A 144,179-nucleotide genomic window follows, 5' to 3' on the forward strand; every position below is an offset into this window, starting at 1 on the left:
GACTTGTATCATATTTTTTTGAGGCAGGGCCTAGAGATGATGAAGACTAACTTGGGGAATACAATACCTGATCACCATTCACCTCATTTGGCACATGGGAGCAATATGCTATAGAGCTATATACATCACTAATGTAGCCCCCTTTTATGCTAGTTGAGCATATTTTACATACTAAAGACACTATGGGAGCACTTTTGGTAGATATGTTTAACAGAGCCATGTGTGAAAGATTTCCCGAAAGTTGAAGCACAAATAAGGCTAGGGGAGCAATTTTGGTAGATATATTTAACAAAGCCATGTGTGAGGGCTTTCCCAATAGTTGAAGTGCCCTTGATTTATGTATAGTGCCTATACATAACTCAAGCGACCATGCCCACCGACGATCTCATTATCATGACTGGTCACATACTTGCCAAGCTATATGCCTCCATTCTTGAGCATCATATACAAAGATGGACATATTGGGCATGTAGGTTTTAGGAAAAGTTCCTCTTGCTTATGGATTTTTGCAAAGCGTTTGACATAGTCCCCAAAGGTAGATTGCTACAGATGGTGTATAGCCTTGGGATGCCCAACAAGATTCTATGAGGGATTGTTGCATTGTATGATATGGTGTGGGTAGAGTGTGGACCTATGAGGGTCTATCTAAATCAATCTACGCCACCATTGGGGTGAGGCAGGATGCCATTGCCGCCTACTCTCTATAGACTATACATTGATGGGAGTACTAAGTACATGGATAGAGGAGGAGATCAAGGAGCACAACTTGGTAGTACGTGGATCCCTCCCTTGTTGTATGGTGATGACATTGAATTGATATTAAATTCTAGAATGGCATGCAGAAACATCTTGATGCACTACACTCTTTCTCACAAGACAATGGCTTTTCTGTAAATTTTGGAAAAACTAATTTAATGGTGTTTAGCACCACTTCACAATGGAAGAAAAGATCGGCACCTCAGTTTACGCAGTGAAGTATGCTTAATATAACAAATATCTAGGGGGTGTTGGTCTCTGGACCATCCTTTTCCATAAGGGACTCCATAAGTTCTATTGACAGGAGACTATGCAACTTTAGAGAGACTAGAGAGGATGTGCTCACAGGTGCAATTTTCGGAGCATCACATGAAATTCTAGTTGTTTAATACTTTGGTTACATCTACCATCCTTTATCTAACTGTAGGGAGACTAGAGAGGACGTGCTCATAGGTGCAATTTTCGGAGCCTCGCATGAAATTCTTGTTGTTTAGTACTTTGGTTACATCTACCATCCTTTATGGTGTCCAAATATGGGGACCTAGTGTGGATCACCATAGGAGAGAGGGATGTACATGATGGATGGAGAGACCACTTGTCACCAGGATATGAGACTGTGAGAGTAGAGCTCGTTGCGGCACCCATCAAAGAAGAGGCACTTACCAGGTTAGTTAGTAGAGTGGGGAGACACTACGTTGGTATGCCTAGATGTCAACTTGGTTTTTCCATGGATAGACTACCTCCATTCTAGTTTTCTCTAGATGGGCCATCCATTACTTTGAACAGATCTCAAATTAGCCAGCTCATTCGAGATGGTCACACAGTTGGATACCAGGAAGAATTGGGTACGAAGACGTCTTTCTACAGAAAGCATCTTCTTGGTATTATTGAGGACAACTCGAGAATGAGCAACACTAAATATTTCATTGCCCTGTCTACTACAAAATGAGAGGGCATTTGCATTGTCTATTCATGGAGGATCAAAGGTACCATGGAGTGAGGCCTACTCATTTGTTCACCATGGAGGAGGAAGACACCATATAACAAACATCCATGAGATAGCTCAAAACTTGGGTGACCTTATTACAAATCTCAATAACTAACTTATAACAACAATGCACTAAGCAAAGATCCAAGCACAATTGTAAACTATTTAATGATATATCGCTTGCTCAAGGTTTAGTGGCCTACTCATTTCTCATGAAAAATAAATTTCCCAACCAATAAACAAAATTCACATTAAGATTCTTTATATTCTTGTTTCAAAACCTCAAGAATTGATCAATTTTTACATTGTTTCATTTTGCTAGTTCTCTTCAAGACAATCTTGCAACCTACTTGGAATTTTGAAATGTTGGCAACACACAAGGTCCATTAATCACAAACCTTGCTCAAGAGATTGTAAAATCATGCTCCTACATTTTGCCTCTTTTAAAAACACACCGTTTCTCCATCTTTTGTTGCATGCACTGTGCAGTAGATGAATAAGCCACTCTTACCTCTATACAAATGCGGTGAGATATAAACAATCGACCAATGGTACAACATAAGGGCTCACGACAAACACATCAACACATCTACAACAAAAAATGGTCACATTTGTTGAAACACAAAAGTTTGATCATGAATGTTCATCTTCATCCTTGATCTTATGGGCAATTTCCCAATTTTCTCCACAAGCAATTGCATGATAAGCCTCTTGAACCTACTCACTTGTGAGCCATGGACTATGAGCAACTATTCATTTTGAGAAATCTAGAGAAGGTGCTAGCTAGTCCATCAATAAAAGTCTTCTCTCCTACTCCAAACTATCTTAGCGAGTGCTTAGATCTAGTATGATACAAACTTACACCATAAAACAGGATCATAACAATACAGAAGGGAAGGTAGTATTTGAAACACACAATAAGATTACAATCTTGGATATGTAGATAAATGATGTCATGACAATTGAAAATATATGTCAAAAGCATTGCAAATTCGACAAAGCAATAATTTATCTGTCACAAAGTGATGACGTGGCATGCCCAATTGGAAGAGAAATGGCCGAGTAGACGAGAGAAATTGAAACCGAAGAGCAGAGCAAGTTTTGAACCCACAAAGCCTGCCAAAGGGTCTAAAACCCTAAAAAAACAAAAGTTTTAACTCAAGGAAAATTTTCGTAGAACGCGTGGACTCATGACATGGTAGGGTGTACAAAAATGCTAGCATTGCAGGCTGTACAAAATTTCGTAAAACGCGATAGGCTATACGAATTTTTGTAATTTGTGCTAGCAAATTTAACAACATTTATGTGAGGCTTTTAGAGACCAAAGCTTTTGGGGATAAGTGCTTTTGGATTCGGATGCTTTTGGGCATCCCTTGTACTATTTATAAGTGTCCCTAGGGTCACTCTTTGAGAGCATCTGGACATATTGTCTCGGAGAGACTTGGACCCTCGGGAGTTGAACTTTGCGAGCATAATAATAAAGAAAGCCAATGCATCTTGGCTTGGAACTCTGCCATGCTCTCTCTCTCTCTCTCTCTCTCTCTCTCTCTCTCTCTCTCTCTAAGGTCCCTTGGGATAGTTTATGACGTTAAAATTCTCTTCTTTTTCTTCTTCTTCTTCTTCTCTCTCTCGTTCGTAAACTTTAGTGATTTTGTAATTTTTGTTCAAGTGTTGCTATTCTTGGATTGTCCAAGCCTATGACGATGGTATCAAAGCTCATAAAGATTCTTCTCCTATGGAGGATCCAATCCCTTCTACACGACACCCTGTGAAGGGAGATGAAGAAAAGTTGAAACCCAATGCGAAAATTGAAGAAACCGTACTGATAGGCTGATAGTATTTTGTGGAATGACTATGAACATATGTGCATTGAATTGGAAATTTCTTAAATTGAATTGAAAACATGTGCTCTTTCTTGTGTGTACTATTAGAGACATGTAGAGAAAGATGAAATGTAAGCAACAATTTGTTCGATGAATGACTTGAACTAGAGCATCTAGACATCTATTAGAGAGATCAGTGAGATCTCGATGTGATGGCTACATGAATAAAATCTGAATGAGAATTGAATGTGAACAAAATATGATTCTAGTGCATCAAGATGTCTATCTAGATGAGATGCATCAAGAGTTCCGGAAGGATGAGATGGTTGTTCAGTGATCTAGGTGCATCAAGAGTTCTGGACAAAATAAGATGGCTAGACTGAATGATTGAAACATGGTATTTACTGTGAATTAAGTGTGTGATTTAGGTGAACTACATGTTCTGTCTTGTGGGGCTAGTCATAGGCATAGTTGCTTGAGTGAAATGTGAAAAGAAAGGATATGAATCTAGTATGTCAAACATTTCAAAAAAGAAAATGAAGAGAACCCTGGACAGATTCTCCCTCTCTCTTTCGTGATTGAAGCCATGGAGGAAGGAGGACCTGTTCTTTCTCTCTTTCTATTGTGGCCGGCCCAACTTGCTTCTCTCTCTCTCTCTCTCTCTCTCTCTCTCTCTCTCTCTCTCTCAGTTTGCATGCAGTGCTCCGAACCTAGAAAGCTGGCCAAGGGGTCTAAAACCCTAAAAAAGTCGAAAAGTTTGAACTCTAGGCGATTTTCATAAAATGCGTTGATTGATGACGTGGTAGGCTATACAAAAATGCTGATGTGGCATGCTGTACGGAATTCCATAAAACGAGCTGACAATGCCACATGGTAGACTATACGGATTTTAGAAATTTACGTTGGCAGATTTAGCAGCTTTTACCTGAGGCTTTTGGGGACTAGAGCTTTTGGGGATTAGTGCTTTTGGAATCTGATCATACATGTGGTCAACAGATCGACTATGACGTTCCAAACAAGGTCCCCAAATATGTATCCCACACAATCATGTGGATGTAACCAAAGTATCAAACAACCATAGCTCTTGGCCAAGGGATGGATATCCTTGTGTTGTCTCAAAGAGAGAGAATCCTGTACAAAAGACTCCTAGACATGCGTAGGACTCCATGTCCTCCACTAATTCAAATATTGCTGCTAATGCCCTCACTCATTGTGGTCTGGTGTTACATTTCATCACCTTGGTCTTGCAAAGGTTCATAGATAAATCTCTATATTTTGCATAGCACTGTAATGCATCTAACACCCTTTGTAGTCATTCTGACGAGTTGGCAATGAGAAGAACAGCATCCACATAAATTAGCCAGTGCCCGATAGCCGTGCACCTCTATCTTCCTCTCTTGGTACCTCACCAATATACCTACCAAAAAGAGTAGGAAAGAGCAGACAACTTCATAACACAAGAAATGACACACACACACACACACACACACACACACACACACACCAGCTTATCTGTAATGAACTCTCATCAGGACTTATACATGATTCCTCAGTGTGAGCATGAGAATGACAGCAATGAGTATTGTGCCTACAAGCCTATTCTAAAAGCCTGCCTTGGGCTTTCTATATAAAGAACCTATGACCTTGTAAGTAAACCTCAGCCTTAGCTTTGCATGCAACAACCTGTTGTAAACATGTGAGGTTCATTTTTTTCGTGGTTCTTTGCCTTTTCTTGGAAGTAAATGCTGAGGTAGAAGCATTGGAGCAATTGCAGAAATCATGATCGCTACAGCTCCCAACAAACAGATCCACCATGCTTGTAAAGGAATTCCAAACTTGACCTCTTCACACACTAGCATATGAAACCAAGCAGATCATAAAGTTAGGTATTTGCACAAACTCTCTCTCTCTCTCTCTCTCTCTCTCTCTCTCTCTCTCTCTCTCGTTGTGTACGTGTGTATGCAGTAAAAAGTGTTGAGATAGGCATGTCCTTCTTCAGCTACTATGGGAAACACCTCTACATGTGCAACCCCTCTAAGCTTGACAACCATGTGTAACAAAGACCTTGAATCCTATGCATGTGATGACACCTAGAAGGCTATGAGTCAAAAGGCTACATCCCTCACTATGCCTATATATGAGGCACTTTGTACATGAATTTCTTATCGAGTAATGCTACATCCTTTTATCATGAATGCGTCACTTGTGTATCCGCCATAACTTAACAACTGGTATCAAAGCATGGTGTGTGATTAGCACCTCCTAATCATCGTTCCATGATCCTAGGCTAGATTAGGCATAATCTCCCTACTAGATCCATTAGCTTCTCTTTCTTGGCTAATTGATCAATTCAATTTCTTTGCATTAGCATTTAGATTTTGCATAATCTCTTAGGGTTAATTTAGCCTTCAAGTGGTAGTAGAGTAGATTTTTGTGTAGAGTGCAATATTTGCCTTTGGGGTTTTCTGTGCTAAGGAGCTTGACACTTTTCTTTGGAAGGTTGTAAGGTGCAGCGGAATGAATGTTTGAACTTTGCTCAAGATGAGTTGTAAGGTGCAGCGGAATGAATGTTGTTCTTTCTCAAGATGAGTGTTCCATATTTGCTCAAGGTTCCTTTTAGTTCTTATGGAAGGGAGAGCCTTCCGTTCTTAATGGAGAGTGCTATGATCACGAACAAAGTGAGTGGATACTGTGCGTGCAAGTGTATGAGACTGAGAGAGAGAGAAGAGAGATACGACACCAAAGACGACGTAAAACCCTCCTCCGAAGGCCCCACTCTCGTTGGTGAGAGTGGTCTACGATTGATTGCACAAACGGGTACAATGATGATGCATAAAACTGATGCAGATCTAGCCTATGTCGACGACAACAACCGGGATGGCGATGACGACAAAGGGGCTGAAAATGGAATGCTTCTAACTGCTGTCCAAAACGCTAACTGCTGAAATCTGCTGCGATGGAAAACGCTGATTTCGAGGCTGATCTTGTGTTGCTGAAAAACACAGGTTTGGGCTGAGAAAAACACTGAGTTTGGCTGCGTTTTTGAATGCTGAATTTGCTTGATAAAAACGCTGAGGACTGCTGTTTTTAGGGCTGAAAACAGCTGGCTTATCTGTTGCGGTTTAAGGCTGAAAATGCTGGGTTTTGGTGCTGCTGGTCCAGGCTGAAAACGCTAGATGAAATTGGGGGTGAAGCTATGCGTATCTGCTGAAAACGCCAGGGCAATGGAGAGGCTAGCGATGATGCAAAACGCTAGGGCTGATGGGTGATGGAATCGCCAAGGGGATCTTGGAGAGTCTGCTGAGAGAGGGGGGAACCTGTCGCCAATGGCCTGCTGTTCTCCTTGCTCATCTGCCGTTTAGGGCTAACCTTGGTTTGCTTATATATTTTCTTACCCAAATTGCCCTACCTACTTTTGCTGTAAAGTCACTTAAATCAATAAGTGAAAAATGTCAAAAATAAGTAAAATAGGCTAAATGCACTGGAAAAATCCCCTAACTGATTCTAATGGATTCTGATGGGAATACTGATGATCATGCTATGTGCAACCAAGAGGATATGCATCTACACTAATTGATTGAGCATGCACGGTCTACGAATAGACTCACAAAAGTGCTAGATCACTTCTAATCTAGATTGACTGGACTTGACGGAAACCCTGTTATGGTGTAGCTTGTCCACAGACACAGAGGGTTGGATGTGTCACGTGATATGAGTGCTCCCAACTGTGCTCAAGGTTCCTTTTTGTTCTTATGAAAGGGAGAGCCTTCCGTTCTTAATGAGAGAGTGCAATGATCACAAACAAAGTGAATGGACAGTGCGTGCAAGTGTATGAGACTGAGAGATAGAAAGAGAAGAGAATACGACACCAGAGACGTTGTAAAACCCTCCTCTGAAGGCCCCACTCTCGTTGGCGAGAGTGGTCTACTATTGATTGCACAAACCGGTACAAAGTGGATGCATGTGACTGATGCAAGTCTAGGCTAGGTCGATGTCGACGGCGGGGATGACGAGACCGATCTAAGAGTTGAAAACTGATGCTTTTGTACTGCTGTCCAAAAACGCTAATGGCTGAAATCTGTCGCAGATTTGCTGTTGTCCCAAAAACGCTAATGGCTGCAAATCATTGGAACCAAAAACGCTAATACGACTGGGTCTCTGATGGCTGAAATTTGTTGTTCCTTTAGGTGGTCAAAGGCTGAAATCTATTGGTTCTTTATCTGCTGAAAAATGCAATGCAAAGGGGGCGATTTGGGCTTTTGGAAAACGCCAGGGCTGAGGTGGTCTGGGCGATGGTTGCTTGATGAAAAAACGCTAAGTGATGAAGTCTTCTGGCGATGGTACTTGCTGATGAAAACCCTAGATGAAGGGGAGTCTTGCTTGGAGGGAAAACGCCACCAAGAGGGTTCTTGCTGAGAAATTGCTTGTTGAGCAATGGTGCTCCTGCTGCCTCTTCTGCCAATTAGTGTTAGCTTAGGTTTGCTTATATACAAACTTCGTTCTTACCATTCTGAGGGTTTTGAGAAGTCTGCGAGGTACTTGTGGACGTCTTGTTCTCCTTAGCTTTTCCTTGTTGTGCTTCATCTCCTGTGCGAGAGCAATCGCTACCGCATTGTTGAGATCGATTGAATCGAGCACCTCGACATCGTACTTCATATACTCGTCCAATCCGTAAAGGAATGCATCTTTGCACTCCTCATCCGTTTTGCGTAATTGAGTGCCCAGCTGCAAAACACGATTAGAGAAAAACATAACTGCATTTTGCTTGAGAGCGCGCCAATCATCCTTCAATCGTGCAAGGTACTGAGGTGGCATAAACCGCGCCTTGAGCTTGTCTTGGAAATCAACCCAATTGAAGGAAAGGGCCGTGAATTCGTCGGCTTCCTCTACGTGCGCGGCTAACTGTGCCTCTTGCCATGCGTGGTACCAATTGATGGCACCATCGGCAAGGTACATAGCTGCCGTCAAAACCTTGCTATTTCCTGTCTTCTTAGTTGTCGCAAAATAAGCATTAAATTGATGCAACCAAGAATGAATAACCATAGCATCCATCTTACCATCATACTTACTGAAAGTCAACTTTTCTGTGACTGGGTTGTTGGAGTCCGCATCTCGGCTTGCGCCACTTGATGAACTCCCAACATCTTTGGCTGGTTCGGACTTCGAGGCAAGTACTTGTCGAACCAATTCTTGAGTGCGTAGGTCTCTTTGAACCTCACGATCGGCCTTCAAGGTCACTCGTCTGGCTTCGGCTTCCTCCTTTCTTTGTGCTTTTCTTTCTTTTCGTTCATCGCGCTCGCGTTCCAAAGTAATGCGAGTCGCTTCTTGTCGTGCCATCATGTCCAACATCGACTTGACCATCGCCTCCATAGGATTTGGTACAACTCGTGGCGTAGATGGAGAAGGGGGGGGGTCGAAAAAAACTCCTGGCGGGAAAAATTCTTCGTCGCCTCTCTCATGCTCATCACCTGTATGCGAAGTATCCATTCCGCTTCGGGTGATGACCATGCACTATGATCTTTGGTACTTAAGTTCACGAAGAACTTGGGTTCTTGAGGATCTTGGGTTCTTGAGGGTCTTGAGGTCTTGAGGTTCTTGAGGGTCTTGAGGTTCTTGAGGTTCTTGAGGGTTTTCTTTTGCTTGCAATCTGTGTTTGAGAAGGATCTTCTCTTCACCCGAGTTCTGCTCCTTTCTGCGGGCGCACCCCTTAGCGGCCTTGCGCTCACACCAAGGTTGCTTTTTCCCACCTCACGTCGATTGGCCGGCCCCTAAGTGCACGGTCCGCCCTCAATGAGTGAAAAGAGGCACAAGGGGAGGCTGGACAAGCCCTTTTTTCCTGGGATTCCTGTCACTCTTCAAAAACACGATTAGGAATCAACACGCCCAAGTGAACTTGGGTTCGTGCGACCTCAAGAAGCAAAAAAAAAAAATTCTTGTGATTCTTGTGGTTCTTTCCTTGAGTGAAACAGAACACTGCCAAAGCTCTGATACCAATGTAGAGTGGAGCGGAATGAATGTTTGAACTTTGCTCAAGATGAGTGCTCCGAACTGTGCTCAAGGTTCCTTTTCGTTCTTATGAAAGGGAGAGCCTTCCGTTCTTAATGAGAGAGTGCAATGATCACAAACAAAGTGAATGGACATTGTGCGTGCAAGTGTATGAGACTGAGAAATAGAGAGAGAAGAGAATACGACACCACAGACGTTGTCACACCCTCCTCCAAAGGCCCCACTCTCATTGGCGAGAGTGGTCTACTATTGATTGCACAAACCGGTACAAAGTGGATGCATGTGACTGATGCAAGTCTAGGCTAGGTCGATGTCGACGACGGGGATGACGAGACCGATCTAAGGGCTGAAAACTGATGCTTTTGTATTGCTGTCCAAAAACGCTACTGGCTGAAATCTGTTGCAGATTTGCTGCTGTCCCAAAAACGCTAATGGCTGCAAATCATTGGAACCAAAAACGCTGATATGGTTGGGTCTCTGATGGATGAAAACTGCTCTTTAGGTGGTCAAAGGCTGAAATCCGCTGGTTCTTTATCTGCTGAAAAACGCCATACAAAGGGGGTGATTTGGGCTTCTGGAAAACGCTAGGGCTGAGGTGGTTCGGGCAATGGGTGCTTGATGAAAAAAACGCTAAGTGATGAAGTCTTCTGGCGATGGTACTTGCTGATGAAAACGCTAGATGACGGGGAGTCTTGCTTGGAGGGAAAACGCCACCAAGAGGGTTCTTGCTGAGAAGTTGCCTGTTGAGCAATGGTGCTCCTGCTGCCTCTTCTACCAATTAGTGCTAGCCTAGGTTTGCTTATATACAAACTTACTCAATTTGCCCTACCTACTTTCCAACAAAAGTCACTTAAAAATAATAAGTGAAAAATGTCAAAAATAGGGAAAATAGGCTAAATGCACTGGAAAATCCCCCTTAAGGATTCTGATGGATTCTGATGGGATTGCTTATGATTATGCTGTGTGCAACCAGAGGATTTGCATCTACACTAAGTGTCTGGACATGCACGTTCTGTGAACAGACTCACAAAAGTGCCAGAACACCTCTAAATCTAGACTGACTGGACTGACTGAACCCTTGTCGTGTTGTAGCTTGTCCACGGACACATAGGGTTGGATGTGTCACGTGACAAAGGTATGAGATGGCAATTCTCAGAACAATCAGAGGTGGCAATGGTAGAGTGCTTTGCATTAAGGGCATTAATTGAGAAGAACCGAGTGGGAGCACTTGTCATCAAATCAAAGCCCACTTTATTTTGCTCTACATAAAGCCATTCGGATACTATATCCGATTTCTCTCATAATCCATACATTGCACCAACTTCCCTGCACCATCTGTGCTTGCAACCTTAGTCGAGCCACCCATATTCTCACCAAACCTCTCTCAGCTCAATCGGCTAGAGCCAGCATAATCACCCTTTGCTTCGCCAAACCTCTCACCCCCTCTGTGTGCCTAAGCTACCTGCCTCAATTAAGCCCTCAAAACTGCCCGAAGGCTTCTACTGCCGCTTGCGACCCCATCCACGGCTGTCATTCTCAACCAATCAGCGTGCTGAGCCGGCCTTCAACACACAGAGAGGAGTTGAACCGCAGCTACATCAGCATCTGCAACAACCAGCCCTGCTTCCGCTGCCGTGCGTCACCATATCAACGCCTAGTGCAATCGCTATCAACTGCTGCTCACTCGCAAATTGCCTCGCCCTCGTGCTCTCTTGCATCTGCCGGTTGCCTCGTCCCTCGCCCTGCAACCTTGGCAGCAACCTGACCATCGAAGACACACACTGCTGGCTTGCGCTCCCCATTCGAGCACACACGTGTTGCTCGCCTACTCGCCCACACGGCCCTGATCAGTGTGTACAACAAGCGAATATTTTGAAGTTTTTTTTTTTGGGGCTTCTCAAATTAAATTTCCTATATCAAGCTTTTGTTCCCACAGTAATAACCTGCACCACACGAAACGGTTTTTTTTTCAAAGCTTCATCACAAAGTTTTCAAAGCTCAAGGCGTTCTTTGCGATTATGGATGGTAGCAGACACCTAAAAGCAGAAGATTCTGAAGACTCATTGACATCGACAGCGAGGACAAGATCACACGACCAAGCATATAGGCACAATGCAACTATTTTTCAACAAAGGTCACTACTACCACAAGCTGACATGATATGGCCACCTAGTTTTCAACCCTATGAACAAACCGGCGAAAACGACATCAACCAAGTGCATAGGGCATATGCACAACAACTTGTTAATAAAGTTAACAATTTCTAGAACATTGTAAAGGGACTAGACACTGACAAGTATAGATATGGTTATCCTTCGCCTTTCATATTTAAGAGGAGGAATCCTTAAGTCGTGTTACACCATGTCTGTTTGAGACCATGATTTAGTCTGTGTGACTACCATAGTATGTGTGACTACCCCAGTTTGTGTGACTGCTTGCCTGTGTTGCATTGACTCTCGACCCAGCTTGCTTCAGTATAGTCCATGCCTAAGGGGAGGATTGTTGAGATAGGCATGTCCTTCTTCAGCTACTATGGGAAACACCTCTACATTGCAACCCCTCTAAGCTTGACAACCATGTGTAACAAAGACCTTGAATCCTATGCATGTGATGACACCAAGAAGGCTATGTGTCAAAAGACTACATCCCTCACTATGCCTATATATGAGGCACTTTGTACATGAATTTCTTATGGAGTAATTCTGCATCCTTTTATCATGAATGCGTCACTTGTGTATCCGCCATAAATTAACAACAAGAACATGTACATTGTGTCCAAGAAACCTTTGAGGATGCTCAATGAAAAGGAGGTACAAACTGAAGGAGTGCAGTGTGTGTACTAGCTATACATCAAGGTGGCATATATGATGAATGCGCCCCCCATCCGAACTGCAAAATATTGAGCAATGCGCCCATAGTCCAAGTGTCACAAATTGACAACTTGTCAAGCCACTGAAGACCCAGAGGGTTAGGACTCCTTGAGCTTGGCCCTAGCCAACCTGTAAATCCCAACCGACGGGCCTTAACCCTAGTAGAAGTGGAAGAAGAAGAAGTCCTCACCAACTTATAGATTTCCCCCGAGTGGCCCAAATTATTCATGGGCTACGATAAATAATTCTAACCCCCAATCCAACTTACAAGAACCGGCCGAGGGGCATAAACCATTAAATAAAGTGTGCGCACATACATACACATTACCAAATTGCGAAGATGATGATGACATGGCAGGTTGTACAGACATTTTTGCGTTTTGCACTCACAACTGATGATGTGGCAGTGTTGTACGGACAGCCCACAAGGCGCTTGATTTTGGACCTCCAGCTTTTAGGCTTGCTACTTTTCATGTAATTGCTTTTGTACAGCCAAGGGCCTTTAAATATGTCTTCCGTGTTTCGTGTGGATTCTCTCTTTTGTTTTGTTCAATAGTTTTCAAGTGCTAAACCTCTATTCCAGTCTGACGGTCCATCAAGAGCAGACAAAGCAAGATGGCGCTTTTTCCCTTTTCTCGAGAGAAAACTGGACCTACATGAACCTACAGATAGAAGCTATGGGGTTGGATGAAGAAGAAACAACAAGAGGAGGAGGAGGAGGAGGAGTCCTTTTTCGCCCAGAAAGCACAAAAAACATGCTTTTTGTTGCTTTTCTGTTTTGCAGAGGTCTCTAAAAATCTCTTCAACAATTGAGAATTTGGATATGCATTTGAAGTCAAAGTTGATTCTTTCGATGAGCCTTACACCTTGATGCGATTGGATTTTGATTCTGCCAAGTTTGAAAAATTAGGGTTTTCAGCAACAAATTAGGGATTTTGCACAAAATTTCAGCATGTGTAAAATTAATGTTTTTGGAAGCTGTTGTTATTTGTGTGCAGGTAACAAGTTTTAGAAGTGAGGAATAAGCATTTGGGAGCATGGAGCTGAACATCCACTCTGTTGTAGCAACGGAGAGAACCATCTGTTTGAAATTTTGCTTGAGAAATTGTTTGAAAACACTATTTGAAATTTGTTTTAAATGGATTTTATCTATTTTAAGCTTGTTTTGGTGCTGATTTGACAATGCTTGGTTTTTTATGTTGTTTTCTGAATATCTTCGGCTCGCGCTTCCCCGAGAGGAGTGTTCATGTTTCATGTGGAATCTCTGAATGATGCAAGACACTGGTCTGGGGAGCTAAGTAGTCTGGGGAGCTATGTTGGAATCCTCTGAATGACGCAAGCTGGTGGCCTGGGGAGCGTTTAGTTGTTTTTGGAGCCTCCAAGTGACACAGCCTGCGGTTTGGGGAGCGTTTGGTTGTATGGCCCGGATCTTTTTAGGTTATTTGCAAGGGAGTGAGGATGTAGTCGTCGAGTACCTTCATGCCTACGACCGTCTGTCTAGGAGGAGTGTTCAGCAGCGCTGTTTGTTTTTATGTCCTGTAGCATGCATCTGTAAGCATATGTGTTGCATCGTGGTGTGTCAACCACTGAACATTCCTGATTGGGTGAGATTGCCTAGGTATGTAGTGCATCACGACATCCCTTTTAAGATCAAGAGCCGGATGGCTATTTTTGCTACGCCGGAATATCAAGAGCTCTGACATGGAAAGAGAAAACTGAAAATGGATATTTTGATCTAACTTGAGTTTTTTTGCAGATATAATCCCAGGTGATTACTCTTCTTTCAAGAAGGGAAGATGTCACAAATTGCTGACGAGTCAAGCCACTTAAGACCCAAAGGGTTAGGACTCCTTAAGCCTAACCCTAGCCTACCTGCAGATCCCCACCGAGGGGCCTAAACCCTAGCAGAAGAAGAAGGAGAAGTCCTCACCAACTTGCAGGTTCTCCCGAGTTGCCCAAATTATTAATGGGTTAAAATTTGGGCAACCTAACCCCCAACCCAACTTACAAGAACCGGTCAAGGGGCCTAAAACATTAAAGAAAGCATGGACACATACACACTACCAAATTGTGTAGATGATAATGATGTGACAGGCTGTACAGAACGTTTCTGCGTTTTACACTAACAACTAATGACGTGGCAGTGTTGTATGGACAACCCACAAAGCACTTGATTTTGGAACTCCAGCTTTTAGCTTGTTGCTTTTCATTTAACTGCTTTTATACAAGACAAGAGCCTTTGAATGTGTGTTGTCGGCTCTCTCTTTGGCATTCTACCTCGTGGAGAAGCAGAACGTCACAGCGTTGTAATATAAAGAAATACCATAAGGGGTGCCATCATTTTGGGCCATTGCAATCTGGGAGTGAAATTTCGCCACTCCATGTCTCGTGTGGATTCTCTCTTTTGTTTTGTTCAATTGTTTTTAAGTGTTAATAAACATCTGTTCCAGCCTGTACTTTTAGTTGGCACATGGTGCCTATCCCATTACACTAAGACAGGAGTGGCTCCGCCACACTACTATAACTCAAACGATGGAATGGGAGGAAGAAAAGGGAACATAAAGGGATGAAGAAGAAAAAGCTTTTTGTGCTATCAAAGAGAGAAAAGCACAGAAATCAAGGGGTTTTTGCAAAAGAATACATAAATTTGACATAAGCATGATAGTAGAGGAAGAGAGAAGCAAGGAGACAACACGTTTCACAGGTTTGAGAAACATTGACCAAGGATTGATTGGTGGTTGACCCTAGCAAAGAAGCCTCACACCAACTATGTGGAGACACGGCCGAGCCACCCCCCTAGCCCAACTAATGTGACCACGTCCTCTCTCCAAGCTGTCAATGTAATGTGCAACCGAAGAGATTTATGATGATAACTCGGGTGAGTCTTCTCTGTGTACTCAAGGTTCCTTTTACTTCATGAGAGAGTTCCTTTTACTTTGTCACGATTGTGACTATGTTGCAGTATTACATCTCTTCCTAGTTGCAGATACGCGAAGTGCCATGCCAAGGAGGACCCCTGCGCTTGGATGGTCACACCCCTTCGCCCAAAAGACATACCTCTTCGCCAAAAGCCACACTCCTTCGACGACTAGTCACACCCCTTCACCCTATGGATGCGACTCTTCACCCAATGGTTGCAGCTCTTCGCCGAAAGGATGTGTCTTTTCGCCTAAAGTCATGTCTCTTCACAAAGAGACATGCCTCTTCACTGATGACTATTCAATTCCTATAAAAGGAACCCTTGTATCACACTTTCAATCAATCAAACACAGAGTCCTCTAAGTCTTGTTCTAAGTTCAGTTTCAGTTTCTTAAGTCTTAATCATGAGTTTAAGTACTTAATTAAGGATTAGCGACTAGAATCCTTACATACTTCATGAAAGAGATGTGCAATATACTATGAGTGAGGGTTCAGTGAGTGATAGAGAGAAAAAATAACACCGGATGGGGTCCCAAGCCTCCCTCCAAGTTCAGAGTTTCAGTTTCTTAAGTCTTAATCATGAGTTTAAGTACTTAATTAAGGATTAGCGACTAGAATCCTTACATACTTCATGAAAGAGATGTGCAATATACTATGAGTGAGGGTTCAGTGAGTGATAGAGAGAAAAAATAACACTGGATGGGGTCCCAAGCCTCCCTCCAAGGGCCCCCCTCTCTATCGCCGGAAATGTATTTGCTTTAGATTGTACAAATGTTGATACAATGGCCCTAGATCTTGAGATGCTGATGGGATCTGCCTATGAATGCTTGGATCTGCGAGGTTAAATACTGAAAATGCAAAACGCTAGGGAATATGCTAGGAATCTACAATTTGACAAGGCTATAGGCTGATCTTCTAATGACGATGTCAAGGGTGCTCATGACAATGGTGATGATGATGCTGAAATCTGAAAATCCTGGCTAATCAATTGATCTAGGGTTGAATTTGAAACATCTAGTACTTCCTAGGCTATCCTAACATCTAGAAGTAGGAGTTAGCTTCCCCACATGCACATAGGGTCAGATGTACATGTGGCATCCACACCTTTTAATGTGAGGTACTAGTACCGAGCTGCATGGCTTCCTTGTAGTCCACCAATAACTCCGAGGAATCTGCAAAGGAATCTTCGTCACTCCACTCCATTAAGTTGGTGCCAAGATACTTGAACTTCAAACACGATAGTAGTGATTGCTTCTTGGAGCCACCCTAAAAGCCATGCATGAAAAACTGATATGGCTCCATATCTTCAGCTTCGTATACAAGGTGGTTCATCCTCTTCAAGAATCTCCTTTGGGGGATCTCCTTGAAGCAAATTCAACACAAAACATGATGAATGTTGTGCATTGACATGAGTTAGGTGACCACAATTTCATAGACACATCTTTATTCTTTGAAAAATACCCCTGAAATTTGTGGAAATTGCCATAATATCCCTCAAACTTCAAAAATTCCAAATATACCCCTAATATTTTACCTGAAGTTCCCAAAATGTTCTACAATTTCTCCAAAATTTCCAAAATACCCCTCAGTACATCGCAAACATATCTAAAGACAAATACTTTTGCGACTCTTTGTAGGAAGATTGATTCTCCCTCAATAGAAGATGATAGAAGTAGGAATTTGAACGGTATCGTGGGCTCTTAGGATGAAATCGTTCATCATTTTTAGACACAGATGCTGCTATTTATGAGCTCATTGGTGAATAGTTTTGTCTGAGACACTTAAAGATAGAACTTTATTGTCACGAAGATTAGAGTATGCAAAAATTGGGGCAAATTGATCCCAAAATGATAGAAGGGTTTATTGGGAATTTTTGAAATTTAAGGTATATTTTGGAAATTTCCACGAATTACACGAGTATTTTAGTAATTTTTTCTTGTTCTTTTTAATGACTGGAAAAGAACTATGCATTCTAAAGGACTGTGAATGAAATGCACATGAAAAATGTAACTGGAGTGCCAAACTTTTCAAAGAATGCTTCCCAAAAATGTGATCTAAATTGACTTTTCTACCTAAAACCATCGATTGTGGCAAACCACAAAGGGAATCCAATGCCTAATGGACAATCGTGCTAATGCTTGTGTTGTGACTGTGTCTTGCCAAGGACTGGGCATGCAAAACTTATTGGCACGATCTACAATGGTGAAACATTGTGTATTTCTTAAATGCAAACTTCTCACCTGTTTTATTGTGGTCTTCATGCTTCTGTGCTTACCCGCGAGTGAATCATGTGCATTGTGCAATATGGATTTCCTATTAGAAAGTAACACACAAATACGGTGACGAAAATACAAGAGACCGTTACGAATGAGACACTCATAATATGCATACTTAATTTTCATGCTATCAAGAGATACTTCCTAAGTGGGTACTATCGACTTCAACTCAAGAGCCAAGATTTGTCCTTTGTGATTAAACCCATCTGCAATTTGGTTAGCTTTATTAGGAACATAATCAATCAAACCACCACATTGCTCAAAAGTTTGGAACCATTTAGTTTGACGGTTGCTCCAGGATGCACTAGGGCTTGAGTCACTTAAGGTCTTGATGATCAATATTGAGTACTGAATCTCTACCATACAAGAAATGCTTCTCATGCTTGAGAGAATGAATGACAGAGAGAATTCCTTATCCTACAATGACCGATTCTTTTTTACACTGTATTGAGAGATGCTACTAGACTTTGTGTTATGTCCCCTTCCAAAACATGGGAGTGATAGATTAGTGACACATGAGGGGTGCTCTTATGACGGTGAATGACTAAACCTTCACGAGAAGTAGTGAGCGCATTGTCTTTCCAGCTAACTTGTGGATCAATCTCACAAAACCACCTAATGCCAAAAATCATATCACATCCTGAGAGAAGAGAAACAACAAACTTGCAATGCAAACATGCCTGTTGAACACAAGCTGTCACAATAGGACGTTCGTGCATGTTTGAAGACTCAAGAGTGCATGCCAGAAGCAAACCTAGAACCCACAATGGGATCTACTGGAATAACTGCTAAACATACACTCTTCACAAGGGAATCATCAATCACATCATGCATACTTTTGGATTTGCTGGAATAACTGCTAAACGTACACTCTTCACAAGGGAATCACTAATCACATCATGCATACTCCCAGGATCAAACAAGATCAAAATGTGCTAACTCTTCACATGACCATAGTACTTCATAAGAGTATCATTAGAAACTTGGTACGCACTACTTGACTCATTTATGACTAACAAAAGATATAGGATTTGTGGGTGATATGTGTTCTTTCTTTGGCATCTTCCTTCTTTTGCATACTTGGTTCTTTCTTCAAAACTTAACCAACCTCCTATACCTTGGGCAGATTTTTCATCAAGTATCAACTTAGGGGTTCCTTGAGTTTTAACCTTTTCTTTATTATCACTCTAAGGTGAAGAGTTGTGTGCTCTAGGAAGAGTGGAAGACTCAAATAGAGAGGTGTCGTAATTATTACCAGTGTTCTTACCATTCTACTCATTCTGTTCGTTCTGCAGGGCCCTGGACTTGTTCTCCTTCGGCTTATCTTTGTTGTGTTTCATTTCTTGCGCGAGATCCTGACGGTAGCATTGTAGTTAGTAGGGTCGAAGACTTGCACATTGTATTTGATGTACTCGTCCAAACCAAAGAGGAAAGTCTCCTTGTGATTCTCACCAGACTTACGTAATTGCACATTGAAGTTCGCGAGCGAGAGCGTGTGCGTGTGTCCGCATCAATGGAGAAGAGGAGACAGCTTGTGGACTCCTATCACAAAATAGTGATTAGGGTTATGAGTCCTTATTGTTTTATGTAGAATGAATGGTCAGTGTTAGTTCCCGGTTAGTGTCTAACCGCCCAACACTTAGGCATGGCACATTGGGCTTTACCACCCCAACAACCTCCCACTCAAAGGACAATGTGTCGTTATGCTGGGGTGACAATGTCTATATACATACAATACAAGTAGACAATGATCATGATCATCTACCCAATGTCCATGAGTATCCAACAATGTGCAAACCGCTCTGAAAGTAAGCCCTTTGTTGGAAGATCAACAGGATCCTCACTGGTGTGTAAAATCGGCTTATAATCCTATTGAAAGGTGGTAAAGCTTTCACTTTTACCCAAAACTATGTCGTCTAAATTTTCTTGCACTTTATGATACGAAGAGACTTCACAAGTGAGCCTGCAAACTGGCATTTACCACTTCAAAACAATCTACAGCTTGGTAGCTAGAGTGCTCCAAAGTGAACAATGACACCCTGTTGGCCGTGGTATTTCTTTACTCTTATCATAGTTACAGGTAATGGCCATTTTCAGATCTCCGTTCCCCGCTCCCATTCTAGCTTCCCATTCTCAATCCTCGTTCTGTGTTTCAGACGTATGTATATGTAACAAAAAAAAGGCAATTCATGCCAGCTGTTGTTCCCCGTTTGATTTCCCATTCCACGTAACTATGATTCTTATTGAACTCAAGAATACTTATAATCTTCAACAAGTTGTCCCACTTGTATTGGGTTGAAATTTCCTTACTCTAGCCCAAGTTTGGCAGCATAATGGCAATAGAAGTCATCATAAACAAACCCAAGTAAACAATGATTTAGGCATCAAAATCGACCAAAACCCTAAACCTACATAAAAATACAGCAAGCTGAAAATGCCTTTTTTGTGCTTCGATTCCCGAGCCGATCGCTCTTGTGGGTGTCCCTCGAGCTCTCGCACCTGTAGGGTTACTTGCCCCTTCATTTAGACGAGATTTCTCACGAGACATCTCTCTAAAACACACTGTTAGCACGTGTACCTGCTTTGAATCAGCCAAGAGACACTTGCCTCGGCAATTGAGCATAGAATCCCCACAATTGTAGATAACAAGTGAAAAGCACTTGAGCTGGGCATTATGATCATGTTTTCAAAAAGGACGAGAGATGCAAGAGAGCGGAATCATCGTGCTACATAAAACAAGGGAGGAGGCAAGCTCTCCATTGAAGCTTGAGCATCTGCACCCACTACTCGCACGCAGTGTACTCATAAAAATGCCCCAAATCAGCGCTCTCTCTTCCTCATAGATTTTGGACGTCCCCTTCTCGGTGAGGTGTCCTTCTAAAGCTCCTCCATCTGCTAGTTTGCCCCATTTGGTTTAATTCCTAACCCCCTCCAACTTATGAAGTCTTGCCAAGGGGCCTAAGAGACTTTAACTTAGCCTAGCCACTTCTCTACTAGTCAGATTTCAGTGCCGATCAGCCCAACCATCTTGTGGCTGCTTGGCCTTGACTCCTACAGGTGAAGCCGTTTCACACTCGCCATGCAATGTCCGAACATTTGTGATTTCAAAAAGAGGATCCCAAAAAGTAAATAAAAATCAAGGAAACGAAACCAATAACTAAAGTTTGAGTTTGCCACAGTCTCGTGACAAACAATTGCTTGTCCTCAAGCACCTAGCAAATTAAGTGATACTTCACATCCACATGCTTTGTCTTTGCATGAGACACTTGGTTCTTTGGCAATTGTATAGCACTTTGGCTATCACAATGTAGCACAGGCATCTCAACATTGATTCTCAAGTCTCCCACTAGACAACCAAGCCATATAGCTTCCTTGCAAGCTTTCAAAGTTGCAACATATTCAGCTTTTGTAGTAGACAAAAAAATGCAACCTTGCAAACGAGATCGCCATGAGGCTGTACCTTCAGTGAATTCAAAGACAGTGTGTGATCACTTTCACGACAGTTTGAACGAAAACACACAGAAAACTGCGAACTTCACACTTAACAATACTTCAACACTTCAAAACACTTGAATAACTGAGAGAGAGACGACACGACTCGGCAGAGTTCTGAGCCAAGACATATTGGTCCCAAGACTGGCACCCCTTTCGGTATTTCTGTATTATTATTGCTCGCAGAGTACAACTCCCAAGGGTCCAACTCTCTCTGAGTGTCCCGTGCGCACTTCACTTGCACCACGTGGACATGCTTCTACCATGGTCTAGCATCAGTCAGCCTAGAATAAATAAAAAATGTGTACTTTGGCAAAAAGGGTTCTATGCTCTGGAAAATGCTCATGCTGAAATGAATGTACTGTGCAAGAGAGGGTATGCAACTATGACCGGCTTGGGCATGCACGTCTTGCTAGAGGCTCACAAAGTACCAGGCTCAATCCTAAGCTAGGCTACGACTGATGTTAGACCATGGCAGAAGCATATCCACGTGGCGCAAGTGAAGTGCGTACGATGACACTGAGACTCTGCGCCCAGATACCCTCAAAGAGAGTGGCTTGTGAGCATTTATAAAGAGTACAAGGGATGCTAAAAGAAGAGCCCAAAAGCATCAGGTTCAAAAGCACTTCATCGTAAAAGCACTTGCGCCAAAAAGCTAGCGCTAATTCTGCCCAAATCAGCCAATGCGACCTGCAAAAATCCGTACAGCTACCACGTGGCATGTCAACACAAACCATAGAAAAGTCCGTACAATCTGCCACGCCAACATGTCACCATGTTCGTACTATAGCTGCCACATCATTACCTTTTTTACGAAGTGTTTGGTGTGTGTGTGTGTGTGTTCGTTTCTAACTTTAGGCCCCTCGACAAGCATTTGTAAGTTAGTAGGGTTAGGATTAATTTATCCTAACCCTTTAGGCCACTTGTCACGTGACACATCCAACCCTGTGTGTCCGTGGACAAGCTACAGCATGACCAGGGTTCAATCAGTCAAGTTAGTCTAGAATAGGAAGTGATCTGGCACTTTTGTGAGTCTATTCGCACACCATGCATGTCCAGACACTAAGATTAGATGCATATCCTCCGGTTGCACACAACATGACCATCAAATTCCAGTCAGATCCCATCAGTAGCATTTTTACAGTGCATAGACCTATTTTCCCTATTTTTGACATTTTTCACTTATTATTTTTAAGTGACTTTTGTTGGGAAGTAGGTAGGGCAATTTTGCTAAGTTTGTATATAAGCAAACCAAAGTTAGCACTTTCTGGCAGAAGAGGCAGCAGGAGCACTCGCTCAACAGGCAACTTCTCAACAGAACCCAAGAGGCCTAGCGTTTTTGCTCCACAGCATAAACCTAGCGGTTTCTGCCAAGAACAGCCAGCGTTTTTCTCCATTGCAGATCAGCCCCAGCGTTTTGCATTGCAGACCAACCTGACGACCTCAGACTCTACAAATTCCCTAGCGTTTTTTCAACAGGACAAGAAACAGCCCTAGCGTTTTTGCAGATCATCGCGACAGAATCAGCCCTAGGACCAGCGTTTTCAGTTTTCAGCAGTTAGAACCCACAGTACGACCCCCGAACCTCACAGATCTCACCTTCCCGCAGCAGATCCTCGCCGCACGGTCAGATCCCGCGAAGTTTGCAGATTCAGCCCGGAAAACGCAGATTTCAGCATCTACATTTTCAGCGCGTCTTCGTCGTACCATCGTCACCGACATAGAGTCAGAATTCAGCAGATACAAGATTGCAGATTTCAGCCATTAGCATTTTCAGATTTCAGCCCATCTCGTCGTCGTCCTCATCGTCGTCGACATCGTCGGCAAGTCCAAACATTGTAGAGATTTGTGCAATCAATAGTAGACCGCTCTCGCCATAGAGAGTGGGGCCTTCGGAGGAGGGTTTGACAACATTCTGGTGTCGTATTCTTCTCTCTCTATCTCTCAGTCTCATGTACCTTCATTCACAGTGTTCACCACTTTGTTTGTGTCCATTGCACCCTCTCACTAAAGGAACGGAAGGCTCTCCCTTCCGTAAGTAAAAGGAACCTTGAGCACAGTTTGGAGCACTCATCTTGAGCAAAGTTCAACATTCACTTCCGTTGCACCTTACACCACTCGTTAGGACTCCATAAGTTGAGAAATCTTCTCTTTCTTTTTCTGCTTCTAGGTTTTAGGCCTCTCGGCCGGATCCTGCAGAACACAGAAAGTTAGCTCAGGACCCAAAGGTCACACGATTCTCCTAGCATCATACAGATGACTTCAAATGCAAATATCACACAAAGGAATTTGGCTTTGATCAAGAGATTGGCATGGACCACCTCTGGCAGGCCAAATGAACACATTGGACCGATGCGTCTATGACCTTGATGCAGACACCCAAACCCCAAAACTGGTCACACATAGCCTGAAGTGGACCTTCTCTTGTCCAAGTCTCTTGCATAATCTGCATCCGTGTAACCCATTACACATGCTTCCTTTCTTCCAAAGCAAATGCACATGTCTTTTATACCAATCAAATATCTCATTACCCCTCACTGCCTCTCAATGTTTCTTGCCTAGATTTGACATATTGCTAACTACTCCCACTGCAATAGCAATGTCAAGATGTGTAGCAATCATAGCATACATAAAACTCCCAATTCGAGATAAGTACGGCACTTTGGCCATTTCAGCCTTTTCCTCTTCAGACTTAGGACAATCCTTTTTAGAAAGTTTCACATATGGAGGTAATGGGCTTTTCCCGCCAATTATCATATCATCCACATAAAGGACCAAAAACTATCATCTTCAGCTTGCTTAGTGTAGAGGTAGTGGTCCATACTGCTCCATTTGTAGCCTTGAGAGAGCATAAACAAGTAGAATATACATTACCACTCCCTTGATGACTATTTTAAACCATAGAGGGTCTTTTCTAGCTGACACACCAAGTCTTCTTTGCCCTTCTCAACAAAACCTTTTGGTTGCGCATATAAACTTCTTCTTAAAGATCACCATGCAAGAACGTTGTCTTGACATCCATCAAGTCAAGTTCCATGTCCTCTTTAGCAACCAACACAAGTACACACCGTAGAGTAGTCATCTCAACAATTGAAGAAAAGATCTCATCAAAGTCAATACCCAACTGTTGCTTTAATCCTTTAGCAACAAGTTGTGCCTTTTACTTTGGTTTATTATCATGAGGTGTGATCTTCAGTTTATACACCTATTTGCATGGTAATGCCTTTTGACCTTTAGGCAACCAAATCATCTTCCAAGTTTGATTCTTATGCAACGAGTCCATTTCTGATTGCACTTCACCTTGTCTTCCATTAACATGGCTTCCTTATAGCAAGGGGGCTCTCCGCAATCTGTCAACATAATGTAGTCCAATGAGGAAGGATATCTATCAACCCTTGCAAACCTTCTAATAATTGGTTTAGCCTATTGTCCCTCAACAACATCTTGTACCAGAGGAGGATTATGTCCTTCTTGTCCAAGATTAGGCATTTTAGGCCTATTGTAAACAACCCCATCTTCTTAGAAGATAACTCTCCTGACTCCACTATATGCATATGCTTCTTATGCATCTTCTCTTCATTGAAGTATATGTCATTGCTGTGAACAATCCTTTTAGCTTCACAATCCCAAAATAAATATCCGATCTCGCTAGGATTGCCACAACCAAGAAATATGTATTTCTTTGACTTGGGAGCAGTTGTTCCTGAACTTGTCACAAGACAGGCTGTCACAAAGTGATGACGTGGCGGATAGCAGAAACCCTAATTTCTGCCAGAAAGCCTAAAATTCCTGCAAACCCTAATTTCTGCCAAAATCCCTAATTTCCGAAAATCGCATAGTCGGAATATATATTTTTTAAAAAAATTTTTTTTTTTTTTTTTGGGAGAGCAACGCAAATCTCAGCTTTTCGCTTTGATTTGGGAGAAAGAAAGAGAAAAAGAGAACTTGCTTTTTACTGACTCTCATTGAGAGAGAGAGAGAATCTGCTTTTGCTTTGAAGCTTTTGGGGCTCTGCTTTTGGGCATCCCTTGTAACCTTTAAATTAGTGGTGAGGGCCTCACTTCTCAGAGCATCTAGACGCAGAATCTGAGAGTGAAACCCTAACCGCTCTCTTGTACTTTGATGATTGATTAATATAAAAAGAAATACCGAGAGGGGCGCCAGTCTTTGGGGCCAATATCTCTAGGCACGGAACTCCGCCGGGCCAGTGCAAATCTATTGTGATCTGTGAATTGTTTTGAAGTAGTTATTTGGTGCTGTCGCGGTTGATTCTTGACTTGGAGTGTCCAAGTCTGTTACAGTGGTATCAGAGCACGACCGATTTCTCTTCTACGGGAAATCCGATCCCCGAAAATTTTTTTCCGAGGCACCTATGGCTTCAGGCAATGATCAGTCGACTCCCTCTGCATTTGGAGATGCGGGAAGGGATCACAAGGAAGATTCCGGCAGAGAGTACGGCCCGCCTTGGCCTACTTAGGCGGAGCGGCGAGAGATGGAGTGTCGCCAGTTGATCGGCGATGCCACAAAGATGATGCTCAATTTTGCCAAGGACCCGAAGATGGCAAAATATATGAACCAGACCTCTTTGGAAGAGGTACAGATGGAGTGGCAGAGAACCACAACACCACTCCGGAAACCCGCTCTCAAGAAACCTTTTGCCTCCAAGAAATATACGGAGAAGGAACTGGAGAACGTGGTTGATGCACGGATTGCTTAGCTTTTCGACGTGCAAAAGAAAGACAAAAAGCACGGCAAAAAGCAGAAGAAAGGTACTGACTTCCCGGGATATTTGGGTCGTCGGTCGACATTTGACAAGGCAAAGAAACAGAAGAAGCGTGTTCAATTTGAAGGAGTACCCAGTTCTTCTTCTTCTTCTTCTTCTGACAGTTCTTCTAGCTCTTCAGATTCGAGCGAAGAAGACAGAAAAGGTAAAAAGCGAATCAAGAAACAAAGCTTCGGAAAGGGCAAGAAGAAGGCTACATCTCGCCCAGAGACTGACAGTTCTTCTGAGGACTCGTCTACAGACAGCTCACATTCCGATGACGGAAAGTTTTATGCGAACAAGAAGAATTTTTACAAAGCCAACCAGTATGACTTTCTCGAAGAAAAAAACAAGAAAGTCCGAGAGTTTAAGGAAGGTGGCCACTCGATCAAGTTTGATACTTTCTCACGATACTCAGATGCTTCGAAGGCTTTGTCTTTTATACAGCAGTTTGACATCGCTTTCGCGGGAGGACGCTATTCAGAGCACTCCAAGATTCAGAGAGCTGCCTCTTACTTTAAGGGGAATGCTCGTATTTGGTGGTCCACGCTTCTATTAAGCAAGACTGTGCCAGTTACATGGCTGAAATTCAAGAGGCTTTTTATTTCTTCTTGGTTGACTCAAGAGTTTGAGCGAGATATACGAGCTGCTTGGAACCATCTTCGGATGACCAAGAGCGATACAGTAAATACTTACTGTGAAAGATTCTGGAGCTCTTTTCTACCCGCCTCTTCATTCAAGAAGATCTCGTTCAGAGAACAGATTGAGCGGTTTACCTTGGGTCTACCTACAGAGATCCGAGATCACTGCTTGGAACAGAAGTAAGCTTCTATTCAGGAGTTGATGAGTCATGCGAAGCGGGACTTTGCCATTCACTCTGGCAATCTGACCTGCCCCACAGATAAGGCCATGACACAACGAGCCGAACAGACTTCTCGGAATGAAAGTAGAAAGAAAAAGAGCAACCCAGAGAAAAAGGATGCACGACCCAAGCTTACTCCTGAGGAGAGAGCTCGCTTCATCAAAGAGGGGAAGTGCTTTGGATGCGGGGAACATGGACGTATCTCCGCGAAGTGTCCTAAAAAGGCACAGAAAGAACAGAATGATAAAGACGACGACAGGCCTGAGAGTTCGAGAGCAGCTGAGGAATGTGGTAGAAAAGGCAGATAGAAAAGCAGAATTGGTACCACATGGCGTGGGACCTGCACCGAATCTAATGAAAGAAAGTACAAACTTTGCCGCTTTTGGGGCAAAGTGAAGGATCAAGAAGCTCTTTTGAAGGAGCCAAGGCCAACTTCTTTTCACTTGGAATTGGCGGCTCGATTTGAAATTACGCCCGACAGACTGATGCCACAGGCGAAGGTAGTTCGACTGGCACCCGGATGGGATATTGCCATTACACCGAGCATTGGCAAACTTTGTTTGCAATGACAGGGGTGTTTAGGGCACGCGAGTGACGTTCTACTCAGGATCCCTTGGTACCACAAGAACTACGCCGTGGTTGACTACCAGGCCGAGAAAGCAACTTTTATAAATGAAGGGCTTGGAGATTGTACTTCATGAACTTCAGTTTCTTCCTCATTCTTTTGGAAGAGAACTGAACGATGGATAAAGGTTGAATATGTTTTGACCTCATCAAAAGGACGCCAAGATTTTTCTCCACACTCATGCCGATTGCTTTTCAGAGGGCCTGAAGATCAAACCATTGATCTGATACATGGAAGCACGCAACCGAATCGGCCACCTTACCGTGTGAGCCGAGTACAGAATGAAAAGATTATGAGCTCGGTGAAAGACCTCTTGGAAAAGGGTCTTGTCCAGCCTAGTACTTCACCGTATTGCTCTCCAGTGTTGTTGGTTTTGAAGAAAGACGGATCTTGGAGAATGTGCATCGATTATAGCACTCTCAACAACATCACCATCAAGAACAGATTTCCGATTCCTAGGATCGATGATATACTCGACAAGTTACAGGGATCCTCGTGCTTTAGCAGGATTGACTTGAAGAGTGGATATCATCAGATCAGGATAGCGCCAGGAGATGTCTACAAGACAGCTTTTCGGACGACTTTTGGGTTATTTGAGTTTTTGGTGATGCCTTTTAGCTTAACCAATGCTCCTGCGACATTTAACCGGATAATGGACAGGATTTTTCGAGAGTACAGGCTATTTGTTGGCACTTTCTTTGACGACATCATTGTTTTCTCAAAGAATGAGGCAGAACACAGAGATCATCTGATTCAAGTCTTTCAGGCATTACGAGATCACACGCTAGTGATTAATGCAAAGAAAAGTGAATTTTTCCTACCAGAGATACAGTTTTTGGGACACATTGTGTCAGCAGCAGGAGTGCAAATGGACCCGGCCAAGATAGAGACTATCCGTGATTGGCCCGATTTGAGGAATGTCCATGAAGCTAGAAGCTTCTTGGGACTGTGTTCGTACTACAGGCGGTTCATACGAAAGTTTGCAGAGGTTGCTTCCCCTTTGCATACCTTGACACAGAAAGGAGTACCTTTTTCGTGGGGACCCACAGAGGTGACGGCCTTTCGGACATTGAAAGAGAAATTGACTACAGGACCTATTTTGACTTTGCCGGACTTGAAGAAGTCATTTGAAGTATATTGTGATGCTTGTGGTCGTAGTCTGGGTACGGTCTTGATGCAAGAAGGACATGTCATAGCTTACGAAAGCCGTTTGTTCTCTAAGCCGGAGATGACAGCACAGATCTATGAGAAAGAGCTTTTGGCGGTTATCCATGCTCTAACTCAGTGGCGGCATTACCTACTCGGAGCGGATTTTACTGTCTTTACAGACCATCAGAGTTTGCGCGCTACTTCTTGTCACAGAAGCAGCTTTCGGAAAAGCAGATGCAATGGGTGAACATCTTGTCACAGTTCCACTTCGAGATTGTCCATGTGCAGGGACAGAAGAATGTGGTGGCAGATGCTTTGTCTCGGAAACCGTTGGTTCTGGCTATTTCCGCGATACATCATAGGAGCTTCGAGGATATGGTCGATCAGTGTGCCACAGATACAAATTTTGCAGATATTTTCACACGAATACGGGATGGGGAGACAGTAGCTGGATACTCCCTTCGGGAAGGCTACTTGATGAAAAAGACTATGTTGTGCGTTACATAGCCGTTGAGGGAAAAGGTTATGACTGATTGCCACTGTCCACCTTTTACGGGTCATCGCGGCATTGCTACCACCATGAAAGGGGTAGAGAGATACTTCTTTTGGCCGTGACTCAAGAAGGATGTGGAAGAGTTTGTGCGCAGTTGCTTGGTATGCCAGAAGGTCAAGTTTGACAGGCATAAAGCAAAGGGATTGTTAGAGCCTTTACCCATACCCACCCGCCCCTGGGAAAATATTGAAATGGATTTCATTTTTTTGATCTCCCGAGAATACAGAATGATCACGATGATTTTCCGATTGCATGGCACGTCTGAGACAATTCTCTCCGACAGAGACCCCAGAATTATGAGTTGGTTTTGGAAGGCAATTTGGGAGAACATTGACACGCAGTTGCAGTTCTCGTCATCGTTCCACTTGCAGACTGACGGGCAATTTGAGATTGCCAATTCAATGATTTTAGATTTATTGAAGTCTTGTATCTCGGATCAAAAGACTCAATGGGAAAAGAACTTACCTTGGTGGAATTTGCCTATAGTAACACGATACACTCTTCGAAGGGGAAGACGCCATGTGAGATTGTTCAAAGTGCTGCGAAGGTTCCATCCTTCCTGAGCACGAAAGATTAGATATTTGAAGCGGATGAATATTCGCAAGACTTGGATACGGCTTTTGCCAAGGTTCGCGAGACTTTGTAGGAGTCTCAAGAACGACAGAAAAAGGCAGCGGATCGCCATCGTCGCGACTGGAAACTGAAGGAGGATGATTGGGTGCTCTTACTTTTGAGAAGGCGCGCCTAAGAAAGAAAAAGGGAAAGGAGAGGCTTTTTCCAAAGCTTAGTATGTGATACTACGGACCTTTCCAGATTACTGACAAGATAAATGATGTCTCCTTCCGATTGAAACTGCCAGATACTTGGAGGATTCACAATGCATTGCATGTGAGTCTCTTGAAACCTGTTAAGGGTGATGTGCCTGATGATGGGGTGCCTGATGAGCAACCCAAAGTGGAAGAAAACGAGGAGATCCTTGTTCCTGAACAGATTTTGGCACATAATGATACGAAGAAAGGTAAAGTCCGAAGGCGGGTTCTTGGTTTAGTTCAAGAACTTTCCTGCATTTGATGCGAAGTGGATGGAGGAGGACCTAGCAGATACTCCTCGGATTGTGAAACTTTACCTCAATGTTTTGGTTTAGCATAGTCTACTCCAAACGGAACCCAGAATTCAGCTTGGCCGGAGATCTGGTGCAGTGGGATGCACAAGAGGGGAGTCACTCCGCTCCCTTGTCAATAGATGCCTCGATTTTGATACTAAAGTCACTGATGTCTCTTTGAGCTTCAGGGATACTGAGAGCTGACAGTATTCTGCTGGATGACTTTATGAAATGGAATTCCTGATTATGATACTGATTTGTTCTTGACTTCTTGTGAGTGCAGGAATTGATAGACGAAATGACTGCAGCATGTTGGTCTACTTGATCTCGAATAGACATGGTTGCAATAGGGGTTAGTCAATCGGACATCGATGAGATCCCGATTGGACCTAGATGTGATTGCTAGCTACATTGCCGATAAATCATGGTGTAAGATCCGAATGAATGTTGAATGTCATGTGATGTGACTGTCGATTTTGTACATGTGCTAGATGTGTGTTCCTAGTAGGTAGGTACTAACAGTCAGTGTCTGCTAAGAGGTTTATGGCTTTTGTCGGTGTTGCAAGCGTAATCGCGATCGATTACAATGCTTTCAAGAGGGGGGTATGTCACAAAGTGATGACGTGGCGGATAGCAGAAACCCTAATTTCTGCCAAAAACCCTAAAATTCTTGCAAACCCTAATTTCTGCCAAAAACCCTAATTTCCGGAAATCGCGGAGCCGGAATATATATATTTTTATTTTTTTATTTTTTTTTATTTTTTTTGGGAAATTTTGAGCGACGCAAATCTCAGCTTTTCGCTTTGATTTGGGAGAAAGAAAGAGAAAAAGAGAACTTGCTTTTTACTGACTCTCATTGAGAGAGAGAGAGAATCTGCTTTTGCTTTGAAGCTTTTGGGGCTCTGCTTTTGGGCATCCCTTGTAACCTTTAAATTAGTGGTGAGGGCCTCACTTCTCAGAGCATCTGGACGCAGAGTCTGAGAGTGAAACCCTAACCGCTCTCTTGTACTTTGATGATTGATTAATATAAAAAGAAATACCGAAAGGGGCGCCAGTCTTTGGGGCCAATATCTCTAGGCACGGAACTTCGCCGGGCCAATGCAAATCTATTGTGATCTGTGAATTGTTTTGAAGTAGTTATTTGGTGCTGTCGTGGTTGATTCTTGACTTGGGAGTGTCCAAGTCTGTTACACGGGCACCACGTGCCAATAGAAAAGAACAGACTGAATAGACTTTTAGCACTTCAATAACAACTAAACTCAAAGAGAGATAGAGACAACATGCGACACGGGGTGGCGGAATTCCACCCAGAGAGTATTGGCCCCAAACCTTGGTGCCCCTTTCGGTATTTCTTTATATTGCATCAACACAGTACAAGTCGGTACTCCAGACTCTGCTCCTTCTCCAGGAAGCATGCCAAAGAATGAGCCTTGACCTCATATTTAAAGGCCCTTGGCCTGAAAAGGAGTTATAGTGAAAAGCCTTCAAAACTCAAAAGCTTATGGTCCAAAAGCAAAGCCAAAAAGCTGCCAACGTAAATCACGGAAATCCGTACAGCCTGCCACCTCATCAGTCAGCACAAAACACGGAAATCCGAACAGCCTGCCACGTCATCATGTCAACGTAATTTTTGGAAACCTGCCACATCGTCAGTTTTTGTGTGTGTGTGTGTATGCAGGTCCTGCTTTATTTTAATCCTTTGTCACTTGGAGCCCCATCGGATGGGGTCCCCATAAGTTGGTAGGACTTCTTCTTCTGTTGCTTGTTCTTCTTAGGTTTAGGCCCCTTGGCCGGCATCTGCAAGTTGGCTCCCTTCTTCAAGGCTTTGACATGTAGCAGTTTGTTACATCTCCCCTTCTTGAAAGAGAGTAATCGTCCGCGATTACAGCATATCTGCAAAACAACTCAAGTTAGCTCAAAAATTTCCAAGGGTCATTCCGAGGGACAATTAGTTTTCTCTTTTTGTTAAGGAGTTAGCTTCTCCTTTCGGCTCTTTTGATCAAGGAGTTACCTTCTCCTTTTGGCTGTTTTGATCAAGGAGTTAGCTGCTCTTTTGATAAAGGAGTTAGCTTCTCCTTTCGTCCAAATCGGAACTCTTGATATTCCGACGAGAGTAAAATTAGCCATCACACCCAGACCGTACTGATCTTCCACGGGTATCTTGATGCACTAAAAAATTACATACCCAGGCTATCTCATCCAATTAGGAATATTCAGTAATTGGCACATCACAATGCAACACAAATGCTTACATATGCATGTTACAAGACACAACAAACAGCGCCGCTGAGCACTCCCCCCAGACAAACGGTCTGCGATATCAAGCTACTCAACGACTACCTTGTCACTACCCCCGCAAATACCTAAAAAGGTCCGGGTCATGAGCTCAAAGGACTGTACAACCAACGCTCCCTAGACCGCAGTCTGCGTCGCTTGGAGGTTCAAGCATACAACCAAACGCTCCCCAGGCATCAGCTTGCGTCGTTCGGAGGTTTTCTAGCATACAACGGAAGGCTCCCCAGGCATCGGCCTGCGTCATTCCGAGGTTTTCAAACATACAACGAAACGCTCCCCAGGCATCGACCTACGTCGTTCCGAGGTTCAAACAATACCAAAACAATATTTCTCACTTCTCCACCCGCGAGTAAAGTCACCAATCATTGAAACCAGTATCAAACCAGAGTCAAATAATTCAAATCGGCACCAAAACAGGTTCAAAACACATACCATCCATTTCAAACAAATTCCAAACAGGATCACCAAACAAGACCGAACAGAACTCAAACTTTAAAAAACAATCTCGACATCAGTCGAGCTGGAAAAGTCGACTGACTTTCCATCCTGAAACCTGCATCAAAAGTTAGGGTTAGGTTCCTTCCATAGGGTCGTAGACAACCACAGCATGGTCCATCAGCTCTTGGACAGACAGTGTTCGTTTGGTGGCGATGGTAGTCCCAAGACATAACAATCGCACCGAACCTCCAAGGTTATCAATTCAAGAAGAGACATCTACTGAGAGATGTCGAGAAATTTCAAGATATAATCTGGTAGGGTTTCCAAGGCAAGCATTTTAGGATACCCCACTCTGCCAGAAGTTGCACTTCAAAGGAAGATTTTAGAAACCATATAACTTCGAGCAAAAATTTTCTTGAAAGCTTGCCAAGTACTTGGAGTATGCTGCTTGGTAGCTATCAACGTCTGCATGGCACTGCTCTTGAGAAAAACAATGACTCAAAACAAAAGTGGATCCTTCTCTTGCAAGTGATCTTTATGGCTTATGCCCTATAAGACATGAGCGGTGAAGACGGGAGCGCACCCGATACGCGATGAAGTAAGGGTGGGAGTGGCTAATAAGTCTGCGTTGGAGGGCAAAGATACCTCAAATAAAATTCCAATAGCTCTGTCTGCTCTTTTATAGGAGGGCGAAGATACCTCAAATAAAATTTCAGTAGCTCTGTCTGCTCCTTTGTAGGACCAGTATGCTTTCAGAAAAGCACACGCCTGATGCTCTAATACCACTGTCACAAGACGGGCACCACGCGCCAATAGAAATGAAAAGACTGAACAGACTTTTAGTACTTCAATAACAACTGAACTGAAAGAGAGAGAGACGATACGCGACACGGAGAGGCGGAATTCCATCCCTGGGAGTATTGGCCCCAAACCTTGACACCCCTTTCGGTATTTCTTTATATTGCATCAACACAGTACAAGCCAGTACTCCAGACTTTGCACCTTCTCCAGGAAGCATGCTAGAGCATGAGCCCTAACCTCATATTTAAAGGCCCTTGGCCTGAAAAGCAGTTATAGTGAAAAGCCTTCAAAACTCAAAACCTTATGGTCCAAAAGCAAAGCCAAAAAGCTGTCAACGTAAATCACGGAAATCCGTACAACCTACCACGTCATCAGCCAGCGCAAAATGCGGAAATCCATACAGCCCGCCACGTCATCATGTCAGCGCAATTTTCGAAAATCTGCGACGTCATCAGTTTGTGTGTGTGTGTACAGGTCCTGCTTTATTTTAATGCTTTGTCACTTGGGGCCCCATCGGACGGGGTCCCCATAAGTTGGTAGGACGTATTCTTTTGTTGCTTGTTCTTCTTAGGTTTCGGTCCCTTGGCCGGTGTCTGCAAGTTGGCTCCCTTCTTCAGAGCTTTGACAAGTCAACAGTTTGTTACAGAACTCCTTTGTCACAGCCAAAGACTCTAAGATGCTTGTAAGAAAGTGGCTTGCCACACCAAAGCTCTTCGGGTACCTTCTCATCTAAAGCCTTGTTGGGAGATCTATTAATAAGATAGACAGTTGTCGCTAACGCTTTTGCTCAAAATCCATTAGGCAACTTTACGTTAGACAGCATGCTAAGTAGCTTCGCTTATATGTCTCAATTCATCCTCTCAACAAAACCATTTTATGGATGATTATATAGAACAATCAACTTTCTTTAAATGCCTTTGGAATCACATAAATTCTAAAAGGCTTTACTAACATACTCATTACCATTGTCCGACTTTAAGCACTTGCCTTTCTTCTCAAACTCATTCTCCACTAATGGCACATAATCATGAAATTTTAAAAGGGCTTCATTCTGCTTCTTGAGAGAATATACCCACACTTTCATTGAGAAGTCATTTATGAATGTAACAAATTGCAATGAACCCCCCATGGATATGTTAGGCATAGGCCCATACACATGATACATCACTATACACTGACTCTAACGGCTCACTTTTCCGAGTGCTGCCTCTTTTGTGTGGTGAGTGAGTGTATTTGTTTATCATAAAGACAATGCTTACAAACTGAACAATCTGAGAAATAAAAGCCACGAACATAACTAGAACAAGACAAGATTTTCATTCTGTAATGAAACATATGTCCTAACCAGCGATGCCACAAACAAACACTTGGCTGCTCGGTTATAGAGATTACATGGTTTTTAACATTAGATACATAGAGCATATACAAAGTTCCAAACATTGATCATGTGCTAACCATTCTTTTCGGCCACGTGATTTGCTACGAGATTTTTCTCTCTAATTCTGCTTGCCCTTTTCCTGTGAACTACCACGAACAAAGCTACCACCACGAGAAGCATCAAGATTCTTATTTTGCAGAAAAAAGATCCTTCCTTTACATAATAAAACTATCCAATGAGCTACAGATTGTCTTTGCAAGAGAAAGCTACATCAAAACGGGGGAAGACTCTCCCAATGAAAAACAAGATATATACAAGATGGCTAATTCAGGAGATAGAGCAGAGAAATAACCACACTGATGGTTGGTAATTGTAACAAACTTGGACACTCCAAGTCAAGAATCAACCGCGACAGCACCAAATAACCACTTCAAAACAATTCACAGATCACAATAGATTTGCACTGGCCCGGCGGAGTTCCGTGCCTAGAGATATTGGCCCCAAAGACTGGCGCCCTTTTCGGTATTTCTTTTTATATTAATCAATCATAAAACTACAAGAGAGCGGTTAGGGTTTCACTCTCAGACTCTGCGTCCAGATGCTCTGAGAAGTGAGGCCCTCACCACTAATTTAAAGGTTACAAGGGATGCCCAAAAGCAGAGCCCCAAAAGCTTTTAAAATCAAAAGCATCAGTTCTCTCTCTCTCTTAGAGAGTCTTTTCTCTTTTTTTATAAAAAAAAAGCAAAAGCAAAATTCGCGTCGCTCATCATTTTCAAAAAAAAAAAAAAATTGTTTTAATAATCCGCCTCCGCGATTTCCGGAAATTAGGGTTTTTGGCAAAATTTAGGGTTTGCAGGAATTTTAGGGTTTCTGGCAGAAATTAGGGCTTCTACTGTCCGCCACGTCATCACTTTGTGACATACCCCCCTCTTGAAAGCATTGTAATCGACTGCGATTACGCCTGCAAAACCGACAAAAGCCATAAACTATCTTAGCAGACACTGACTGTTAGTACCTTCGTACTAGGAACACACATCTAGCACATGTACAAAATCGATAGTCACATCACACGACATCACTGGACATCACCAGACATCACAAGACATCACATGACATTCAACATTCATTCGGATCTTAGACCATGATTTATCGGCAATGTAGCTAGCAATCACATCTAGGTCCAATCGGGACCTCATCGATGTCTGATTGACTAACCCCTATTGCAACCATGTCTATTCGAGATCAATCAGACCAAAATGCTGCAGTCATTTCGGCTATCAGTTCCTGCACTCACAAGAAGTCAAGAACAAATCAGTATCATAATCAGGAATTCCATTTCATAAAGTCATCCAGCAGAATACTGTCAGCTCTCAGTATCCCTGAAGCTCAAAGAGACATCAGTGACTTTAGTATCAAAATCGAGGCATCTGTTGACAAAGGAGTGGAGTAACTCCCCTCTTGTGCATCCCACTGCACCAGATCTTCGGCCAAGCTGAATTCTGGGTTCCATTTGGAGTAGACTATGCTAAACCAAAAGCATCGAGGTAAAGTTTCACAATCTGAGGAGTATCTGCTAGGTCCTCCTCCTCCGTCCACTTCGCATCAAGTGCAGGATAATTCTTGAACTTAACCAAGAACCGCCTTCGGACTTTACCCTTATTCTTCGTATCGTTATGTGCCAAAATCTGTTCAGGAACAAGGATCTCCTCGTTTTCTTCCACTTCGGGTTGCTCATCAGGCTCCCCATCATCAAGCACATCACCCTTAACAGGGTTCAAGAGACTCACATGCAATGCATTATGAATCCTCCAAGTATCTGGCAGTTCCAATCGGAAGGAGACATCATTTATCTTGTCAGTAATCTGGAAAGGTCCGTAGTATCACATACTAAGCTTTGGAAAAAGCCTCTCCTTTCCCTTTTTCTTTCTTAGGCGTGCCTTCTCAAAAGTAAGAGCACCCAATCATCCTCCTTCAGTTTCCAGTCGCGACGATGGCGATCCGCTACATTTTTCTGTCGTTCTTGAGACTTCTGTAAAGTCTCGCGAACCTTGGCAAAAGCCGTAAATCTCGCGAATATTCATCCGCTTCACATTTCTAATCTTTCGTGCGCAAGAAGGATGGAACCTTCGCAGCAGTTTCAACAATCTCTCATGGCGTCTTCCCCGTCGAAGAGTGTATCGTGTTATTGTAGGCAAATTCCACCAAAGGTAAGTTCTTTTCCCATTGAGTCTTCTGATGCGAGATACAAGACTTCAATAAATCTAAAATCACTGAATTGGCAATCTCAAATTGCCCGTCAGTTTGCAAGTGGAACGATGACGAGAACTGCAACTACGTGCCAATGTTCTCCCAAATTGCCTTCCAAAACCAACTCATAAATCTGGGGTCTATGTCGGAGAGAATCGTCTCAAACGTGCCATGTAATCAGAAAATCATCGTGATCATTCTGTATTCTCGGGAGATAAAAAAAAAATGAAATCCATTTCAATATTTTCCCAGGGGCGGGTGGGTATGGGTAAAGGCTGTAACAATCCCTGTGCCTTATGCCTGTCAAACTTGACCTTCTGGCATACCAAGCAACTGCGAACAAACTCTTCCACATCCTTCTTCAGTCTCCGCCAAAAGAAATCTCTCTCTACCCCTTTGATGGTGGTAGCAATGCCGCGGTGACCCGTAAAAGGTGGACAGTGGCAATCAGTCATAACCTTTTCCCTCAACGGCTGTGTAACGCACAACATAGTCTTTTTCATCAAGTAGCCTTCCCGAAGGAAGTATCCAGCTACTGTCTCCCCATCCCGTATCCGTGTGAAAATATCTGCAAAATCTGTATCTGTGGCACACTGATCGACCATATCCTCGAAGCTCCTATGATGTATCGCGGAAATAGCCAGAACCAACGGTTTCCGAGACAAAGCATCTGCCACCACATTCTTCTGTCCCTACACATGGACAATCTGGAAGTGGAACTGTGACAAGATGTTCACCCACCGCATCTGCTTTTCCGAAAGCTCCTTCTGTGACAAGAAGTAGCACAAACTCTGATGGTCTGTAAAGACAGTAAAATCCGCTCCGAGTAGGTAATGCCGCCACTGAGTAAGAGCATGGATAACCGCCAAAAGCTCTTTCTCATAGATCTGTGCTGTCATCTCCGGCCTAGAGAACAAACGGCTCTCGTAAGCTATGACATGGCCTTCTTGCATCAAGACCGCACCCAGACTACGACCACAAGCATCACAATATACTTCAAATGACTTCTACAATTCCGACAAAGTCAAAATAGGTCTCGTAGTCAATTTCTCTTTCAATGTTCGAAAGGTAGTCACCTCTGTGGGTCCCCACGAGAAAGGTACTCCTTTCTGTGTCAAGGTATGCAAAGGGGAAGCAACCTTTGCAAACTTTCGTATGAACCGCCTGTAGTACGAACACAGTCCCAAGAAGCTTCTAACTTCATGGACATTCCTCAAATCGGGCCAATCACGGATAGTCTCTATCTTGGCCGGGTCCATTCGCACTCCTGCTGCTGACACAATGTGTCCCAAAAAGTGTATCTCTTGTAGGAAAAATTCACTTTTCTTTGCATTAATCACTAACGTGTGATCTCGTAATGCCCGAAAGACTTGAAGCAGATGATCTCTGTGTTCTGTCTCATTCTTGGAGAAAACAATGATGTCAAAGAAAGTGCCAACAAATAGCCTGTACTCTCGAAAAATCCTGTCCATCATCCGGTTAAATGTCGCAGGAGCATTGGTTAAGCCAAAAGGCATCACCAAAAACTCAAATAACCCAAAAGTCGTCCGAAAAGCTGTCTTGTAGACATCTCCTGGCGCTATCCTGATCTGATGATATCCACTCTTCAAGTCAATCATGCTAAAGCACGAGGATCCCTCTAACCTGTCGAGTATATCATCGATCCTAGGAATCGGAAATCTGTTCTTGATGGTGATTTCGTTGAGAGTGCTATAATCGATGCACATTCTCCAAGATCTGTCTTTCTTCAAAACCAACAACACTGGAGAGCAATACGGTGAAGTACTAGGCTGGACAAGACCCTTTTCCAAGAGGTCTTTCACTGAGTTCATAATCTTTTGATTCTGTACTCGGCTCACACGATAAGGTGGCCGATTCGGTAGCGTGCTTCCAGATATCAGATCAATGGTATGATCTTCAGGCCCTCTCAAAAGCAATCGGCATGAGCGTGGAGAAAAAAAAATCTTGGCGTTCTTTTCTTCAGGTCAAAACATATTCAACCTTTATCCATCGTTCAGTTCTCCCAAAAGAATGAGAAAGAAAACTGAAGTTCATCAAGTACAATCTCTAAGCCCTTCATTTATCAAAGTCGCTTTCTCGGCCCGGTAGTCAACCACGGCGTAGTTCTTGTGGTACCAAGGGATCCCGAGCAGAACGTCACTCACGTGCCCTGAACACCCCTGTCATTGCAAACGAAGTTTGCCAATGCTCGGTGTAATGGCAACATCCCATCCGGGTGCCAGTCAAACTACCTGCGCCTGTGGCGTCAGTCTGTCGGGCGTAGTTCCAAATCGAGCCGCCAATTCCAAGTGAAAAGAAGTTGGCCTTCGCTCCGTCAAAAGAGCTTCCGGATCCTTCACTTTGCCCCGAAAGCGGCAAATTTTGTACTTTCATTCATTAGATTCGGTGCAGGTCCCACGCCATGTGGTACCAGTTATGCTTTTCTATTTGCCTTTTCTGCAACATTCCTCAGCTGCTCTCGAACTCTCAGACCTGTCGTCGTCTTTATCATTCTGTTCTTTTTGTGCCTTATCAGGGCACTTCGCGGAAATATGTCCATGTTCCTCGTATCCAAAGCACTTCCCCTCTCTGATGAAGCGAGGTCTCTCCTCAGGAGTAAGCTTGGGTCGTGCATCCTTTTTTTCTCTCTGGGTTGCTCTTTTTCATTCTACTTTCATTCCCAGAAGTCTGTTCGGCTCGTTGTGTCATGGCCTCATCTATGGGGTAGGTCAAACTGCCAGAGTGAATGGCAAAGCCCCGCTTCGCATGACTCATCAACTCCTGAATAGAAGTCGACTTCTGTTCCAAGCAGTGATCTCGGATCTCTGTAGGTAGACCCAAGGTAAACGGCTCAATCTGTTCTCTGAACGAGATCTTCTTGAATGAAGAGGCGGGTAGAAAAGAGCTCCAGAATCTTTCACAATAAGAATTCACTGTATCGCTCTTGGTCATCCGGAGATGGTTCCAAGCAGCTCGTATATCTCGCTCAAACTCTTGAGTCAACCAAGAAGAAATAAAAAGCCTCTTGAATTTCAGCCATGTAACTGGCACAGTCTTGCTTAATAGAAGCGTGGACCACCAAGTACGAGCATTCCCCTTAAAGTAAGAGGCAGCTCTCCGAATCTTGGAGTACTCTGAATAGCGTCCTCCCGCGAAAGCGATGTCAAAGACACGGCCTTCGAAGCATCTGAGTCTCCTGAAAAGTATCAAACTTGATCGAGTGGCCACCTTCCTTAAACTCTCGGACTTTCTTGCTTTTATCTTCGAGAAAGTCATACTAGTTGGCTTTGTAAAAATTCTTCTTGTTCGCATAAAACTTTCCGTCATCGGAATCTGAGCTGTCTGTAGACGAGTCCTCAGTAGAACTGTCAGTCTCTGGGCGAGATGTAGCCTTCTTTGCCTTTTTCTTGCCCGTTCCGAAGCTTTGTGTCTTGCTTCGCTTTTTGCTTTTTTCTGTCTTCTTCGCTCTAATCCGAGGAGCTAGAAGAACTGTCAGAAGAAGAAGAAGAAGAACTGGGTAGGCCTTCAAACTTGACGCGCTTCTTCAGTTTCTTTGCCTTGTCAAATGTCAACCGACGACCCAAATATCCCGGGAAGTCAATGACTTTCTTCTGCTTTTTGCCGTGCTTTTTGGCTTTTCTTTTGCGTGTCAAAAAGCTGAGCAATCCGTGCATCAACCACGTTCTCCAGTTCCTTCTCCGTATATTTCTTGGAGGCAGAAGGTTTCTTGAGAGCGGGTTTCGGGAGTGGTGTTGTGGTTCTCTGCGACTCCATCTGTACCTCTTTCAAAGAGGTTTGGTTCATATATTTTGCCATCTTCGGGTCCTTGGCAAAATTGAGCATCATCTTTGTTGCATCGCCAATCAATTGACGACGCTCCATCTCTGTTTGCTCCGCCTGAGTAGGCCGAGGCGGGCCATACTCTCTGTCTGAATCTTCGTTGTGATCCCAGCCCGCATCTCCAGATGCAGAGGGAGTCAACTGATCATTGCCTGAAGCCATAGGTGCCGCGGAAAAAAAATTCGAGGATCGGATTTCCCGTAGAAGAGAAATCGGCCGTGCTCTGATACCACTGTAACAAACTTGGACACTCCAAGTCAAGAATCAACCGCGACAGCACCAAATAACCACTTCAAAACAATTCACAGATCACAATAGATTTGCACTGGCCCGGCGGAGTTCCGTGCCTAGAGATATTGGCCCCAAAGACTAGCGCCCCTTTCGGTATTTCTTTTTATATTAATCAATCATCAAACTACAAGAGAGCGGTTAGGGTTTCACTCTCAGACTCTGCGTCCAGATGCTCTGAGAAGTGAGGCCCTCACCACTAATTTAAAGGTTACAAGGGATGCCCAAAAGCAGAGCCCCAAAAGCTTTTAAAATCAAAAGCATCAGTTCTCTCTCTCTCTTAGAGAGTCTTTTCTCTTTTTTTATAAAAAAAAAGCAAAAGCAAAATTCGCGTCGCTCATCATTTTCCAAAAAAAAAATAAAATAATAATAATAATAATCCGCCTCCGCGATTTCCGGAAATTAAGGTTTTTGGCAAAATTTAGGGTTTGCAACAATTTTAGGGTTTCTGGCAGAAATTAGGGTTTCTACTGTCCGCCACGTCATCACTTTGTGACAGTAATGCCGCGCCACAAACCATGGTGAAAAGGGTCTAGGCCACAACAGTCTCAAGAAAGCCTTACGACGCTCCCCCATGCAGTCAGAGCTACCCTGAAGTCGCTCGAACTAGCCCTTGAGAGTGTGGACCAGCTCCAGCTAGATGTCACGAACAATCTCCATTGGTAGGACAAGTCGACCCTCGACAAAACTGACTTTTGAATCCAAAATAAATGTTTACAATGACTGAAATGTTGATGCTAATTTTGCAAGATAGAATCTCAAAAAATTATCACTATGAGTGTCTCCAACTTTAGAAGAATGTCATTGACCAATTGAACATTGTCAAACGCATACGCATAAAGATAACAGCAATGCCAATAATGGCGGGTAAACAAATGCACACTAATAATGCACTAACCGCATAAACATACATCTTATGTCTATTCCGAAACTATGGGATAGTAAGGAGCACGCTTTTCTAATACTTACATCACCAAAAAGATTTTAAAATTTGAGAATTCCACAGCTCAATCAAACCTTACCACGACCCTCAACAATAAGTTTTGCATGATAATTTCTGTCAATACATAAACCGCATTAAATCTTATATCAACCACAAAAATCTTTTTCTCTAACTACTGTAGAAGTTTGTCTAACTTAACAGACCCACAAGTTCTTACATCAAATATACGCATGTATGACAGAGATTGCAAAAGTAGTATGTCATGCAAACCTAAATACTGAAGAACCTGTAAAAGTAGACCGTCCGTCTTAAGTAGATTAACTTCCAAACTTGGTAAATTTAAAGAATTTTTTTTTCAAAAAATTTCTTTTGCAAAGTTGTAGAGCACGAAAACAATAGTTCGGAATTACGGGAACCAACTTAAAATGCTAATTCTAACCGGGAGAAATTTGACTTGCAAAAATCTGCAACATGTCCTACATGACCTACGGGAAATCTGAGCAACGTAAGTCAAAATCGGCAAGAATTTTGAGAAAAACAAAAACTACAAAGTTGTAGAGCACGAAAAATCAGTCAGGAACACCAAGAATTCGTTTGAAAGATCACCTTTTGCCAGACAAAAAGAGACCTCCAAAAAAGTGTTCAACTTTCTGTTGTGTTTTTGTCAGCTTTCTTGCCAAGCTCCAATGGTGCTCTACAATCCTCAAGCTTTGATAGCAGTTCAAGTGTGCGAGCAAGAGCGTATACATGCATGTGCAATAATGAAAAAGAGAGAAGAAGAGGAGACATAGCTTGTTGACTCCTATTACAAAATAGTAATTAGAGTTACGAGTTCTTATTGTTTTATAAAAAATGAATGGTCGGTTTTAGTTCTGAGTTAGTGTCCAATCAACAAACACTTGAGCACAACACGTTGTCTTTTAAGTGGAAGATTGTTGAGGTGGTAAAGCCCAATGTGCCTTACCTAAGTGTTGGATAGTCGGACACTAACCGAGAACTATCATTGACCATTCATTCTACATAAAACAATAAAAGCTCATAACCCTAATCATTATTTTGTGATAAGAGTCCAAAAGTTGTCTCCTCTTCCTCTCTCTTCTCCACTGTTACACACACACACGCTTTCGCTCGCGCACTTTAACTCGTATCAAAGCTTGAGAATTGTAGAGCACCATTAGAGCTTAACAAGCTAACAAAAACACGACAAAAACTTCAACACATTTTTGCAGATCTGTTTTCGTCTGTCATAAGATGGCTATTTAGGTTGATTTCTACAATTCCTCACCGATTTTTTATGCTCTACAACTTTGCAGAAGAAAGTTTTCTCAAAATCCTTACTGATTTTCAGCTATGTTGCTCAGACTACCTACAAATCATGTAGGACAAGCTACAGATTTTTGAAGATCAGATTTCTCCTGGTTAGAATCGGCATTTCAAGCTAGTTCTCACAATTCCTAACCGTTATTTCGTGTTGTACAACTCTGCAAAAGGAAATTTCTGCAAATTCCGTACGGTTTGGGAGTTAATCTACTTCACACACTATGGTGGTCTACTTTTGCAGGCTTTTTTGCATTCAAATTTGCACTGCAAACTATTTCTGCAATCTCTATCATACATGCGTATATTTGATGTAAGATCTTGTGAGTCTGTTACATCAGACAAACCGCAGCATCAGTCAGAGAAAAAGATTTTTGTGGTTGATATAAGATTTTATGCGGTTTATGTATTGACAAAAAGTATCATGCAAAGCCTATTGTTGAAGGTCATGGTAAGGTTTTATTGAGCTAGGAAATTCTCGAATGTTGAAATCTTTTTGGTGATGTAAGTATTAGAAAAGAGCGCTCCCCACAATCCCATAGTTTCGGCATAGAGATAGGATGTATGTTTATGCGGTTAATGCAATATTGGTGTGTATTTGTTGACCCGCCATTATTGGCATTGCTGTCATCTTTATGCGTATGTGTTTGACAATATTCAATTGATTATTGGTCAAAGACATTCTTCTAGAGTTGGACACACTCACAATGATAATTTTTTGAGATTCTACCTTGTTAAATTAGCATCACCATTTCAGTCATTGTAAACATTTATTTTGGATTTAGAAGTCAATTTTGCAAGAGCGACTCTACCGAAATATTCGGGTTTTCTATCATCTTGTTTAGTTGAGCGGATCTACCAATTTTGTTCCTTGTTGAGTGATCGCTTCATCATCAAAGAGCTCTTTGTTCAACATTAAGAAGCTAGATGCCACTAACTTCTTATTTTGGAAGCAATATATGAAGCCGGCCCGTAGGGCGGTAGACTTTGGCTTTGACCCGAAACTTTACTTTAGACTTTCCGACACAAAGAAACTTCACAATAAGCATGTGACTGGATTTACACTTCAAAACAAACCACGGCCTGGTAACTAGAGTGCTACCAAGCACACAGTGACACCTTGTTGGCCCCAAAGACTGGCACCCCTTTCGGTATTTCTTTATTCTTATTGCAAATAAATGATCCATACACTTTCACCTAACTCTCACAAGCTGTCCGAACCTGTCCATGACTGTAAATGCAGGTTTTTGACCCAATTTCGGCAACATATCGGTGCCAAAACCCTTTTAGCTCAAAATCACACGTGTAGGACACTTTCCCTCACGTTCTAGAAGCTTTCAGGTGAGCTGCAGGTCAATTTCAGCAAGCTGTAATTCCCTGTTTCGCCACTGTCGAATGTCCAAAGCCGTGTTTATGCATCCCGAGGCTTTCTTGAAGCTCCCCGGCATTCTCGTGCAGTTTAGGTGCAAAACCCTAAACCTGCAGAAAAACACAGCAGGCTGTAATTTCCTGTTTTGGATTGTTATGTGCGGAGCGAACACGTCTACGCATGCCTCATACGCTCCCGCATGCAATGGGACAGTTCCCCTTTGAGACGGACAAGTTTCCACGCGAGAAAACTCTCCGTTTTTGTGATGGAACTGTGCGTACCTGTGGCACATAAAACCCTCAGAACTGTACATGATCAATTGAGAAGCCCATCTAGTGGGGCATTACCATATGTGCCAAATGGGAGAGAGAGATACGCGAGAGCAAATCATCTGGTTACATGAGACAAGTAGCGCAATAGAAAGATTGAGAGGGTCTCAGTTAGCATGGCCATAGGAGAGAGAGACAGAGTTAGCGCTACTCTAGAGAGAGAGAGAGAGAGAGAGAGAGAGCACGAAATCCAAGAAGCCGACGAGAAGCTGACCGAGAGGAGAGCGAAACGAAGCGAGGGAAGTGGACCATCTAGTTCAGAGGAGATCGAGGAGTAGAGAAAAGCATTGTCCACATTTAAATAAGGAAAATTTTTGGATTTAGCAGGTTGGATTTTACTTGGGCTTTGATTGATTAAAGCTCAAATAAAATCCAACCTGCTAAATCCAAAAAAAATCCTTATTTAAATGTTGACAATGCTTTCCTCTACTCCTCGATCTCCTCCGAGCAGGTTGGTCTGCTTCCCTCGCTTCGTTTCACTCTCCTCTCTGTCCGCTTCTCATCGGCTTCTTGGATTTTACACTCTCTATCCCTCTCTCCACAAAGTAGCGCTAACTCTGTCTCTCTCCTATGGTCATGCTAACTGAGACTCTCCCTCTCTTCCTATTGCGCTGTACAGCAAACGAAATATCTCTCTCCTTCCCTAATTTCCACACGCAATCATACAGTCATAAATCCTGCAATCGACCTCTTTCTCTCTCTCTTATTCTCTCTCACATTAGCGCTACAGGTTAAGAATCTCTCTTTCTCTACTTCTCACACTACAGGGACCTCCCTCTCATCACAAGACACACAAACAAGACCACAGGCAACCATTCATGCATCTCATTTTCCTACAATCTCTCTCTCTCTCACTAGCGCTACAGACCAGGGACTCTGTCCGTCTCTTGCGCTCTTTCTGCAACCGCCCACACTCTCACCTGCTCACGCTCGCTCCTGGCGGGTCTCTCTCTCTCTCTCTCTCTCTCTCTCTCTCTCTCTCTCTCTCTCTCTCTCTCTCTCTCTCTCTCTCTCTCTCTCTCTCTCTCTCTCTTGCTTTGCAGGCAATTTCCCCTCTCTCTCATCCAATCAACGCTACACACACGCCAAGGGAAACTCATTCTCTCTCTACAGTTAATTCACACACAGGTTCCCCTCCTTTCTCTCTCTAGTTCCCTTGCAACCGCTCTAACTCCCTCTCCTCCTCTCTCTCGCTGGCGACTTTCTCTCCCACGGCCCTCCTCCTCCTCGCGTTGGTTCTCAGCCAAAACGACCCCATGTTCTCAAAAAACTGAAATTTTTCAGCATTCACTTATTCTAAAGCTCTTTAAGACCGTGTTCACCCACACATTGAGCATCTCTCTCTCCAAGCGACTGGGCCCGACAAAGCAGGGCCTCTCTCTTCTTTCTCTCTTGCTCAAAGTGTAGCAAGGCAACTCTCTCTCTCTCTCTCTCTCTCTCTCTCTCTCTCTCTCTCTCTCTCTCTCTCTCTCTCTCTCTCTCTCTCTATGTGTGTGTGTGCATGGGCACAAATCTCCACATTTGTCTGTGTTATGGGCAATGCATCGAAGGAAGCAATCACCTATGCCTTCACCTTCACCGTCTATAGCTAGACACATTGGTAAGAGTAATTCAAGGGGCGATTGGAGAACGCGTCGTGCTTGGTCGTAGCTTGCAAGGGCTAGTGTAGCCAAATGTCGGGCTGCAATGCAAGCGAAAAGCAGTAGCTAGGGGCCGATCAAAATGCAGCAAGCCTACGAGGCCCAGCCTTTGTGGAGAAGGGAAGGTTTTGGGAGCGGACAGCAAATGTCACGGGGATGTGGCAGCTGTTAACTATGTCACAAGGACGTGGCAACTGCTAACTTTAGTTGTTGGTTTCTTTACAATGGGTTTTGTTTTATTTTTGAGACCCTCTTTTTGAAGTAGCAAACGGTCGGACATTGTATGGCCAATGTGAACGGTAGTTTCACCCGCAGACGGGAAGTGGTCGGCACTGGAATTCGTATAGTAAGAGGATGTCTAGGCTCAGAGCAAGATCATATAGGTCCCCCCGTCGCACTTAGCAAGTTGGTGGATACTAGGAAGTGAACTCCATAAAGGCCTAAAGTCAAGGTGTGACTACCAATAGAAAGTATCCGACAGTTGGGCCACATTGCACTTTTGGATGCGGTCCCAATGAGGATAGATGGTCAGATAACCAATGGGAGCCCAACGGAATCATTTCAAACTTAGGGAGCTGCTATTTTGGGCCGTGAAATGTATTCGCGTCATTACCTCCGGTATGACTAGGGGAACATTTTACAACTCTGCCGCAAAGTCAACTGAGCAACCAGTCGGGAGATTTTTAAGCGACAAACCCGAAATGAGAAAATGCTTGTAAATGCGCCAAGTGGCACATTTCTGTGCACTTGCTTAATGCAAAGAAGAAGTGGCGCTGAATTTATAGCTGGGAGGCCCATTTGCAAGTTCCCTGCCACAGGTTAAGAGCTATGGAGTGCTTCCTTTCCCTCTATGTAAAGTGTGGTGCCACGAGTGATACCCTACACGCTACACACTGCTCTCTCTCTCCCTTACGTACAGTTATGTGATGCCCCACAAGAGGGCTTTTCATTTGACTGATGTACAATTGTGTGGGTTCATGCGCGATTGCCGAGGCAAGAGCCTCTTGCACAGGTACTGGGTTAGCTAGAGGCTAATCCCCGCAGGTACAGGTGAATTCGGAGAGGTTTCACGTGAGAAATCTCATCCGATTCAAAGGGCAAGTAGCCCTACAGAAGCGGGAGCTCGAGGTCTTGCTACAGATGCGACCGGCACGCGAAAGGGAGCCCAAACCAGGGAATTACAGCCTGCTGTGTATTTTTGAAGGTAAAGGGTGTCGGCCCTAAACGGACCCTAATACCCCCAGGAGATTCGGGGACGCGAGGGGACCGCTGTAGAGGTGATCTAGCGCATTTTCGGGGCAGAAAACAGAGAATTCAGCGTGCTGCAGATTCACGCCAGGTTTTGCAAAGTGTCCATATGCATCGGGAAAGTCATCTGTTGCATGGGGATACTCACTGTGAAGCGTCCTAGTACAGTTATGCTACCAAAATCGGACCAGAACAGGTGTTTCTTAGCCTGGATTGTGCGGGGCAGCTCGTAGGAGATCACATGTTTTATTCCCTCTGTTAAAGAATAAAGAAATACCGAAAGGGGCGCCAATTTTGGGGCCTACAGGTTGTCGGTGTCTGCTCGGAGCATTCCAGCTTCCGAGCCGTGTGTGTACTTAGGTGTTAATCCTCATTACAGGTTTCCTTTGCAAAGTGCTCTGTGTGTGTCTAAAGTAAACAATTTCAGGTGAAAGCCAACGCCTACCGCCCCACGGGCCGGTTTCAACAAACCTGCAAGGGTGAAGTGATGCAAGCAAGAGGAGGTGTTATGTCCCGCTCACAGGAGAGGGGATCTAGCCCAGATGCAATTGGGATGGGCGTATAGTGTCCGAGCGGACGTAGTGTTAACCCGGCCAGTGTGGCCGACTATTATTATAAAAAGGAGGCCTCATTTGCAGTTATCAACCCCCACTGGTAGAGTGCCAGTGGTTAGCTGCGAGGCTAGGACTGCGCGAGGTGATGAGCGCGCAGCAGTGTATGCAAGTGATAGAGCACGCGGAGAAGTGCAGGGCTTGTGCCTTGGAGAGGTGGCGAAGGCCTGCAGAGGATGGGCGCTACAGAACGAAGAGAGAGAGAGAGAGAGAGAGAGAGAGAGAGAGAGAGAGAGAGAGAGCGCACGATTTTCTGTAGAGGAATTTGAGAGTGAGTTATTTTGGGCTCCTCTCTTCCCTTTATTATGAAGTATAGGACCAATTTAAGTTAGTGTCCAAGTTCAATGTGAACTTGGCCAAAGGTTAGTAACCTTTAAAACTATACAAAAAAGGGGGCCATTTGGGCCTTTAACCCAACAACCTCCCACTTAAAGGCATAAATGGCGCCTTTAAGCTACGTGACTCCAACCATCTGTATGCATAGCTGATGTTGTGCTTTGGATAAGCACTTAGTGAGAGCATCTGCTGGATTTTGTGATGTATGGACCTTAACCAATGTAATAAGGCCATCCTCAAGCACTTCTCGAATGAAGTGATACCGCACATCAAAATGCTTTGAGCGTGCATGAAACATGGCATTCTTTGCCAGACATATGGCACTCTGGCTATCACAACCAAGCATAGGTGCCTTGTCAGGCAAACTAAACTCACTGTATAGACATGCTAACCAAATGGCTTCTTTAGAAGCCTCAGTGGCTGAAATATATTCAGCCTCTGTAGTAGACAATGCAATGATCTTTTGCAATTTAGAACACCATGAAACAGCACCTCCTGCAAGAGTAAACACATAACCACTTGTGGATTTCCGTATATCCACATCACTAGCCATGTCTGAGTCACAAAATCCCTTGAAGTCCAATGGTCCTTTACCATAGCAGAAGCATTTGTTTTTAGTCCCTTTCAAGTACCTCATAATGGACTTCACTGCATCCCAATGCAACCTGCCTGGATTAGCCATAAACCGGCTCACAACTCCCACTGCAAGGGCTATGTCAGGCCTAGTAGCAACCATAGCATACATAAGTAGAAGCGTAAGGCACACTTTGCATGTCATTGACTTCTTCCTTTGACTTGGGACAATCATCCTTGGAGATTTTGACATATGGCTGTAATGGCACGCCAAGAGGTTTGCTTCAGCCATGTTAAACCTGTCCAGCACCTTTTCAATGTACTTTTCTTGCGACAAATACAATGTGCGCTGGTCCCTTTGCCTTCTAACACGCACTCCAAGTATATGTTCAGCTGCCCCAAGGTCTTTCATTGAAAAAGCAGATTTCAGCTGCCCTTTAAGAGCATCAACAGTGCTTCTTTTCTTTGCAGCTATCAACATATCATCCACATAGAGCACAAGAATGATAGGGCTGCCATCCTCGTCACGTTTGGTATACAAACAATGGTCTGCATGGCTTCTTTTGTAACCATGTTTGAGCATGAAGCGGTCAAACTTCTTGTACCATTGTCTACATGATTGTTTTAACCCATACAAGCTTCTATTTAGCATACATACCAAATGTTCCTTGCCAAGAATAACAAACCCTCGGGTTGCTTCATGTAAAGCTCTTCCTCCACATCACCATGCAAGAAAGCAATATGTACATCCATTTGGTCCATTTCCAAATCAAGAGCAACCACTATGGCAAACAATACACGCAAAGTGGTCATATTCACAACGGGAGAGAACACTTCCTGAAAGTCTATGCCCTTGGTTTGAACATATCCCTTTGCAACTAGCCTTGCCTTATACTTGGGTTTTGCATCAACTGTCTTGATTTTATACACCCATTTGTTAGGAATAGCCTTCCTTCCCTTGGGCAATTCCACCAAATCCCAAGTATGATTAGCATGCAAAGCTTTAATCTCTTCCTGCATAGCAAGCTCCCACTTGTCGCTATGCTCACATGTCTTTGCCTCTTTATACGTAAGAGGCTCTCCCTCATCTGTCAACATAATGTAATATACCTAGATGAATCCAGGATGAGCCCAGATTTACCCATAAAGGAAAGTGCAAGGTATAGACCCATGGTAGTCACCCACAAGACAATATAACCATCAGCTTCATCATGCATAGTATTGACTAAGTACCACGACATTCCCACTAACGTCGTCAGTGCCCAATAGTGGGTGTAGAACTAGGTACTAACATATTCTCCCAAACACAACACCACACACACAAACACACATGAGCATACATCAACACAAAGTTCAACGTACTGAGTTTCGATGACTCCGGAGATCAAAGGCAAACTCAACCATAATGAAGCCTAGCACTAAAGAAGCATTAAATCGGAAAAATTAGCACAAAAATGAGGAAGTTGATAGGGCATACGCACCACAAAAGATAGAAAGAATTAGCACAATATCAACTCGTCGTAACTCGGACGTAATGCAAAGAGGGATCATATCTGCTCACAGGCCGTCTTTGACGGTAGATCGCCTCACCCAATGATCCACATTATCCGGTAATGGGTCTACATCAGGTGGCATGATAAAATCATCAACAATGGGCTGTTGTACATCATTTTCAGCACCATTTTCAGCATTGTTTCGTGGCTGCAAATGCCCTTCAAGAGCCTCAAGTTGTTGCCCAACATCTTCTGGCTCAAACACCACTGGATCATCTACATTTTAAGCCATATGTGGTGCATCCTGAGGGTCAAGAATAGGCAAGCTCTGTCACCAGCGTGTGACTACTATCTATCCTTTTTGTTGATTTCTTTCTTATTATCTATTTACTTTCACTTTTTGGAAACACCCCTCGGGAAATCTAACTGCCCTGCATTGCATAGCTAGTGTGGAACTGTCCACAGGGAGTCCAGGCCTGAGGGCAAGAGAGCACTAAGGTTGGACAAGGACTATGGTTAGCCAAGTGGGGTCATTGACTAGCCAAAGTGGAATCCTTTGCTACAGAGGCTACATTTCAGTTTTGGATGTGGCCGCAGTGTACAAAGAGGGTCGGATGACCTAGAAAGATACAATGGCAGCATCTCCTAAAATTTAGGGAACTGCTATTTTGGGACCTGAAAATGTGTTGGCGTCATTACCTTCGGAATGACAAAGGGAACATTTTCTTACTCTGCCGTGAAGTCAACTGGGCAACCGGTTGGGATATTTTTAGGCGGCAACCCCGAAACGGGAAAATGCTTGTAAATGTGCCAAGTGGCACATTCTGGTGCAGTTTCTAATGCAAGAGAGAGTTGGCGCTGAATTTTAAGCTGGGAGAGGCTCATTTGCAGCTTTTGTCACAGGTTAAGAGCTATGGAGTGCTTGCTTTCCCTCTTATGCACAGTGCGGTGCCAGGAGTGATGCCCTGCACGCTACGCACTGCCCTCTCTCTCCCCTTTGGCAGTATGTTATGCCCCTCTAGTGGGCTCTTCATTTGACCAATGTACAGTTGTGTGGGTTCATGCGCGATTGCCGAGGCAAGAGCCTCTTGCACAGGTACTGGATTAGCTAGCGGCTAATCCCCCCCGCAGGTACAGGTGAATTCGGAGAGGTTTCACGCCAGAAATCTCGTCCGATTCAAAGGGCAAGTAGCCCTACAGGTGCGGGAGCTCGAGGACTTGCTAGGGATGCGACCGGCACGCGGAACGGAGCCCGAAACAGTGAATTACAGCCTGCTGTGTATTTTTGCAGGTTTAGGGTTTTGGCCCTAAACGGACCCTAATACCCCCCAGGAGGTTCGGGGACGCAAGGGGACCGCTGTACAGGTGATCTGGCGCATTTTCAGGGCTGAAAACAGAGAATTCAGCGTGCTGCAGATTCTCGCCAGGTTTTGCAAAGTGCCCGTATGCGTCGGGAAAGTCAGTCAATGCGTGGGAATACTGACCGTGAAGGGTTCTAGTACAGTTATGCTGCCGAAATCGGGCTGGAACAGTGGAAATTCAGCCGAGTTTGTGCGGGGCAGCTTGTAGGAACCACAGCGTTTATTCCCTCTTTTGAATAATAAAGAAATACCGAAAGGGGCGCCTAAGTTAGGGGCCAATCTGGTGTCTGTCTACTCATACAGGTGCAATCTAGCAGCTTGTATCCCTCTCCCCCTTTGTTGTGTCTTGAAAGTACAGGTAAAATAGACGACTAATAATGGGTGAAAGCTAAATCAAGGTTTGAAGTAAAGTCTACCGCCCTTTTTGGATTGTACAGGCCGGTTTCATGGTTCCATCGACGGGATTAAATCACTTTTTTCCATAGAAGTGAGCCTTGGTCAGTTTTGGGCTTGAAGACACAGGGGATCATAGACCAGACACAGGGAATTGTAATTATGGCTGACAGACCAGATGATGTGACTGAAGAGGTTTCCTCTTCACAGGGTCAACAGACACATGAAGTGGGTGAGTCCTCAAGACCACCACAGACTGATGATGATATATTCAGGATCCAGTTGGCTACTGCTGTGGCTATGTTCACACAAGTAATGCAGAATCCGAGGTTTTTAGCCTTTCTGCAACCTTCGGTTCCGTCTCAGCAAGTTGGGTCACTGGATCATATTCAAAAGCCTGTTAAGGCTCGAGCACAGGTGATTAATACCGCACAGTCAATGGAAACACCTGTACACTTGACGGAGAACATGCAGTCTCCACAACGTATGCCTAAGGTGCAAGAACAGGTGGCTGAGATGCCAGTCTTTCAAGCTGTACCAATTCAGCCCGCCACCTTTCAACAGCCTATAGCTGGTTCTAATGGGCAGGGAAGCAACCTACAGGCTATGCAACAGGTCTTCCCACCACCTTCATTACACCCTGGCTATTTTGGAGGTGGATCCGTATTTCAGAGCATGGCTGGTCATGCACCTGGAAATCAGTTTTATACGCCAGGAACAGTGTTTGCGGGTGCTCAAACGATGATGCCTAACCCCATGTACAGTGTCATGGGTATGCAACCAGGGTTTCAAAGCACTCAGGGACAATTTGGGATGCCACAAGCAAATTTTGGTATGGCTGGAATTACAAATCAGCAGCCAAATATGGCATTTCCAGGTCAAGTTAATAGCGGCCAAGGAACACAGATGAACCTTAATAGTGTTCCCATGTTTCAGTCACTTCCATATGACAATTTAACGCCGCTGGAGAGGCCAACTCCGTACAAAGAAGGTGGCAAAGGAGTGTCATTCACGACCTTTACAGGGTTTGATGACAGGAAGAAGGCTCTTTCATTCCTCCAGCAGTTTGACAAGGCCTATGCAGGGGGAAACTTTACAGAGGCTTCAAAGGTCCGCAAGGCAGCCACTTTCTTGACAGGGAATGCGGGACAATGGTGGACAACTTTATTGCTTCAAGGGCAAGCTCCGTCCACATGGATTTACTTCAAGCAGATTTTTGCAGCAGCATGGTTATCTGATGACTTTGAAGCAGATGTCATGACAGAATGGCACCAGCTTAATGCTGCCACTTGCAGAAATCTGGATGATTACAATCGGACGTTTTGGAAAGCTCTACTTCCAGTAACTTCCTATAGGTTTGTGCCATTGACAGAACAGATTGAAAAATACTGTTGTGGCCTACCTAAAGGATTGAGAAAGTACTGTACGAAGACAAAAGTCACTACTTTGACGCAGCTCATCGAGGTAGCAAACACTGGCAATGGTTTGCTCAAGGGAGAAGATTGTGAATTTAACACTGGCGTCAAGGCAGGATCAGGCAAGAAAAATTCAGCCAAGAAGCACGTTCCCAATGAGGCTCCTAAAGGGACTCAGGAGTCAGCCAACGCAGGGAAAGACAAAGCTACGGCTGAATCAGAAAAAGGACCAGCAAAGAAATGGAAAAGACGTTTTCCTCGCAAGTCAGAAGAGCAAAAGAAGGTCCTGAGGACAGAGAACAAATGCTTTATATGTGAGCAGCCTGGTCACATTGCTTACAACTGTCCTACAAAGAAAAGGCCAGCTGATTCTGAAGACAAGGAGGACAGGAAGGGAAAGAAGCCCATGGCTGGTCTAGTGCCAGATATGGTGGGCGACAAGCCAAATTCAGATGCAAGTGAGCTTTGCAGAGCATGGGGAAAGGTTAGGGATCAAACAGTGCTTATCTTCTTTGATCCAGGTGCCAAAGCCAACTTTATTTCCCCAGAATTGGCTTCAAAGTTGGGAATCAGACCTGAAGAGATGGGGTATACAGCAGAGGCAGGTTTGGCATGTCCTGGCCATACAGAGGCTGTGACACCCATCATTGGAAAGTTGCGTCTACATATCCAGTCCTATGTAGATGCTGAAGAATTTTACATCATGCCACTGGACGGATGTGATGTGTTGTTAGGTATTCCTTGGTTGTTTCGTGTACAGGGAATCATGGATGCCTACAACAAAAAGATCACTGTACAGAGCAGGGGAAAGACTCACATTCTGGATGTAAAGCTTAAAGGGGAGTCTATTCCTACTGTATCAGCTTCTGCTATTACTTCTGTAATGAAAAAGCATCTTTCTGCGTACTTGGTTTTTGCACGTGAAGTGTCAGATTGTGATGAATCAAATTTATCTGTGCTAGATAAAGAAAGGTCAATGTTTTTACAACAGTATAGTGACTGTTTTTCCGATTCATTACCGTCTCAATTACCGCCAGAGAGACCCGAGGACCATGCGATAGATTTGGTGCCAGGCTGTAGCCCACCAAATAAGCCTCCGTACAGGGTTAGTGCGGCTCAGCAGAAAGAGATAATGGGCCAAGTACAGGAGTTGTTAGAAAAGGGGCTGATTCAGCCCAGTTCATCTCCATTCTGTTCTCCAGTGTTGTTGGTGCAGAAAAAGGATGGCTCATGGCGTATGTGCATCGACTACCGTGCACTGAACAAGAATACCATCAAGAATAGGTTTCCTATACCTAGAATTGATGATATTATGGACAAATTAGAAGGAGCAGCTATGTTTAGCAGGATAGATCTAAAGAGTGGGTATCATCAGATCCGCATTAGATCAGAGGATGTGCACAAGACTGCTTTTAGAACAACGTTTGGCCTTTACGAATTTTTAGTGATGCCCTTTGGTCTCACAAATGCTCCTGCTACGTTTAATAGGATGATGGACAGAATTTTCCGTCCACACCAGCAGTTTGTTGGTACGTTCTTTGATGACATAATAGTCTATTCAAAGAATGAAGAGGAGCATAGGCATCACTTGGCCATTGTGTTCAAAGAGCTACGCAGTCATAGGTTGCTCATCAATGCAAAGAAAAGTGAGTTTTTTCTGGAAGAGATTCACTTTCTGGGACACATTGTCTCAAAGGACGGTGTCAAAATGGATCCTGCAAAAGTCGAAGCGATCAAGTCATGGCCAAATTTGAAGACGGTGCATGATGTCCGAAGCTTTTTGGGACTATGCTCCTATTACAGAAGGTTTATCCGAAATTTTGCTGAGATTGCTTCACCTTTACATGCTCTTCAAAAGAAGGCAGTCACCTTTAGATGGACACAAAAAGAGATTTCAGCTTTTAATCTCTTAAAGGAAAAGATGACTTCGGATCCAGTCATTGTGTTACCAGATCTTAGGAAGTCATTTGTGGTCCAGTGTGATGCCTGCGGTAGTAGCATTGGTGCTGTGCTAATGCAAGATGGCAGGGTAGTAGCCTATGAGAGCAGAATTTTGCAAGGGCCAGAGATGACCATGCAGGTCTATGAGAAAGAGTTACTGGCTGTGATTCATGCGCTCTTAAGTTGGAAACACTACCTGCTAGGTGCAGACTTTGTTGTCCAAACGGACCATCAGACCTTGCGATACTTCTTGACACAGACAAAGTTATCTGAGAAGCATATGCGATGGGCAAATATTTTGTCCATGTTCCATTTTCAGATTGTGCATGTGGAAGGCAAGAAGAATGTTGTGGCTGATGCCTTGTCAAGAAAGCCACAAATTTCAGCTGTGTCGATTCCTTATCATCATGAACTTGATGATATGAGAGAACAGTATGTAAATGATGAAGATTTTGCAAGGGTCTTCGAGCAATTAATGGATGGACAACGTCATGAACACTATCTTCTTAAAGACGGGTTCATGATGATGCATGGCAGATTGTGTGTCACAAAGCCATTGCGACGCAAAGTTATGGAAGAGAGTCATGTCCCACCGTATGCAGGGCATCGTGGTATCGATGCTACAGTTAAAGCGGTTGAGACATTCTTCTATTGGCCTACATTGAGAAGAGATGTGGATGCCTTTGTGCGAGAATGCCTAATATGCCAAAAGGTCAAGTTTGACAGGCAAAAGGCACCAGGGTTATTGCAACCACTACCTATTCCAGATAAACCATGGGAAAGTATTGCTATGGATTTTATCTTTGATCTTCCAAGAACGCAGACAGGAAATGATGGTATTTGGACCATTATTTGCAGATTCAGCAAACAGGCTCATTTTATTCCTGTCAGGAAGAAGATAAAGCCAGATCAGATGGCACGCTTGTTTATGAGCAATATTTTCAAGTATCATGGCATGCCACAGTCGATTATTAGCGACCGTGATCCACGCATGACTAGTTTGTTCTGGAGAGGCTTGTTTGAGAATATGGGTACCACGCTCAAATTCTCTTCGTCATTTCATCCTCAAACAGATGGGCAGTCAGAAGAGGCAAATTCTACTGTCCTAGATCTGCTGAAGTGCTATGTGTCAGAGCATAAAGGAAAGTGGGACAGTATTTGCCATTGGTGGAGTATGCATACAATAATACAGTGCATTCATCAACTGGCAAGGCACCTTTTGAGATAGTTGAAGGTGGCAAGAAAGTTCCTCCCATACTGCATACAAAGGACAAGATATTTGAAGCAGATAAGTATGTTCAGGACATGGATGAAATGTACAAGAAGGTCAAAGTGGCCTTAGAAAGGACTCAGGCAAAGCAAAAGAAAGCAGCTGATCGTCACCGTCGTGAAGTGGTATATTCACTTGGTGATTGGGTGCTTCTACGGTTTGAAAAGGCAAGGTTAAAGAAGATGAAGGGCAAGGAAAGACTCTTTCCAAAGCTCAGCATGCGTTACTATGGGCCTTTTCAAGTATGCGACATAATCAGTGATGTTGCATATAGGCTGAAATTGCCTGACAGTTGGAAGATTCACAATGCGTTTCATGTGAGTCTTCTCAGACCCTATGTGGGTGATGTGCCAGAAGATATGCCAGCTGAAGATCAGCCGGAAGTCGAGGAACTTGACGAGATCTTGCTCCCTGAACAGATTTTGGCACACAAAGAAAGTAAAGTGAAAGGCAAGGTTGCCAGGCGTTACTTGGTAAAGTTCAGAAACTATCCACCAATGGATGCTAAGTGGATGGAAGAAGGTGAACTTGCAGAGTCACCAACTGTGTTATCACTTTACCTGGAAGCCTTCGATTTGCAACCTACCTTGACCCCTTGAGTTTCAAAGCTACATGGATTGTCAGTGTGACAATGGCTTCTGAAACAAATGATGTACATGGTATTTAAAGTGAGCTCAAACCAAATACCTGTTACATGAATGTTAGAGCTGTACAGATTGTCAGTTTGGCAATTGCTCTTATGGAATGTCCAAAAGTTTGATTAGTGCTATAGAAGTGAGTATTTCTTGTCAGTTTGTCAAGGATACAGTGATTGCTTCTATTGAAGAGTACATGTGTAACTGCATTCTTAAACTGTCGGTTTGGATATGCTCGAAAGTGTTACGGGATCAAACGTGTATTATAAGACAGTGGCAAAATGTGCAGCTACCATTTTGTCATTGGAAAGTTAGTGACTCAAAGCAATGGCAGAGTGCGAAGCTACCACTATGTCATTGGGACAGGGTTCACACGCAGGCAATACATGAGTCGACGAGGTGTTGAATACACCAGGGTTGACAATAAGCATGTATGTGTCGTATATGTGTCGACAGGTGTTGAATACATCAGTGTTGACAGTAAGCATGTACGACATAGATGCAAACGAGGACGTTTGAGATTTCAAGAGGGGGGTATGTCACCAGCGTGTGACTACTATCTATCCTTTTTGTTGATTTCTTTCTTATTATCTATTTACTTTCACTTTTTGGAAACACCCCTCGGGAAATCTAACTGCCCTGCATTGCATAGCTAGTGTGGAACTGTCCACAGGGAGTCCAGGCCTGAGGGCAAGAGAGCACTAAGGTTGGACAAGGACTATGGTTAGCCAAGTGGGGTCATTGACTAGCCAAAGTGGAATCCTTTGCTACAGAGGCTACATTTCAGTTTTGGATGTGGCCGCAGTGTACAAAGAGGGTCGGATGACCTAGAAAGATACAATGGCAGCATCTCCTAAAATTTAGGGAACTGCTATTTTGGGACCTGAAAATGTGTTGGCGTCATTACCTTCGGAATGACAAAGGGAACATTTTCTTACTCTGCCGTGAAGTCAACTGGGCAACCGGTTGGGATATTTTTAGGCGGCAACCCCGAAACGGGAAAATGCTTGTAAATGTGCCAAGTGGCACATTCTGGTGCAGTTTCTAATGCAAGAGAGAGTTGGCGCTGAATTTTAAGCTGGGAGAGGCTCATTTGCAGCTTTTGTCACAGGTTAAGAGCTATGGAGTGCTTGCTTTCCCTCTTATGCACAGTGCGGTGCCAGGAGTGATGCCCTGCACGCTACGCACTGCCCTCTCTCTCCCCTTTGGCAGTATGTTATGCCCCTCTAGTGGGCTCTTCATTTGACCAATGTACAGTTGTGTGGGTTCATGCGCGATTGCCGAGGCAAGAGCCTCTTGCACAGGTACTGGATTAGCTAGCGGCTAATCCCCCCCGCAGGTACAGGTGAATTCGGAGAGGTTTCACGCCAGAAATCTCGTCCGATTCAAAGGGCAAGTAGCCCTACAGGTGCGGGAGCTCGAGGACTTGCTAGGGATGCGACCGGCACGCGGAACGGAGCCCGAAACAGTGAATTACAGCCTGCTGTGTATTTTTGCAGGTTTAGGGTTTTGGCCCTAAACGGACCCTAATACCCCCCAGGAGGTTCGGGGACGCAAGGGGACCGCTGTACAGGTGATCTGGCGCATTTTCAGGGCTGAAAACAGAGAATTCAGCGTGCTGCAGATTCTCGCCAGGTTTTGCAAAGTGCCCGTATGCGTCGGGAAAGTCAGTCAATGCGTGGGAATACTGACCGTGAAGGGTTCTAGTACAGTTATGCTGCCGAAATCGGGCTGGAACAGTGGAAATTCAGCCGAGTTTGTGCGGGGCAGCTTGTAGGAACCACAGCGTTTATTCCCTCTTTTGAATAATAAAGAAATACCGAAAGGGGCGCCTAAGTTAGGGGCCAATCTGGTGTCTGTCTACTCATACAGGTGCAATCTAGCAGCTTGTATCCCTCTCCCCCTTTGTTGTGTCTTGAAAGTACAGGTAAAATAGACGACTAATAATGGGTGAAAGCTAAATCAAGGTTTGAAGTAAAGTCTACCGCCCTTTTTGGATTGTACAGGCCGGTTTCAAGCTCCCTCTTAATGCCCAAATTTTCACAAAATTTGTTAAATTCAGCACTTGTGAACTCCCCCCCATTGTCCGTACGCAAGCATTTTAGCTTTCTACCTGTTTGGGTGGTCACAAATGCATGAAATTTCTTAAACGCAACAAAGGCTTCATCCTTAAATTTAAGCAAATAAACCCAAATTTTCCTAGAATGATCATCAACAAAGGAGACAAAATAGCATGCGCCTCCCATAGACTTAGTAGGCATGCTACATACATCAGAATGTACAAGATCAAGCACACAAGATTTACGAGAGACACCGGACTAATAAGAACGCTTTACTTGCTTGCCATATTGACATTCATTACAAAAGTCAAGCTTTGTGCCTTTAGCATCAAGCTTGTTCAAAGTACAAAGCTTAGAAAGGCCCTTTTGGCTCATATGGCCAAGCCTCTTGTGCCATAACTCCATGTGAGAGTTAATTTCAACCAATGCAATAAACTTGCCCGACACGGCCTTTCCATGCATGCAATAAAGTGTCCCTTTCTTTGTGCCCTTTACAATCAGCCTTAAGCCTTTAGTCATTTTCCATGATCCTCTCTCAAACAAGATGTTGTAACCATGCATATCCATCTGACCAACAGAAAGCAGACTCTTCTTGATTCCCGGCACATATCTAACATTATGCAAAACAAGCTCATTTGTGCCATCTATGGAGAGATGCACAGTGCCAATACCCTCAATGGAACATACATGATTGTTTCCAAGGTATACATGGCCATGCTTGCCTGCAGCAAAAGTAGAGAAACACTCCTTAATAGAAGTCACATGAAATGAAGCACCGGAATCAACTATCCAAGTTTGGGATAATGCATCATTGACAATCAACAAAGCATCAATAAGATCACTCTTGGTGATCTGCATGTCCTGTGTATGAACATTAAGAGAGGCATCAAGGTCATAAGCATCATCATCTGACAAAGTGGCACACAAGATGTCCTCTACATCTGACAACTCCTCAATCACAACACTAGAAGCCACATTGGCCTTCTCTTTGTCCTTTGAGCTATCCTATGCATCTGACTTGGCTTCCTTCTTTTGTTTCTTTTTGTCTCCGCCATTCTTTTTCCATTCTAACTCGGCTTTGTAGTACCTGCAAAATCAGGTTTCTTGTGACCTTTCCTGCCACACTGATAGCAAGTCACATCACCCTTGCCTTTGCTTGCATTTCCCCTTTCCTTACTCTTACTCTTACTCCTTTGTGCATAGACATGCTTCTTCTCTGTCGTGCCTCTAACCATGTTGGCAGAGCTGCCTCCCTCACCACCTGCTTTCCTCCTGATTTCCTCATTCAAGATAGAACCCCTAACAGCATCAAAGGTCAAATTGGGGTTATTCGACAATGTTTTTCCTGATGATCTACCTCCTACCTTGCCGCCTTCGAGAGGAGTAGATCATGGCATTGAGTTGGTGGCCGGTAGTCAACCCTTCTCAAAGCAACCCTATCGGAGGAGGACGAGATTCAACGGCAGCTGAAAGATTATCTCAACAGAGGTTTTGTTCGACCAAGTAAATCCCCGTGGGGAGCGCCAGTGTTACTTTCTCGAAAGAAGGATAACACTATGCGCTTCTGTCTGGATTAGAAGGGGTTGAATAAGCTCACTGTCAAGAACAAGTATTCGCTCTTATGTATGGACGATCTGATAGATCGGCTCCATGAAGCGTTGTATTTTACGAAGATAGACCTGCAATCAGGCTATCACCAGATACGGATCAAACTGGAAGATGTTCCCAAAACGGATTTCCATACGCGTTATGGTCACTATGAGTTTCTGGTCTTGCCTTTTTGTTTGACCAATGCTCCAGCTACGTTTCAGCAGATGTAGAATGATCTACTGAGACCGTTTCTAGGCAACTTCATTGTTGTATTTCTCGATGACATCTTGATCTACAGCCGAAGTTTCTTTGAGCACTTAGCGCATATACACGATGTTCTCGAAGTACCCCGTGCTGGGGCCAACATCCATGGAATGAGCATCTCGACGAGAGCTTTCTGACACTAAAGCGCTTGGTGATTACTGTGCCAATATTGCACATTGTGGATCCTAGCAAACCGTTTGTGGTTGAAACGGATGCTAGTGATTATGCCATTGGTACGGCACTATACCAGGATGGACGTCTTGTTGCGTTTGAAAGTCAAAAACTTTCTGCGATGAGATGCGTTATCCAACGTATGAGAAGGAGCTTTACACCGTAGTCCACACCTTGAGGAAATGGCGACGCTACTTGTATGCTCCACGTTTATTGCATGGACAGATCATCACTTCTTGCGCTATGTCTGTGATCAGGGTGATCTCAGAGGCCGGAAGGCTAGATGGGTTGAGCTTATACAGAGTTTGACTTTGAGATCCGTTATAGAAAAGGATCCAGCGATCGAGTTGCCGATTCACTCAGCAGGATTCCTGAGGTTAATGCCTTGTCTATGGCTAAAATCTCAACGGATTTCTATCTCTCTCGGAGGGCTATGTCGTTCCGATAGCCATTTTGACAAGATATGGAACGAGGCCGAAGCGGGGCATGACTCGCGTACAGGCTTGGGTGGTCCAGAGACCCAAGTGAATCGTGCTGGAGAGACAAGACAACGACAATATTCCATTAGGGGTGGACTATTGTTCAGAAATTGGAAAGTATGCGTGCCGGAAATCGATGAGGTTCGACAAAGGATTTTGTTCGAATGCCACGATGTTTCTAGCGCTGGGCACCCAGGCATCCAAAGCACTTTAGCTTTGGTCAAGCAATATTTCTATTGGCCAAGGATGCGCTCTTACATAGAGAGTTATGTGAAGAGATGCGCTCAGTGTCAGGTCAATAAGGCAGAGCGCCTTGAAAAAGTTGGCCTACTACATCCATTGGAAATCCCAAATGCCAAGTAGCAGAGTATTTCCATGGACTTCATCGTTGGTTTGCCAAATACTAGTCGGGGCAATGACGCCAATTGGCTTGTGGTCGATAGACTCACAAAAATGGCGAAGTTTATACCAACGAAGTCGATGGTAAAAAGCCATGAGTTGGCGGTTTTATTTGTCAATCACCTTTATAGGCTGTACGGTCTGCCAGAGGATATCGTCAATGATCGAGATACTAAGTTCATTGGGCGATTTTGGCAAGATGTTTTTGCTCATCTTCAGACGAAGTTGAGTATGTTGTCTTCTAACCATCCTGAGTCCGACGGACAAACTGAGAGGATGAATCAGGCGTTAGGACAAACTGAGAGGATGAATCAGGCGTTAGAGGACATGTTGAGGGCCTATGTCTCTCACCGGCAGTCTAATTGGGAAAGGTATCTTCCACAATTAGACTTTGCCTATAATAGTAGCAAGCATTCTGCTACTGGATTTAGCCCGTTCATGCTGATGTATGGATTTGAGCCTAAATCCCCAATTGCTCTTGGCTTAGAGAAATTCAAGGAACGCCAAGCTCGTGATTTCTTGTATGACATGCAAGAAATGCTCGAAGTGGCTAAGGATAGTATAAGAATGGCTCGAGATCGAGTCACTACTTATGCTAATCAAAAGAGATCTCCCAAGACTCTAGAGGTGGGACAATGGGTCTTTCTGAAGATACCCAAGGATTCCAAGACTATGCAAGCTACTTCATGACAAGGGTTCAGTCCAGTTCAGTTAGCCTAGCTTAGGAAGTGTTATGGCACTTTTGTGAGTCAGTTTGCAGGCTGTGCATGCCCAAGCACTTAGAGTAGATGCATATCCTCTGGTTGCACACAGCATGATCATCAACATTATAATCAGATTCCATCAAGAGCATTTTACAGTGCAAAAAACCTATTTTCCCTATTTTAGCCATTTTTCACTTATTATTTTTAAGTGACTTTTGTTGGGAAACTGGGTAGGGCAAATTGGCCAAGAATCTATCTAAGAAAAGCTAGCGCTAGCACTTTCTGGCAGAGGAACCCAGTGTTCAACAAGCACCTTCTCAGAAAGACCTTCCCCAAAAGATAGCCTAGCGTTTTTCAACAAGAGAGCCTGGCGTTTTTGGTACTTCCCAGATCAGCCAGCGTTTTCCAGAATTCAGCCATCAGCCATTAGCCTCTACGAACCGCCCGAACCCGCAATAGATCCTCGTATTGAGACCTCAGATCTGCCAGCATTTTCAAGCCTGATCTGCTGGCATTTTTACATCAGCAGCCACAGCGTTTTCAGCCTTGCTTTCCAGTGTTTGCAGCAGATCAAATCAGCGTTTTTGCAGCACATGAAACCAGCGTTTTTGTAGCAAATCAAATCAGCGTTTTCAGCCTTGCTATCCAGTGTTTTTAGCAGGTGAAACTAGCATTTTCAGCACGTCGTCGTTGCATGGCCATCATCGCCGTCGTCATCAACATAGAGTCAGAATTCAGCAGATAAAGATTTCCAGATTTCAGCCCGTCTCATCGTCGTCGACATCGTCGGCAAGTCCATTGCATTGTAAAGATTTGTGCAATCAATAGTAGACCACTCCCAACATAGAGAGTGGGGCCTTCGGAGGAGGGTTTGACAACTTGTCTGGGGTCGTATTCTTCTCTCTCTACCTCTCAGTCTAAGCACCTTCATTCACAGTGTTTATCCACTTTGTTTGTGATCACTTGCACTCTCTCATTAAAGGACGGAAGGCTCTCCCTTCCCTAAGTAAAAGGAAACTTGAGCACAATTCGGAGCACTCATCTTGAGCAAAGTTCGACATTCACTTCCGCTGCACCTTACAAGGGGGGGAGGAGGACATGCAGGGGGAGTGCGCCGACAAGGGGAGGGGAAGGGGGGAGGGCGAGCATGGTGAGAGGAGGATGCCTAGGTGGCTCATCTCTGAATAAATGTGTTTTTTTTTTAATCTAGAGCCATTACGATATAAGGAGGGGCCAACTGGGAAAGCGTGAAGGAGAAGGCCAATCGACGCAGACAAGGAGTACTGGGTGAGGCCGGGGGTGGACGAGGAGGGAGCGCGCAAAGGCAAGGGGTTGTGGCACCATGCATCAAGCAGGTGATAGTCTTGCGTTATGCAAGAAGACATGCAAGTTTTTTTTTTTGGAAGGCTACACTTTTGTAGCAACTCGTGTGATTGCGGCATTAATCATATGTCAGGAGTGTGTGAGTTCGAGCCATTAGGATAGATTGTCCTTAAGACATGCTCCGCTGCACGCAAGCTCAAGAAATCATATAATTTATAAACTTCTTTAATCTAACTTGTCCGCAAATGACAAGGAAAGGTCTCGAATGCTAGGTACTCTCAGCTACTAATTGATTACGTTTTGCTCATTAATACTTAGGCGGCGCAGGGCTAGAAAATTCATTTTTCCTAACCAATGAAAATAAGGGCAAACTTGAAATTCTCCCAATTTTTAGGTCAAAATTTGACGCTTTTGCAAGCAACTACACTAAAACTTGTGTAAATTTTACGGTAAATACATTGGACCCTTGGTTTTTTTCTAACACTGCTTAGGCCCTTGGTTGAGCTTGGTCACTTGTTACTCTGAGACACCATTTTACACTTTGATACCTATAGGAGAGTGCATGCTAGAGCCCTACGCTAATGGTACACACCACTATAGAACACTACGTGGTATGCACTTGGGAGTCATTTGATAGGTTGGGAAAGTGCCCTTCGAAGAATTTCGGAGACTAAAAATGGAAATGTACTCCAAGTGGATAATATAGGTGGAAAGTGCTAGAACAGCATAAGCTAGGTGCCCTCGCCTTGTCGCAAGCACCGATGGCTCTGCTATAACAGTCCCACACTGACGCGGAATGGTTCCGCCGACACTTGCGGCAAGCCAGGGGCATTTTTTTTGTTCCATGATTGAAATTGGCTCCAAGTTCGGTTCCATGGGATTAGGCATCATGGGATTTGAGTTTGGTTGTGGGATTAGTTTTCAACAATGGAAGACCCTCTTGTGCTTCTGCAATTTGCTCTTAGTAATAAAGAATGTCTAAAAGGTCTTGCTCGACTATTTCGTTGCTCGAAAATACTCGCTCGTCAATTTGTATAACCCGGGGTTTTCAGCTTTTACCCAACATCTCTATTTTGGACCCCTACCCAGCCCTACTTCCCTATATAAAGGTGCAGGGTGGGACTTGGCTAGTGGTTCACCATGGTTTGTTTCATTTCTAGATTAGGCTTATTGGTGCAACTTCGTGTCCCAAACCCAACTGGCAAGGAGCTGGCTAGTATTGGTGTTTGCCCCTTTTTTCACTTACCATTTGTGTCCCCTGGTTCTAGCTTGAAACCTATGCAGTTCACTCTATATGCCCTTCAACCCCATTCTGTCACCAAATTTGTAGCTCCCTTTTCTTCTACTAGTCCAAACTGTACTCTCTCCAAAGAAACAAGAGCGACGGACTTATCTCTTTTCCAGAAACATTACAGGTCGAGCAAGAGTAATTGACCCCATCTCCCACAACAAAAGATGTCCCCATTCAAAAATTCACCTTTTTAAAACTTCAAACAAGCTGCTTACATATGTTGAAGATTACGAATTCATGATCTTTCGTGTGTGGAATAGCAACAACTCCAGCAGGCTCCACAGTGACCAAGACATGAGCTGTCAGAATGCCATCATAAACCTGTCCTGAAAATACAGCATGTTGAAAACAGAATTTTAATCAGTTCAGCATCCATTGAGAGATGTCTGAGAATTAAATTTTCACCTTCGCACCTTGGCTTTCATCTGCTCTGAACATCAACTTCTCTGTATTCAAAAGTCTTCTCCCACCACGTGTAGCTTGAAAAGGAGTAGCTTTCAAGAGTTCAATGATAAATGTGGACGGAATCTAGAGAATCACAACCAACATCAGATTCTGTGTTTACAAAGACTGTACAAAAGATAGAGATCATGCAGCCTTTCTGAAAGTTAGCAAGTTCATAACCACATGAAATGGGGAAAAGTGCAAGCCAATCAAGCAAGTGACTTCCTAGAACCTATAACCAGTAGTTAACTAACAACGATAAGCAAGCTTAGCAGACTTATCTCTTTCCAAAAAACTTTGACCAGACTTTCAATATTTTGCAGGAGGTTTGTTGTTGATAATCATGTACTGGTGGTTACAATCAATGAAAGGATAGCTGGAGGTTGCAAACTTGAGGTCTGTTTTATTATTGTTTGGTTTACCAAAAACCTAAACATTTTTTCGTAGGAATATGGAACTCGAGGAAGAGCCTAATTACAGATGGTCTCAAAAGATGGTCATGATGCCGGTGTCGACCCTAGGGGTTACGGCCATTAAAACCCAAGTGCCGGTTTTTACGGGATTCGGGACTCAAGTTTTGGGTCCTTAATTTCTACTTGCCGCTTACTTGGCCTTTGCTCCTCTCGCTCGTTGAGATAATCCTGCCACATCATCACTTTGCGGCATACCCCCCCTTAAAGAAAAGTAATCGCCCTCAATTACCTCTACAAATAGACAATAAATAGTAAACAGCTCAATAGACATAGACTCTATGCACACATTCAATTTGACTACTGAGTAGCACAAAGAACACTAGTACAATCCCAATCACATTCACATCATTATCCCCGTCAAGATGTAGGACACGAATCGTGATCATTACGACTTATTTAGCAATCACATCCAGATCGCAATGATCTCTAAGAAATGTCTCGATGCACTAAATCTCATCATCTCATCAGTCCTTTCACCTCAATGGTTCCATGCATACATGCCAATGACCATCCTCACGAGACAATACATTCATTAAACTTATTTAGCTATCACATGCATACATGCCAATGACCATCCTCACAAGACAATACATTCATTACAACTTATTTAGCAATCACATCCAGATCGCACCAATCACTACTAACAGATGTCTCGATGCACTAAATCTCGTCACCTCATCAGTCATATCACCTCACTGATCCCATGCACACATACTAATGACCATCATCACATGACAGAAAGCATGCATCCACACATATTCTAATCCACATTGGATTACGAATCAACAATCAACATTCACCTAGTTTACATTGAACGCTCAGATGCAAACAATCAATCTTGTCATCTCATCTAATCCAAAACAATTAATGCACCAAGATCACTATCTAACTATCTCATCCTTCCAGAACTTCTGATGCACTAAGATAAGTATCCAGTCATCTCATCCAGATAGGATTGTTGATGCACTAGGATCACATTCACAATACACGTTCACATCTTTGTCCTAGCAAGATCTCAAACATAAGCTATGAGTTCAATGAATCATTTAGCCATCACATCCAGATCTCAGGAATCTCTAGCATTTGTATAAATGGACTAAATTCATCATATCAATCATCAATATCACCCCTATTGATGACTAGCGACAAAATGTTGCCGACATCTCATATTTCATACTCAAACAAACACACATTTGCAAGAGTATATCAATCAAACAACTGCTAGCATGCAGAGAAATTTACAAGTAGAATACTGCCAACCTACGGTGTCTTTGGTTAATCTAAAAAAGAAATACCATAACTTATCAATCTGTTATGGAGAGTTGAGTGACTCCCCTCGTGTGCCAGGCACCACACCAAACTCGATTATTGAAAATACCTAAGAGCTCTCACAGAGAAGCTCCTCTCATCGGACGATTCCAAGGCAAGATCTTTCTTCTTCAAGGGTTAGCTGCCAAATCGTCGTCCTCCAAATCCAAACTTCCATGAGCTCCAGAGCTCCTATCAGTAGAAGTCTAGAAGGTCCTTTTTCAAAAAGTCCTTGCCAACTACAACTTTTCTGCTTGCACAAAACCAAGAGACTCTGTTCGAAAAGTCCTTGCACACTGCAACTTTTCAAAGAGATTCTACCAATCCCTCTCTGAATCTATTCGAAAAGTTCTTGGAACACGAAAAATTTTCAATAGACTTCGCCACATCTTCAAAGACACCAAAACCATTCCTGCCTTCGCTTTCTTTGTTTTTTTGTCCTCTACTTCTTGTCTTCCCCCTTGCTGACTCTCAAAAGCATATTTACCACTACTTTTCCGTCTTCCACTGCACCAAGACCATTCTTGCCTTCGCTTTCTTTGTTTTCTGTTCTCAGCTTCTTGTCTTCCCCCTTGGTCAGATACTATGCAAACTCTCAGAAGCATATCTACCATTGCTTTTCCGTCCTCAAATAACTTTCGAAGTAGACCTTGCCGAGTCTAGAACTACTTCCCCACAGCATCCTATTCCACTTCGTCAAATTCTGCCAATTTGTCAAAAAGAAACTTCTTCCAAAAAGCAGCTTCTTCAAAAAGCCGTTTCTTGTAATAGCAATTTCTTTGAAAAGCAACTTCATTAAAACGCGGCTTCTTCAAAGAGCAATTTCTTCAAAAATGAATTTCTTTGAAAACACCTCTTCAAAACGCATTTTCTTCAAAAAGCTTATGTTTTCATAATCTCTTTGTCCTCCTACTGCTTCTCTTCTTCTTCTCATTCCCACAGATAAAAAAGTGATGCTTCCACACTCGATTGCTGTAATTCTTAACCAAATTGCTCTAAGAAGAACAATCGTTTGAGCTCTCGCACCACTACCACTAGCAAGGCAGTACAATCATTGCAACAATAACCAAACTAAACCAAAATAGCAAACGCTTGAACTTGAAAGAGGGAACATCACACTTTAGACAACAGACACAGAGTGGCGAAGTTCTACTCCCAAAAAGGTGCCCCTTTGGTACTTCTTTTTATATTTAAAAATCACAGTTGCAACCGCTAGAAGGCCCAAAAGCAACTCTAACAAAAGCACAGCACCTCAAAAGCTCTGTAAAGTAAAAGCTTTTATAATTGGCGCTCTCAAAATCATTTGGCACCTCAAAAGTCAATTGCTTTCAATCTCTTGCTGAAAAGCACGTCCATACCAGCTTTTGCGCTACGAATCACACCATGAATCCTCTCGAGATTCCCACCATGTTTCATGGGATTCTGGACTTAGATTTTGGTCCTTTGTTTCTGCTTGGCTCTTGCTCGGACTTTGCTCCTCTCATTGGTCGGGATAATCATGCTACATCATCACTTTGTGACACCGTGAACTTCGAGGATCGTTACCGCAAGCCTCAGGGCAAAACTCAGAAGCTGGTTTCCTCACAGTGCATCCACTGTCCTATGGGACTCGAAGTCTGCTTTGTCGCACTCAACTTTGTGTTGACTTCGGCAATTCAAGGTGTACTTCATCTTATAAACTGGCACCAGACCTACGGATCTCTAAAGGAGAATTTCCATATAAAAGAAGCCCTTGCCCCCATAGTTGGGCATTCGTCTCAAAGCAACCCTCATGTTTCAAAGCTGAGACCTAAAGTTCCCCTTACTGATGCGTTTTCAGCCTGCAGATGACTCCCTTTGGCAGCACAATCCCGTCCACTCAGCCTCTTCCACCTCTCCGTTGGAGGTGCCCATTGTTACTGTGGCTGCCTTATCATCTCCCCTTGCAAACCCCCCTAGATCTGCGGTATTTTCAGTATTCTGATCTGCTTTTTTGCTGCCAGTGGTATTCGGCGCTTGAGTCATCGGGTGAGCAAATCAGCCCCAAATCTATCTCGTGGTGTCCATGCACGGCCAACATCAATCTCATTGGTGCATATGATCAACCCTGGAGGTGCTTTGTCTTGAAGATCCAAAAAGCAGCCATCCAAAGCGTCCTACAATATATATACCTAGATGAATCCAGGATAAGCCCAGATTTACCTTTAAAGGAAAGTGCAAGGTATAGACTCATTATACTCATCCACAAGACAATATAGCCATCAGCTCCATCCAAACTACAAAAGCCCTAAGCTCATCAAAACTGCCTGGACCACCCTAACAAGATTGGGCCCCGATACCCATCCCCTTTGACAATGTGCATTGTTACAATAGAGACAAAAGACCCATATGACAAGTTACTCTGCACAAAACAAATCAATGTCAAACCTTCTAATACAAGCATGCCCTATTGAGCATCGACGTTATTGTAAACAACTCGCCAGGCAAATAAGGCTTCAACCATGACTTGCTCCCCAGAAAAGATGCCTTGAAGAGAGACAAAAAACAGTTTCCAGCAAAGCTGTTTTCATAATTTCCAAGATAGCCTTCCTTTCATTCCAAGCCAATGCTTTCCCTTGAGAAAAGTGTGAAAAAAACAACACTGGCTGGAGTTGTTGAAAGCTTAGTGTTTGCACCAAAACACAATCAGCCCACACATGCAATATTTTTCGCATCTTCTATTCTTGTTGATATGACCAGGTCTACCAACTTTGCGAATAAATTGATGGAGTACAACAGAGGTCTTTAAAAACCCATCCCAAACTAGACCTATATTCCTGAGTTGATCTTGAAGTACTTAAAAAAACGAAGAACGAAAAAAGTATTAGGCCGCTTTAACGGACCTGGATTTTGTAAAGAGTAATTTTATCCTATAAGGTTAACTCGTTGATTAGCACCTGATACACTCTGCTAGACTTTTGTTTCGTAAACCTCTATTGAGTCACTAAGACCATAATCTACCACTTTAGCTGCTAATAGGGCTATGAAACCTTTCAAATGGTTATATCTTCGATCAAGCTAGGAAAAAGGTACATGACAAACAGAAAAAAAAGACAATTAAGCTCACAATCATCTAGGTTCTTCATGTACATGTTCTGTCATGAAAGCTCCCCAAACTTTACAGCTTGACATAAAAAAACAGAGACACGCACATGGCGATCGTTTAAGCTCCACATGCACATGGCTAATTGTTATGTCCGTGGACATCAGGATGGACACCTTAGCAGTGTCCAGCTAGTGTGAGCCCGCCCTGCATGTGAACGCACTCTTAGCTGAAGCGAAGGATGACTACACTTAGACTATAGACCCCTCGTAGTGCTTGCCAGGACACCCAAGCTAGGCCGCCCATCCTGATGCCTAGGGGTGTAACACTGATCTTATTGTACTGCCCAGCTAATCCTTGGCCAAAAATATGCACTTCCAAACAAAGGGGACTGCCCTTTCACCGAAACGCACTTACACTCTTTAAGTCCTCAAAGGGACTGCCCTTTCCCCGAAACGTATTGGTCTAGGGCATTAGAACTAAATCAAACACACCCCAAAAAGTCGTGGTTCGGAGCAAGTCTGGCCACAAAACGGGTGAGAGCCGTAGCCAATTGGCCAAGAAATGCTTAGTAGGCGGAAGGGTAATTTAAGCCCTCAAAGGAACTGCCCTTTCACCGAAACGCACTTACACTCTTTGGTCTAGGGCATTAAATCAAACACACCCCAAAAATATGCACTAAATACTGATACATACTGAAGCTGGATAAGAAATCAAACACACCCCAAAAATATGCACTAAATACTGATACATACTGAAGCTGGATAAGAAATCTTCACTTCATATGATTTGGGCAGCTCCAGTCCCTCCAAAACATACACGCACCGTCCCCCCTTCAAAGCAAGCTTTTCAGCAAGAAGTTCTTGTCCTACTTTGAGCTTTCTGACGTCAGATCTGCAACACAGATGCCGCTTAACTTGTCATTATCCACACAAAAAGATTTATTACTTTCTTGCACATAGTTAACATGGCAATAGCTCATAATTACACACATAGAAGGTAGAATATCGTAATTTCTCAAGTCTTCTGCTTCAATGAAGGCTGCTGGCAACAGTGTCAACCACAAGACTAATACCAAGATCATGGTCCAGCTGATTAGGCCTTACGAAAGACACCTCTCTCTCGCTAATGTGCAAAGGTGAAACAAGGTGCAGGTTCACGTAGGCATTCTAATAAGGTTGCCCGGCGGTAGAAGGAACTGCTGCTGCGTGGGCGTGCGAAAGCCCGCCATTCTCTTGGCGATGCCCAGGAGGCGTCAATGACGGCCGGCTATCTTTTTGACGACGTAGATAATTTCGGTGTGGACAGACGGCGGAAACTCTTTTGGGAAAATTACAAAAATACCCCTCAAATTTTGAAAATTCCCAAAGTACCCCCAATGTTTTGTCATAAATTCCCAAAATGCCCTTTTTAATTTTCCGAAATTCCCAAGATACCCTTGGTTGTGAGATTAAATTTCTTCAAAGATGGAAAAATTATAGCTTTTCATAAGAAGACTATTGTCTATCAATACAATATGATAAAACTAGAATTTGAGTTGGTTATGTAGGCTTTGGAGATGAATTTGAGATGTAATTTGCTAAGCACTCAAAAACGGATCTCAATTGTAAAAAAGGAATAAAGATTAGAAAACCTTGAACAATCCAACCAAAATAGATACAAGGGTATTTTGGGAATTTTTGAAATTTGAAGGGTATTTGGGAATTTCCACAAATTAGAGGGGTATTTTGGTAATTTTCCCTTTTTTTTTAAAATATATGAGAGTTATATTAGAAAGAAAGTATGTGGAAGTTGCCATCATGCCATTTGAACCCGAACTAAAACAAAGTGCAAAATGAAGGGACCCATTCTCTAGGTTAAGGGGCTAGTGATGGGCCGGGTCTTGTGTGTGGACCATCGACTACCAAAACATGATTCAAACAAGCACCAATTTGTGATCATCAAAACACAAATTTTTTAGCGCTTGGCGAAAATGAGATAAAATCTTAGCCGTAGGATGGTGTCTTTAAATTGGCATGGGGGAGTTGTACTATTGGCCCTACTTTTGACACAAATTTTCAAGAAATGCGGTTGATGTCAACCAGTGAAGTGTCGATCATGTTGGATCTTTGTGAAGATAGGTGAAAAGCTTACAACTCGAGAGCTTTGAACCTTAAAGATTGTGGTTTTATTAAAATAATTGTAGTGTTCTTGAGCAAGCGATGAAGAGTTAAGTGTCGACAAAGAGTCGAGCGATGCCCTTTGTGGATAAGCATATATGTTATGCGTTGTGTTCATTTTTGAGGCACTCGACCCACAAGGGTTAGTTGCATTCAATGAGCCACTCAACCTACAAGGGCTAGATTGTTCGTGAGTCATAGTGAGACGCATCAACAAATGTGTAGTACAGTACGTATTTCAACCTTGTCGTAAGAGATTCATGAAGCTACACTCGCTAACAAACTTGAAAAGATGCAACATGTGGCATGTCCTCACCATCATGGCACCCTGTAGGGGTAGCAATCCTAGAAAACTATAGTTCTTCAAGGAATCTTTATAGAAAAATTAATCCCTTTTTTCCGAAGTAGAGCCACTAGGTTCCTCGAAATATTTGTGTGCCTTTTTAGTAAAGAAAGGAACAAAGGACATTTGTAGGCCTTTCTCCGTTCTCCCCTAAGGCATGTTTTAGCATGTCGAACTTGCATTCAAAACTTTGTAAGCTTTTCTCCTATGTTCTCTAAAACATGGTTTCGCATGCCAAAATGACCTCAAATATGGTCAATTTACCTCTAAAATCTTCCATGTGTACATTTATCAAGTTTTTGGAAAACAATTATTTTAAGCACATTGAGTCAAGGGCCTTAATGCCAGTGTCATCGTTGCTTGAAGAAAACCTATGTTTAGTGTAATGTCAGCTCTCAAATTGCTATTTTCTTTAAAAACTTAGAAACAACCAACCTAAAATATTTTGACATTTATTTTTAAATTTTAGGATTAAATATGAGAAAACCTAAAAACAAAGAGAAATTTAGTGTTCAAAACCTTCAGATTTAGTATGCCAACACTAGGCTTGCTTTCTAAACACTCGCATAACCATACTTTTTCCCGAGTTTTAAAAAAAAAACAAACAAACAAACAATACATTTAAAAACCTTTCAAAACCTACGCTAGAGGTGATTCAACTATATTTTTTTGTGTTTTATCTTTGTAACATCTTTAACTCCATTTGCAACATAAATTTCAAACTAGGTGGTTTTACTGTAAACATGGGCAATTTCTTTGATCAATTAGCAGTGCCACCTTGCTCATGAAAAACCTCCATATAGTTTTAAGTAAATAAACCAAATTACGATGTTCCAGAATATTATGTCTCAACCAATAATTATCTCATCCAAAATTCCACACTTGGTGAATCATTTTCAGAAAAATAATCAAAGCTTGAAGAAAATCAAGCTATATTCTAGAAGTTGTATGGTTTGAAAAATGAAGAACTTAAATAGCACTCATATTTGTAACACAAATCAAGGTGTACATGTCACGCATGTAGTAAGGTAGCTGATAATTTGTCTATCCTAATTTGGGCTACTTTGCTCCTCCTATTTTGCATTACAAAACATCAATCCAAGTACATGTTGCATGCTTGAAATTAACATGAAATACAGAGCTTATATTTCTTCACATACTAAAACTCCCAATCACCACTTGAGAAGAGCAAGATTGAGGAATGTTAAAGAATTTAAGATGGCTTGCCATAAGAAAACCCATTATTAATAAATAATGAATAGTATATTTTTAAAAGTTTGTGTGTGTGTGTGTGTGTCTCTCTGTGAGTGTGAGAGGAAGAGAGAGAGATGAGTGCAAAAGGTCTTGGTTTTTTCAACCTTAAGGTCTAGCATTTAAGAACAAACAAACAACCAAACACTAAGGCCTCGGTCTATGGAGACCAAAACCTTCAAGACTCACTTTGGCATCCAAAAACAAGAAATTGAGAAGCCTTATGAAAGGACCATTAACAAGCTAAAATAAGCCTTTATATTCCATAAAGGTGGAAGAAACCCATGAGGCTCTTCAATGAAAGGACCCATTCACAAACTAAACAAAGTGAATCACTCACTATGGCCTCTAATTGATAGAGAAGATTTAAGTTTTTTTTCTTTTAGCACGGATGTTCAAGCCCATTGAGAACAACGTGTTGGTATTGAAATAATCTGCATTATTGATTGGACGAAGATCTAAAATTAAAAAAAGGTTTTTAAAGGCAAGGCCCATTGCTAACATCGAATTTGGGTCTCGGTTTTCCATAGCCTAACCATTTGCAAAGTGTAACAAGTCCTGATTACTTTCAGTGACCATGTACCCCCATTACCTTCTACATTTGCCCAAATATATAGATTAGTATTACAATAGCAGTCAGTGTTTGGATGTAATAAAGAATGAATGTGTATGTGCTGGAACTTTCAAGTTGCATGAAAATGTTAGACTTAAGGTAAGCTTAATTAATACTAGACTAGTAATAGGACAATTTTATGTCTTGTTAAGGGACCATTTTACTTGAATTAAATGAATTTCTAGGTGCTATATATCCATAAAGTTTCCTTATGAGCTGAAAAAAACTTGACATTTTTCGGGAATATTGTTCCCATTATTAACCTTACTCTTGCACAACATTTTCGAACATAAACTGCGTGGAAAAACAGGTCCTGTTTTTTGGCTTTTTGTCAAAGTTTTGCAATTATACCACTCTAAAATTCATGCTTGTGAGGTTTAGATTGCTACAGGATTAGCCTTAGTAAACACAACATGTTCTGATGCTTCTAGGGAGAATTAAGTGTTAAAGTTGAAAGTTATGACCAACTTACAAGAATTGCCTAATCCTGTTCTTTGGCCAAATTTAGCACTTTTATGATTTTTTGGGTGGGTTTCTTGATATCCAAATGCAATTTTGATTGTGTAAGTGGCATGTATAACATAAAGCTAGTCGTCCTTGAGTTTTGGGGCACCTAATACCCTATATAGCATATTATATGATGATGGTTGATGTTTTCAATTGCAAAAGAACACGAGACAATCTAGTGTAGCAAGTAGGCCTAGCCAATTTTGCAAAGTGGCGTATTAGACAGAATTTCAGGAGATCCCTTTTGTGGCTTTGAGGGGAAAAGTGGAGGGGAGAGAGCAAGAGAGTGATTTTATGCTTTTGAGGGAAAAAGGGGATTTGTCACAATCGAGATTCGTTTTGGCTTGGTAGGTGGTGCGCATGGAAGAGTGCATGACACGTGTCAGTGCCCAAAATGTTTTCTGTTTTTCAGCTTTTTTGTTTAGCTTTCTCAATATTGCTAGTTTCTTAGGCCAATTCTGTATTTTGTAGGTAGTAACCATATATAATCATAAACTTCAAATTTGGCTAGATATGTTTCTATGGAATCCTAGAGGTCATAATGCTAAACCTAGTCTTTTCATGTTTGTTGTATTTAGCACTTCATCATTATCACCAAGGTTCCACTTGGTAAGAGATCCATTATTCTTTTGACATGTTCCATGGCTCCTTTTGAATCCAAAGGCCCAAAGGAAACCAAGAAAATATGTATATAGTATCTATATTGAGCGTGAGTATAGAAGCTTTGATGATAGATCCGCGGAATGGCATAAATACAACTTTTTTGTACCTTTTTTTTAATTGCAAAACAAAAAAAGTGAGGCAAAAGCAACCATATTTTTTTATCACGAACCCATTGAAGTTAACAGAGAATTTTATCTCATGTCCTACAAAAATTCCCATTCTCATTTATATGCAATCAATCGTAAGAAATGGCTGTTTTGGGCAAAATGGACTAGTTTATCACTTTGGAGGCTTGTTGTGACCAAGAGATGAAAACTTTTACAAGTTTCTCGTTTTTTCCATATGTAGTAGTCCTTGAGTGACTATAAGCTCATGAAAGGATTTTCCCAAATGAGTAGATCTACTATGGTTTTGGGATTTCTTTTCAAAACCCTGAAAGCACACTTTTAAGTCATGTTAGGTTACCAAACTAGTGATAACACAAAGGGATGAGTTCTGAAGAGAGAGGTGTATCATGATTGATTTTTTGAAGTATTGGTTAGGCCATGGGTGCTACATGTACCACACCCATATATTCTATGTGAACTAGTTCATCAAGAAGAAAAAATAGAAGCGTGATGGGAAACTTCACTAATAAATCAATTTGAAGGAAGGTCCTTTGGATGGGCGCTTTGACTATAACATATTCAAAGGATCATTAATGATGCCTTACAATTTTGCACTTCCTTATCATGTGAACACTACCTGCAAGTTGCCAGTACAAGGCTGTGTAGTTTTAAAACAAATTAAAAAATACCTCCAAACTCATTCAAGTAGCTGAAAAGTTGAAAGCTTTACTGAGGTGCAAATGAGAATTTTTGTAAGAGGAATGTGTGACGTTGAGGGACTCCTTAGGAAGAAGAAGAGCATTTATGTAACATCCTGAGGGAGCAACTCATCGAGCAGTAGTCCACCTAAACGAGGCACACTATATAATAGAAGGTCACTCTAATACACAAGTGGGACGTCAAACACCATCGATGCACACGAAGATAGGACAATGCGAATATGGCCAACCATGGCCATCACACTTGAATGTGCAAACAAAGTAGTAGCATATGTTGCCACTAGTTAGCATGGCCTCCTTTTCGAGCAATTCCGCACCTAATTCCTATAAACTAATGGGACACCTTTGTTCTGATTGCATGGTTGAGTTTCAGCTGTTTTTCCATACCACTAGGAAGCCTAATTCTACCTTTTGAGTCACCATTAGAAATTTGCTAAGGTTGCCCTTATTCTTTCAACAACTCCACTCTTGCCCCCACATTATCTATGGGTCTAAAATGGCTTGCATACTCCCAAACAAATTATCTTTCAAGGCAACTTTGAACTTTTGTAGAGGCTATTGAGAGGCCAAAATTCCTTCGTATGTCAAATTTTAATAGACGAGCAGTTCAAAGGACAAGCATCTAAAGTAGGCAAAGAAGTGGCCATCATGGAGCTAAGGAAGAACTTATTGTGCTTGGCCAAAAAAAGGTTGCAGTTTGACAATCTATACAACATTGAGGAGCGTCAACAACTTCCATTAGAAACCTCTTGAGTGTAGCATGAGAGGTCTCTTCTCTTCCTTGAACTGCTGACAAACACATAAGCTCACCTTGGTTCCTACAAGCTTTTAATTTTTTCTCAAGCTAATAAGTGGGCAGGCAACGAAGAAATAGACCAAGTCAGCACATCTTCATTTGGGAGGACTCAATCAATCTCCTTGACAGATCTTGAATGTGGCCTTAGTATGTCTCCCATGGACATTTGACTCAATGTGGCCAATAGCACGCAAATCTTGAAATCAAAACCTATCATAAAAGTATGCCTCTAAGGCCTTGAGAAAGTTATAGTCACGTTGGCACTCTAAAACAACTAAATGAAATGGACCCATATGAAGAAAGGACTCTTTAACAAAATAAAATTTCTAAAAAAGAATCCAATATCCAATACTTTACATCGAATGCAAACTGCCTTCTTCACTAAAGCTCTTTTTAAAACTAATAAAGGAAGGACCCATATGAGGCTCTTGAATGAAATGACTCTCTTGCAAATTAAAAATAAAATAAAATCAATAGTCAATACTTCACATAAAATTTATGCTTAACTTCCTTCTTCACTGATGCTTGTTTTAGAAATCCAAAAAGCGAGGTGACTTGAGGCGGCTAACTATCTGCACAAAGATGAAAGAATGACCACCCAACTTTATGAATGGGCTTACCAAGATTTATGCATGTAGAGGGTAGCTCAAGATAGCATACCCGACTGCCCCAACACCCGACATGGTTATCCATGAGACTTGTCATGAAAAGAAGAATCAAACACTACCAAGATTGATATTTTTTACAATTTTTGTCAATGCTCTATCAAAAAAACCTTTTTGAGGCCTTTTAAGGCATTGGAGATAGTCAAGGGTCCAATAATAGTACTCTTCTTAGCAATTACATAAGGACACAAGTAAGATTCCAAGCATATTTCATGTTTCTTTGTATTGGGGGTGGATACATTTCATATTACCAAAATTATTGAATAGCAATATCTGCTTGCATGTATACAAAGCAAAATTTGGAACACTCTTTACTCTAACATGAGAGGTATGTTATCCTCAAATCTTCTAGAGGAGATTTGTCGCAGATTTTGGACCGATTGAACCAAGGTTCTAGGTAAAAGAAACTATAGATTAAGAATGGATGGATACAATGACGATTAGATGGACACTATTGTAAAATTGCAACATTTTTTGCCATTGTCATGTTGTATAATGAGATTCGAGCTCATTGTGAGTTTGGACAAGGTGTAATGATGATTTCAACTAGCATACCTTGGTAGTAGATAAAGTTAGTGAGGAACCATAATTTGATGTGGTTTATTTTACATAAACCTAGATGGAAACCCCAAATTTAAAGTCTAGGTGATTGTGCAATTTCCTACTTACAGCCTGTGACATTGCTTAGGTACAATCTTTGTAAACATTAAGGGGATGGTTCTCTTCACTCTTGATGACCTTACTTAAGCTACAAGCTAAGTGGGCATCAAGGGGAGAATTGCTCGACGTTCTTTATGACACCTAATCAAAACTTTTAGAGGAGAAGAACAAAGATTGTTATATCCCGCTATGATGTAAAAGGCCCACACCTCATGTAAAAGGGGGGGTCATATTCCATTATCAAACGAGTTGTAATGGAAATGGCCTATGAACTTTGAGACTAGCGGAATTAGGAAAATTAGAGAAAGCACGTTTGTGAGATTACTTTGAGAGCATAGGGGGTGAACTTATTTGATGGTAGCAACATAAACATAGTACTTAGTTAACTTGGCATGAACAATAATTTTGCAAGAGAGAGAGTTTAGAGAACATGACAACAACTGAGACCGGATTTGTGTGGAGCCCGTCCCCCCTCCAATAGGCATTTGTATTATAGATTCTCCCATCAAGAGAGACTTGGTACAATACAATCTTTGTGTTCCTTGTGACCTAGGTGATGCAGTGAAGATGGAAAGCTTTATGCATCACGAGCATAACATAAAATTTGCAAAAATCATAAACTATCCTAAGCCTCAGTCCCAAGGCCTCAAACACCTTTGAAGGTGGAGAGAGCGCAGGGAATGAGGGTAGGGAAGAGGAAGAAGAAACATTCCATAGGAGAAAGAAATAGTTCCTCACTTATCATCACTCTTCTTGCTAGCATACATAATAGCATAATAATGAAAATGGAGAAGATGGCAAGCTTAAGCATTGAAGCATGGCTCTTGGTTGGATTTGCATTCCATAGCCAAGAGAGTTGGTGTAGGCTCTCAACTTCTCTACTAGCTTAGAGAAGGAGATGGAGCTCTTACTTTGACTTCACACAATGAGAGTGTGTGTGGGAGAGTATACCCCCCAAGCAGCCCCCCTTCTTGCTTTGGTTGACCCTCCTTGTAGCTCATGCTTGAAGCTCATTGGACCCCTGCAAGCGTGGCCAATCACATGCATGATGCATAACAAGTAGCAAGGATAGTCTTGGGACAAGTGTCCCCCTTTTCCCTGTGAGAGAGAGGACTTGATAAATACAAAAAAATTTAATTAAATTAACTAATTTATCATTGGACCCCTTGGGAGGCCAACCAATAGGATTTAGGCACACCATGAGGGCAACATGAGAAGAAGCTTGACAAGTGTCCTACTTTCTTTCTTTGTACCAAGCTTGCCTTGTGTGAGGGTGTGTGTGTTCTCTCTCTAGCCCCTTCTTGTAGGGTTCGCCCCCTCCTTGTAGGATCTTTGCTGACTTTGTGGAACACCTTACCCTCAAGCACCTTAGTCAGCAAACATGACAAAGCACCTCAAGCTTGGGTAGTGTTCCCACAAGCACCTCAAGCTCCCTAGTCGACAAGCACGACAAGCACCTCAAGCATCTTAGTCAGCAAGCACGACAAGCACCTCAAGCACCTTAGTCATCAAGTGCGACAAGCACCTCAAGCACCTTAGTGAGCAAGCACGACAAGCACCTCAAGCTTGGTCTGGGTTCCCACATCAAGCTCAACCCTAGCTTACCTAAGGTCAAAGGACTTTTAACACTAACCTTTGGAGGTCTTTAATGAAGCTGACCCTAAGGTCTTTAAGCCCCATTAGCTAACCTTGCTCTCTGACACATCATCTCTCATTTGGGCCCCTTTACCATTGGCCCCGTGTTGAGATAGACTGGAAAGCACATGTCTATATTCTATCCCTTGTTCCCGTCTATTCTCCGACATTAAATGATCAATTTAATATGAGAAAATCATTTGGGTTGGTTCGATATTAGATTTTTATGACACGAGTTGTCTTACCATACAAACAAATACAACTTGGCTTCCAGTATTATATCTTTTAAACCCCCTTGACCTACATATTGGTGACTATTTAATCTAAAAGAATCGAGGACTATGGCAAGGACAAGCATCATCACCTTTGAGATCTTCAATAAAACACAAAAATCAGTCCTTCACAAAGAAATTAATTTGAACATGAAGCCGTTCTTGAGGGGAGAGTATATAATTTGTACACCAATATTCCTACAAACATCCATGGATCTCATATGACTCTTTGTATAATGTTGTACTTCCAAAACATATGATCGACAAGCTTACTCTAGGAATGAATTGGCAAAAAGAAGTATCTAGATTGGCCAAGTGATAGATTATGTTGTACATTGAAACACCAACTCAGATACGCTAGCTTTGTACCAAGGGGGGGTACCCGATATGACAAAAGTATTTGATAAGGATGATATAGAGTTATGTCCCAAGGATGTGAAAAACATCCCATCAATTATCATCAACGAAACAAAAGACACATTAGGAGTATGAGTTGCTAAGCTATGCAAGAAAAAGTCAAACACCAAGGAAAAATCATGCAAGCCATTGTCTACACCATAAAATTGAAACCTCAAAATATAAATCAAGTTAAGGTACAATCCATTACACTACTAAATATAGAGATGAAGTTCAATATGATGTATTATGGAACTTGCCCTTCTTAAAAAAGGGTACAACCCTAAGAAAATAGCTACCTCCAAAACTACATTTGCAAATTACTCAAGAGTAGCCAAAGCCACCCTATACCTTGATCACCAACTCATAATAAAGGATTCTCTACGTAATCGCCCCTAAAAACCTTTGGGAACCAACCCTAGACCTTGACCACCAACTCATAATAACAAAGGATTTTCTATTTAATTGCCCCTAAAAACCTTTGGGAACCATTGGCCCTAGGTAAGAACAAGATGCAATGCACTATTGTGGGCCACATGAGAGAGCCATGTAGATATAGATGGCAAAGGAATACCTTAACCTTACTTCAGAGGAGGAAACCCAGACTATGAAAGTCCCCAAGCACCAATATTTTAAAAATTGTGTCTCACCTAGTAATCATGCTGCTTGGAGATCCAATGGTGGAGAAAGAGAAATCGTTCTTGACGTATTAATTATAGCTCAAATTTCTATAGTTTTTTCTATAGAGAATCATAGAGAAGAATTGTGTCTCATTAGAAAATGAGTTTTCTTGAAGGTTGCTCCATGTGTCAGCCTAAAGGATTTTAACATTGATCAATTTTCATGACTTTTAAAAATCCTTTGCTACTTATGAAGCGAAGAAATCCAAATAATTCAATTAAAGTTCATCATTGTAGGACCACACTCATCAAGCATCCATTTCACCAACTAAGAAATTGCAAACAAACCCAAGCTCTTGAACAACCAAAGCTCAAGGTAGCAAACTTAGTGAGATCTTGGTGGAATCTCATCAACACCCTTTCAAAGGCCATTGGACCTCCATAATGAGAAATGTAGAGCATCTTTGACAAGGTCATATTCAATCCCACTTAACAAAGATAAAGTCGATTAGTTAATCAAATATATTTAGTGGAATATTCTTGGAAGCTTACTTCAGTAGAAGCCCTCCAAAATTGGTAGTGTTGTGTGCTCGAAAGTGCACACTTGCCAAGTAAGGTATAGTCAACCTTGGTCAAAGTGTTCAAATCTTGGTCAAATGTATTAAATGGAGATAAGAATCGTCAAAGTGGAGTATCATGGCCTAATATGGGTACATGAAGTCTAATGTATCACTTGGAGCCTTATTGGACCTATTAAAAGTAATCTAGGAATGCTCAAAACCTAGTCAAGGTAGTGATTTGGTGAAATTCAATTGTGAAGATGCCAAAATTGGTTATGTAATAGCTTGTGGAACAAGGACAAGGAGAAGAGCAAGCATACAATTTTATGCCCTCATTGGAGCTACTAGTTGCAAATTCGGAGTTATTAGGTATATTTTCTATAACATTTCTCAAATGGTTATATCACGATGTTGGATGTAATCTAATGTTTCATGATAGCTCAAGCTCATATGAGTTCCAATTTGTATCTCCCACACTCCCATTTTATGCCTAGAGTTATTCTTTTAAATATTGTCCACTTGAACACTAGTTTGCAACTTTAAGTATAAATATGACTTTGCAGAATGTGAAATGGCTTTTGACTTAATCTCTAATCAAGGGCTCTTTTCTCTTTGGCTACAAGCTCAGGCTTCCATGGATTGCAAGCTTGGATTTTAATATATGTTGATGTAATGAAGAGATTCTCTCTTTCTCTACTCTCTTCTATTCTTTATTGAGTGTGTGTGCTCTTTATTTTTTGAATTGCAAGTGTGTGTGTGTCACACTATGCATGCTTGTGCATGTGAGAAGTGACATTTCCAATGCTTGTGTGTGCGCTCACTTCAGTGTGTGCATATGCTTCTTTGTGCATTCCATGCTTGATTGATGAGAGCTATTACTTGCTTTGGTGATTGTAAATGGATATGACTGATTGAGTGAGTAGGATTGAGAAGAGGTATCTTTGCAATAAGTACACTCTTCATGAATTTGGAGCTAGCTTAGAATAGATTGAGCACTTTTCATACCATGTGTGTAGCAAGATACGCAAGTACGGTCACCACCACCAAGCACTGGGTATGCTAACCGGATTTTACGATTTGAAGGATTTGTGCTTCAACCACCTAAAAACATTTTTTGGTGCCACTATCAAAGAGTGCCAACCTAAGCTAGAGAGTCTACACATGTGTATGTTGCATTTCAACGATTATCCATTACATTAGCTTCCTTGGTTGTTGGAAACCCGATGGAACATTTTAGCTTTCTTTGCACATTGGAGTAGTAAAAAAGAGTGAAATCCTATAGATTAATCCCACCAAGTAGTAGTAAGCTAAGTGGAGACTTAGTTTAAGATTAGTTAGGCCTTGTTTAAGCTTTGTACTCTTTAAATTTTTTGAAAAAAAAAACACAAAAATTCAAACTCTAACCTAGCTTTCTCTTGTTTTGTTGCTTCATTTCAAAATTTAGGTGGGTTATTACTAAATTAGCACTAGGAATTACCTTAGAGAAGATAATTTTGCCAAAAAGTAGGATACAAGGACCATGGGGAATGCTTACTACACTTAGCTATTTTCATGGTCTTAAAGTGCACAAGTATTTATCTTCAAGGGCCTTTTATTAGCAATATGTATTAGCACATTCGTATGCACTAAGAATGATTTACCTTGTTGCTTAGAGAATTTCATTCATGTCTTCAAGGAAATCCTTGATAAACTAAATTTTTTCCTCCTCTAGTCAGCCATAGGATACATCTAAATGAATGGTGTGAAGCCTATAGCTGAGTGCTTGGAGTTGTCCCACATGCTTGTGTGCAGGACTTGTAGGAGATGCTATTGATGTTCTTTAGTGATGATAAAGCTATCAATAGCTAGCCTTAGGCTTGGAAAATCTATAGTAGTGGGATAGTTTTCTTAGAGTGATGTATCTCAAATCATTCAATTAGGTCACTATTTCCACCAAAAAAGATTACTAGCAGTCCACTAAGCAATGCCTTGATTGGAAATGAAATTAATGTCATGATTTGAGGGTAACTAAACCAATTAGTGCAAGGGTAAAGTCACACAAAAAGTGAAATCAAGTAGTAAAGGTTCTCTTGAAAGCTTTTGAAGGAAAATCCCTATATGTACAACTAGCTATCTTCAGATCTTCTCTAAATCAATTTTTTGGCTCAAAGATCAAGCCAAAAATCTACTCAATAGTGAGATGATGAAGAAATTGATATGAGTGCTTGTCAATGCTTAATACAAATTGGATAATGGTGAAGCTTATGAAGATTCACACTAGAAGAGTCTAAGTATAATGAACACACTAATCACAAGATTAGAAAATGCCTAGTTAGTGAGCTCATAAGAGAAGACACACACACACACACACACAAACTTCTTAATCAAGCTCACAACGAGGGTGTTGAGTCAATAGAATTCCATCAATGTACCCACAATTATAAATTGGCTAATCGATGAATTAACATGTAGACTAGCTCAAGCAAAACTAAGTAGACTAAATTAGGATCTACAATGTGATTGGGAAGTGCTTATCACCTTAAGACTATGATACCGCTTGCTAGGCTTATATTGGATTAATAAGAGTAGTCTTTGTGGTGTGCGTGTGCGTGTGTGTGCACGCGCATAATCAAAGAGAAACAAAGACACTTGCTAGACTCTAAACAAACTCTTGAATACATTAGAAAAGAGAGAGTACAAGACTCTTATATAGAAATTTATCGAGTTCCATCAAGGGTGCATCATGGGGTAAAATACCACCAAGTTACACATGCTCTTACATGGATTATCACAAGATCCATGCCACATAGGCTATCATTGGACAAGGGATGGTACACATACTGGGCACACACCAAGATACACCACATAGATCAAGGTATGGGTTTTACACAAAATAGTCGTGTGATGGAACAAAGCTCACACACCCAAAAACTATCATCATATTTCCCTTTGTAGAGAACGTACTCATTATCCAAGGAGGAGTTGGGAAATATCTCCCCTCCATGAACTTAATCATGTCCTTTTGAAGCAGCACTCAAAGGATGTGAATGGTCCAACTATGAGCTATTTTGCTTAGTATTAAACCCAAAAGACATGAACTGTCACACCTGAACTAAATCTCACTCCTCTTGCATGCAACTCAAGCATCTATAACTGCATATATTTTTTAGAATGGTAATGGAGCTGAACGTTGAAATCTTATACAAATTTTGTCCATTGACCTTTTCTGTAGTTTAACTCATTTTGACTTCAAAGCCATCTTAGACTTTCATAATTAGTGCAAACTTGAAAAGTTGCAACATGTTGTGTCCACACTTTTTAAAGAGCATGCACATTTGCTAGTAACTCTCACTCATATGCTAAGTACTTTTTCATCTTGAAAGTAGCATTCAAATCAGCCTTAAATTCAGCAATATGTGCCTCATTCGGACCAGTGATCAACAAATCATCCACATATAGAACAACAATGAGAAGTACATCGCCCTCACGCTTTACAATATACATAGTGCTTTCTATTGGACTATTTCGAAAGCCTCGTTTGACTAAATGAGTGTCAGCTTTCTCATACCAAGCACGATGTCCTGCCCTTTAATGTCAAAATTGTGAGGTTGCGTTACATAAACTTCTTCAAATATGTCACCATTCAAGAAAGCAGTAACAATATCTGATTAATGTACGTCCCAACGAAAAGATAAGTAGGAGCAAAAGTCTCTTCATAATTTGTGCCTTTTGCTATGCATAACCCTTTGCAACAAGTCGAGCCTTATAGCGATCAATCTCACCATTCTGCTTGCGTTTCAACTCGTAAACCCACTTTGTACCAATGGCCCTTTTGCTAGGAGGCAAATCACATAAAGTCCATTTGTCATTTTCTATAAGTGCATCATATTCTGATTGCATGGCAACCATCCAATTTTTGAATTTTGTGCTTCATCAAAAGACAGAGGTTCCTCAACATCACATAAGCTAGACACAGCCAAAGCACAACAATCTGATGTATACGATGCATGGCAAGAACCTGAACGAGTACAACTAGACAAAGGTGCATCCAATTTAATGTCACACAAAGTATGCACCAACCATTTTGGCATACCTCTAGCTTGCTCATTCTCAACCCTTTCCTCATCAAGTACATCATGTACATCTGCATTAGTAATAGACTAATCTGTAACATTTTTAGAAATCCCTATAGGATGTACATTTGCCTCATTTGAATCTACATTCAAATTTCCACCACTGAAAAGAGGCAACAAATTGACATAAATGTCATGTGAGCTTACATTACTATCTCTAGTACATGATAGTAAGGGCTGAATAAAATCTTCCATAAACACAACATCCCGTGAAACCAAGATACACTTTTCTTGCAGGTGATACAACCTGTAACCTTTGCTTTCAACACTATAACCAACAAAAATACATTTGATAGCTTTATCATCCAATTTTTTGCGATGCGTTTGTGGCACCAAAGCATAAGCCAAACAACCAAGAACGTGCATAAGATCAGTACGTGGCTTTCTATCATGCCATCCTTCATATGCAGTCATAGAATGCAAAGCTTTTGTAGGACACCTGTTAAGTACATAAGTAGCACACACGATGGCCTCAAGCCAAAACGAATGTGGCAAAGCTTGACTCTTGACCACCGTAAGCGACCTGTTTTTCCTCTCAGCAACACTATTTTGTTGAGGTGTATACGGCATTGTACATTGGTGTTTTTATCCCACGAATAGCCAGAAATGCATTAAATTCATGAGACATATACTCCCCCCCTCGATCGGAACGGAGGGTGCCCATAGTACATTTAAAGACATTTTCAGCCATAGTCAGAAATTGCTTGGAGCAAATAAACACTTCGGACTTACCTTTAAGCGGATATACCCATGCATGCCTATAGTATCATTAATGAAATTCACAAAAGAAAAGGTAATTGCCCAAGGATAGAGTTTGCATGGGCCCACAAACCTCATTATGCATAAGCTGCAACCTGCATGTAAGTAGCCCCTAACTGAACCATCCTTTGGAAACTTCAAACACTGTATCTTATCCAAAATACAACCTTCACAAACATGCTTTAAACAGGTGCTTCAAGAGGCAGTAAAGAAGCAACCATATCGAATTTGTGCAAATGCAGCAAACTGGCAAAATTTAGATGCCCAAAACGTGCATGCCAAAGTTTTGCATCTGAAACAGTCTTTGAATCCACCGCTGCATTTGAAAAATTCTACCCACACCTGTCATACAAAGTGAGCTTATACAGCCCATGACATAAAATGTCTGATGCAACAATCTCATCACTAAAGTTGAGATCATGAACTGTACATCTGTCATCCACAAATTTCACAACAAGACCAAGTCTAGCAAGTGCAGATATAGACAAAAGGTTCTTCTTGATCCCACGTACATATAGTGCATCAACAAGTGTGGGAATCTTTCCAGCTCCCTTGAGTGGATAAGAGGCATTGTTGGCACAAGTGACTAAATTCCCATGAGGGACATCCTCGAGAGTTTTAAACATCACCATGAGAGGTAATGTGCTTTGTAGCACCACTGTCAAAGTACCACACATGAGCATCTGCAACAACTTACATACACACATCATGGGCAGAAGGATCGTAAGTGCACTCTACACTAAAAGCCCATTCTGCGTCTACATCACCATCACAATCTCCTTTCACATAAGACTCTACAATAGCTGCGTTTGTAGTGGAACCAACCTCTTTCTTCTTAGCCTCTTTTTCCTTCAATTTTGAACACTGCTCGATAAAGTGATCATTAGCTTTACAATAATGGCAACTCATCTTCTTTTTGCCTTTGTCACCATAATTTTCAAACAAAGTGTTGCCAACAGAAGCATTAGAAATAGGTGCCTTTCCACTCGCAGAAGAACCATGAGAAGTGGCTACATTGCTGTTACCACTTTTTCTTTGAGCAGCAATAAAGGTGTGTTCAACTGCACACTATTTAGCCTTGTTTTTTTGGAAAGTGACTCTTGCAAAAACAATGTGCATAATGCATCAAACTTGACAACTTCAAGAGTTCCTTGGGTCATAGCCTGTTTTTCAGATTTAGCTGAATAAATGTGAGGAGTAATAGTTCGCTTCACAGATAACGCAATCAATGCATGAGCTTGCACATCTCTTATATCCCAATGAGCCTGCTCAGTCGTAGGCAAAACAACTCTGGCAATAACAACCCTGCCACCAAAACCTGCAACATCCTCAACATCCCTTGTATCCTCAGAACTAGAATGTACATCAATGCCGTGCACAACATTCCACACTCCCTTTGACACAAGAACATGTTACATCATGTAAGCCCACATTGGGTACTTGTCCCCATCCAATTTATCCTCAGCAACAAACATCTTGAACACATTTGTGTTGTTGTCAGCCATGGAAAATGTCTGCACATGATGTGAAAATTGCCCAAAAAGAGGATTAAAGAAGCGAGACTAATGCGTGCTACATAGCACAACCCAAAGAAGACTGTAAGGGACCTATTATGTAGAAAACAACACTGACATAAATTTTTCACAAAAGGACGAAATTACCTTCACAGTACTGCTTGTAGTGTGAACGAAGCTCGAAATGAGCCCGAAGAAAAGTATATGTTGACCTATTGACGCTTACCAAAGCTCACAAAAATTGAAGAAGTGTGAGCAGGGGTGTGCTGACGACTAAGTTCGAGAGGAGGTAACCTGCTCTGATACCAATTGTTGGAAATAGGGTTGCAAGGAAACACACATAGCTTGGAGAAGATGAAGGAAGCTCAAGGCACAAAACAGAGAGTATATTACTTAGTGTGGAATGGAAAGATAAGTTAGCCCTAGAGTGATGGGTGTATATACAATGCACGGGGGAAAAAACCCCCTAGTGAGGGATAAAATGCCCCAACAGTCCTTAGTGTGTTCACACACATTACTAACGCATGTATATGGTAACATGCCCTAGACTTAATAGCTATTGTTTACCAAGATACATAGCTTCTCTTGCTAGATGCATGACACAGTCAAGCTGGATGGCTAGAGAATTCATAGTTGTACGATATTCCACACTATTTTTTTGTAAATGTTCACATAATCCCTATGCTTTGTTGGCAATCACTAGAGATCTTTGGCTATTGGATTAAAAAAAAAAACTATGAGTGGTTCAAAAGAGTGTGTGGCCATTAAAAGCACTACGATTTCCATCCAAATTCCATTGCATGAGTGAAAACGTATGTCAAGGAGACCAATGAGCTAGATGCAAGATCAGGCCATGCCCTTCTTTAACAACCTAGATTGTTTTGATTCATATTGATAATCACTTTATCATTTTCCTCAAGTGTGTGTGTGTGCGGGCATACAATGCAACTCTAAACTATACTATGTCTTATTTAAAGTTATGCATGATTGATTCCAATTCCAACATGTACATCCTCTAGAGACCATAATGGCCATAGAGTGCAACTAACTAATAATTCACCACATTAATGCTGGGGGCAGGATACATCAAGAAAAAACCAACACTGCCAATAGCATCGAGAATACATTTTCTTGAATTAAAATTACATACAATTACATCTTTGGTGATGTAAAACTTCCTTCATAAGGAAGTCATATGGGAGTACAAAGATCATGATGCAAAAGATAAAGAGTGAAGTATGATACTAGTATGCAAAAGGAGAACATTACATCCCCATTGCCAAGAACTTCCACATGAGACTAGTTCTCAAAGATTTTGAAATTAACTTTTTTAACCTCCACGTTCAGGAGGGGCAAAAATCTAGGAAGATATCGCACATAACCCAACTCCATATCTAAAGCTTTAGATGTGGTGGGTTAGCTGAGCACGAAATATGGTGATGATGAAAAGATTGCTTAAAGATGTGTGCATCATGAAGTTTTCTTCGATGCGGGTCCAAAAAAGGGAGCAACAAGAGGGGGAGATGATTGTACATGATGTTGCATTACAAGTTGGGGGGGCGTGGGTGGGTGGTAGAGGTGCATGTTGCCTTGAGGATGGAGAGGCGGCTGAGTAGAGGCCATGAGGCCATTGGAAGGGGCACCATTGGGGTGGGTGAGGTGCGGGCCCAAGGAGGGAGAAGAAGATGAAGGGGAAGAGGAGGAGGAGGAGGAGGAGGAGTAAATGTGAGGGAGAGGGCGGTTAGCATTAAGGTTGGTGGGGGGAGGACTAAGGTTTGTTGGGGGGTTATTATCAAGGGCGTTGGTGGCCCGCTCACCTTCGAGTTCACGGAATTTGGAGAGGTAAAGCTTGAGGGGGTCCACGTAGTCTTCGAAACCGAGGGTGGATATGGCCCACAGAAGGTCGTCGCCGTTAATGGTTTTACGCTTCTCGCGCTGACACTTGTCGGACGCCTCGCCCGTCACGAAGCTGATGAACTCCGACACGCACTCCTGCAACGTCTCCTTCGCCTCCTTCGATATCTTGGCGTTTCCCGGCAGCGCCTTCTTCATTATGCGGCTCACGTTGGCTATGGGCAGAAACCTATCCTGCTCCCTCACTGCCCCACCTACAGAGCCGCCCCAAGCTCCCGCCGCCCCCAGTAGTACCCCTCCTGCGCAGCCCTGCGTCCCCGAGTCCTCCGAGCTCTCTGGACTCGCCATCTTCTCTCTCTCTCTCTCTCTCTCTCTCTCTCTCTCACACACACACACACACACACACCCACCCACACCCACACACACAATGCTCTCCTAGCTAGCTCTCTCTCTCTCTCTCTCTCTCTCTCTCTCTCTCTCTCTCACACATACACACACACACACACAACACAGACACAGACAAACCCACACCCAAACGCAAATACTTGCATTCACAAAGTTCTAACTAGCTAGCACGCCCACAAACTCTGATCTCGCTCTCTTTCTCTCTCTCCTGCTTCAGCAATATGCAGGTCTACGCGAGAGCTCTCTCTCTCTCTCTCTCCCTCCAACCCCCCGTTCGTGCTCCAGCGATATGCAGCTTCACGCGAGCAGTCTTTGCCCCTCTTCTCAACGTAAACAATCACACTCAAGTTGCCTTTCCCCCACTCATGATCAAGCAGCCATGCACAGCGGCAAAAATCTCTCTCTCTCTCTCTCTCTCTCTCTCTCCCCCCCCTTGATCGTCAGTCCGACACAGTATCCTTTAGATCTTCTGACGTGGCCTCATTTGCACCCTCCATCTCCGCTCTCTTACAATTGGATAACGCTAAGCTACTATCAACCTTTCGATAGTCCAGCATGGCCTTATCCAGACCGTCCAGCATTCACACCATCTTTGATCAATGGATTGCCAGCGTGGCCCTACTTCAGCCTTTCAATTGCTTGACGTCTGCCACGTGGTCTGTTTTAACTTTTGGATAAATGGGCCATACTTTCAGATTACATTCTCACCTTTTAACTTACGCATGAGACTAACTCCACCTCCGGCGGCATAAAGAAATCAAAGATAGGATATGGACCTAGTGCTTGGCTTTGCGGGCACAACCAAGCCAAACTCAAGCCTGCGTAACGGCATGCCAAATGATGTGCTGATCATAACCTTCACATTAGGGTCCACATCGTTGGTGACATCAGTGGACACATCATTCACATCCCCTCCATCGTCTCCGCCACCACCTCTGGCAACAAAGTTGAGCCCATATACAGCGCGTGCGGTGCAGCAACTACGTTGGGCTCCCAGGCTGTCATCTATATACTAAAATTGAGGGAGAGAGAGAGAGAGAGAGAGAGAGAGAGAGAGAGAGAGTTGTGTATCCTTTCTTATACACATTTTCCCAAAAAAAAATTAAGAAGAAGAAGAAGAAAGAGAATAAGAGGAAGACGGACATTCAAAGATAGGGGTTGTCGGGGTTTGGAGGGTAGAGAGATTGTGACCATCATGACAGAGGCCGACAAGAGAGAAAGCGATCTTGCGACGTTGTGCATGAACAACACAGAGAAGATGGATCAATGTATGTGTGTGTGTATTGTGTTTGTATGCTAGTTTATGTAGGCTGAGAGAATTCTTGAGCTAGTTGCAATTGTGCCGATCAGGGCCAGTTTCAACAACTACACTATTGATCACCACCCTGTTGAAGCTTCTCCCCCCTTGCTATCACCTTGCCTCTTTTCCACCATGTTAGCAACCTCTTTCTCCATCCATTGCCACCCTGACTACGACTCTATCCCTTTACACTGTAATTGATGGGACCTCTCTTTCTTCATCCTCACATCCCTTGATTCCATCCGCCCTACCTACCTTCGCAACTCCTACCCCTCACCGAGCATTGCGTAATCCCATATGCTTGAATAATCAAAAGTACATTAGAGCAACATGGTAGCTTTGTAAGAAACGTACCAGAGGAAATGAAATGTTGTATTAAACGTCTTCAAAAGGCCAAAATGACCTATGAGACCAAACTGATACAATCTTGTTGAATTTAATACAATGTCTGGGTACAAAATAAAATGAAGTAAAGTAAAAAATGATGATGACCATCATCATCATCATCAATGTTCGAGGATGCCCGATATCGGGCGTTGCCCGAGAATGTATTGCATCGGTCTTTGAAGAGAATCGACAATGTACGCCTCTATAAATAGTCGTACTGGACGTCTTCCATATCATGCTAGAATAGTTCCGCTCCTTTGATGGAGCCTCCCTCGATGTCGCGGTTGCCCTCGTAGACGTGGGCATCTAGCTCTCCCAAGCTCAATGGCTCTCTCAGTTGATATACCTCGGGTCAAGGTGGGCTCTGAGGTTTGTTGTGAAGCTTGCTCATCTGACTGTCGAGTCTCAACTCCAATGAAGTCATTGATCTCCCTTTGTGGATGTCTCCCATTGTTCAAGAGATTCCCTTGTGTCTGTGCAGCTCTAGCCAAAACAATCCGAGGCATCTCTGATCCTCATCTCTCATGACTCTAGGGAGAGCTAGACGTGGGCATCTAGCTCTCCCAAGCTCAATGGCTCTCTCAGTTGATATACCTCTCGTCAAGGTGGGCTCTGAGGTTTGTTGCGAAGCTTGCTCATCTGATTGTCGAGTCTCAACTCTAATGAAGTCATTGATCTCCCTTTGTGGATGTCTCCCATTGTTCAAGAGACTCCCTTGTGTCTGTGCAGCTCTAGCCAAAACAACCCGAGGCATCTCTGATCCTCATCTCTCATGACTCTAGTGAATGGTCTAAAGCCGTCTCTGAATCGATAGTGAACGTGGTCTCGTATCTCAAAACGAGAGAGAGAGAGAGAGAGAGAGAGAGAGAGAGAGAGAGAGAGAGAATGAGAAATGAAATGAAATGAAATGTTATATTAAACGTCTTCAAAACGCCAAAATGACCCATGAGAGCAAATTGATACAAGCTTGGTGGATCTTATACAATGTCCGAGTACAAAATAAATTGCAGTAAAATAAAAGAAGGATTCCCAGCGTCGGGCGCTGTCAGAGAGAATATCTCGTCTTTACAACAGCTTGACCTTCGTCTCTCCTTCTTCCTCTCCGGCTCAGACCCATTGCAAATCAAGCTAGCTGGTCGTATCCTTCGTGATCTCGATGCACGTACTCTCGGTCCCGTGATCCACCCCGCCTAGCTCATCCTCGTAGCACCACCCCTGGAGCTCCAACACGTAGCAAGGTCATAGATGTTAGCTTGCTGATTTTGTCTAGCTCTGCACCTTGGCCGCTTCTTTGCCACAACAGGGCCTTACAGTGTCAAGCCGCTTCTTGGCCACAACAGGGCCAAGGCTCGAAGGACGATATTGGCACAGTTGGCGAGCTTAGAGAGAGAGAGAGAGAGAGAGAGAGAGAGTGCAGCTGCGTAGCTGATTTGGTCGGTATACCTGCCTTTTGCAATGCTATCCCTTTAACTCAACCGCCAACTTTCCCAAGTTGAGCTTCATCTTGTCCTGCTTATGCTTTGCATTCTTCAAACTTGTCGATGTTGATATTGTTTTGGTGGTAGTTGGTAGCATTCTCCAAAGCTTCCACGATGCCCTGTGCAAGTGCTTCCACACAAAAAGCAGGTTAACCACATTGCCAAGTTGTGGTGGAAGGAGAGAAGGCAAAGGCAATCAATTTTTCACACAATAATCCACACCATCATCATCAAAGCAAATGATGATGCATTGGGACGTTTGGGCGATGTGCCCCATCAGAATCAGAAGGAGATCTTATCATAGTGGGCATAGCTTCATGAATCTCGCCATTCCGTCCAGTGGTTTGAAGGGAAATATAGAAGGCAAAGGATGGGTTACATCTAGGCTGAGGAGCGTGGGCAACTACTGGAACAGACACACGATGAGCGAAAAAAGTAAGAGTCCCTTCCTTGAGCTGCGTAGTTCTTAATATTGTGCCTGATCTACTCTCAGCTTCAGTGCAGCTTGCCCTCGAGCTGCGGGGAGCTCTCTCTCTCTCTCTCTCTCTCTATGTCAACCTTGAGCTAATGGTTGGTCTGCTCTTGGCTTGAGTGCAGCTTGCCCGCGAGCTACGGGCAGCTCTCTCTCTCTCTCTCTCTCTCTCTCTCTCTCTCTCTCTCTCTCTCTCTCTCTCTCTCTTTGTGCGGGTCGATGGTGGGATCGGCTCAGCCTTGAGCTATGGGCAAAGACAACTCCAGCTCCTCTTGGTTCGTGGCTCTGTTGTGCATGGAGACGAAGGGTCTCTTGCGTGGCAAGGAGAAGGGGAAGCCGAGGAGCCAAGCTGTAGCCCATCCACACTTCCACGTGAGCTGAGTGCACTGCCAGCTCTGCGCACGCTTGGAACTCTCTCTCTCTCTCTCTCACATCTATGTGGCTTAGGCTGAAAGCAAAGGCAACGTCTTAGCTCTTGTGGCTGCATGCATTTGCAGCCATGTGGAGCGTAGGGTTGTCTTTTTAATATAGATATAAAATAAGCAAAATTGAGTCTTAGTACAAAGTTTTCAATGCAAATATCTATACGACGTTGTTCGACCTCATAATCATAAGGGTGTGATTAATTTATAAAATGCTTGAAAAGTTGCTCGAGGACGAGTTTTGGTGTTGTCAAAAGTGTAGGTCGAATGTGGAAGCTTCTATTGAAATTCATATGGGAGCTCTCATAGGACCTTGAACTTTGGAAGCCTAATAATCATGTGACTATCACGTGAGTGTAGAATCTAAGGGGTTATTAAATTTTATTTTTTCTCACACTTTCACATACAGAAGGGTAGCATAAAATGGCATTGGAAAAAAAATTTAGAGATTGACTAGGAAAAGGGTTTATTTTATTTGTCACAAATTCACAAACAAGGAGTTTTAAAAATACTCCTTGAACACACTCGATATACACACATAGTGACACACCCCCCCCCCCGGCGGGCCTAATTGGCAATGGAAGCTCGCTCTCTCTCTCTCTCTCTCTCTCTCTCTCTCACACACACACACACACACACACACACACACACACACACACACACACACACAAAGGTCACTTTTACCTTAAGACTACAGGCTTGCTAAAATTCCTTTTATGGGATACCTAATGAAATCTCCTCAATATGGTAGGTAATACTCCTATGCCTGCTTCGTGGGACCTCATCTATTGATAGAAAACATCTTTAATTGGTAGGACATCTCCCAAGCAATTAAAGTTGGTGCCCTCCATCTACTAGGCTTTATGTTGCATACGCGATCTTTGGGAATGTATTAACTTTCGCCCTCTTCCCAACGATGATTTTTTCTGGGCATTGATGCTTCGATTGTAGCTCCTATCTGCCCGCCTAGCAATTTTGCACTCCCAACATCCTCCTAATCTATGTTCCGTGTGCCTTCTTGAAACTATGTGTATGTTGCAACACTGGAAAATATATATAGTGCACTAGCTCCTGTAATAATGAATTGCTTGGCGATTTTCTTACTGGAAATGCTTTGTAAACCTCGAGGATTGTGGACGTAACTTCACCTACAGATTGGCCGCCTATTTAACTAGGCGAGGGGTGTTTTACTCCCTCACTTAGCCTTGATTTTTTGTTTTCATTAAAAACTGAAAAAGAGAGTGAGGGTTGCCGTGTGCGTTTATGGTGGATGAAGACCTTCATTATGGAAGTTGTCTCCCTCTCAAGTTTTTGCTTGACTACCTATCATTATTCACTCTGTTAAGTGGCTGAGAATAAACTAGGGTTACTTAAAAAAAGGGGGGGGGGGGGGGTGGCCTGATGGATGTCATAAGTATCTTCTTGAGTTGAAGGAAATTTTTTTTGAAGGATGATCTTCTCTGCTGCACAAAGATACTGAATAAGTTTTCTTTGATACCCTTTTTGGTTCCTGTCAAAATTAATTGGACAGATATTGTGTGATTGTCCCTTATGTCTGGGAAGGTTTAATTGGCATTATACTAATGCTTGATTAACTGTCATGTATATATTTTTACTGGTGCATTGGAATATACAACCTTATTTGATGGTGTTTGAATCATAAGTTTTTGTTGGTCTAATCTACATGCATCCAAAGGCCTAACCCCTTGGAAATGGTGGCTATTAAGTGTCTTCCCTGATTATGCAGTTTGGTTGGGCAGCTTATACGGATGATAATTTTAAGCATTAGGTAAGAGTATGATACATAATTAAATAAACTAAATCATTTTTGGAAAAAAATAACTATATAATTTTCTTCGGTTTTGTAAAACAAAAATATATTAAAAAAACTACTAATAACAATTGAATCAGAAGGGTCATGACCTTATGATTGCTTTTGGGAGAATGGTTTAACTTGGAATAAAGAATAGGGTTTAATTATTGACCCACTTACATCAGAAGGGGTGATGGCCTTCTGACACTCTATTAGGAACTTTAAATTTTGGATAGTAGTTTAAGTTTGAATTTTTTTTAAGTAGGACAAGGATAACAACTGATAGGTTCTTCGACACATATAATACATATACAAAGCTAACAAATATGTTGTTTTGTTCATATGGATGTAGGTGAGCATTCTACCTTTACTTAAGAATTTTTTGGCTTAGCTGCTGTCCGTCAAACTGAAGAACCTGGCTACCTCTACCTATAGGACCATTGGATCTGGACTATTTCTTGTATAAAACTATTAGAATGATACTTCATTCTCATTGTAATGTACAAAAATTATTATAAAACTGAGTCATTTTTGTACTAATCTCTATCCTTTCTCTAAAGTTAGTTGTCTTTTGAACATTTTTGTTCTTTGTGTATATGTATTAGTTTAATATAGCAACACACAAAGATTAGAGAGGATAAAATAGAGAACCATTCATGGCTTTAACATACTAATCACTTAATTAATCACACAATGGAGATTGGAACAAAGTGTTGACACAACATGATAATTAGATTGAATTAAAAGCAAGTACAAAGAGGCTCATTATATAGAGCTAGAGTAGGAATCTCATACGACATAATAAATGACATCATAAGAGGCTCCAAATTAGCTCAAGTACATTAGAAAACTCATGGGTTCTCTTTTAAGCTATTTTATGAACCCTTTTATTAAGTTTCGGTGAGTCCACACCCTCTAGAAATGTCCTCATGGGTACCTACACCCTTAAGGTACCTTTTTCACATGCTACTACATGATTCCTACCACCTAAGCATCCAGTAGACAAGAGGTGCTACACACAAGCATAAGATAAAGCCCTAAAGAGGGCAGCCAGATACTAGACCTCTAAAGTAGAGTTCGTCGTCACACTCATATAAGTGGAAGCGAGGGTAGAGATGAATTAGCGTGGTCACATAGCACAGGTTGCAGCCAGCCAACTAGTGCCAACACAGTGTGCGTTGAGCCAATGGTTTCCATCAAGGCCTACATTGAGCTTCCATGACAAATGTGGGAGAACTAGATATAGTCAAATTGAACTTCTCCTTCATTCTTTGAATAAAATCCACCTTGGCACGGCTTGGCCTTGTAGCAAATGGTCCACATAAGCACCCCACCATCAAAACTTTTCTTACATTCTACATAGACTTTTGTTCCAAAAGTGTAAGATTCACCTCTTCAAGCCTAGTTCAATCAACAATATGGTGAGCCACAAAATACCTGCACCCCCTCTTGTCTTTGGCCATACCTTAACCACCTCCTTCACACCTTTAATTGGCATGCCAACAATGAAAGTGTGAGTGCGTGATTGTGGTGCGTGTGCGAAGAGTGAGAAGGAGAGAGAGAGAGTACACAGGATGTGGGTGGAGCTCCCAAATCTCACTGTATGAGCACAATGTGAGAGTGAGTGAGAGCTCCTTATTCTTTGTATATATAAAGAATAAAGAGATAAATGTGGGTGACCGGACACTGGCCGATGGACTCGGGCAAAGCATGGTGAGGCACACCGCCTTTACCTAACATTCTCCCACTAAAGGCTGTGTGCCAATGAGTGGCGAGAAGTTAGCTTACAACTAGTATATACAAGAGGTGAGAGAAGACGGCTCTCAACCTATTCCCATTGGCTCACTCCGTAACCGCTCTAGTGTAATGCAACATGCATACCACTAGGGCTAGAGCTACGATGACACTCTTGGTGCAAGTATCGAGTGAAAACCTGCATGGCTCCACAATGCACAATGCCAATGTCAGTCATTGTACAACTGACAACTCCCAATACAAATGCACCAACCGCATAAGCAAGATCAGGTCTCGAGACCAAAAGGTTAGACATGAGAGACCCAAAAGCCGACAAAACATGCACTATGTGTCCCAACCTATCCCAGTCAGCAACCTCAGTGCCATATACATCCTCATAAGGAACCACCTGACTATGCATCACCATGTCAGCATCGTCTGGCAAAGGCATATCTGCATGGCTCCACAATGCACAATGCCAATGTCAGTCATTGTACGACTGACAACTCCCAATACAAATGCACCAACCGCATAAGCAAGATTAGGTCTCGAGACCAAAAGGTTAGACATGAGAGACCCAAAAGCCGACAAAACATGCACTATGTGTGCCAACCTATCCCAGTCAGCAACCTCAGTGCCATATACATCCTCATAAGGAACCACCTGACTATGCATCACCATGTCAGCATCGTCTGGCAAAGGCATATCTATTGAGAATGACTGCAAAACCAAAATATCAACACCACTGTAATCACACACAGCTGTCTGAAGGACACTGTCACCCTTAAACATATCAGACGCATCATAGAACAATGCATCGGTCTGTGGCTCAACTGATGTCACCTCAATTGATGACTGACAAAGTTGTGCATCCCCAAAGATACCACTATCTGCATGGACATTACCACAAGACAAATGCACAACCTGCTCTCCATGCAACCCATCCGCAAAAGAGACACACCTCGTCTCTCGCTCCAAACATGACTGCAAATACAGAGAGACTACACCGCCTTGTGTGTCAGAAATATGCAAAGGGTATACCAGACCACTCCTAGCACCTCTGGCTATTACCAGTGATCCCCTATGCATCTGAAATGACCGCTCTCCAAGCAGTACACAATGTCCACTACTCTGCAACACACTGAAGTGAGACTCTGGCCGAGTCCTGGTACATAGCGTACATCTCGTAGCGTAAGCAATGCATCGCTAGGTAAAGACATGCATACATCTCTAGCATCCTCTATGTCATATGCTGAACCATCAGCAAACTGCACATAACCAAATCTTTCACTAGACAAAGAGCAAAACAAATCACGACGTGGCATCACGTGAAAAACTACATGCTCGTCTAGTAGAAAACGCATAGATAATGTGCTATCCCAAGACACAAAGTAGTCTGAAGGAAAGCTAAACTCAAAAGTGACATGCCCGTCACATGCATACTCTCTAGCATCTATCCTCATAGTAGCACCATGCATCTGCCTCTTTTGCTGTCTCATATGCATGAAGCAACGATGCCTGATATGCCCATCGTGGTCGCAGTGCCAACATGTCAGTTGCGATCGTGAGCGAGAACCGCCTCTAACCTGAAGCATCTCCATATCCATGCCAAAATGATGGCAAACAAAGTGAGAGGTAACTCGACCACTACACAATGCTCAAAAGCATGATCAATCGGATCAAAATCAATGCTCACATATGCATAAAACAACTCCACAATCTGCAAACTCTGCAAGCATAAACTGGGACAAACTCCTCAATCGAGCATAAAGTGCATAACCATATACGCAAGTAGAGAGCAAACTAGCTCAAAACCTGTCCCACAAGAGAAACTGCTTGCAAAAATCTGCAAAAAATGTGTGAAACTTGTGACTAGCCTTAATTATAGCCGCATCAGCATACGCAAATCCTCACTCCTGCGAGAGTGGGTACAAGAACACCAAACCGTGTCCAAATTGACAAAACCTATCAAAAGTGAGAGTAATCACTTGATCACTGTCAAAGTGGGAATATATTGACCACTGTACAAGGTGGCATAACACTGCAAATTTTTATGTTGAGAAGACGAGAAAAAAGGAACATAACTTCCTTTGCTAAGTGAGTCAAAACTCAACGCAAACCGCAAGCCAAAAAAACTGCAGATAACTGCCAGAGTGGGAGTCAACTCAACGACTAAATTATTAGAGAGCAAACTGCGAATACGCATAAACCATGGCAAGAAATCTTGGGAAAATCTGACAGAGTTTCCCCTGGAAACTGAGCAAAAACTCAAAAGATCTCACCAAATACGCATGACAATAGGCATTGTCTCAGTAGCAAAATCCACAAATGGTTGGACGTGTACCTGTCCAAAAAACAATGCAAACCTGTAAACCTACTACCTGTGAGCTATGGCTAGCTCAAACTGTATCCGCATGCAAAACTGTGCTAGCTAAAAAAGCTCTCTGAAATGCCCCACACAGTCAAACAATGCACATGAAACCGCATCCAAATGTATACTGATCCGAAAGCCACATTCCAAAGTATCACTTGCTTATACTGAAACAAGATGAATTCTCTCTCAAATAGCACCACAGTGTGCGATACATATCCAAAGATGCAAACCGCATTACTCTCTACACTATAGGAATCAAACTGCAGAACCTGATCTAGAAAATTTAGCACTCAAAATTTCAAAATTATGATATGACCAGTGCGTCTAGAACGTGCCAAAACCCTAGGGTAGACTCTGGATCACATGTATCTGAGTCCGGGTGTGAGAGATATGCCAAAAACCCCCCTTTTCGGCCCAGCAATGCAGCATAAACTTGTTGCTATTGCACCTGCTGTAATTTAGAGCATAATTTCAGAAAATGGACATCAGGATTGCGTTTGGAATGTGACAAAACTTCAACCTAAACTCTTGGATCATATCCATCTGACTCCGTGAGACGGAGATATGAAAAAAACATTGTTTCGGGAGCCAAAAACATAAAAATGAGCTACAACACTACATGTAGTATAGGGGCCTATATATAGCTATGAGCTAGAGGGCCAAGGGCCTATATATATAGTAAGGATGGGTGGTTATTTATATGACTAAGTCCCTTCGGTCTTTCACTGTTATCACAACTTAGGGTAGCCATGGAGGGGGAAAGGAAAGGTGAGATCATGGCTTTGCATGGATTGCATGGATTCTGTGTGTGTGTGGCATACACATGAGGCTACGGGAATAGAGCCTTACATAGAGGTAAGTCAATTATTGACTTAGACAATTTACAGGGATTTTGAGCTTGGAGGGTTTGCGATGGGGAGGAGAGTAGAGTTTGTTTCATGCTCCCAAGCCCTCGGGGTCCGTAGTGGGTGGTGCCAATGAAAATGTGACCTCTGTAGAATCCACCATCACTATGCAATATTGGAATTCATATGCAGTTGAAATTGGGTTCCCAAAGGTGCCCTTAGGGCACTACAAGGTCCCCTTCTCATTGGCTTCTCTCTTCTCACAAGCAACAAGGTCGTAAGGGTGCATATTAGGTTTTGAACATTGCACGTTCAAATGCAAGTATGAGGGCTCATCGGCTTCAATATTTGAAGCTCACAGAGGTCCTCACAAGGAAAATGTTACATAAGGATTTCAATGGGGGACCATCCTTTTCCCAAAGAGCTTTCAACTTTCCGGATTCAACCCAATCCAAGCAAAGTCCTAAGAGGTTTGATATGCAAGATGCTGCTCAAGTTACATCATGTCAAGAAAGACAAAATCCATGTAAAAGCTTATGCATTGCATAGGATTTCAAAGCTCAACAATCACATGATGAAGATGCTTTTCAAGTTACATGATGTCGAGCAAGATGAAATGCATGTAAAATCTTATGCATCACATAGGATTTCAAAGCTTACACGGTGAAGTTAACACCAGAGCGACATCTTGTTCCATTCAAGAAGGAAAAAACCTAAAGCTTGAATTTAGAGCTTATTTTAAGCTATATCATGCAAAGGCTATGAGTTGACATGAAGACATAATAATGGTGGAACATGGCTCAAATTGCATTCATTTCTTGTTACAAAGGTAGATTATGACCATTCCAAGAACATGCTGAGTGGATAGAGCATGCGACGACCATGCATGATGTCATAAGTTTTTTAATGCTTTAGTAATTCAAGCTATGCTACATCAAGGCACAAGCAAGAATTGTGAAAATCACGATACGGAACAAGTTTTAGACAAATCACCAGGCAAAGAGCATGATTTCTTGAGTCAAGCAAGCAAGGCTTTTGCGAGCAATGTTGTTATTACATTCTGTTACAAGCATGGCTTGTGAAGGGCATACAAACCATGGAAGGTTGGACCATGCCAAGGTCTTAAACAAACTTTGGCCAAAGATTTTTGTCACAGCTCTAATATTGACTTGTCGATCTATGCCATGATGTCTACGAGATGATATCCACAAGGTGTCACCAAATCGGTACGCATAATTTCTTTGTTTTAGTTTTTATTTGATCAAATTATGCACTTGTCAGTCTCAATAAGACTCCTAGGTGATGTTTTGCTAACCAAGCAAGCAAGAAGCTTGATGGTTGGGCAACTTGAGTTGATAGGCCATCTCATTGATTGGTTTTAGAATTTGAAAAGGAACGTAGTATCTTTTTGCTAGTTTAGCATAATACTTTTGGTGGCCCGTAGGATTTTTGCCCATAGTTTGCTTCAATCGAGCCTTGGGAAATTTGAGTTGGACACAATCATTTTCCTTAAAAGCTAAGGCCCTTTTGTGCTTGTTAGCAGTAGCCTTTTGCCTTTGTTGCAAGATGGATATAGCCTCCTTAATCTTTTGGAAAGATTCTTGTAGGTATCGGCTATACTCATCGGCAACGAAGATGTTTCCATGTACCTTAAGTAGCAAGGGAATTTTAGGTCTTCCTTCAATGATTTCGAAAGGTGCCTTCCCCCTAGTAGTATGGACAATGTTATTGTACGCATACTCTACAAGAGGAAGGTACTTTTCCCATTGTGAACATTGATCTACTTTGGTAGCATGGGTCTTAAGTAGATCTAAAATTGTAAGGCTGGCTATTTCACTTTTGCCATCTGTTTGTGGGTGATAGGCCGAGGAGAAATTGAGCCTAATACCTAGATTTTGAAAGAGACCCTTCCAAAAATTACTGGTCATTCAAGGATCTCTACAACATTATTGATGTTCTCAAGCCATGGTTGAAGAGGGTTGCCATTTGGTGTGCCTTAATAGTCTTTTTGACAGGTATAAAATGTGCTTGTTTTCTAAACTTGTCTACTATTCTCCATATTCCCGTATTCCCATGGATAGACTTGGGCAATCCAAAGGTAAAATCCATGGATATGCTCTCCCATGGTGAATTAGCAATTGGCAAAGGCTGGAGCAATCCATGTTGCTTCCTCCTATCATACTTTGTATTTTGGCATACCACACATTTTGACACATAGTCTTGTATGTCCATTTTGATGGTAGGCCAATAGAAATATGTCTCTACTCCTCAAAGAGTAGGTTGAATGCCCCACATAGGGAGGAGCATGGGATTCATACATCACTTTCTCACGAAGGGAGTGAGTAACACATAGCCTATTTCCATGGAGAAGATAACCATCCTGTAGGTGAATGGTTCCTCTTTCTTCCCTAAGGCAAGTGCTGACATAATGTCCTTAAAATCAGGGTCAGTAGCATACTCATCTATTGTGGAAGATAGATCATTGTGAGCTACTATGGACACTGCATTGGCTCTTGGCCGTCGTGATAGTGCGTCAACTACTTGATTGTGCTTGCTAGCAATGTGAGCAATATGAAAATTAATTGCGAAAGAGAATTTGCCCACCTTATTTGTTTGTTGAAGAGCTTGGTTTGCGTCATGAATTACTTAAGACTTTGGTGATCCGTTTGTAGGATGAATGGAGTCCCCAATAGATAGTGCTTCCATGTGTTGAGGGCGTGTAGGACAATTAGTAACTCCTTTTTGTAGATGCCCAATATCTGCTCATTGGAATTGAGTCTTCGACTCTCATATGCTATGGCATGCCCTTCTTGAAGCAAAAGGACAACAATGCAGACGATCAAGATGTTTTTCTTGGTTAATTGAACCTCCTACTGGACCATATATTGGTCAAGTCGACATCTAGACACGAGGAAGGTACCACTATGAAAAACATTACTTTAGAAGATATCACCGATTTTGTTTTCATGAATGAAAACACTTCTCCAAGGGGGAGTAATGTCAGGCCAAGGGTAGGGCTAGGACACACATGCAATGCAAGGGTCTATATAAAGCTATGAGCCAGAGGGACAAGGGCCTATATATAGTAAGGATGGGTGGTTACTCGCATGTCTGAGTGCCTTTGACCTTTCACCTCAATATGTCATTCTTCTTGGGAATTGTGGACCATCTATTATAGCAAGGGATATAAGAGGGTTCCAAAATGTACATCTTAATCTTCTCATTGAGAAAATCATCCAACTTGGAAAGATAAGCTTTCAAAATAGGAATAGGCTGGAAATTCCAAGGTGAGTGAGGAACAATGAAAATTACCATTGGAGCTACCACATTGGGATCCACACATCCAATCTCATGTGGCTAGAAAGAAAAATATTTCTCGTGCTTCTCCAACATCTCTCTAAAACACTCCATTTCTTCTTGATTCAAGAAGTCTGCATCACCTAGTTTCAAATTTTGTTTTAGTAAATGAATTTCTAATTTGATCTAAATCTTTCTTGAGAGTATGTCATTGAGAAGCCTTCTCCATAATTGCATTACTCTCTTTGGTAATGGAATATCCATACACGACCTTCTTTGCCGGTATTTTGTGTTTAGTGTTAAACTATACTTCTTCTAAATTCCCAACTCTAAAAGTAAATCATACATGTCAATTGAATTTACCTTAACAATGTCAACTCCAGCTTGATCATTGGATTGCCTAATTGCATCTAATTCTCCCATCGTATCCATAAATGAAAATTCTTCAAAAGTACTTGAAACTACTTCACTTGGATCTACCACTTTGTATTCCTGATACATACCTTAGGCATTGCAAACGTATTGCTTTTTCCATTTGTGAAAGTTGTTAAATTTCTTGTATAAGACCAAATTAAACCCTCTGAAGTTCACCTCAAAAATCCCACAAAAAAAAGCCTCTTTGTGTACATCAAGTGGTGTGAATTTTTCTTAAAAGCACCATCGTAGTCTCGTTGTATAATGGCACTAAAAAAGAAAATACTGCAATTCCCTCTACTACTTGAACTCCTTTGTCAACTTTTGTAATGGATGAACTCTGAAACTGTCTCTATTCTTGGTATGATACAAAAAAATGGTCAAAAATTGAACAACTTTCTTACCATCCTTGTTTTCTTATTGAACATCTTACTTACCATCCCTAATTTAAATTTTAGCATATGTATATTTATCATCCAAAACATTCATCTCCATTTGCACAACATTGATGAAGGGTTGAATCAATATAAATGGATAGATAAAGTGTTCCTAAACAAAGAAATTATGTTCATTACTTACATTCCCTATGGTAACCTTGACATTAGGTCATGCACCATATATATCTCTTGACTATGCATTGGTAGCACATATATGCCACTAGTGGTCCATGCCAATAGGTCACTTCCCTCACAAGTATAAGCTTTTTGACATAAGATTTAGTTTTTATCCATGATCTACCAATGCATAAATGGTTCTTCAAAATCATCTACCTTCACCAAAATTTTTGTGGTAGCCCTTGCCCAATGGTTCTGTGTAAAATAAATGCATGGTATGGCATTTTTGTAATCCTCCTCTCATGAAATCTAACATGCTTTACTTTTCTAGGAGGCTTGACATTTTTGAGGAATCCCAACCCCTGAGAGAATATTTTTGAGTAAGCAATAATCCGAGTGAACAAATTTGAAAAGATAAGGACATGCGGTATGGTTGATCATCATTAAGAAACCAACTTTCCTTGTCGATTTTGGGCCAAGGGATATCCAACGTAGCACTTAAATCCACAACTTTAATCCTCAAAAAAATTTCTAAGCATATCTAGTCAACCATATAGATTAGCAGGGCGCTTACAAGGCAAAGCCGAGAGTTAAGATATGAAGCTTATAAACTCTTAAACTTTTGCAATTCAAAATATAGTGAACCCTATTTTAAATGCTTTACTACTTGGCAGTTCTCTTACAATGCAAAGGCCAAAAGTTAAAGATGTAGTCGATAAGGGCATAGTAACAGTAAGCCTCAATAGGTTCTACCTACGCAGGTACAAAGACTCAAAGCATCATGGACATTAGCAACTAGTGAGAGGGAGAGTGAGGTGCAGACATGAGAGAGAAAAAGAGAGTTGATTGCCTGGCAATCGCCATAGTTTGAAAATTGTGCCTTTTTAGACATAGTAACACAATTGTACCTTTTCAAGTATAGTAACGATGGAAAGCTCTTTGGTGTTAGAGACGGTCGGGCGATGCAAGTGGGAACTAAGCCTCGCATGACCATAGTCTAAACTCTTAGAAAAACCTCTAAATTATGGCAAAAACCCCTTATTTCACTCATAAAGGTTTACCAAGTTTTTATAAAAATATTTATTTTGAGCCTTGTGGAAAAAACAATGGTGGGTTAGAGAACCCTTAGAGCACAAGATTTTAAGGCAATCAATTTTGAAGAGCACAAGATTATAAGGCGGATTTTGAGAACCATGGTGAGAGATAAGTAAGATTGTTTTCAAAAAAGCCTATTTTCTATAGAAATTTTTAGAATTCCATTGCAACTTCTCAAGAAAGCATAGTGATAACTATAGCTCTCTCTCTCTCTCTCTCTCTCTCTCTCTCTCTCTCTCTCTCTCTCTCTCTCTCTCTCTCTCTCTCTCAACCATAAATGCGGGGAAATTATATTAAGAAATATTAAGAATTACATCAGGAGGTAGCCACGCCAGCCTCGGGATAACAAAAAACAATAAATCATCTAGTAGGGCAAAGCTCCTCAAATTAAGAAATGGCCTACAAAAGCAGGGTAGAATACAAGGTCCGGGGATAACAAAAGCAGGGGGGGTAGAATATAGTGTAAAGTTCATTGTGCACCCTGGGGGAGAGAGTCAATCTCATTTTGCAGCTGAGTAAAGAACAAGTTTCCCTCTTGAATTTGACTCTTGAGATGGCGTAGCTCGATGGCTTTGCGTCTCTCCCAATGGTCCCTAGTGAGCATCTTATCCAAGGAAGATAAGGAAGGCAGCTGACCAACAAGCATCCTCTTGAAATAGAACTCAGAGTCCTTCAAAAGATTTCTTAGTCTTGTAAAGGGTGATTTGATCCTCAGCTATCTTAAATTCCTGCAAATTAATGTCACAAAAAAAAGGTTCTCAAACTAGGCGTATGATAGGGACCCTCAAAGATCAAGAAATTCCTTTGCCGCCAAGAGATCCATAGAAACTCAACCCTAGCTTTGTTCCAAAAAATAGTTAGATGGCCAACATAGTCCCCAAGTAAAAGTTGCTTCCAAGAAGGGGTGAAGCCCAAAACTGTTACCATATACATATGGTAGTAATGTGTGTGAACACACTAGGACCATCGGTGCATTTTTTTTCCTCTTTAGGAGGTTTTTTCCCCCGTGCATTGTATATACGCCCATCACTCTAAGGCTATCTATCTTTCCATTGCACACTAAGTAATACACTCTCTGTTGTGTGCCTTGAGCTTCCTTCATCTTTTCCAAGGTGTGTGTGTTTTCTTGCAACCCTAATTCCAACAATTGGTATCAGAGCAGGTTGTGTCCTCTCGAGCTTAGTCGCCAGAAACTCCAGCACACACACCTACTCACTTTCTTTGATTTCAGTGAGCTTTGGAAAACGTTCGCAAGTCGACAAAAATTTCGGGAGTGCTCGTAGAGCTTAGTATGCTCATATTTCTGATTCGGGCTCATTTCGACCTTTGTTTCCACTACAGCCAGGCCTGCACAAGCAATTTTGTCATTCTGTGCAGAACTTTTGTCAGCACTAATTACTGCATAACAGGTCTCATACAATCTACTGCGGGTTATGCTATATAGCACGTGCTGGTCCCACTCAGTTTCTCCTCATTTCGGACAGTTTTCACCTCAGGTGCAAGCATTTTCCATGGCCGACAACAACACATATGTGTTTAAGATGTTTGCTGTTGAGGACAGATTGGATGGGGACAATTATCCTATGTGGGCTTACATGATGCAACATGTTCTTGTGTTAAAAGGCGTCTAGAATATTGTGCACGGCATTGATGTACGTCCTGGTTTTGAGGATGTAGGCGATGTTTAGGATGTTGCAGGTCTTGCTGCAAGGATTCCTGTTGTTAGAGTTGTTTTGCCTATGGTAGAACAAGCTCGTGGGGATGTAAAGGATGCACAGGCTCATGTGTTGATTGCATTGTCTGTGAAGCGCACCATTACTCCTCACATTCATTCAGTGAAATCTACAAAACAGGCTTGGGATATTTTGGCTGGTCTTTATCAAGCCGCAATGAGGCAAAAATTGCATTGCTGCGTAAAGAGCTGGAGTCGAAGATTATCATGAGGAAGATGACATGGACACTTTCCTTCCTGGTGTCAAGGATATCAATGAGCAACTTATTTCTGTAGGGTCATTTCAGACAGTTCCCTTATGCAGATTGTTCTTGATGCCTTACCAGATTCTTATTAGACTTTTGCTAGTACTTGGAGACTTATGACCCAAGGAAATCCTGAAGTTGTCAAGTTTGATGCATTGTGCACATTGCTGTTGCAAGAGTCACTTTCCAAAAAAAACAGGACTAGACAACGTGCAATTGAACATGCTTTTATTGCTTCTCAAAGAAAGGGTGGTAACAGCAATGCAGCCACTTCTTTTGGTTCTCTGCGAGTGGAAGATTGCATGTTCCTAATGCTTCTGCTGGTAGCAATTCGTCTGGAAATTCTAGTGATAAGGGGAAAAAGAAGATGAGTTGCCATTATTGTAAAGCTAATGATCACTTGATCAAGCAATATCCTAAGTTGAAGGCCAAAGATGATAAGAAGAAAGAAGGTGGTTCCACTGCAAATGCTGGTTCCACTACAAATGCAGCCATTGTTGAGTCTTATGTGAAAGGAGACTGTGATGCTGATGTTGATGCAAAATGGACTTTTAGTGTAGAGTGCAATTACAATCCTGATGTCCATGATGCATGCATGTCAATCGCTGCAGATTCACATGTGTGGTATTTCGACTGTGGTGCTACAAAGCACATTACCTCACATCGTGAATTGTTCACCTCTCTCGAGTTTGTCCCTCATGGAAATTTAGTCACTTGTGCTAAACATTGCCTCTTATCCGGTTCAGGGAGTTGGAAAGATTGTGCTTACTGCTGCAAATGGCAGTTCTTTCACACTTGTTGATGCACTTTATGTACCTTGGATCAAGAAGATTCTTTTGACTGTATCTGCACTTGCTAGACTTGGACTTGTAGGCAAGTTTGTGGATGACAGATTACAGTCCATGATCTCAGTTTTGGTGATGAAATTGTTGCATCTGGCATATTATGTCGTGGGCTGTATAAACTCACTTTGTATGACAAGTGTGTGCAGAATTTTGCAAATGCAGTTGTGGATTCTAAGGCTATTTCAGATGCAAAACTTTGGCATGCATGTTTTGGGCATCTAAATTTTGTCAGTTTGCAGTGTTTGCAAAAATCTGATATGGTTTCTTCTTTGCCACCTCTTGAAGCACCTGTCAAACATGTTTGTGAAGGCTATATTTTGGGTAAAATGCAGCGTTCTAAGTTTCCATAGGATAGTTTAGTTAGGGCCACATGCAGGTTGCAGCTTGTGCATAGTGATGTTTGTGGGCCCATATAAACTCCATCCTTGGGAAAGTACCTTTACTTCGTGACTTTCATTGATGATTACTCGAGGCATGCATGGGTATTTCCACTTAAGCAAAGTCGAAGTTTTTATGTGCTTCAAACAATTTCTGGCTATGGCTGAAAATGTCTCGAAATGTATTATGGACACCCTCCGTTCTGATCGAGGGGGGGAGTATATGTCTCATGAATATAATGCATTTCTGGCTAATCGTGGGATAAAACACCAATGTACAATGCCTTATACGCCTCAACAAAATGGTGCTGCTAAGAGGAAAAATAGGTCACTTACAGAATTGGCACGATGTATGGTCAAAAGTCAAGCTTTGCCGCATTCTTTTTGGCTTGAGGCCATCATGTGTGCCACTTATGTACTAAACAGGTGTCCTACAAATCTTTGCAATCTATTACTCCACATGAAGCATGGCATGATAGAAAGCCTTCTATTGAGCATATGCGTGTTTTTAGTTGTTTGGCATATGCTTTGGTGCCACAAACACAACGCGAAAATTGGATGATAAGGCTGTCAAATGTATTTTTGTTGGTTATAGTGTTGAAAGCAAAGGTTACAGATTGTATCATCCACAAACAAAGCGTATTGTGGTTTCACGGGATGTTGTGTTTGTGGAAGATTCTGATCAGCCCTTGCTGTCATGTACTAGAGACAGTAATGTAAGCTCACATGACATTTATGACACTTTGTTGCCTCTTTTTAGTGGTGGAAGTACGAATGTAAATTCCAATGAGGCAAATTTACAGCCTATGGGGGTTTCAAAAAATGTTAGAGATTAGCCTATTAGTGATGTAGATGTACATGATGTACTTGATGAGGAAAGGGCTGAAAATGAGCAGGCTAGACGTATGTCAAAATGGTTGGTGCATACATTGCGTGATAGTAAATTGGATGGACCTTTGTCTAGTCATACTCATTCACGTTCTTGCCATGTATCTTATGCATCATATTGTTATGATTTAGCTGTGTCTAGCCTACATGATGTTGAGGAACCTCTGTCTTTTGATGAAGCACAAAATTCAAAAAATTGGATGGATGCCATGCAATCAAAATATGATGAACTTATAGAAAATGACACATGGACTTTATGTGCTTTGCCTCTTGGGAAAAAGGCCATTGGTACAAAGTGGGTTTACAAGTTAAAACGCAAGCCGGATGGTGAGGTTGATCGCCATAAGGCTCGACTTGTTGCAAAAGGCTATGCACAACAAAAAGACATAGAATATGAAGAAAATTTTGCTCCCACTTTTCGTATGACTATTGTGCATTTTCTATGTGTATTGGCAGCTCATTTTGGTTGGGATGTACATCAGTCAGACATTGTTACTGCTTTCTTGAATGGTGACATATTTGAGGAAGTTTATGTAACACAGTCTCATGGTTAGGTTGAAGCAATCTCCTCGTGCTTGGTATGAGAAGGCTAACACTCATTTGGACAAGCGAGGCTTTCGTAACAGTCCAACATAAAGCATATTGTATGTAAAGCATAAGGGTGATGTACTTCTCATTGTGGTTCTTTATGTAGACGATTTGCTGATCACTGGACCAAATGAGACATACTGCTGAATTTAAGGCTGATTTGAATGCCACTTTCAAGATGAAAGAGTTGGGCCTATTGCATCATTACTTGGGTATACAATTTAAGCAGTGTGATGGTGGTATTGCCTTGTGTCAGAAAAGTTACATAGAAACATTGCTATGTAAGTTTGGACTTGAGGATTGCAAACCTATTGTCAGTCCCCTGGAAACAAGTTTGAAATTGATTCTTCATGATGCTGGTGATCCTGCAGATGTCACTCTTTACCAAATTGTTGTTGGATGCCTCATTTATGTATGCAACACGAGGCCGGATATTCAGTTTGCAGTCCCACTCAGCAGATTTATGCATAGCCCAGGGTCTAAGAATTGGCAAACTGTCAAGAGGATTTTCCGCTACGTGAGTGGAACTTTACATCTTGGCTTGTTTTATCCCAAGGGGGGATCATTGCCGCAAGACTTACATGCTTTTTTGGACTCACATTGGGCTGGTTGTTTTGACACTCGAGTATCCACAAGTGGTTTGTGTTTCATGCTTGGCAGTTCATGTAAATCATGGTTGAGCAAGAATCAACCTATTGTGGCTACTTCTAGTTGCGACGCTGAGTACAGGGCAGTCTTCATAGCTACGGTTGAGTGTGTATGGCTCAGACGCCTTATGGCTAATTTGGGTGTTGGACAGGACACTGCCAACACTATCTACACTGACAGTCAGAGCGCATTGGTAGTTGCGAACCCGCTCTTTCATGCTCGCACAAAGCACATTGAGGTGCATTACCACTATATCAGGGAGAGGCTCTCGGTAGGAGAGGTCAGCTTGGCTTATGTGCCAACACAGGACAACCTTGGAGATCGTTTCACAAAGGCATTGTCTCATGAGAAGCTCAAAGCTTTTCGCAAAGCTTTGGGCTTACTCCCCTTTGTGGACCGATCATGTCCTCAGGGCATGGCACTTCCCTTTACTCACATGCCAGCTCTCCTTCACCGCATCACTCCAGGGGGGATTTGTTACCATATACATATGGTAGTGATGTGTGTGAACACACTAGGACCGCCGGGGCATTTTTTCCCTCTTTAGGAGGTTTTTCCCCTGGTGCATTGTATATACGCCCATCACTCTAGGACTATCTATCTTTCCATTGCACACTAAGTAATACACTCTTTGTTGTGTGCCTTGATCTTCATTCGTCTTCTCCAAGCTGTGTGTGTTTTCCTGCAACCCTAATTCCAACAAAAACTTTAACTAAGGGGGCGAGGACCTGTTGGTTAGAGGGACAATTAAGAAAGAGGTGGAAGATATCCTCTATGTGTTGGTGACATTGAATACATCTCCCATCCCCTAGATTAGCTTGCACCATCCTTTCCCTATCCACAAGGACTTGTGTAATATTAGCCACAGGAGTATAGACTTCTTGCGTTCTATACATTTTGACCAAATGTTAGTAAGCTTGAATTCCCATTGCTTCTTGGATAGAGATACCTTCCACCTGTTATTTAATGTAGCATACAATGGGAGGTTCCCACTGAGGGTTTTCCATTTTGAAGCCACCATCCTAGACATAAGGCGAAGCTTGGAGAGCCCGTTTCAGATCTTCTAGGAAGATATTCATCCTTGCTTTGAGAAGAGTCAATTTCCAAGGATGGGTCCTGAATTGTAGAGATATGTCCAGATCTAACAACCAATCGTGATTATTATAATCCTAGAGATGATTCCAAACACGGATACCTTTGTTGTGTAAGCTCAATGCCCGCTTCAGTTGATTGGTAGAAACAGGGGGGAGCTCAAGAGGGCCATCAAATAGAGTCACCAAAGGGGATGGAGAAATTTTTTTAAGAAAGGTCATTGGGTTTGAGAGAGCTCATGTGATGCTTCCATGCCTGGCATAGCGATTTGAAAAGATCTGAACCCGAAGCAGTGACATTCTTCCTGCTAAAAAAGATAGTGGGTAGGGGGAGGTTGCTCCACCTTCTATTGTCAGATAGCTTGAATTTCTTTGAGTTCCTAAATAGAAGGAGTGACCACTCCTCATCCAACAATTGGAGCACATATGAGTTTAACAGCCATCTTGTCAGCTAGGGTCTTCAAGTTGACAATTCCAAGGCCTCCCTTGCTCTTGGGTATTTCCCAAGATACCTTTGATGCTTTATAACTAAAAGGATCACCTGCCCAAAGGAAGTTTCTATAGGTTTTGACAATTATGTATAAATGACAATTTGCCGATTTTCTAACAACCAAAAAAGAATAACACATACGCATTTAGAAAGTGGTTTATCACCAATACTTGTCCCGCCAACGAGTGTTGAAAGCCAATCCACCAATTGAGTTTTCTTCTAAACAAGTCACATACCCAATCCCATCGAGCTTTTAAAGAAACCCCAAAACCCATAGAGATACCTAGAAGTCTGAAAATCTCGCCTTCCTGAATGGTCTTACATCCTATCTTGATAAGCCACTCAGGGAGGGGGAAATAGGAGAAGAACCCTATCTTGGAGTGATATACTTTTGAACCAGACGCAAGGCAAAACAAGTCCATCACTAGCCAGAACTCTTTCATGGAGGGTTCATGATTTGCTAACATGGCATTTCGGTCATCTGCAAACTGAGAGAGACATTGGTACTTCTCAGAGTTAGGGAGAGAGATTCACTTTATAAGACCTTTCCTCATCCTGTCCTTGATCATGCATTTGAGACTATCAGTGGCTACAACAAACAAGAGGGGAGCAATAGGGCAGCCTTGTCGGACTAAGCGAGACAGGTCAAACACTTCAAACAAGTGTCCATTCAATGCGACTCTGGCACAAGAATTCCCAAAGAAAATTTTCACATAAAGTATTAGTCGAGTACCCAACCCCATGGCCTCCAAAAATCTCAAAATAAAAAACCACTCCAATTTGTCATACGCCTTATCGAAGTCAATCTTTATGAAGACAAAATCCTAGCCTGATTCTGTTGAAAACTCAAATCCTTCCCAAAGAGAGATCACTGCTTCGACCAATTTCCTCCCTTTTATGAACCCTTTTTGTTCGCTTGAGATCCATTTCATTAACAGGGCTGTAGTCCTATTAGCAATTGCTTTCGCATAAATTTTATATGATATATTCAACATAGTGAGTGGGCGCCAGTTAGTCAACTCATCCTTAGCTCCCCTCTTGTGCAACAGCTTAATCACCCCAGTGTTAATTGAGCACGGAAGGGCTTGGTGAGAAAGTGACTCCTCCCAAATAGCAAGAAGGTATGGTGTTAGCAGATTCCTGAAGGTGGAAAGGAATTCAGCTAGTAGACCATCCAACCCTGGGGTCTTGTTAGGCTTCAAGGTGTCAATGGCTAACTGAATGTCTGCTACTAATAGCGGGAGTTTGCCATAGTTGATTCCTGGGTGGAAAGAACTTTGGTTTGATGGAGAAGACTTCGACGTGACAATCTACCATTTCAAGACTTAAATGCTCTTTAGGACTGAACATTCTGCTAAAGTGACTTCTAGTAAACTCCAGATTCTGAGCTTCAATGGTGATGGGAGTGTCCGCTTTGAAAAAGGGAACTTTTTCTCTAGAATTCTTTCTACGAATAGACTTAAAACTTTCCTTGGTCGATCGATCAACTTTTTCAGCCCACCATTGTTTGAAGAAATGGGTAGAGTGGCTAAGTACAATATCCTCTTCCACCTTTAGCCTTGATCTAAGAGAGGCGATCTCTGCTTGGGTGCAGGGAGTTGGAGGCCCACTTTCTAACATGATCAATTCATCATTGCGTTTCCTTCTAATCAAGGTTACTTCTTTCCTAGTTTGAACTAGGAAGGCTTGAGTAACCTGAACTGCTTGACTCCAAGCTCTGGAGGATGAAATGTTCCTTTGGAAGGCTTGAGACCAGATGAGCTGCATGGATTCCTGGACAATTGGGAGTCTAAATAGGGCTGGATCCGTATGGAACCAATGATCCTTCTCCCCCTTGTCATCAGTGGGTAGTGGTCTGATAAATAGGAGGTGAATCTCGGTTTAGCCTTGACTCTGGTAAAAGAGTTAATTAGACCAAGGTTCATGTAACACCTATCAAGTCGGGCCTTCCTAGCATTATCCCCTTTACAATAATTTTGCCACATGAACTCACCTTCTATACCCACATCCCAAAGACCTTTCTTAGCTTTGAGGGCTTCCCATGCAACAAGTGTAGCCCCCTCCTTTACCACTGAGCCCCTCGCTAGGAAACGATCATTAAGAGATTCGACCATATTGAGTTCGCCCACTAACATGAAATGGTCTTGAAGAGACTGGAGCTCATTCCACAATTGGGTACGATCCGGGATACAGCCACCTGCATAGACACTTACTAACCTAACAGTAGTAGCAGGATGAGAGAGAGTCACCGAGCACCAATTGTGTCCTATCTGGACTGATTGAAGGAGATCATTGTTGCCTGCAGGGATAGAATTAACACTTCTACATGACCCATGCTGGTGAGAGTCCACTATCCACAAATGATCCTGGGAGATGGTTTTCAAAGACGTTTGAAGGATGGTTCCTAAGGTTTTGACTTCTTGAAGAGTAATCACATCATGAGGGTTGTTCTTGAGCTAGTTGGCAATCTTTTTGGCTTTGAGTGGGTCTGAGAGACCCTTCACATTCCAGGAAAGGAGCTTCAATTAGCACTCCATTTGTCTTTCTTCCCCCCAGAAGGCCTTGGGGGAGTCTGAGCCACATTAGAGTGATTCCTTTTGTAATCCTTGAGAACCTCCATGGGGGAGGGTTCTTGAATGGGCTGATGGGCTACACCTTGAGCACTAGGACTATTCGCCTTGGGAAGATCAGGGAGGGGTTGGGTATGCATCTCATTGACCTCCTCTTCTAGTCAAGAAGATGACTGCACTTCACAGTTTTGAGTAGGGGGAATGAAATTGCCCGAGTCCTTTGAGTCTGAATAAACATAGTCCTGGATCCTTGCCAAAATGGCAAAATGATTAATATGCGATAGCTTTCCTTTGGGGTCAGATTTCTTACCATGATTGGCTCTATCATTGGCAAGGTTGGTCTTTTCACCTGACTTGGTTGAAGTAGCCTCTTTTGTCTTAACCACCGAGGGAGGAGTTACTTGACATGTGCCAGAGGGGGAGGGGCTTAGGGGAGCAGCTTTTTGGGGAGATTTACTGGGACAATCTCTCACAAAATGACCATCTCTGCCACATAGGAAGCAGGTCCTGGGTGGATATTTGTACTCAATTCTCTGCTCAATGGTTTCTCCATCATCAATGTGAATATCTATGGCCGAGGGAATGTTTGACGTTTGAAGGATGGTTCCTAAGGTTTTGACTTCTTGAAGAGTAATCACATCATGAGGGTTGTTCTTGAGCTAGTTGGCAATCTTTTTGGCTTTGAGTGGGTCTGAGAGACCCTTCACATTCCAGGAAAGGAGCTTCAATTAGCACTCCATTTGTCTTTCTTCCCCCCAGAAGGCCTTGGGGGAGTCTGAGCCACATTAGAGTGATTCCTTTTGTAATCCTTGAGAACCTCCATGGGGGAGGGTTCTTGAATGGGCTGATGGGCTACACCTTGAGCACTAGGACTATTCGCCTTGGGAAGATCAGGGAGGGGTTGGGTATGCATCTCATTGACCTCCTCTTCTAGTCAAGAAGATGACTGCACTTCACAGTTTTGAGTAGGGGGAATGAAATTGCCTGAGTCCTTTGAGTCTGAATAAACATAGTCCTGGATCCTTGCCAAAATGGCAAAATGATTAATATGCGATAGCTTTCCTTTGGGGTCAGATTTCTTACCATGATTGGCTCTATCATTGGCAAGGTTGGTCTTTTCACCTGACTTGGTTGAAGTAGCCTCTTTTGTCTTAACCACCGGGGGAGGAGTTACTTGACATGTGCCAGAGGGGAGGGGCTTAGGGGAGCAGCTTTTTGGGGAGATTTACTGGGACAATCTCTCACAAAATGACCATCTCTGCCACATAGGAAGCAGGTCCTGGGTGGATATTTGTACTCAATTCTCTGCTCAATGGTTTCTCCATCATCAATGTGAATATCTATGGCCGAGGGAATGTTTGACGGTTTGGAGATGTCCATTTCTACCAGCAGCTGGGGGTGCCAAGCTGGGTTATAGAAGTCATTTCTAGGTTGACCACCTAGAACCTTGCCTAGTTTTGATGCTATGATGCCAATATGATGATGGAGGTGAAGGGGAAGAATAGGGAATTCTACCCAAACAGGGTAATTCCTTGATGCGAATACTTGAGGACTGAAATTCTTGTTCCACTTGAACAAACACAAAGGGGAGTTCTTGATTAACCATTGACCGACACTTAACATGTTGAAAGCCTTTTCAGGAGTTTTGAAGACAAAGAGGAAATGGTTCTTGGGCAAGCACTGAATGGTCTCTACCTCTACAGCCCTGGGCAGCCATTGTTGCCTAGTCCATAGCTTTAACAAACCTACTAGAGGCCTAGGTCCCGCTAGGAGTCCCTCTCTAAGTCCTTTTCTAGCTTGCGGACTTGAGTTGAAGGAAGGATAACTGAGGGCTTACCTCCTCCAATCTTGCTTGCACTCAAGTGAGCTTCTCCAGGGCTTCCGTGTTCTTGAACTACTGGGGAGGGTTGCACTTGGCGGCCTCCATCAGGTCCATGAGCACCAAGTGGATTCCTGGATCGTGCATGTGGGAGATGAAGAGGCAAGAAATAGGTTGAAGTTTTGCCTTCTTTGAGTGAGTGTTGGTGTAGGAGAGCATTCCTTGTGGAGATGGCTTTATGAAGATTTTTTGCACATTCTGGTGGAAAAATCTTGGTGAACAAGGGGTCCACTGCTGCCTGGATTTTCGGAGGAGGAAATGGGAGGGATGGGGCATTTGGCATAAGGAGCGAGGTCCTGTGTGGGAGAGGGTTATTGAAATCCCATACATTAGAGACAGAATTGTTAGGAGGAAGAAGGGGAAGGGAACCTGGACAAGCAGGTGAGAGCAGCTTGCACCTGTTGGCAGGGGCGAACAGGCAAAAGGAGCGGCTGCACTTCTCTATGCCATCGCTATTTTTCCCCTTCTCTCTACGCCATCGTTGACCTTTATTTATTTCTCTATGTGTGTGCCATTAAAGAGCTTTAACTTACTGAAAATACTCAAAAGAGCTAAACACACTTTAGAATAATTTTTGAATACACTCCGGGATTAAACTTGCTCAAGCCATCTTTACCATAAACTCGACCAACAGAGTTTTTGGACGCAACATAACTCACAGTAAGCTCTCTATAAAATACCAAAAAATTGATTGCCTTTTAAGGGAATGCAAAACCATCCGCTCATTAAATGTAGGGAAAATTACCAAAATACCCCTCTAATTTGTGAAAATTCCCAAAATACCCTTGTATCTATTTTGGGCGGATTGTTCAAGATGTTCTAATCTTTATTCCTTTTTGACAATTGAGATCCATTTTTGAGTGCTTTACTCAAATCCTTCCCAAAGAGAGATCATTGCTTCGACCAATTTCCTCCCTTTAATGAACCCTTTTTGTTCACTTGAGATCCATTTCATTAACAGGGCTGTAGTCCTATTAGCAATTGCTTTCGCATAAATTTTATATGATATATTCAACATAGTGAGTGGGCGCCAGTTAGTCAACTCATCCTTAGCTCCTCTCTTGTGCAACAGCTTAATCACCCCAGTGTTAATTGAGAACGGAAGGGCTTGGTGAGAAAGTGACTCTTCCCAAATAGCAAGAAGGTATGGTGTTAGCAGATTCCTGAAGGTGGAAAGGAATTCAGCTAGTAGACCATCCAACCCTGGGGTCTTGTTAGGCTTCAAGGTGTCAATGGCTAACTGAATGTCTGCTACTAATAGCGGGAGTTTGCCATAGTTGATTCCTGGGTGGAAAGAACTTTGGTTTGATGGAGAAGACTCGACGTGACAATCTACCATTTCAAGACTTAAATGCTCTTTAGGACTGAACATTCTGCTAAAGTGACTTCTAGTAAACTCCAGATTCTGAGCTTCAATGGTGATGGGAGTGTCCGCTTTGAAAAAGGGAACTTTTTTTTTAGAATTCTTTCTACGAATAGACTTAAAACTTTCCTTGGTCGATCGATCAACTTTTTCAGCCCACATTGTTTGAAGAAATGGGTAGAGTGGCTAAGTACAATATCCTCTTCCACCTTTAGCCTTGATCTAAGAGAGGCGATCTCTGCTTGGGTGCGGGGAGTTGGAGGCCCACTTTCTAACATGATCAATTCATCATTGCGTTTCCTTCTAATCAAGGTTACTTCTTTCCTAGTTTGAACTAGGAAGGCTTGAGTAACCTGAACTGCTTGACTCCAAGCTCTGGAGGATGAAATGTTCCTTTGGAAGGCTTGAGACCAGATGAGCTGCATGGATTCCTGGACAATTGGGAGTCTAAATAGGGCTGGATCCGTATGGAACCAATGATTCCTCGCCTTCTCCCCCTTGTCATCAGTGGGTAGTGGTCTGATAAATAGGAGGTGAATCTCGGTTTAGCCTTGACTCTGGTAAAAGAGTTAATTAGACCAAGGTTCATGTAACACCTATCAAGTCGGGCCTTCCTAGCATTATCCCCTTTACAATAATTTTGCCACATGAACTCACCTTCTATACCCACATCCCAAAGACCTTTCTTAGCTTTGAGGGCTTCCCATGCAACAAGTGTAGCCCCCTCCTTTACCACTGAGCCCCTCGCTAGGAAACGATCATTAAGAGATTCGACCATATTGAGTTCGCCCACTAACATGAAATGGTCTTGAAGAGACTGGAGCTCATTCCACAATTGGGTACGATCCGGGATAGAGCCACCTGCATAGACACTTACTAACCTAACAGTAGTAGCAGGATGAGAGAGAGTCACCGAGCACCAATTGTGTCCTATCTGGACTGATTGAAGGAGATCATTGTTGCCTGCAGGGATAGAACTAACACTTCTACATGACCCATGCTGGTGAGAGTCCACTATCCACAAATGATCCTGGGAGATGGTTTTCAAAGACGTTTGAAGGATGGTTCCTAAGGTTTTGACTTCTTGAAGAGTAATCACATCATGAGGGTTGTTCTTGAGCTAGTTGGCAATCTTTTTGGCTTTGAGTGGGTCTGAGAGACCCTTCACATTCCAGGAAAGGAGCTTCATTTAGCACTCCATTTGTCTTTCTTCCCCCCAGAAGGCCTTGGGGGAGTCTGAGCCACATTAGAGTGATTCCTCTTGTAATCCTTGAGAACCTCCATGGGGGAGGGTTCTTGAATGGGCTGATGGGCTACACCTTGAGCACTAGGACTATTCGCCTTGGGAAGATCAGGGAGGGGTTGGGTATGCATCTCATTGACCTCCTCTTCTAGTCAAGAAGATGACTGCACTTCACAGTTTTGAGTAGGGGGAATAAAATTGCCCGAGTCCTTTGAGTCTGAATAAACATAGTCCTGGATCCTTGCCAAAATGGCAAAATGATTAATATGCGATAGCTTTCCTTTGGGGTCAGATTTCTTACCATGATTGGCTCTATCATTGGCAAGGTTGGTCTTTTCACCTGACTTGGTTGAAGTAGCCTCTTTTGTCTTAACCACCGGGGGAGGAGTTACTTGACATGTGCCAGAGGGGGAGGGGCTTAGGGGAGCAGCTTTTTGGGGAGATTTACTGGGACAATCTCTCACAAAATGACCATCTCTGCCACATAGGAAGCAGGTCCTGGGTGGATATTTGTACTCAATTCTCTGCTCAATGGTTTCTCCATCATCAATGTGAATATCTATGGCCGAGGGAATGTTTGACGGTTTGGAGATGTCCATTTCTACCAGCAGTTGGGGGTGCCAAGTTGGGTTATAGAAGTCATTTCTAGGTTGACCACCTAGAACCTTGCCTAGTTTTGATGCTATGATGCCAATATGATGATGGAGGTGAAGGGGAAGAATAGGGAATTCTACCCAAACAGGGTAATTCCTTGATGCGAATACTTGAGGACTGAAATTCTTGTTCCACTTGAACAAACACAAAGGGGAGTTCTTGATTAACCATTGACCGACACTTAACATGTTGAAAGCCTTTTCAGGAGTTTTGAAGACAAAGAGGAAATGGTTCTTGGGAAAGCACTGAATGGTCTCTACCTCCACAGCCCTGGGCATCCATTGTTGCCTAGTCCATAGCTTTAACAAACCTACTAGAGGCCTAGGTCCTGCTAGGAGACCCACTCTAAGTCCTTTTCTAGCTTGAGGACTTGAGTTGAAGGAAGGATAACTGAGGGCTTACCTCCTCCAATTTTGCTTGCACTCAAGTGAGCTTCTCCAGGGCTTCCGTGTTCTTGAACCACTGGGGAGGGTTGCACTTGGCTGCCTCCATCAGGTCCATGAGCACCAAGTGGATTCCTGGATCGTGTATGTGGGAGATGAAGAGGCAAGACATAGGTTGAAGTTTTGCCTTCTTTGAGTGAGTGTTGGTGTAGGAGAGCATTCCTTGTGGAGATGGCTTTATGAAGATTTTTTGCACATTCTGGTGGAAAAATCTTGGTGAACAAGGGGTCCACTCCTGCCTGGATTTTCGGAGGAGGAAATGGGGGGGATGGGGCATTTGGCATACGGAGCGAGGTCCTGTGTGGGAGAGGGTTATTGAAATCCCATACATTAGAGACGGAATTGTTAGGAGGAAGAAGGGGAAGGGAACCTGGACAAGCAGGTGAGAGCATCTTGCACCTTTTGGCAGGGGCGAACAGGCAAAAGGAGCGGCTGCACTTCTCTATGCCATCGCTATTTTTCCCCTTCTCTCTACGCCATCGTTGACCTTTATTTATTTCTCTATGTGTGTGCCATTAAAGAGCTTTAACTTACTGAAAATACTCAAAAGAGCTAAACACACTTTAGAATAATTTTTGAATACACTCCGGGATTAAACTTGCTCAAGCCATCTTTACCATAAACTCGACCAACAGAGTTTTTGGACGCAACATAACTCACAGTAAGCTCTCTATAAAATACCAAAAAATTGATTGCCTTTTAAGGGAATGCAAAACCATCTGATCATTAAATGTAGGGAAAATTACCAAAATACCCCTCTAATTTGTGAAAATTCCCAAAATACCCTTGTATCTATTTTGGGCGGATTGTTCAAGATGTTCTAATCTTTATTCCTTTTTGACAATTGAGATCCATTTTTGAGTGCTTGGCATATAATTTGCCACAAATTACCTCACAAAAAAAGGCGATCATGTCTAAAAATAGTGAAATGATTCATCTCCAAAGCGTACATAACCAACTGAAATTATAGTTTTAGCATCTTGTATTGATAGACATTTAGTCTTCTTATGAAAAGCTAAAAAATTTATCTTTAGAAAAATTTCATCTCACGACTAGGGATATTTTGGGAATTTGGTGGAAAATTTGAAGGGCATTCTGGGAATTTGTGACAAAATATTAGGGGTATTGTGGGAATTTTGAAATTTGAGGGGTATTTTAGGAATTTCGGTAAAGCTTTCCACTCAAATGAAGTGTTGAGGATACGGGTGGGAGAATATCAAGAAAGGGGATTCCATGTCACTCGTGGGTGGAGGTCCAGATTTTTAAAAAACCCTTTACCACTTACAACTAATCAAACAGCTCTCCTAATTTGTGCAAGACATTTTTGCTAATTAAGGCTAGAAAAGGTCGTTATAGTCTAGCCTCAATTCAAATTTAGAAATCTAGCCATATGAATGCAAATGGTGAACAAAACTTCTGAACTTGGGCCCTCTTATTATGAGTGTGTGTGTGTGTATGAGAGAGAGAGAGAGAGAGAGAGAGAGAGAGAGAGTTTTCTACCATCGCCTTATATTACTATACTTGTGATTTTTTTCTAACATAAGGGTATATCAATGGGCCGAGAGAGAGAGAGAGAGAGAGAGAGAGAGAGAGAGAGAGAGAGAGAGAGAGAGAGAGAGAGAGAGAGAGAGAGAGAGAGAGAGAGAGAGAGAGAGAGAGAGAGAGAGAGAGAGAATGGGTGCATATTCATGTATGTACGTAGTGAAGACATTGGTGGCGATGTTAGTGTTGTGGCCCTGTGGGGTGGGGGTGGTATGGGCACAAGGCGCATGTCCCATGGGCATGACAATTGACTGCTATGAGATGGAAAGTTGCTTGGCAACAGCGAAGGATGAAGATGTCCTGATGTTCCAAGATGGTGGAGATGGGTGCCTACCCAGATTGCCTCAGAGCAAGATCTTTAAACAATGCTTCTTCCTTGCAAGTTGATTGAAGGACGACGTTATGTTTGCTTCATTCTGTTGCAAAGCTCACCTTTGGCAGCCCTGTTAGTGCATAAATCTCTCTCTCTCTCTCTCTCTCTCTCTCTCTCTCTCTCTCTCTCTCTCTCTCTCTCTCTCTCTCTCTCTCTCTCTCTCTCTCTCTCTCTCTCTCTCTCTCTCTCTCTCTCTCTCGAACTGTCTCGAGCCTGCACAACTGTGGGATTAGATTGTATCTGCTTATGCTCCTCGTAGCAACACACGCCGACGTGCGATCGTGGAGGCAAGCCCAACATCTGTAATTATAGCTAGGGTGAGTGATGCATCTTAAAGTTTGGTTCAACTTGCAGGTATTACATCGCATCTGATGTTATACTCCATGTAGCAACGCACACCGGCGCGAGGTCGTTGAGACAGGTTCTACATGTGCAATTACAGTTGGGGCATCTTTAATTATGTTCTTACATCGCATCCGATTATGCTCCCTATATCAACACACGCCGGCGTGCGATCGTTGAGACAGGCGCTACGTGTGCAATTATAGCCGCGATGGGGAATGCATCTTTAAGAGCCTCATCCCACCTAGTGTTTGGTTTAGCTTGCTGGTATTATTACATAGAATCCAATTATGCTCCCTTTAGTCATGGAGGCAAGCCCTACCTGGCGGTGCTTATATCAATTACTTCCCTCGCAATATAGCATATCAATATAAACACGTCAAGCTCAATTATTGGCAGCTTAAATATAGGTTGTGCATTGCAAGGGCCATATTTTAGACTAAGGCATGACGTCATGGGTGCAGGAAATGTTTACCAATCCAAGATTACTGTGGGGCTCTCTACAAGATGATGAGGGTAATCAGCAGCATTGGCAAAGCCTAGCTGGAGCAGTGAATCATATCATGAGTCATCTCAAGAGGTGCCTGATCAATGTCAGCTTATTGAAGCATGAGGAACATAATTAGCAGTTGGTTAGTATCGGCCATGTCGGCGTGCGGTCGTGGAGGTAGGTGCCCCCTGCAGCAATGCACGCCGACGTGCGGTCAAAGGGGCAGATTCTACAGGGGAGGAGGCAACTATGGCGGGCATCAATGAGATCCAGTAGCCCCAATGATGAAAAGGTAGCGTTTATATTACACGAATACTCTTTCAAACTTCACAGTTCAAAGGAGCTCTTTGGCTTCCTTTGATTCTCGCAGCCCTCCTACGCGCTCTTCAATTTCACATGCAAGCTCTAGCTCCCTACACAGCTCCTACCTTGCCTTCAACTCTTCATCCTCCAGATAAAAAAAACGATTGTGCAATGTTCTGATTCGTGGCATTTGGGTACATTTTGGTTATGAGGAGATAATCTACATTGTAAGGCATGCTGGGAAGAAAGACATGATTTTGATGCCAGCATTATGTCCTAGTCTGTAAGAGTTACTACTACTTTAGCATAATCCATAATAAAATCCATAGCAAAAGGCAAAATATTTTGCATAAATGTTTGATGTGACATAAATGTGTCATTTATCATTTATACAATAGTGGTAAGAGAGGATAGCATGTCAATATACAACACAACTTAGCATCTTGAATCAACGCCAAAAATTGTGGACAACATTAAACATAGCTGGTGACAGATACAACACAAGAACCTTTATCATGAAAAATGCAATGCCCTGAGCTTGGTTCCTTCTACCAAGTTGCCCTTTATTTTGTTTGCAAAGGCCCTGAAATACCTACTAAAAAATTACATCATCGTCAATATATGAGTGCAAATGTTCAATACAAATGTCTAAGGAAACAAATACTAAAAACGGAATAACCAGTAGAGCCAGTTGGTACCCTATCTCCCAAAGTCTGATCTTGCTAGTAGGCTGCCTGTGTAAGTACCATCACATAAACTCTCGCAAGGGTTGCTTCACCATGCAATCAATCTGCTCCTTTCTAGGTTGTAAAGAATTTCATAGGAGCTGCACTCTACCTTTCAATAATGGCCTAGATGGAGCAATGGTAATGTATTGTTGACCTGATTTGTGAGAGGGATGAGAGTGTCAATGAATACTTATGTCTACAGTTTTATCCAAGTGAGTACCATGAACTGAAACATGATAGATTCTTATGAGGTGTACCTACAAGTTACCTGACAAGGTGGTGAAATAATTCAACAACATTCCAGCTAAACGATCTCGAGCGAAAACAATAGAGAATGTTAATTCATGGTACAATAGGATTTGACAATGGTAATCCATACAACATGCCTTATAATTTAGACTATCTCCTCATAACCAAAATGTATCACACTACACTACAACCCTACTTACTTGTTGGTAGAGCCAATGACCACATCCGTCACCTCCCTCACCTCTATAGACATCACTGTCATGAATGGGTCCTTGATGGAACACAATCGTAACCAAATTGGAAAAGGAGCATACCCAAAATAATTTGATAGAACAAAGGTCTTAATATGCTTCACTCAAATCCTTCCCAAAGAGAGATCACTGCTTCGACCAATTTCCTCCCTTTTATGAACCCTTTTTGTTCGCTTGAGATCCATTTCATTAACAGGGCTGTAGTCATATTAGCAATTGCTTTCGCATAAATTTTATATGATATATTCAACATAGTGAGTGGGCGCCAGTTAGTCAACTCATCCTTAGCTCCCCTCTTGTGCAACAGCTTAATCACCCTAGTGTTAATTGAGAACGGAAGGGCTTGGTGAGAAAGTGACTCCTCCCAAATAGGAAGAAGGTATGGTGTTAGCAGATTCCTGAAGGTGGAAAGGAATTCAGCTAGTAGACCATCCAACCCTGGGGTCTTGTTAGGCTTCAAGGTGTCAATGGCTAACTGAATGTCTGCTACTAATAGCGGGAGTTTGCCATAGTTGATTCCTGGGTGGAAAGAACTTTGGTTTGATGGAGAAGACTTCGACGTGACAATCTACCATTTCAAGACTTAAATGCTCTTTAGGACTGAACATTCTGCTAAAGTGACTTCTAGTAAACTCCAGATTCTGAGCTTCAATGGTGATGGGAGTGTCCGCTTTGAAAAAGGGTACTTTTTCTTTAGAATTCTTTCTACGAATAGACTTAAAACTTTCCTTGGTCGATCGATCAACTTTTTCAGCCCACCATTGTTTGAAGAAATGGGTAGAGTGGCTAAGTACAATATCCTCTTCCACCTTTAGCCTTGATCTAAGAGAGGCGATCTCTGCTTGGGTGCGGGGAGTTGGAGGCCCACTTTCTAACATGATCAATTCATCATTGCGTTTCCTTCTAATCAAGGTTACTTCTTTCCTAGTTTGAACTAGGAAGGCTTGAGTAACCTGAACTGCTTGACTCCAAGCTCTGGAGGATGAAATGTTCCTTTGGAAGGCTTGAGACCAGATGAGCTGCATGGATTCCTGGACAATTGGGAGTCTAAATAGGGCTGGATCCGTATGGAACCAATGATCCTTCTCCCCCTTGTCATCAGTGGGTAGTGGTCTGATAAATAGGAGGTGAATCTCGGTTTAGCCTTGACTCTGGTAAAAGAGTTAATTAGACCAAGGTTCATGTAACACCTATCAAGTCGGGCCTTCCTAGCATTATCCCCTTTACAATAATTTTTCCACATGAACTCACCTTCTATACCCACATCCCAAAGACCTTTCTTAGCTTTGAGGGCTTCCCATGCAACAAGTGTAGCCCCCTCCTTTACCACTGAGCCCCTCGCTAGGAAACGATCATTAAGAGATTCGACCATATTGAGTTCGCCCACTAACATGAAATGGTCTTGAAGAGACTGGAGCTCATTCCACAATTGGGTACGATCCGGGATAGAGCCACCTGCATAGACACTTACTAACCTAACAGTAGTAGCAGGATGAGAGAGAGTCACCGAGCACCAATTGTGTCCTATCTGGACTGATTGAAGGAGATCATTGTTGCCTGCAGGGATAGAATTAACACTTCTACATGACCCATGCTGGTGAGAGTCCACTATCCACAAATGATCCTGGGAGATGGTTTTCAAAGACGTTTGAAGGATGGTTCCTAAGGTTTTGACTTCTTGAAGAGTAATCACATCATGAGGGTTGTTCTTGAGCTAGTTGGCAATCTTTTTGGCTTTGAGTGGGTCTGAGAGACCCTTCACATTCCAGGAAAGGAGCTTCATTTAGCACTCCATTTGTCTTTCTTCCCCCCAGAAGGCCTTGGGGGAGTCTGAGCCACATTAGAGTGATTCCTTTTGTAATCCTTGAGAACCTCCATGGGGGAGGGTTCTTGAATGGGCTGATGGGCTACACCTTGAGCACTAGGACTATTTGCCTTGGGAAGATCAGGGAGGGGTTGGGTATGCATCTCATTGACCTCCTCTTCTAGTCAAGAAGATGACTGCACTTCACAGTTTTGAGTAGGGGGAATGAAATTGCCCGAGTCCTTTGAGTCTGAATAAACATAGTCCTGGATCCTTGCCAAAATGGCAAAATGATTAATATGCGATAGCTTTCCTTTGGGGTCAGATTTCTTACCATGATTGGCTCTATCATTGGCAAGGTTGGTCTTTTCACCTGACTTGGTTGAAGTAGCCTCTTTTGTCTTAACCACCGAGGGAGGAGTTACTTGACATGTGCCAGAGGGGGAGGGGCTTAGGGGAGCAGCTTTTTGGGGAGATTTACTGGGACAATCTCTCACAAAATGACCATCTCTGCCACATAGGAAGCAGGTCCTGGGTGGATATTTGTACTCAATTCTCTGCTCAATGGTTTCTCCATCATCAATGTGAATATCTATGGCCGAGGGAATGTTTGACGGTTTGGAGATGTCCATTTCTACCAGCAGCTGGGGGTGCCAAGCTGGGTTATAGAAGTCATTTCTAGGTTGACCACCTAGAACCTTGCCTAGTTTTGATGCTATGATGCCAATATGATGATGGAGGTGAAGGGGAAGAATAGGGAATTCTACCCAAACAGGGTAATTCCTTGATGCGAATACTTGAGGACTGAAATTCTTGTTCCACTTGAACAAACACAAAGGGGAGTTCTTGATTAACCATTGACCGACACTTAACATGTTGAAAGCCTTTTCAGGAGTTTTGAAGACAAAGAGGAAATGGTTCTTGGGCAAGCACTGAATGGTCTCTACCTCCACAGCCCTGGGCAGCCATTGTTGCCTAGTCCATAGCTTTAGCAAACCTACTATAGGCCTAGGTCCCGCTAGGAGTCCCTCTCTAAGTCCTTTTCTAGCTTGCGGACTTGAGTTGAAGGAAGGATAACTGAGGGCTTACCTCCTCCAATCTTGCTTGCACTCAAGTGAGCTTCTCCAGGGCTTCCGTGTTCTTGAACCATTGGGGAGGGTTGCACTTGGCTGCCTCCATCAGGTCCATGAGCACCAAGTGGATTCCTGGATCGTGCATGTGGGAGATGAAGAGGCAAGACATAGGTTGAAGTTTTGCCTTCTTTGAGTGAGTGTTGGTGTAGGAGAGCATTCCTTGTGGAGATGGCTTTATGAAGATTTTTTGCACATTCTGGTGGAAAAATCTTGCTGAACAAGGGGTCCACTCCTGCCTGGATTTTCGGAGGAGGAAATGGGGGGGATGGGGCATTTGGCATACGGAGCGAGGTCCTGTGTGGGAGAGGGTTATTGAAATCCCATACATTAGAGACGGAATTGTTAGGAGGAAGAAGGGGAAGGGAACCTGGACAAGCAGGTGAGAGCAGCTTGCACCTGTTGGCAGGGGCGAACAGGCAAAAGGAGCGGCTGCACTTCTCTATGCCATCGCTATTTTTCCCCTTCTCTCTACGCCATCGTTGACCTTTATTTATTTCTCTATGTGTGTGCCATTAAAGAGCTTTAACTTACTGAAAATACTCAAAAGAGCTAAACACACTTTAGAATAATTTTTGAATACACTCCGGGATTAAACTTGCTCAAGCCATCTTTACCATAAACTCGACCAACAGAGTTTTTGGACGCAACATAACTCACAGTAAGCTCTCTATAAAATACCAAAAAATTGATTGCCTTTTAAGGGAATGCAAAACCATCTGATCATTAAATGTAGGGAAAATTACCAAAATACCCCTCTAATTTGTGAAAATTCCCAAAATACCCTTGTATCTATTTTGGGCGGATTGTTCAAGATGTTCTAATCTTTATTCCTTTTTGACAATTGAGATCCATTTTTGAGTGCTTGGCATATAATTTGCCACAAATTACCTCACAAAAAAAGGCGATCATGTCTAAAAATAGTGAAATGATTCATCTCCAAAGCGTACATAACCAACTGAAATTATAGTTTTAGCATCTTGTATTGATAGACATTTAGTCTTCTTATGAAAAGCTAAAAAATTTATCTTTAGAAAAATTTCATCTCACGACTAGGGATATTTTGGGAATTTGGTGGAAAATTTGAAGGGCATTCTGGGAATTTGTGACAAAATATTAGGGGTATTGTGGGAATTTTGAAATTTGAGGGGTATTTTAGGAATTTCGGTAAAGCTTTCCACTCAAATGAAGTGTTGAGGATACGGGTGGGAGAACATCAAGAAAGGGGATTCCATGTCACTCGTGGGTGGAGGTCCAGATTTTTAAAAAACCCTTTACCACTTACAACTAATCAAACAACTCTCCTAATTTGTGCAAGTCATTTTTGCTAATTAAGGCTAGAAAAGGTCGTTATAATCTAGCCTCAATTCAAATTTAGAAATCTAGCCATATGAATGCAAATGGTGAACAAAAATTCTGAACTTGGGCCCTCTTATTATGAGTGAGTGTGTGTGTGTGTGTGTGTGTGTGTGAGAGAGAGAGAGAGAGAGAGAGAGAGAGAGAGAGAGAGAGAGAGAATGGGTGCATATTCATGTATGGACGTAGTGAAGACATTGGTGGCGATGTTAGTGTTGTGGCCCTGTGGGGTGGGGTTGGTATGGGGACAAGGCGCATGTCCCATGGGCACGACAATTGACTGCTATGAGATGGAAAGTTGCTTGGCAATAGCGAAGGATGAAGATGTCCTGATGTTCCAAGATGGTGGAGATGGGTGCCTACCCAGATTGCCTCAGAGCAAGTTCTTTAAACAATGCTTCTTCCTTGCAAGTTGATTGAAGGACGAAGTTATGTTTGCTTCATTCTGTTGCAAAGCTCACCTTTGGCAGCCCTGTTAGTGCGTAAATCTCTCTCTCTCTCTCTCTCTCTCTCTCTCTCTCTCTCTCTCTCTCTCTCTCTCTCAAACTGTCTCGAGCCTGCACAACTGTGGGATTATATTGTATCTGATTATGCTCCTCGTAGCAACACACGCCGACGTGCGATCGTGGAGGCAAGCCCAACATCTGTAATTATAGCTAGGGCGAGTGATGCATCTTAAAGTTTGGTTCAACTTGCAGGTATTACATCGCATCTGATGTTATACTCCATGTAGCAATGCACACCGGCGCGCGGTCGTTGAGATAGGTTCTACATGTGCAATTACAGTCGGGGCATCTTTAATTAAGTTCTTACATCGCATCCGATTATGCTCCCTATAGCAACACACGCCGGCGTGCGATCGTTGAGACAGGCGCTACGTGTGCAATTATAGCCGCGATGGGGAATGCATCTTTAAGAGCCTCATCCCACCTAGTGTTTGGTTTAGCTTGCTGGTATTATTACATAGAATCCAATTATGCTCCCTTTAGTCATGGAGGCAAGCCCTACCTGGCGGTGCTTATATCAATTACTTCCCTCGCAATATAGCATATCAATATAAACACGTCAAGCTAAATTATTGGCAGCTTAAATATAGGTTGTGCATTGCAAGGGCCATATTTCAGACTAAGGCATGATGTCATGGGTGCAGGAAATGTTTACCAATCCAAGATTACTGTGGGGCTCTCTACAAGATGATGAGGGTAATCAGCAGCATTGGCAAAGCCTAGCTGGAGCAGTGAATCATATCATGAGTCATCTCAAGAGGTGCTTGATCAATGTCAGCTTATTGAAGCATGAGGAACATAATTAGCAGTTGGTTAGTATCGGCCATGTCGGCGTGCGGTCGTGGAGGTAGGTGCCCCCTGCAACAATGCACGCCGACGTGCGGTCAAAGAGGCAGATTCTACAGTGGAGGAGGCAACTATGGCGGGCATCAATGAGTCCCAGTAGCCCCAGTGATGGAAAGGTAGCGTTTATATTACACGAATACTGTTTCAAACTTCACAGTTCAAAGGAGCTCTTTGGCTTCCTTTGATTCTCGCAGCCCTCCTACGCGCTCTTCAATTTCACATGCAAGCTCTAGCTCCCTGCACAGCTCCTACCTTGCCTTCAACTCTTCATCCTCCAGATAAAAAAACGATTGTGCAATGTTCTCATTCGTGGCATTTGGGTACATTTTGGTTATGAGGAGATAATCTACATTGTAAGGCATGCTGGGAAGAAAGACGTGATTTTGATGCCAACATTATGTCCTAGTCTGTAAGAGTTACTACTACTTTAGCATAATCCATAATAAAATCCATAGCAAAAGGCAAAATATTTTGCATAAATGTTTGATGTGACATAAATGTGTCATTTATCATTTATACAATAGTGGTAAGAGAGGATAGCATGTCAATATACAACACAACTTAGCATCTTGAATCAACGCCAAAAATTGTGGACAACATTAAACATAGCTGGTGACAGATACAACACAAGAACCTGTATCATGAAAAATGCAATGCCCTGAGCTTGGTTTCTTCTACCTAGTTGCAGTTTATTTTGTTTGCAAAGGCCCTGAAATACCTACTAAAAAATTACATCATCGTCAATATATGAGTGCAAATGTTCAATACAAATGTCTAAGGAAACAAATACTAAAAACGGAATAACCAGTAGAGCCAGTTGGTACCCTATCTCCCAAAGTCTGATCTTGCTAGTAGGCAGCGTGTGTAAGTACCATCACATAAACTCTTGCAAGGGTTGGTTCACCATGCAATCAATTTGCTCCTTTCTAGGTTGTAAAGAATTTCATAGGAGCTGCACTCTACCTTTCAATAATGGCCTAGATGGAGCAATGGTAATGTATTGTTGACCTGATTTGTGAGAGGGATGAGAGTGTCAATGAATACTTATGTCTACAGTTTTATCCAAGTGAGTACCATGAACTGAAACATGATAGATTCTTATGAGGTGTACCTACAAGTTACCTGACAAGGTGGTGAAATAATTCAACAACATTCCAGCTAAACGATCTTGAGCGAAAACAATAGAGAATGTTAATTCATGGTACAATAGGATTTGACAATGGTAATCCATACAACATGCCTTACAATTTAGACTATCTCCTCATAACCAAAATGTATCACACTACACTACAACCCTACTTACTTTTTGATAGAGCCAATGACCACTTCCATCACCTCCCTCACCCCTATAGACATCACTGTCATGAATGGGTCCTTGATGGAACACAATCGTAACCAAATTGGAAAAGGAGCATACCCAAAATGATTTGATAGAACAAAGGTCTCAATATGCTTCACCTTCATGAACCCAAATAAACAACAACCCCGCACAAAAACTTGGTTGAAGCATACATCTGCAAGACAATAAACCCATTGTGGCATTCGATATGTTCTTGCAGATGTTTTTCAAAGTCATTTTGTGTATCATCCAATCATTAGAAATAGTCCTGATCTTCAATTGAGTAAATTCTATTGCAAGTGACAATCGCAACAATGAAGTGATAGTAGTGGCATTGTCACCACTGGGATTGAGCAACTACTTCTTTTGATTCCATTATCTTTAAAAGACTACTCACAAAATAGAACTAACAATCTTTAGTTAGAACCAACAATTCCATGAAATAATCATGCAACTAAATATTATTATTTTGTTCATGAATTGAATACACACCGACGTGCAGTCTTGGAGGTAGGTGCAACAGGGGAGGAGGAAATTGTGGTAGAAAAGGAGGTGACAACGATAGAAGGAGGCAACTACAGTGGGGGAGGAGGCAACTGTGGCACATGGATATCACAGGAGTGCGCAAGGAGGGCCAAGATAGAGGAACACAGACAATGTTCTTTGAATTCTAGGATTCCAAAAAGGAGCACATGCCGACATGGCATGCGCTCATAAGTGTGCCCAATTTTCTTTTAAATGTTTCATTAGCAAAGTATAGGCACACACACACACACACACACACACACACACACACACACACACACACACACACACACACACACACACACACACACACACACACACACACACACACAGAGAGAGAGAGAGAGAGAGAGAGAGAGAGAGAGAGAGAGAGAGAGAGAGAGAGAGAGAGAGAGAGAGAGAGAGAGAGAGAGCGAGGAAGGAACATGGAGAAGATGGATTTGAAGTAGATAGTGAGGGCATTTGTGGATCACTATTACTCCATCTTTGACACCAACTGGCTATGGAGTGCCAATATTCATGGTGGTCACAAGCATTATAAGCACCAAAGAGGTGCAAGAGATAAAGCGGGTATATTCATGGCAAGTACATTCTTGACCACTCTAAGTTGGAGAGGTTATAGCTCGAAGAAATCAAACATGCTTGCCTTGCCATGGTCGCTATGCTCACCGTACCACATAGCACAAAATCGGTACATTCCATTAGACCTTTGCTCAGGTTTTAGTTTGCTCAAAAATCTTGCTCGTGCTACGGTAAGACTTGACATTGTCCACAACTCTTTTCCATTCATCTTCACCAAATCTGTCTTCATCAATATCATTTATAATAACTTTAGTCTGTTCATAGACGCTTTGGACTCCTTGTGTTCGTACTAGCTCATTCTTTTGTCTAGACAGTAAATGACGCTTCTTCTTCATGATATCTATAATGCTATTATGGATTTCCTATTTTGCAATCCCTAGTATTTCACCTAGGGTGAACTCCACCCTACTATTGAGAATATGCTCGTCAAGTACTTCACACAATAGCCAATTCAATGCTAGATTTATGCTTATAGGATGGACCTTGTGGCTTACCTTGATTTTTCTCCTCCTCATCCTCATCCATTGAAACTTCTAGGTAGCAAATGACACACCTAAATTGGATTCCCCTTCCTTCTAAGTTGCCGACCTTGTTGCCCTTTTAAATTTTTTGCAAGATGCTCTTTCCTTTTTTGATTTTCTTTTACAATAGCCTCATTGTTTTGAGACCCAGCTATATATGCATACATTGGGAGGGAATCAACAGGATCTTTCCACCATATGGTCTTTTTGATGCAATTACTAAGCTCTTTCCTTCCTCATAACCATCAATAGTTTTAGGAAAGGAACATATAAACCTTCACCAGGAATAAAAGACCTAAAACTACAACATGGAAATGGATCAGGTTCCAAAAATGCAAGCTTTGATAAAAAACAAGGAAAATTACCAAAATACCACTCTAATTTGTGGAAGTTCTCAAAATACCCCTCAAATTTGAAAAATTCCCAATATGCCCCTCATATTTGACCTAAAATTCTGGGACTTACCGTTCAAATTCTCCATTCTCAAAATACTCCTCATTAACCTTTAAACATCCCTAAAGACAAAATTTTTTACAACTCTTGATAGGAAGATTGGTCCTCTCTCAATAGAAGATGATACAACTAGGACTTTATATGGTGTTGTGGCTTTCTTAAGATGAAATTGTTAATTATTTTTAGTCAAAAACGCCTTTATTTGTGACTGCATTCATAAATACTTTTGTCTAGAACACTTAAAAATAACTCCCCCTTTTCATAAATGTTAGAATATGCAAAAATCGGGGCCTTTTGTCTAGAACACTTAAAAATAACTCCCCCTTGTCATAAATGTTAGAATATGCAAAAATTGGGTCTGAGAATCGTGGCAAATCCATCCCAAAACTATACAAGGATATATTAGGGATTTTTAAAATTTGAGGTATACTTTGGGGATGCCCACAAATTACAGGGTTATTTTCAAAAATTTCCCTAGAAAATAAAATTCAAATGGATGCAAAACAATAAAAGAAAGGATGATGTAGCAAGTAAAACGAAAATACTTGGTGAAAGTGATTTATTTCAAAAATAAGAGGAGTGTCTATGATGACAATAAAAATGTCTTGTTTCAAAAGAAAATGATGCTATGAATTCATTATGATACTTAAGACCAAATAACTTATTTTGTAAAAAGAGATAAAAAACATGACTAGTTTAGAAACCAAAGATCACCTTACTTAGGCTTGCATCTCAAGGTGTTTGGTTCTATGCAATATACCACATCACAGCTTTTCAAGAACATTTTTTCTAATGTAAGACAATAAAAATACATGATGGGCACGCTTAATAATTCTTTCGATTCATAGGTCAAATTTGAAGCATTCGTTGGTGTTTATAATATACATTTTAAAATTTTACTAATTTTCTCCAAGACAAGCTCTAAATGTAGTCGCGATTTTGTGATTCTAGCCAAGTAAAGATATGTGCTATACCACAATTTTTTGTTAGCACTTCAATGCACTAGTCATTTGTGACCCTCATGTAATGGAAGCTAGGAGACAATTCACAAGATTATCGATTGCAAATGGCAACAACACAATTTAAGTTCATTTGGTGTGAAAAACAACGAGAACATGTTTTTTTAGATTTTTTAAAAAGGCTATTTTTAACCAAAAAGAGAGCATCTTAGCTATGCCATGTTTATCGTTTCTATGGTCGCCGTCTTGCTTCATGCCAAAGGGTTGGAGCGGAAAGGGAACCAGTTCTTCTCTAGCAACCAAAAATAAAATTGGCAATCAACCATGTAAACATTCGAAGTTTGCAACTAACTGTCAAATTATTGGCAGAATCTGCATTCATGTGAGCAAAATGTGTATAGAAATGTTGAAGCATGCAAGCATGAAGCATATGTGTCACAAATCATGTGTGTGTACTTTAATTTTTTTTTTAATGGAAGCAAGGCGTTGTCTATGGTCCCTCATGTTTGTGCAACTGTATTAGCCGATCATGAATGGCAGATCATATTGTTGATCACCAGACATATGGGTCTCTGTTATTTTGTTTTCTATCTGCTCTATGCGATCTTACTCAAAGAGATGCTATCACTCGTAATTACAGAATGTGCATCTCTCTCTCTCTCTCTCTCTCTCTCTCTCTCTCTCTCTCTCTCTCTCTCTCTCTCTCTCTCTCTCTCTCTCTCTCTCTCATGGTGCGCACATGGTTCCCCGTTCGGTGAAAAAGGAGCCTCCACATCAGCAAGACCCACCACGCCCCTGTAGTGAGAGAAACGGCTTGTGAACATTGCTACCGCAATGGAGTCCCCCCCCCCCCCCCCCCCCCCCCTTACCAAGTTCAGCGAACATTCATAGCGTTCACATAGCGGGAAGTAATCTACATGCGTTGCATACCTGCAAAAGTTGCGCCAGTTGATGTGGAGCTCGCTGATTCCCCGTCTGCTCTGAGCTTTGAACGTCAGCTATACGTCATCTGCAGCTCTGCATAAATGGCCGTCGTCATGTGCGTGAAGCAACAACCGGTTTTGGCACGTTCATAGTGCCAAAGATCGCACCGCAAACGCTTCATGTGCGCGTTACATCTCTCTCTCTCTCTCTCTTTCAGGTGTGTGTGTGTGTGGGTGTGTGTGCGCCAATTAAAAGAGGAAAATGGTATAAACTTTCTATCACCCAAGTGTGGTAGATTAATTATGCCATGTCTAGAGAAGAGTTCTCTTGAAACATGAGTTCAACTCTTCTCGTCGGATATATCTTTAAGGTCTCTTGGGATAGTTTCCTATGACCTTCTTCTTTTTCTTCTTCTCTCTCTCTTTTATTGATAGTTTGAACTTTGTATCGTAAGCATTGAACCTTTAATGTATTTGGATTTACTTATTATATGCTTATTCACACACTAAACCAACCTCCGCACTATTTGATACGGGCATTTTCAAATGGGATCGACGGTGGAGATCATTCGGGCCATCAAATGCATTTTTGTAAATTCGAGCCTGCACCTTTAGCCTCAGATCCATGACCTCCCCGTGCGATGCATGTGCTCTAACCACCACCCTCGTATGTGTTCACTGAAGTATGTGGCATTTCAATGCCACATATGTAAATGCAGGACAATTTTGTAAATTCGGGCCGCCCGATTGTATGGCCTACAATGCATGTGCTTCACCATTTTCACCTCAACCCTTGATCCCATTTGAACATGCCCCTGCCATATAATATTGAGGCTAAACCAAGATCATACCAAATTTTAAAAAGTAGCATTGGATATGAAGATAGCACTATAAAGAGTTGGATAGGAAGGTGCACATTAGACATGTCAAAGGAGATATTGCTTCCCGATTGCCTTTGAGTCTTGATCTTGCAAGCTCCAAGCAGTCAGAGAAGGAGTACACTAGATAAGAAATATTTCTCTCGAGTCTTTATGCTGCAAGATTGGCGTTGCTCATATATAAAAATGCATTACGTTCTTCTATTTTTGCAAATGTTTTATTGCTTATATGCAACTATGTTTGGCGTTACTTAATGGAGTGTGTCTCCTAATTAGTTTAATACTTCAAAAATTTGAATCTCTTCAAATTCCGTATAATAGAGCTCCCACGATGGCGTGGTTTTCCTATTTGGATTTATTTATCTATATGTAATTAGGTTTTATCCAATATATTTTATATGAATTCTCTATTTAAGTACGTACTTTTATGTATGGTAAGTATTTGTATGGATGTGATATTTATATATATATATATCTAATTTGTATGAACCAATTGAGAATAATCAATTTATACACAAGAAGATTTAGAAATTTTCTTATGTAGGAAAACGGACCTGTTACGATGTTTTTCATACAATGCAAAACATCATGAGCTTCTACTCGAGAGACACCGCATACCTAGCTAGGTACATTTGGGGGCAGGGGACCGCCACCCCCCCCCCCCTCGGGCGATCGAGAACTCAAATGAAAGCCTTTTGCACTATTGATGTAGCAGCAAAACGAGCCATCCCAAGCAAGACTTTGTAGCCGAAATGCGAAGCGAAGATTGAAATTAAAAAAAAGGGGTCCAATATGAAGATAGCCAAGGATGGCTAAAGAGACATGAGCGATAGCAAGGCTTGAACCTTAGGTCTACACGAATCTCATGGGTGCCCTCTCAACCAGAGAAGCTTCTTGCACCCCTACTCCCAACAGCACTCCTCGACCGTCAAGGTCGGGGGCAGGGGGGCTGCAGTTCTGCGCCCTCCATCTACACTTCCTTCTGTGCAGGAATCTCTGCACAAGCCGTCCGATGAGCTACACATCAGCACAGGGAATGAATGGCTCAAACCTCCAATGATTGCTTTCCAGATCAGCGCAGGGAATGGCACCTCGTGCAGACAACTCAGCACGCAGAATTGATTCTCCTGATGACAAGTCAGCAGCTGGAAGCTAATGCGAGAAGCCAACACGTCAGCAGCTGGAACGTCTCTTCACTGTGCGCTCTGATCATAGCGCTGACAGTGGCCCCCTGTCCCTTGACTCTTGACGGCCGGGAAAGGACGTTTACTATCCTTTCCCTTGTAACAACCGCTCCCGCCATGGCTCCCGGCCTTCGCCGGTCGCCATGCGGTCACAGTTGTTACGGGGAAAGGATAGTAAACGTCCTTTCCCTCCCCTTCTTCCTTGCAAGGCTGCATGGCCTTCTCTCTTGCTCCCCCAATATTGGCCTCTCCCCTTCTCAGCTGATCTGCAGCTGAACCCCATCTTCGGCCTCCCTTTTCATACTCTAAAATGGCAATTATTTACGACAAACTTCGTCAAGCGGTCATTCCCACTTCAGGGATACCTGTCAATTGGTATAAATCTACCATGCCTGAACTAAGAGCAAGTCTTATGAACATGTAGAACATCGGTTAGAAGAAGTTAGTCAAAACAGCTTGACAGCAAGTTGAAAGCAAGCACCCACACAAGAAGTTTTCGACAAATTCTCACAATAATTCCCACATTGTGACTTACCTCAACATCATGAGCTTCTGTGAGAGAGGCACCGCAGACCTAACTAGGTACGATTGGGGGCAAGGGACCACTGGCCCCGTTGGGGGGGGGGGCGGTGGTCCCTTGCCCCCAATCGTACCTAGTTAGGTATGTGGTGCCTCTCGAGCAGAAGCTCATGATGTTATTCATTGAAAGAAAAACACTGGAAAAGACTCCATTTTCCTACATGAGAAAATTTCTAAATCTTCTTGTGCCATTTTTCAGCATCGTTAAAGTTCTACACTTACAATAGCAGTAGCACATGGATATACATCATAATTAATTTCGACATTGAGGATCCTCGGTGTCGAAGTATAAGGACTCACAAATATTCTCTCTGTTTGATAACAAGAGGACTTTGTTGTCTGCACTAGCACAAGATCAACAGCGGTATTTTGTGCAATCGCTGGTTCCAAAGCCCAAAGTTCGGAATGGTCATTGTAGCCTATTGGACATTGATCCACAACTTCCCATACATCCTCGTCGTCATCACTAGCATCATCAATACTGTTGTCTAATTCCTCTTCATCGTTCAGTTTATCTAATAGATTGCATTCAACTTGAGACGACGAACCTTGGCTGCCTCTTTCATGAAGCCCTTCGCGATGTTCAAGTTGGGCGATCTCCACATCAAACAGACCCTTCAGCTGGTAAATGGAGAGAGAATCCAACTGGCATGATGAACATGTGCCATCGTATGGACATGATGACAATGACTCAATTACTGCGGCAACTAGACTGATGCTTGATGTTGATCCAGTACTCGGTGTGGTGGCGTTACAATTCGCAGCTGCTGCAAGCATCCGAACAGGGTGCTGATATTTGGGTAGTAGAAGCTCAATGCACTAATCTTCTTTGCTATGCGAGTCTCTTCTTGCCAAGTGCCCCTTTCAACATCATAAGCAAATACAACAGATTTCCCGTCATATCGTGAAGCTCTTACAACATTTCCCTCGAGAAAGATTCTTTCCTGGCATATGAAGGAAGCCCCAATGCACAGAGGTACTGGAATGCTTGCAATAGGCGACCATTTGTCCATCAGAGAGTCATAAACCTCTGCTTTTTGCTCGTACACAGAACCTTCTTCATCCTCTTTGTAACCCCCGAATACGAATACATATCGACGCTTGTGCGTCACTGTTGCAAATGAAGAAAACCTCGGAGTTTCCATGGAAGCTCTCCTAGGGCCAGTGTCCAGTAGCCCTGTGTAAGGCATGGACGGCAGTGGAGCCATGTTTCGTGTTGATGTCTTGTCCACCGAGTACTAGGACCAAGGAACCAAGCCCCACACATTGGTGTCCTGATAGGAAAATCTGCTGCCCCTCCTGTTCGGACAACGTGCTGACGAGGCGCAGATTACCCTGATCATGAGTACTTACGTCGATCTCAAAGCAGCGGTAGCTAGGGTTGTCTGCGTGCTCCTGGCGAGGGGGGCGGCGGGTTGGAGGCAAGGCAATGAAGAGGGCGGTGGAGTGGCCTTGCGAGAACCTGATGGAGCGGAAGGTAGCGTCAGCGAGCAGCAGACGCCTCCACCGCCTATTCACTGCACGCAACAGCCGCCCAGGAGCACGCAGCAGGCACCGCATCCCAAGATCGTTGGGCAGGCCCGGCAGAAGCAATCCATCTTGCATGCGCTCCTCTGCTGCCGCGAAAGACGCCATATTCAAAAGCCAATCCAATTGTGTTTCTTCAGCCTATGTCAAATTTAGTTAATTGAAAAGTACATTTTCTGAAATTCCCCGGATTTTTAGATCAAGATTTGAAGCTTTTGCTGGCAATTACACTAAAATTGATGTAAAGTTACTGGGATGTGAATTTTTTCATTATGTGACTTTAAGTACATTCAAAGTATGGCACATGTCAGAAGAGACACTTTACATTTTGAGTATAAAATTCATTTTAAAAAAGTCATGCCAAAAAAGATGATAAATGTTCAACTTGGAAAAATGCATGTAAAATTTAAGATTTTGAAAGGAAATTTTGGTAGCCTTCTCCTTGTTTTATTGATAATATTTCAAGAGGAATCAGTTGTCCATATTAGTCATAGCCACAACAAATTTTATATCCTCATATGTAAACTTACTTGTTGCTTTATGGAAAAACCAAGACGATGATAGTATAAGGGAGAAATCTATAAAAAAACCATGTTGCAAAATATCTTTCATACACCAAATTACGCCTTTGTTAGGACCACTGGCCAAACTATAATGATTGATTAGACCCTCATAAGCCCAAAATACATGACACCCTTATTAAAATAGATACTATACAATGTTTCTATGTATCCAAATAGAAAAATACTTTCCAAAAAACCATAATATTTAGCAAAAGGGCATGTAGTAATTAGGTTGAGTTCAAGACAAAACCCAACAAGCCAAACCTGGTTTCAATCCTTTTATGATCGGGCTTTCAATCCTCTCACAAAGGTTGTTAGCTAGAGATCTTTTCTATAAAGGTTGTCATACCTGAATCAAACTCCAAGGCCTTGTAAGGCTCGATCAACACGGATAATGATTAGTCGCATTCATGATTTAAACATTAAGTTAACGTGCTCATTAAAAATAACGTAAGTAAGCAATC

At 42.4% G+C, this 144,179-nt stretch overlaps 2 protein-coding genes and 1 pseudogene across 3 annotated transcripts; all 3 read right to left on the minus strand.

Moving 5' to 3' along the window:
* Nucleotides 1-4,997: 4,997 nt before the first annotated feature.
* LOC147450846 (uncharacterized) lies at nucleotides 4,998-73,182 on the minus strand. 2 transcript variants are annotated; one of them, XM_086519858.1, is made up of 5 exons: nucleotides 72,904-73,180; nucleotides 72,667-72,805; nucleotides 67,039-67,153; nucleotides 66,841-66,951; nucleotides 4,998-5,419 (listed from the first exon to the last, which is right to left on the minus strand). In XM_086519858.1, exons 1-5 carry the CDS (start codon nucleotides 72,993-72,995, stop codon nucleotides 5,271-5,273), a joined length of 606 nt encoding a protein of 201 aa, XP_086375984.1. In that variant the 5' UTR covers nucleotides 72,996-73,180; the 3' UTR covers nucleotides 4,998-5,270. The 2 variants fall into 2 exon arrangements, with proteins under 2 accessions (XP_086375984.1, XP_086375985.1); XM_086519859.1 differs by lacking the exon at nucleotides 4,998-5,419 and having other exon boundaries at nucleotides 66,812-66,951; nucleotides 72,904-73,182.
* Nucleotides 73,183-91,377: 18,195 nt separating this feature from the next.
* LOC147450847 (uncharacterized) lies at nucleotides 91,378-92,935 on the minus strand. Its single transcript, XM_086519860.1, has one exon. It carries the CDS (start codon nucleotides 92,462-92,464, stop codon nucleotides 91,733-91,735), a length of 732 nt encoding a protein of 243 aa, XP_086375986.1. The 5' UTR covers nucleotides 92,465-92,935; the 3' UTR covers nucleotides 91,378-91,732.
* Nucleotides 92,936-141,805: 48,870 nt separating this feature from the next.
* LOC147450848 (uncharacterized) lies at nucleotides 141,806-143,230 on the minus strand (annotated as a pseudogene).
* Nucleotides 143,231-144,179: the final 949 nt, after the last annotated feature.

Source organism: Adiantum capillus-veneris, chromosome 9 (assembly GCF_014529385.1).
Source record: "Adiantum capillus-veneris isolate H3 chromosome 9, ASM1452938v2, whole genome shotgun sequence".
Classification (NCBI taxonomy): Eukaryota; Viridiplantae; Streptophyta; class Polypodiopsida; order Polypodiales; family Pteridaceae; genus Adiantum; species Adiantum capillus-veneris.

Bases quoted from the DNA above. Each gene is read 5' to 3' on its own strand.
- LOC147450847 (XM_086519860.1), bottom strand. From the start codon at position 92,464: ATGGCGAGTCCAGAGAGCTCGGAGGACTCGGGGACGCAGGGCTGCGCA.
- LOC147450846 (XM_086519858.1), bottom strand. From the start codon at position 72,995: ATGATCTTGGTATTAGTCTTGTGGTTGACACTGTTGCCAGCAGCCTTC. The intron at 67,154-72,666 runs GTATGTATCAGT...GTGATTCTCTAG, and splicing joins AGATTTCTTATCCAGCTTCA to ATTCCGTCCACATTTATCAT. The intron at 66,952-67,038 runs GTGCGAAGGTGA...CTGTATTTTCAG, and splicing joins CAGAGCAGATGAAAGCCAAG to GACAGGTTTATGATGGCATT.